The sequence below is a fragment of the Cyrtonyx montezumae genome, unplaced genomic scaffold, assembly GCF_038088225.1.
Source record: "Cyrtonyx montezumae isolate F1298 unplaced genomic scaffold, pur_monq_1.0 scaffold_3, whole genome shotgun sequence".
NCBI lineage: Eukaryota > Metazoa > Chordata > Aves > Galliformes > Odontophoridae > Cyrtonyx > Cyrtonyx montezumae.
In genome coordinates, this window is record NW_027072034.1 from 137,517,534 (window position 1) to 137,623,851 (window position 106,318).

The window sequence follows — 106,318 nt, forward strand, 5'->3', positions numbered from 1 at the left end:
AATAACCACATGCACCAGTACAGGTTGGGGGACGACCTGCTGGAAAGGAGCTCTGCAGAGAAGGAAAAGGAGGTTCTGGAAGACAACAGGCTGGCCATGAGCCAGCAGTGTGCCCTGGTAGACAAGAAGGCCAGTGGCACCTTGGGATGCCCCCTCTCCTCTGCTCTGCTGTGGCCACGTTTAGAATTCTGTGTCCAGTTCTGGGCTTCCCAGTTCAAAAAAGACAGGGATCTCCTAGGAGTCCAGCGGAGGGCCATGAAGATGATAAAGGGCCTGGAGCATCTCCAGTGTGAGAAAAGGCTGAGTAACCGAAGTCTGTTCAGCCTTGGGAAAAGAGGACTGAGGAGGAATCAGATTAATGTTTATAAATATCTAAAGGGAGATGGAAGGCAAACGGATGAGGCCAGGCTCACCCTTTTGTGTGCAGTGAGGAGATTGTAGACAAAGAGCAATGGTCTAAAACTTGAACACAGAAAGCTCCGTAAAAACATGTGGAAGATCTTTGTGGTAAGGGTGACAAGAGTCCTGGAACAGGTTGCCCAGAGAGGTTGTAGAATCTCCTTCTATGGAAGCATTCAAGACCCTAAGTACACCTACCCATGTGATCCATTGTAGGGTACCTGCTTTAGCAATGGGCTTGGACTCAGGGATCTCTTGAGGTCCCTTCCAAATCCTGTAGTGCTGCGATTGGCTCTTGCACCTTTTCTGTACTTTATGCCCAGATTATCTTCACTGAACAAGTCTTTCTTGGTACTGCAGAAGAGTCATCTTAGAACTTCCTGGCTTCCTCAGTTACTAAGGGTCAGGAGCCCCATGGCAGAACGCAACAGAGACTTTTATAAATGTTGGAAGTTGGAGCATAAAATTCAAATGACTTGACCAATGTTGTGAACTATGTGGGATGTTAAACAGTCTCTGGACAAAACAGGAAGCTGTCCCCTGTAGCCACACGACAAACAACACTTAAATCATAACAGTAGTGGACTCCTTCAACCATTTTATTTCATTTCACATGGAAGACTGTTTCCACTCTCATCCTAACAATTTGAATCGAAAGAATCATATAGCTGCCTTTTCAAAGCCCTTGAGCAATTCCAGCTCCTGAGCTTAATCATGGAATCATAGAATCACCAAGGTTGGAAAAGACCTACAAGATCATCTAGTCCAACCGTCCACCTATCACCGATAGTTCTCACTAAACCATGTTCCTCAACACAATGTCTACATGTTCTTTAAATACCTCCAGGGTAGGTGACTCCACCACCTCACCGAGTGCCCATTCCAGTGCCTGACCACTCTTTCAGAGAAGTATTTCCTGACATCCAGTCTGAATTTCCCCTGGAGCAACTTGAGGCCATTCCCTCTCATTGTATCACTAATTACAAGAGTGAAGTAAAAAGTGAAGAGTGCATGTGTACCTGACATGCATGCAGGATGAGGAGGAACAAGCTGTAGAAGAAACATGGTGAGAAGCAAGAAGGCAGTTTCTGTGTATTTGATGAGTGCATGCTTTGCACTTGCGGTTTAATCATGGGAATCATTCGCTGTGCTTCTGGCACTAATGAGCTGATTGTTTGCAGCAAGGCAGGACCCGCTCCTATTGACTGTTCATATCTTCGTGTGCCCGTGTATTTGAAATCCAGTTCCAAACTAAATGAGGTTCCATCGTGCGACTTTTCCTCCGTAGCATCACACGTTTTCAATCAGCATCAGCTCCTCAGCCATAATCACTTCCTCCTTGGCTTCTGCTCAGCGCCGCAGTGTGCCTGGCTGCAGAACAGTGCTCCCATGGGCTGTGTGTCAGAGCAGCAGGATAGATAAAATGGTGTTTGTGTTGCAGTGGGTTAGAAGAGATTTTAATTACAAGAAACAGAAATGGGAACTACATGTAGGTGCGCGTTTTTGCTGGTCTTTCGCCCTCATATTGCTTTTAAAGCAATTCTGGGCACCTGTTGCTGAGGACATTACGTCATCCACACGTTGCATCAGTGCAGAAGCTCACCATAACCCCGCAGAATCTCTGGTTGGTTTGTTAGCAGAAACGTTGCAGTGTTTATCTGCATGCACGTTTCTATCCGCATCATAAGCTGAGCTGAAGTTTGAAATTATACAGAACTTCTGTTTCCGTTTTTCCCACCTGTACAATTTCCATTGCAGTTTCCACGTCATGCACTGCAATCATCACTACTGGCAAAATGTACACTGATGTCAGGAAAAGATAAATCAAGAGTAGAAAACAAAATGACAATGAGGAGGAGGTGGGGGAAGTAACAAACAGGGTTTATGTCAAAGTGCAAGCGGCGGGCGAGGAGTTCAGTGTGGAGTGACACTTCTTGGCAGCCATTCAGGAGCAGCATTACTGATGTCAGAGTAACAGCAGCCACACGTTGTTCAGCACAAGTCCCCGAGTTCCTGGAACGTGCTGCGAGCTCCAGGAAGGAAGATATCACCGCCTGGATAAGGTCAGGCTCGCAGTGCAGGCAAGTGGCTGTTGGCAGAAGTCTGAATGCTATTGTTTTCACCTTTGCTCACTACCTTCGTCAACGGAGCTTTGATTTTCTTCAGGGAAGATGCTACTACTGGAAGGAATATCACCATTTATAGGTTCATAGGTTCATAAGGTTGGAAAGGACCTACAAGATCATCTAGTGCAACCATCCTCCTATCACTATCCCTACCCAACTACTACGAAATCAAATCCCTTAGCACCTCATCTAAACGCTTCTTGAACAGCGCTAGGGACGGTGCCTCAACCACCTCCCTAGGCAGGCCATTCCAGTGCCTGACCACTCTTTCAGAAAAAAAATGTTTCCTCAGGTCTAATCTAAATCTTCCCCGGCGCAACTTGTGGCCATTCCCTCTCGTCCTGTCATTATTTATCAGGGAGAAGAGGCCCACCCCCTCCTCACCACAACCTCCCTTCAGGAAGTGGTAGAGTGCAATAAGGTCTCCTCTGAGCCTCCTCTTCTCCAGACTAAACAATCCCAGCTCCCTCAGCCGCTCCTCATAAGACTTGTGCTCCAGACCCCTCACCAGTTTTGTTGCCCTTCTCTGAACACGCTCCAGGGCCTCAATGTCCTTCTTGTAGTGAGGGGCCCAAAACTGAACACAGTACTCGAGGTGCGGCCGTACCAGAGCTGAGTACAGGGGGATGATCACCTCCCTGCTCCTGCTGGCTACACTATTTCTAATGCAGGCCAGGATGCTGTTGGCCTTTAATTTTTGTCATTACTTTAAAAATTACTGAAAAAAAATTTGTATCTCATGCAGGTACGGGATTTTCAAGGCAAACACCTGACTTACTACTGCCTCCTGACACATGGAGTTAAACTAAACCAGGTGTAAGTTCCCCCTACCTCAGCTCTTGGTCCGTACAGATACCGCCTTCTGACACATACAGCTGTCATGGATGCTTTGCCTGTGAATACCCAGTACACAAAGTGTGCCTTTAAGCAAGGGACAGCTGAGGCTGATGGATGTGACAGCAACTGAAACTGAGGAACCCTCTTCCACTCAAAATAAGCTCATGCATTTTTATTTTCCCATGGTTGTATGCACACAACTGGATAGCAGGAATGAAAACGATGCAAACAGGTTGCACACACTGCTGTCTGACACGGAGGCAGAGCTACTGCTGTGTGGCTCCTCGGCTCACGCTTCCTTTGGTTGGCACTGTGGCTCCTTAAACCCACAGCCTGAATGATGCACAACAGGCAAATGTTTCCAGGAATAGGCATTACTCATATCTGGAGTTTCCCAGTCTCTTCTGAAAGGCTTTTCCCGTGCTGAGAAGCACCTTCACGGTCACTGCCATTTAATTCCTAAAGGAACAGGACAAACACCAACTGTCAGCTGTGCAATTGCCTAAGCCCTCTTTCTGCAAGGCACTGAGAATGCCCACCGGGTATTTAGGATCATTTCCACGTGAACATGCAAAGTAAAGCTCTCAGTGGAGCACAGCTTCACCCAGCAGAGGCTTTTCACACCTACAGAACTGGTATGTTCACTGGGAAAGCAGCACGCTGATGGAATTGTACCAGGTACATCACACAACCCGTCCTATCTCCAGATCTAGCTCAGTGTGTCTGATACACGTCTTAGTTACTTTATTTACAGAATGCACAAAGTCCAAGGCCTAAGGATAACGGGCCATAGTTGATAGCGAGGAGCTGGACAGAAAGCCTCCCTCAGCAGTGAGGCCTCAAAACAGAATCCTTGCTCTTTGAACCCAGGAATCTGCCAATACACCATGGAATGTTTGAAGAATGTTGCAGGTACGTGGACATGGAGGCACCACACACGGATTGCAGGTACGGAAGGTGCTCCTTGACCACAAAGACAGCTACTGTTTTGCTCCATACACACCAAATGAATTCAACACACCTTTTTATAAGCCAGCTCAGTCACTTCATGGGAGACATCCTTTCCCAGATTTGTCCTTTAACTCCAAGATGTCTTTTAAATAAACAAAAGGAGGAAGTGACCAACGTCAGGCAACGCAGGAAACCTAACGGATTATGACAATTACCTCCAATTCAGTGTTACTTCCTTTTATCCTCAGCATCACCTTTCTCTGCCCTGCTCATTTTTGTAAAATCAGTTTGCTAATCTGCAAGGACACACTGAGTTTTACTCAAGTACTTGGTATTTATCATTCTGATTTCAGCTCTTGGCAGGAAAAGCCAGCTTTCAAGAACACCGTGAACTGACACCTTTGTATTTCGGTAGGGCTCTCCACGTACCCTGAGGAACCACGTGACACCCTAAGACTCACTGAGAGCACCTTCAAGCCTGAGAAGGGAATTGTTCTTCTTTGCTGAGGACTTTTCCCTCCAGCAAGAAAGAGACTTCTGGGAAACATCTCTTGTAACCAGTCATCAACTGGATTTATATCCAATAGCAGTGACCATTTGGGACTAACCATCCAGCCAGTTTTCTATCCAGCACTATTTTAGCTCTGTACTTTATGGCTGAGATTTTATAATAGAGTTGTACCATTTAATAGTGTCTCTTATGAAGCCTGCTCACAAACTCACCATGTGAAACTATTAACTTATTTCCGTAAACAAATTACCTTAATCTCAAATTTTACATCCTCTGGTCTCTTGGTATGTAGATGGCATAGACAATGGAAGCTTTTGTCATACTTAAGTCATTTTAATTGGAAACCTTTCTCAGTCATGAAACTACAACGTTCTTCTCATGTTTGCGTTGGCCCCGGTAGCTGATATGAGCCATAAACTTAGAAGAGCTAACTCTAGGGGAACAAACTAAACCTGTCAGATTTAGCAGGCACATGTGATTATACAATAATTTAAAACCTTATTTATTTTTTTTCTCCTCTAAATCCTAGGTCTTATGGTATGGTAGCAACAGGAACACGCTAAAAAGACTAAAAAACTTTCCAAAATAATATGCATTTATTATATTTAATATAATAAAAATATTTATTTTTTGGAATTTCAATTATGTTTGTTTTCTATATAGTGTTAGAAGTATTAAACTCATTTAAAATAATCGGAAGCTTAATAGTGCATAGATTTTCTTTAACAAGAACAGTTCCAGGATCGAAGTACATACAGAGTACATTGTCCTTTAATAAATAAATGCCTGAGCAGTCAGAACTCTCATTTGCTCATAAAGATGTATAGGGCAAGAAAAAAATCTCGGCTTTCTAAATTCACCATTCATTGTTAATTCACGAACAATAGCTTACTAGGCCCCCAAAACATATTTTCTTTTCTACTCTCTATTGATTAGTTTCTGCTACCTTTTGCTAAATACGTCAGGATTTACTGTATAGCGTAGTCAATAGTTTTTCAACTTCATTCTTTGCCTAGAAGAATGGGGAAGACCAAAATATCGGATGAGAACTGTAATTTGGGCAAGAGAATGCAAATTTAAAGAAACATTATCAAACTTCGTAGGAACACTTAATTAAAAAGATGTAAAGCTTACATGTGAATTCCAGGTTTTGCTGTTTCCTCTAGGACACAGAATACAAGTAAAAAAAAAAAAGGAAACAGAAACTTGTACCTCAGGAAAGTATTAGCCAAATTTGAAACTATAAGCAGTCATATAAAGTGAATAACCATGCAAGAGAACCTATTTGTATGAAAGCAAGTTGAATTCATGAAGTAATTAAGTATGTAAGTAAACAATTAAATAATTAGCAAGCACTTGATGCCTCCAAATCTTTGGTTTCCAGAAAAAAAAAAAAAAAAAGATAGATAGATAGATGATAGGTAGATAGATAGGTGCCTAGATGTCATTAATAGTTATCCAGCTGGCTGGTTTTTAAAGAATAAAATTTAAACCTCCTTCATAATGCAAAACTCACAAAGACTATTTCAACAGTCTCTAAAGTTATGATCAAACAACCACCACGAGAAAACACATACCTTCTGGAAAAGTATTTCCTGCCTGCTACAGCTACAAGGGTGTGAGTTTTCTTCCAGACTGGCTTTCCAATTGGTAGCTTTCAGTAACTTCCCTAGTTAGTCAATCTTTTTTGCCTACTTGAATGGACTACATCATTTATTTCCTTAACTAACAAGGGCAATCTGTAAACCTGACCTTTGCTGCCTTACCAACCAAGCAAACAGAAAAGTGTTCCCACAAGAACCTAATGACATTCAGCAAGGTCAAGTGCTTAGTTCTGCATTCGGGATGGGGCAATCTGAGGTATGTGTATGCAGACAGGGAGAAGAAATCATTGGGAACAGCCCTGTAGAGAAGGACTTGAGGATGTTGATGGACAAAAAAGCTGGCCATGAGCAAGAATTGTGTGCTTGCAGCCCAAAAGTCCAACTTACGCTGCTTCAAAAGAGGAGTGACCAACAGGGAGAGGAAAGAGATCATTCTCTACACTTCTCTCATGAGGCCCCAGGTGGAACACGGCATCAAGCCTTGGGCCAAAAACACTGGAAATACCAGAGCAGTTGGACTGGGTCTAGAGGAGGGACATAAAATTGATCAGAGGTCTGGAACATCTCTCCTCTGAAGAAAGGCTGAGGGAGCTGGGCTTGTTCAGCCTGGAGAAGAAAAATTTTATACCTCATTGTATTCTTCAAGTACTTGAAGGGAGCTTACAAGCCAGAGAATGAATGACTTTTTATGTGTTCCGGTAGAGATTGAACAAGGGGGAATGGTTGTAAACTAAAAGAGGGTAGATTTAGGTTAGATGTTAGGTGGAAATTCTTTGCTCAGAGGGTGGTGAGGTACTGGAACAGGCTGCCCGGAGAAGCTGAGGATGCTCCACCCCTGGAGGCATTACAGGTCAGGTTGATGGGACCCTGGGAAACCTGATCTGGTGGGTGGCAACCCTACCTATAGTAGGGGTGTTGCATCTTAAAACCAAGCAGCAAAACAAGGACAGAAACGTCCACTCAGTTCCTGACGCGACTGAGTCTGCGCATGCGCATACTCTTCCTGCTGTCTGTGGGCGCGCGCCCACTGGCACTGCGTAACTCCGCTTCCCGCCTCTTTTTCGTGCTCGCGGCACTGCCGTGGGGATCAACGGTTGCCAGGACGCCCAACCGCTCATTTGGCTGCGGGTTGCTGTTCGTGCAGCAGGGTTTCGCGTTGTGCTCTGGGCTCCTCGTCCCGGTGGCCTCCTGAGACGACATGAAGAAGATATTCACCTTCGGAAAGAAGAAGAAACAGGAGCCTCCGCCATCCTGCAGCGCCGCTTCTCCGTGCCCCGCCGGTGCGTATGAGCTCCGGCCGAAGAAGCTGAGCAAGCTGCACCGAGCGGCCGCTGCAGGAGTGCTGGTCCAGGTGTGGCAGGCGCTGAAGAAGTGCAGCATCGATGGACGCGACAAGGAGCAGCGGTGAGGGCGACGGGACGGGATGGGACGGGCGCGGCTGTAGCAAGGAGCTTTTGGGTGATCTGCCTTGGAGGAACTGATCTTGTGGAGGAGGCTCATCAGCCTGCCCGTGATGGGATCTGCTAGGGCGGGAGGGAACGGCCTCAGATTGTGCCAGAGGAGGTTCAGGTTGGATGCTGAAGTCAACTTTTTGTTCAGAAGAGCGGTTGTGCACTGGCACGTGCTGACCAGGCGGGCGGTGAAGTCACCGTCCCTAAGAAATGTGTAGGAGTGATACTAAGGGACACGGTTTAATGCGCAGTGTTGGTGATAGGTGGACAGATGGACTGGGTATCTTGGAGGCCTTTTCCAACCTTTAATGATTGTGTGAAAAAGAAAAATACTCCCTATAAATTCTTGACGAGTTGCAGGATTTTACGTGACCTTGGAGGGAGAAAGATGCTGACTGCTTTCTAGCTCATCTGCTGCTCTGCTGGAGCAGGTGTCCCATGCAGGAGGAACTGTGCCTTCTGTTTGTGCTGCCTTGCCCTGTGTTTTTAGGGGGGAAAATGCATCTGTTCAGCCTTCATAAAAGAAGATTCAGGGGGGATCTGAGCCATGTCTATACGTATCTAAGAAATGGGAGGCAAAGGGATGAGGCTGTACTCTTCTCTGCAGTGTGTGGTGATAGGAATAGGGGTAATGGCCACAAACTGAAGCATAGGAAGTTCTGCGCAAATGTGTGTGGGATATTCTTCGCAGTGCAGTGCCGGAGCACTGGCACAGGCTGCACAGAGAGGCGGTGGAGTCTCCTTCTCTGGAGACGTTCAAAACCCACCTGGACACCCACGTGTGCAACCTAGGCTAGGGAGCTGCTTTGGCAGGGGGTTGGACTCAAAGAGGTCTCTTCCAGCCCCTACAGTTCTGTGATTCGGTGAAACTCCTGCAGGTACTGTTCGGATGACTGCAGCTTTGGATACAAGCACACTGAGTAGTTGTCGTCAGACCCTTAGCAGTTTGAAAAAGCCCCTTTCTTTCTGTCTTTAACCTGAAGAAAAGAAGTTTAATTTTCTCATGCGTATTGGAAACACAGCTTTCCCTCTCAGAAGGGGACTTCCTCTGTGATATCCCATTTATATCATAGCTGTAAGCACCAGGAAGGTCAGGTATTATTTGTTTTAGTCAGGATACCAGTGTTCTGCCATCTGCTCTGCCAGACGTTGTCAGATGTAGAACACTTTTGCACTAAACTGGTTGCAGTAATAACCAAGCTAGTGCATGAATATTTTTCCTATAAAACCCATCTCCTGCATCTATTATATGAGTCTTGTGCGTGAATGATCCTGGGAGAACCTAGAATTTTACATGCCACCACAGCTCTCAGATTCCCAAGCTTTAGTCTCCCTTACTGTACCACAAGCACCTTTCTGTCAAAGGCAGCAGCCAGTGCCTTGACACAGGAATCTTTGTGAAAGTTCAGTTTTCCAGTGGAGGAAATGTTGTCTCATTCAGCAGATGCTATGGAAGGTTGTTCCTAGCCCTCCTCAGGCTTTGGGTGTACAACTTCTGTTACTCGTAATGGAACGAGCTTGGGATTTTTAATTTTATTGTGTTTAACATTTTGGGAGGTGATTGGGATGGAGAAATTAAATTTGCCCTATTTGTGTACCACAGACTGAAATGATTTATTTAGCTACCAGTTTCAATTTACGCATTTAATTTTCAGGACAGCACTGCATCTTGCTTGTGCAAATGGACATGCGGATGTCGTTACGTTTCTAGTAGAAAACAACTGTAAGCTCAATCTTCCTGACACAGATAACAGATCACCGCTGATGAAGGTAGGTAGAACATGTTATGCTCTTTATGCAAGTAGGAATTATTGATTGTGTCTTAAAAGATGGATGTCTTACCAGATTCTTTATGTAAGTCTGTTTAGAAACATGCAAGCTGTAATTGGCGTGGGCTAGCTCATCTTGGAAAATGATTTTATATTCCAGGATTGAGAAGTTGTAGTAGTCGTGACACGGTGAAATATGACTGCTGGAAATTTTGCCTTTTTTTTTGTGTGTTGTTTCCAGGCAGTACAGTGCCAGCAAGAAAAATGTGCGACAGTCCTGCTGGAGCACGGTGCTGATCCAAACCTGGCCGATGCTAGCGGCAACACTGCCCTTCACATGGCTGCTGTAGCTCCTAACACATCTCTAGCAAGGATGTTAATTGAGCACAGTGCCCATATTGATGCTAAGAATAAGGTACATTTTGAGATTCGGTAGGGAAGATCTTTCAAAAAGTTGCATCAGTATTTTTATTGAAGCTTCTTCGTTTGTTTCTTTTGATTTTTAACTTGAGTTATTTCTGTCCTCTCAGGAGGGATGTACTCCCCTTATTCTCGCTGTCTCTGAACATCATGAAGAGATGGTAGAGCTCCTCCTTAAAAAAGGAGCTGATGTTCACGCTCGAGATAAAGGTGAAAGGTGAGGAGGTGATCTAAACTCTGTGGGTCACCTAAATTGTCTTCAAGTTGGACTGATGAGAAGTATGGGATTGAGTGTTGAAGCAGAAAGGCACACAGAGAAGAAGTTCCCTGAGTGACTGGTGAAAGCAGGTCTGAAAGCTGGTGTCATGCATTACTGCATGTTTTCTGCATTGAGAACTGCAAGAAAAGTTGCAGTAGCCACTGTGGCAGGAAAGTGCTGTCGTGCCAGCAGCATTGCATTTATGCCCTAGAGGGTTTTTCAGATTGTCACATAGCTTGTACTCAAGCGTTGTCAATGTAGAAGCTCTTCTGTTCATAAAGTGATTTTATTTTTCTTTGAAGGTGAGCAAATGGGGATTAAAATAATTACAATGTCTGAGTAAAGTTATATATTTTGTCTTTTTGATGCTTCAGAACCCCTCTTATGACTGCTGCAGCTGGTGGGGAGCTTAAGTTGATAAAACTTCTTCTTTGCTATGGTGCTGATCTTTCCCATAAAGACACTAATGGATGGACAGCTGAGGATTATGCTATTATTCACGGACATTCTAGGTAAGCTTTAAATTTATTGCTAAGTTTTCAGTTATCGGTGTTGGATTTGGACCTATGTAATAACAGGACCAAGGTTTAATTGTGTGTTGAGACCCCTCTTGAAGATGTATTCAGTGACATCTTCTGACATGTACTGTTCATGTGTCTGGTGTTGATTTGAAAGTTGAAGAGGGCTTCTGCTCAAAATTCTCTAGAAGATTTCATGTGTTTGTTGCTAAGCTCATATCTGCCTAGTATTCACTCTTTATTAAAGTGTCTGTAGCCCGCAGTTATTGAGATGGAACTTGAAAAACTGAAATGTTTTGAGAAGAGTTTACAAACAGAACCATTGCTATCACTGTCTCCACTTCCCCTGCCCAGTAACCATCTACCTTCTGTTTCAGAAAAGATCTAGCTGTTATTTCTTTTGTTAAATTACTGAGCAGTTTTACTTACTTTTATGTGTGAGCGTTTAACCCATGGCATTCGTTCCTAAGAGTGTGGTTGTATTTGTAAAAACTGGACTGCAAAAATGTGCCAAGCAGAAGTAAATAACTTCATAGATATGGATGTGCATGTAAAGAATGGTCATGTCTGGAATACTTTAGCATGTTACAGTCAGGCAATAAGTAGACTGTGTTACCCTGACTGAATATATTATATATATTATAATCTTGATAGAAGCACAGAAAATGTTAAGTAAAAAACAACTTGTAAAGCCAGCTACCACAAATTTTTAACAAACCTTGCAGCTGCACTTCCCCACAGAGAACATGGCAAAACTTTGATGACAGGGCTCAACAAATTTAGGCAAACTTGCTGTAAAAGACTGAAGTGTCTCACTTTGTCCATTCTTTTTAGGTGGTCTTCCTGCAATAGTAGGAGAGCAAGAGGAAGAGTCTGAATCTCCTCAGTATTCTAAGGCACTTTCTGTGAAGGATGCACATGGTTCCCCATTGGCTTGCTTACATCTTGGCTTGCTTACTTTTGGGCTTCTTTCCCTGTGGGCTGGCTGCCCTCTTCTGCTGCCTGTGCCTTATGCTTCTGAACAAGGCAACCTTGAAATACTTATGCTCTAGGCCAGCTGTTCAAGGTATGTCATACTGCTAGTAGGCCTTGGTGCTCTCCACAAGCTGGAGGAGCAAAGCAGTGTGTTAGAAGCAGCCTTCTTGTGGGGACATACAAACACTTTGCTGTCCCTCCAAGTTTCTGCTCTGAAGCTGACATGAACCTAACGGTGGATGAGCCATGGATACTTCTGAATTGACCTTATCCCTGATTCTAGGAGGAGCTCAAGCTCCTGCCTTGGATACCTGTAAGAGACTGTGAATCGACCCTCCTGCTAAGCTTGGTCCACATGAAAGACTGCAAGCATACTGGGGATTAATTCATGTAAACAGGCACCAAATTACACAACACAACTCAAGTACATCAAAGCTATGGACTCTGAGGTTTCTCTGCATCTGCCCTAAGTTTCCACCTAATTCCCAGAGGGTGGTGCTCAGTCCTCTGCTGCAGAAAACCAGTGTGGGGAATTGATCCTCTCTATGGGGCTTTTCTATAGCTCAGGATGCTTCAGCGTGCACTGAGCTGTGATGGTCGGGCTGGCAAGGAACGGGACTGCTGCTTTCAGTTTCTGCCCCTGTGAGCAGCTTAAGGTAACGGTGGAGACCTAAGCTCAGGTTGTTGCAGTACCCCGGGCATCATTTTGGCAGGGTAGATTGAGTAACATGGAAGTGGGTTTCCTTATTTTATTAACCAGGCACCTGTGATTAGGAGGGCTACTCATTAAGAAGCTGCTTTGTTCATACTGGGAGAAATGCGCACGCGTTCCTCTTAAAAGGCTGCTTATGAATTCTAATAGATCAAAATGCAATGAAGAAACGTGAGGTTTTGAAAGTGGAAGTTTTCAATTTCCCTTCATGTATTTCTGTTTCAGGCTCCAGGCTGAAGGTGACAGATTGGAAGCCACAGTTCAGCAATAGAGCAAAATGACTGAAGCTGCTTTGAGCAACCTGCAAGCCTTTGCCTCAGTAAGTTAGTTAAGAACCTCTGGTTTTTGCAAGCTCCTGAGCCTAGTTAAGTAATTCTGTGGGGAAAATACAGGATGAGATTTTCCTGGAGAACCTAGGAAAGCTGAGCTCCCGAGCTGTGCTGCCCATAGGCTGCTCTGAAAATCCTGCCGGCCCATTCCCCAGCTTTGTGATTTTAAGAGTTTTCCCATGATCCTATGGCAAGTCACTGTTAAAAATAGAAGGTAAGGGTTTACATTAACATGCTGGTGTATGTTCTGTTTTAGACCAGTAGTGATATTGAAGAACTCAGACTGCACTTCAGACTTTCCTCCTCATTAGTGGTATTTACCAAGTTTGTAGAACTCTGCACAGCACGGACTTGAAGTGCCTCATTCTCCCTAATACAGTGGTTACAATTGGTATAAAGGTATGCTTTAATCTGAGCCCTATGTGAAGGAAATCGTTCGTGTTTTTTGTCTAGGGAAGTAAGAGATGACTGCAAGCCCTGTTCTGAACTGATACTGGCAAGAGCAGCAGTGAGGTGTGAACTATGGGAAGAAAAATTGCAGCATGATGTTATCCTTCTTTTTGTGCTTATACAAATTCATGGTTGCCTGGAGGACTTGGTAGCTGCCTTACAGTCAGCTTGGATGACTGAAGAGGGGCATCAACACATGGGACTATTTCCTGGACGGGTAACAGATGAAAACACCTTTTCTTCATACGCACTTCCATGACAAATGCCATTTTGTCAGACTGTCCCTCTGCTGCCATCTGTCACACAGCAATAAAATGCAGTGGAATATTGGTGAGGAGGTTCAACACCTACTGCTATACCATCAACACCCACCTCTGACATCATGGGCCAAAAGAATAACATAGGAGGCATTACTTCAGGAGCAACACTCATTAAATATATAATATAGGTAATGTATATAAAATCACAAAACTGCATTTTTAATGTTTGCTTTTAAAACACACCAAAAAAAGAGCAACAAAACCACAAAACCAGTGGGATACATGACCTTGTTTCTGTGAAAGGACTGCATCAGGCTGGTTTGATGGCAGCGACTGCCGTTCTCAGTGAGCACTCAAGGTGTTCAACAGAGAGTTGTGATGAAGTGTTACTCTTCCCGTGCTTCACCCTTGTTCACAAGTGTACGTACTGCCAAGAGCAGTGACATGAGTAAGGCAGGGGTATTTCTCACTGGTAAGATGGGGCTTATCAAAGTCTGCTAGAGAGACACGATCATGGTTTTAGTTGCAACTCTATACATTCCATTTGAAAATTCACAAGTAATATATTTATGTCAACTGCAAATGGAGTTTCAAAGAAATGAAGTTATTGATGTTTTTTTCAGCAGTCTTGAAACCTATTCTCAAATTCCATTATCAAGACGGAAAGCACAGCTGCATCTTTTTTGCTGTTTACTGGATTGTGTTTAGCCAATGTACTAAAGTCCATGCTATTTGCCATCAACTGAGTTAGCACCACACTTCCCCTCGTGCCCTGGTTGCAACCCAGACGGGGAAAACATTGCACTAACGTTTGGTTGTTGCTGAGGGGCTGGGTGTTTTCAGCCGACATTCCTCACTTTCTCACAGTTTATAATTAGGAAATAGTTGAAAGTTTTATTTCATTTTGTTATCAATTAAAATGTATATAAGCAAAATAATAATAATAATAATAATCCAATTATGATGTACCTACATTCACAACAACACATAAGTCTGTTTGAAACTGCAGCATAATCTCATGAATCTATGTGGTTCTGAGTATACGAGGGTAGTGTGTTACATATCCCTGTTTCTGTTGTGAAAATATCATTCCTTGCTTCTCACTTAGAGGAAACCTAAAGAAATCCTTTCAGCCTTTTCAGTAGAAAGCTAGTTGTTAATCCACCGGAGGATTAACAGACTGTGTGCATGAAATACAGTGTGAGAGCTTCAGACTGGACAGGGAAAAGCTAAACTACATCTAAGCATACACACTGGCTGCACAGGGGAGTAGAAGTGTAATACCAAAAGCAGCACTGCAACTCCAGCTCTCCACTCAGGCAGAGCTGAAGCTGCTACAGTCTCTACCTGAAAGATGCATGCAACCACCCAGCTCTCTTCATAGCCCTGGAGCTAGCAATGCAGAAACATACACTGTGCCTGGGAAGCTTTCCCAGCTTCTAAGCACATCAGCTGCAAAGCAGGTGTAGTAAGTCACCAGACAATGTGCAGCACACTGGTATCAGTCCAACAGGTCTATAGTGCTATTGCTACTCTTTGGTAAACAAAATACACACGATGATTTAATAAGGGGAAAATAAAAACAGGAGAGCTTTAGACTGCCATTTTGTACCTCAGAGCTGTAAGGACTGCGAGCTAAATTATCCAACTGTGTTGAGTTATGTCAAATGAAAGGTGAGTCTTTAGCAGACTAACCCAAATGCCAATGCTTATGCAACACTTGTACCGGATATCAGAACGGAATCACCTCATGCAGAGAAAAATAGAAATAGCCATTACTTGATGGTACCCAGAGAAAGCTCCAGATTACCTAAGGAGAACATGCTGAGAGAATGAAGAGCCACTACAAGAAATACCAACATCTGAAAAAAAAAAATTCCAAATGACCTATTTATTTGTTTTTAACTACAACAAATTAAAAATGCTCCTTAAAAGTGGTATGTTTAATATCATCCATGAGGGAGAAAAAAGATGGAAAAACGGAAGACAGAAAGCTGACCTTTTGCAGCTGAGCACGCATCCAGCTTTGTTGTGGTTTTGTGGTTTTGATGCCGGTATTCCACATCAGAGCATCATGCAGCAGTTAAGGAGTTAATGCTGGGGGAGCAGCAGAGGGGAGGGGCGGAGCTCCGCACCGGATGCAGGCGGCGCTCGGGCTGGGCGCGCTGCTCTGGGCTGCCGTGGAGGTTCAGCATGTGTGCTTCCCCTGCAGGTCCTCCTTAGCGTAAGCTCACAGCTTTTGGTTTGGAAATTTTTATCTCTCTTTCAATTGTTCAATTTTATTAGATTTAGTAAAGTTACCGTTCCTTCTCAGATCGTGCCGTTGTTTTCTTGTAGACCCATCTCTTCCCGCCGTTTTCCCCCTCCCCCTCCCGGAGCGCGGCTCTGCTCGGGCGGCCGCGCGGCCACTGACGCAGTTTTTTTTTTTTTTCTCTCCCCTCTCCCTTCTCGGTTTCCTTTGGGTCACTGTCACGGACAACACCGTGACAATTATTGGTGGAGAATGCGGGCAGTGCAGTATTGGCTCTCCATTGTAAATGTGGTGCAGAGTGGACTAAGGTTTTTCATGTACCTCATAGCATGCTGGCGTCTTTTTAAGCTCCTCGCGTTCAGCACCGGAGTGATGTGGATTTACAGCTACTTTAGTGTGCTGAGGGGGTTACATGCCTCCTACCTAAACACCCTGGCTAACGTGACAGATTATGCGGCATTTGGAACGGTTTCCAATTACTCTTTTCAGGTCTTTACCTATATTCAAGATGTCAGCCCGGCAACTGTGTTATCTGTTTTTCTGAATGCACTCTTGGCAATAGTAATTTACATCATGTGGAGGGAGCGTTCCTCAAAACCAGAGAGAGTTGAATGGCAGGGAAGGTGGAAAAATTAGGAATGAAATTAGAAGCGTGGGGACCCCCGGTGTTATGCAATTTTGATCTTGAGCACCTGTGGGACCCTGAGAAATTCAGTGAGTGTTTAGGTAAGGAGTCATGGGACTCAGGACGATCTGAGAAGGAATGTATTGTTTGGGGTCTGGCTTGTGCTTATCGAGCCATAATTGATATTCTGGAGAGAAATGGTTTCCAAACCAAGGTCCAAAGCAAAAATGAAAACCTCGAAGTTAGACCTGGCCAATCACAGGAAGCACCGGCATCAGTGTCGGTTGCCCCTGTGGAAGGCCAGAAATGGACACGGCCGTCTTTGCGCCTAGAACGAAAAGAAGAAGAAGCAGAGAAAAAAAAGGAAGATCCAGGCGAGGGGCCCTCCTCAGCACCAGCACCAGCACCACCACCACCTAAAAAGGCCACTAAGAAAAGTGAGAGACATGGAGAAGACAGCGATGATGATGGAGTCACTGTTACCACTACTCGTCGGCCTCTAAAGATGACTGAAATACAAGGTTTAAGAAAGGAGTTTGTACGGCGCTCGGGTGAATCTATTGTCACCTGGTTGCTGCGGTGTTGGGACAGCGGTGCCAGCAGCGTGTCCCTAGATGGCAGCGAAGCCCGCCAACTGGCAAGCATTGCCCGAGACCCAGCTATCGACAGAGGAATTGGCAGATGTCTGAATGGAGTCGCTACCCTCTGGGAACGAGTACTAGTGGCTGTAAAGGATAGATACCCTTACAAAGATGATCTGGAGCCTAAGGTGGAGAGATGGAACACCGTGGAGAAAGGCATCCAATTTTTGAGAGAAACAGCCGTAGTAGAGATGCTGTATGATCCCAATTTCGTCCCTAACAATCCACACCAGGACCGTGATCCTGATAGAGTAAGGTGCACACCTGATGTATATCGCAAGCTCTCAAAAACAGCACCAGAGAGGTATGCAAGTACACTGGTAGGAATGTTCCATAGATTCGAGGGTCAGGACAGAAGACTCCCAGTTTATGAATTGACTATTACACTCCAGAACTTTGAACAACAGTTTCCACCATCACGTGCTTCCATTGCAGCTATAGTAGCAGAAGAAGTAGGTGAGATGAAGAAGACACAGGAAACTATACTGGAGGAACTGTCATTACTGATGAATAGGGATGAACCTGTGTCAGTATTGGAAACACCTGATGAAGACGAGCATGACGCAAAGAATCTGATGAAGCAATTTATCAAACTGTTGAAAGTCTCGGCCACCAAAGGCAACCGCCCCTCTGCACGAGCAAATGACGGCAGTAACATCATGTCACGTGTGGCCATGTGGAGCTTCTTACGAGAAAACGGAGAGGACATGAGGAAGTGGCATAAAAAACCCACTCCTGCACTGCGAGCACGGGTGAGAGAACTACAGCAGAGATCAGCCACCAACGAAATTGCTCCCGTCACTGCAGGTAACCAATAGAGGGGCCCTGCCCTCAGCCAGGGGAGGGAAAGGGATAATAGAGTGTATTGGACTGTGTGGATTAGATGGCCTGGCACATTAGAGCCACAAAGATATAAGGCACTGGTGGACACTGGTGCACAGTGCACTCTGATGCCCTCGAGTTATAAAGGGACAGAATTGATTCATATTTCTGGAGTGACTGGGGGTTCTCAGGAACTGTCTGTGCTGGAGGCAGAAATAAGCCTCACCGGTAAAACCTGGCAGAAGCATCCCATAGTGACTGGACAGGGGGCTCCATGCATACTCGGTATTGACTATCTCAGAAGGGGACATTTCAAGGATCCCAAGGGGTACCGATGGGCTTTTGGAATAGCTGCTGTAGATGCAGACAACATTCAGCAGCTGTCTGTTTTACCTGGCCTGTCAGAAGATCCGTCTGTTGTGGGGGTACTGAAAGTGAAAGAGCAGCAGGTACCTATCGCTACAAAAACAGTGCACAGACGGCAGTACCGCACCAACAGGGATTCCTTGCTCCCCATTCATAACTTGATCCGTCAGCTAGAGAGCCAGGGAGTGATCAGCAAGACTCACTCACCTTTTAACAGCCCCATATGGATGGTGCGTAAAGCCAGTGGAGAATGGAGGCTGACGGTAGATTACCGTGGCCTGAATGAAGTCACACCCCCACTGAGTGCTGCTGTGCCAGATATGTTGGAGCTGCAGTATGAACTGGAGTCAAAAGCAGCCAAGTGGTATGCCACTATAGACATTGCCAATGCATTCTTTTCTATTCCTTTGGCCACAGAGTGCAGACCACAGTTTGCTTTCACCTGGAGGGGCGTTCAGTACACCTGGAACCGTTTGCCCCAGGGGTGGAAACACAGCCCAACCATCTGCCATGGGCTGATTCAAACCACACTGGAACAGGGTGGGGCACCTGAGCACCTCCAGTATATCGATGACATTGTTGTGTGGGGTGATACAGCAGAGGAAGTTTTTAAAAAAGGAGAGCAAATAATCCAAATTCTTCTGGGTGCTGGTTTTGCTATTAAACGGAACAAAGTGAAGGGACCTGCCCAAGAAATTCAATTCCTAGGAGTAAAATGGCAAGATGGACGTCGTCACATTCCAGGAGATGTGATTGACAAAATCACCAGTATGTCACCACCCACTAGCAAGAAAGAGACACAGTCTTTTCTGGGTGTAGTAGGTTTTTGGAGGATGCACATCCCAAACTACAGCCTCATAGTAAGCCCCCTCTATCAAGTGACTCGGAAAAAGAATAATTTTGCATGGGGTCCTGAACAGCAGCAGGCCTTTGAGCAAATCAAGCAGGAGATAGCCCGTGCTGTGGCCCTGGGGCCAGTTTGGTTGGGACAGGATGTGAAAAACATCCTCTACACTGCTGCTGGAGAGAAAGGTCCCACTTGGAGTCTGTGGCAAAGAGCCTCTGGGGAGACCCGAGGCCGACCCCTTGGATTTTGGAGCAGAGCGTACAGGGGTTCAGAGGAGTGCTACACTCCAACTGAGAAGGAGATTTTGGCCGCATACGAGGGGGTTCGGGCTGCCTCTGAAGTAATTGGTACTGAGACACAGCTCCTCCTGGCACCTCGACTGCCAGTGCTGAATTGGATGTTCAAAGGAAAGGTTCCCCCCACCCATCATGCTACCGATGCCACCTGGAGTAAGTGGATTGCACTGATTACACAGCGAGCTCGGATGGGGAACCTCAACCGTCCAGGAATCCTGGAGGTGATCATGGACTGGCCTGAAGGCAAGAAATTTGGAACATCCCCATCAGAGGAGATACCACGTGCTAAAGAGGCCCCACCATATAACGAACTACTAGAGAATGAAAAGACGTATGCCCTCTTCACTGATGGATCGTGTCGTATTGTTGGGAAGCATCGCAGATGGAAGGCTGCTGTGTGGAGCCCCACACGACGAGTTGCAGAGGCCACCGAAGGAGAAGGAGAGTCAAGCCAATTTGCGGAGGTAAAGGCTGTCCAGCTGGCCTTAGATGTGGCTGAACGGGAGAGGTGGCCCATGCTATATCTTTATACTGACTCTTGGATGGTGGCAAATGCTTTATGGGGGTGGTTGCAGCAGTGGGAACAGGACAACTGGCAACGGAAGGGTAAACCTATTTGGGCTGCTGAACTGTGGAAAGACATTGCTGCCCGAACAAAAAGGTTGGGTGTAAAGGTGCGCCATGTAGATGCTCATGTGCCCAAGAATCGAGCTACTGAAGAGCAGAGAAATAACCATCAGGTAGATCGAGCTGCCAGAATTGAGGTGTCTCAGATCAATTTGGACTGGCAGAACAAAGGAGAGCTATTTTTAGCTCGGTGGGCCCATGAGACCTCAGGCCATCAAGGAAGGGATGCGACCTATAAGTGGGCTAGAGACCGAGGGGTGGACTTAACTATGGATGCCGTTGCACAGGTTATCCATGACTGTGACACATGTGCCATAATTAAACAGGCCAAGAGGATGAAACCCCTCTGGCAGGAAGGGCGATGGGAAAAGTATAAATATGGGGAGGCGTGGCAGGTTGATTATATCACCTTGCCACGAACTCGCGATGGTAAGCGTTACGTGCTCACCATGGTGGAGGCGACCACTGGGTGGCTTGAGACGTACGCAGTACCCCATGCTACCGCCCGAAACACCATCTTAGGGCTCGAGAGACAAGTCCTATGGAGACATGGCACTCCAGAGAGAATTGAGTCCGATAATGGGACTCATTTCAAAAATTCTCTTGTGGATATCTGGGCCAAAGAACACGGCATTGAATGGATCTACCATATCCCCTACCATGCACCAGCTGCTGGTAAGATCGAGCGCTACAACGGGTTGTTAAAAACCACGTTGAGAGCAATGGGTGGTGGGACATTCAAGCACTGGGAGAAGCATCTAGCAGAAGCCACCTGGCTGGTCAACACTAGGGGATCAGTCAACCGAGAGGGTCCTACACAGTCCAGCTCCCTACAGACCATAGAGGGAGATAAGGTCCCTGTGGTACATGTGAGGAGCATGTTGGGAAAAGCGGTGTGGGTCCTTCCAGCCTCTGGAAAGGGCAAACCCCTCCGTGGAACCGTTTTTGCGCAGGGACCTGGGTGCACCTGGTGGGTAATGGATAAAAATGGGGACGTCCAGTGTGTCCCACAAGGGAATTTGATGCTGGGGGAATGCAGTCTGTAATTACGTGTGTATGTATGTATATATATATATATGTTTCTATGTAACTATGTTTCTATGTAACTCATGTTATTACTGTTTGGTTACGTATAGATGTGTGTTAAGCATGATGTGATGATGTGGAATAAGGGGTGGAATGTTGTGGTTTTGTGGTTTTGATGCCGGTATTCCACATCAGAGCATCATGCAGCAGTTAAGGAGTTAATGCTGGGGGAGCAGCAGAGGGGAGGGGCGGAGCTCCGCACCGGATGCAGGCGGCGCTCGGGCTGGGCGCGCTGCTCTGGGCTGCCGTGGAGGTTCAGCACGTGTGCTTCCCCTGCAGGTCCTCCTTAACGTAAGCTCACAGCTTTTGGTTTGGAAATTTTTATCTCTCTTTCAATTGTTCAATTTTATTAGATTTAGTAAAGTTACCGTTCCTTCTCAGATCGTGCCGTTGTTTTCTTGTAGACCCATCTCTTCCCGCCGTTTTCCCCCTCCCCCTCCCGGAGCGCGGCTCTGCTCGGGCGGCCGCGCGGCCACTGACGCAGTTTTTTTTTTTTTTCTCTCCCCTCTCCCTTCTCGGTTTCCTTTGGGTCACTGTCACGGACAACACCGTGACAAGCTTACAGAGCACCTGACATAACTACTTTCTCCTGGGAAGAGCACATAGATGGCACTCTGATAAGCAATATCCTGCAACTCTTCTAATGCACGTGGAAGAAGGTAAATACACCTAGCTAAAAACATATCTTGCTTGTCACTTCTCCATTAAATGACTGCGCTGATGAAGGAGATGCTCTCAAAATAGCTACTCACACCGCATAGGTTTTGCAAACCGGATTTGTGTGGCTGCAGTTTCAGCAAAAAGTTTTTTGTTTTTGTTTTTCCTTTTTCTAAATTATTATATTTTAGCTCTTCTAAAGAGACTTGTTTGCCAGCTCTCCCTTTTTTCAGGAGCTGAGATGCAAGCAGGAGTTCCAAAACACAGGAAAAACTCGTGCTCTGAGGCCCCTATTAAATAACACCCACAGGGAGACCAAGAATGAGCCCTGCTGATGCTTCAGCAGCACCAAGCAGCAAAACCAGGACGGAAACGTCCACTCAGCTCCTGACGCGACTGAGTCTGCGCATGCGCATACTCTCCTGCTGTCTGCGGGCCCGCGCCCACTGGCACCGCGTAGCTCCGCCTCCCGCCTCTTTTTCGTGCTCGCGGCGTTGCCATGGGGATCAACGGTCGCCCGGACGCCCAACCGCTCATTTGGCTGCGGGTTGCTGTTCGTGCAGCAGGGTTTCGCGTTGTGCTCTGGGCTCCTCGTCCCGGTGGCCTCCTGAGACGACATGAAGAAGATATTCACATTCGGAAAGAAGAAACGGGAGCCGCCGCCATCCTGCAGCGCCGCTTCTCCGTGCCCCGCCGGTGCGTACGAGCTCCGGCCGAAGAAGCTGAGCAAGCTGCACCGAGCGGCCGCTGCAGGAGTGCTGGTCCAGGTGCGGCAGGCGCTGAAGAAGTACAGCATCGATGGACGCGACAAGGAGCAGCGGTGAGGGCGACGGGACGGGATGGGACGGGCGCGGCTGTAGCAAGGAGCTTTTGGGTGATCTGCCTTGGAGGAACTGATCTTGTGGAGGAGGCTCATCAGCCTGCCCGTGATGGGATCTGCTAGGGCGGGAGGGAACGGCCTCAGATTGTGCCAGGGGAGGTTCAGGTTGGATGCTGAAGTCAACTTTTTGTTCAGAAGAGCGGTTGTGCACTGGCACGTGCTGACCAGGCGGGCGGTGAAGTCACCGTCCCTAAGAAATGTGTAGGAGTGATACTAAGGGACACGGTTTAATGCGCAGCGTTGGTGATAGGTGGACAGGTGGACTGGATATCTTGGAGGCCTTTTCCAACCTTTAATGATTGTGTGAAAAAGAAAAACACTCCCTATAAATTCTTGACGAGTTGCAGGATTTTACGTGACCTTGGAGGGAGAAAGATGCTGACTGCTTTCTAGCTCATCTGCTGCTCTGCTGGAGCAGGTGTCCCATGCAGGAGGAACTGTGCCTTCTGTTTGTGCTGCCTTGCCCTGTGTTTTTAGGGGGGAAAATGCATCTGTTCAGCCTTCATAAAAGAAGCTTCAGGGGGGATCTGAGCCATGTCTATAAGTATCTAAGGAATGGGAGGCAAAGGGATGAGGCTGTACTCTTCTCTGCAGTGTGTGGTGATAGGAATAGGGGTAATGGCCACAAACTGAAGCATAGGAAGTTCTGCGCAAATGTGTGTGGGATATTCTTCGCAGTGCAGTGCCGGAGCACTGGCACAGGCTGCACAGAGAGGCGGTGGAGTCTCCTTCTCTGGAGACGTTCAAAACCCACCTGGACACCCACGTGTGCAACCTAGGCTAGGGAGCTGCTTTGGCAGGGGGTTGGACTCAAAGAGGTCTCTTCCAGCCCCTACAGTTCTGTGATTCGGTGAAACTCCTGCAGGTACTGTTCGGATGACTGCAGCTTTGGATACAAGCACACTGAGTAGTTGTCGTCAGACCCTTAGCAGTTTGAAAAAGCCCCTTTCTTTCTGTCTTTAACCTGAAGAAGTTTAATTTTCTCATGCGTATTGGAAACACAGCTTTCCCCCTCAGAAGGGGACTTCCTCTGTGATATCCCATTTATATCATAGCTGTAAGCACCAGGAAGGTCAGGTATTATTTGTTTTAGTCAGGATACCAGTGTTCTGCCATCTGCTCTGCCAGACGTTGTCAGATGTAGAACACTTTTGCACCAAACTGGTTGCAGTAATAACCAAGCTAGTGCATGAATATTATTCCTATATTTTTACTTTAGCATGTTACAGTCAGGCAATAAGTAGACTGTGTTTCCCTGACTGAATATATCAAACATTTTGGCTATGGATGTGTCTAGAGTGGATTGTAGGAGGCTCTTACTATTCCATTAAGTGTTGTGTGCAGGTATGGGATTATTTTTCTCAATTGCATTTCCTCTTTCTATAGTCTTAGTAAACAACTGGCAGACGGGGAGAACACAGGGGAAGCTTCTGCACGTGATAGCCAAGACATCGCAGTACCTATGACTCCTGACAAGTCTAGTGCTACTGGCTTTACCTTGGGTGCACCTGCTATGGACCGAGGTAGGATTTTTAACTGTGGTAGAGCTAATGAGAAAATCATGATGGTTTCTTCCTTAGGTTGGTTTGTATCTTTTTAGTTTACTGCGCTTAGTATTGATTTTGGTGGAAGCATCAGTTCGACTGTTGCAAGAAGTTTTATGAATGTGCTTGCTTGCGGCTACTTTGAAATGCATCTCAACAGATTGTGAGGACAGTTGTGATTTGTGTTCATTACATCTATCCACTCATAAAGTTGTCACCTTCAGCCCATCAAGTTGCTCCATTATTTGAGTTTTCCTTTTGGCAAGGAGGAGAAGGGAAGACGGGGAACAAACTAGGTTAGGGTGACCTTGTTTATTCAGGTGTGCAGTTTTACTTAGAGATGCTCTTTCAGATCCTTGCTCAGAAGATCAGATTGCAACAGCTGTAGTTTTGTCCTGAATTGTTTTATCTTTTGTAGCAGTGAAGCAGCAGATGACTTGCAAGAAGATGCATGTTTTGTTGAGTTCCACAGGATTTCTGTCACTTTGTTTTAATTGTGATAGTCTCACCCGTACTAAGCTCCTTGTAGAAAGTCACATAACTTCTCACCTTCAATTACAGTTGTTTTTGTGCTGTGGAGACATTAACAAAAATTGTCTTGGACAGGCAAGTTCATCAGCAACAATGGTACAGTGTTTGTGTATACTGCATCTTTCTGGACATGGTTTGGTTTATGATAAAAGTGATGCTTTTCTTCAGCTCCAATCGGTTTTATTTAAGGAAGACCACAGGACTTTGTGATCCAGAAATACTGTAGCCTTGCCTCGTTGCTTTGTAATTAAAGGAAGGGAACTCCTTTAAAATCCAGGCAGCGTTTATATGCTCATATTGCCCCAAAGGAATCTTAGAAAACCACTGTTTTAGTATAAAGGAAATGTTTACCTTGCCATTTACATTTCAGGCCCCCCTAACATAGGAGATTTTATTTATTCCTTATTTTTAAGGGCTTTGTGTCAGAATTATGTCAAACGCAATTCATTATCTATTACACTTGCTCATCATTTATTATTATTATTGTAAGGCATTGGGAAGTATAAACAAAGAATACACGGCATATTTTTTCTTCCCAGACTCTTCACAGATATAATAGATTTTAGACCCAAGTGATGTTGTCTTTGACTTAGGAGCAGTTGCTTTGAAATCGACATTGGTTGGAAAAGTTTCTCGTAGGTTGGTTTTGCAGATTTGTTTGCTCGCTTTTCGGTGGGGCTTGATACAGTTGGTTTAATCATCAGAATCCTGTTTTCACCCCAAACCCACTCAGTTGCTACCTTCTGTGCATGTAGATAGTTTCTCTTTTTCTCCACAGTAAGGGCTGACAGGCCTGGATCACTTTACAATATGAAGGATTCTTATTCTGAGAAGAAGGTAGACTAAATATTAGGATGGAATTGTTTACTGTGAGGGTGGTGAGACGCTGGTCCAGGTTGCCCAGTGAGGCTGTGGATGCCTTGAACCTTGAATGCCCCAGAGGCATTCAAGGCCAGGCTGGATGGCGCTTTGAGCAGCCTGGTCTAGAGGGAGGTGCCTGTGCCTAAAGCAGGGGGGTTGGAACTCAGTTTAAATCTTAACGGTCTTTTCCAACAGACTCTTAGAGGTGACCCAGCAGGTGAACTGGAAGGCACAGAGGGAAACTTCAGTAGCATAGTAGGAACAATATTGGAATTAATTTTACAGTTTCTGGCTTGCATCCACACTCTGCATCATGCGATTCCTTTTAATATGCCACAGTAACAGTCCTCAAAGTGTTTGTTAGAGGAGAAGCTGGGATTCCAAGGCAGAGACCAGAGAAATGCCCACTTTGGAATTATTTTCTTTTCTTTTGCTTTTCTCTGTTATTTTTCTGCCATTTAAAACGTTGACCTTATTCTTTCTGCTACATTTGTACTTTCTAGTTAGAGGACTGTGAAGAATGTTGAACAGGTCAGCATCTTTAAGAAGTTCGCTCATGATTATTTGAATATCAGAACATTAACCTTTTTATTAATCACAGGCAAATTGATTTCCAGAACTAACGTATTGAATGACCGACCTCTTGGATTTTAAGTAGGAGTTTATTTTTAAGAAAAATAATAATGGTGCAGTTCTTATTTTGAGTTACGTCTTCAGTGACTGTTTTTAGCCACTGTAGCACGTACTAGTGTGCCGTTCCTTCACTGTTTCCCCAAGTTGTTAGAGAATTAGTCTCGGCATTGTAAAGCTCTTAGAAAAGTACATCAGCACTCCTGTGTGATTTATATCTCCTGAGGTCAGATAAAACTTTTCCTATATTCCCCCGCTGAGGAAACAGAGGAAAACAGAAAGGATGAGAAACCATCTTGAGATCTTTTCAACCCAAGCCCATTCTGTGATCCTTTTTATCTGTTTCATAAATGTATGTTTCTGATAATAGCTGTTTTTCCACATTATTGCATGTATTGTGATAAAATCAATATAAACAGGACGACCTTCTGCTCCAGAGAAAAGTGACAGCTTTGTTGTGAAAGAATTTGATGAAGGGATACGGTTCCATTACTTCTCTTTTGAAACACGGATGTATATATGCACACAAATGCACATCATAGTCACAGTGCTTTCTCCCAGTGCTGTAGCTTTGTCTGTGTGCTTTTTGTGTTTTCCAGTCTTCTAAGATTTTAAATTTATTCTGATGTCATTGTTTCGTCTGTGCTTTCCATGCCTTTCCCTTAGTGGATATAGGAATGCAACCATCTCCTAAGCAGACATCAAGAAAAGGAGAATGAAGGAAAGGTATTATGCACAGCAGTATTTTAAATATGAAACATGTCTTGTGATGCACAAACACATTATAGGTTTATTATCTTGCAGATCCATATCTTGGTGGTTTAAGATCTATAAGTTAGAGTGAATTTGGGGCAGATTTATTTGTTTGCATGTTTTGCATGAGTTCATTATTACTGAATTCAGCGTTTGCTTTTGTCGCTTGTGATAGCGTTTTGTTTTTTGGGTTGTATGTTTGTTTGCTTGGTATTCTGTTCTTCTGTTGCTCAGAAATGGGGACGGGATTCAAATAAAGTGGAAACAGGCAATCCCTAGGGACTAGATCTCATTTCTGTGTCAATGCATCATGGCTGTGACTTTGGTCTAGCTGAAAGCTATCTCGTGAAATTCTTGTCCTGCCTTGAAAAGGATAGTGTGACCTGGTTTTGATCATTGGTTCTATGTATTATATGTTGAAAGCAAAAGTTCAGATAAGTTAATGAGCTGTTTTGATTAATTCTAGTGATACTTAATGAAGTTGTAACTGAAGTCACCTGTCCAGTGTTTAACTGTTCTACACAGCAGCAATTTTCTGTTGTGTGTGTAAAGTTAGCAGATAGAGTCTTAGTACTGAGTTAGTTAGTTATATGTACTGTGTACTGCAGTATTCTGTTAACGTTTAAGAATGTTCTGTGTTTGTCTGTAGAGGAAAACATCAAAAATCAGACTGTACGCATTTAATCCATTTAACGTTAGAACATTAACATTGGAAGTTTCAGCCTCTTGGTGAATCTCTCTACATGAGATTTCACTGATTGTGTATACTGTATTGCATCTTCAGAAAGCTGTGTTCAGATCAGGGAATATTCTCAGCTAATCTCTGTGTTTAGGAAATACAGAATTTGTACTCTCATTTGCCCTTCATTTTGTTAATGATCGTTAACAATTAGTTCAAGAACTTTGGGAATGCTGACTTCTATGTGGAGGTCAGATACGTTTGTTTTTCCTTGTTTGCTGGGAATCAAAGTCCTTCTATTTTGTCTTGGTTGTTAAGAGGACAAAAGTTGTTTTCCTACCGTGCAGTTTTCATCAGTACATCAATGACCCGAAGGATATATCTACTTAAAGGCACTTTCATAAAGTTTGCAAATGATCTGATATTAGGGAGATGGTTGGATATGCTTCAGCACAGAGCTGGCATGCAGAGGGACTTTGGCCAATTGGTGAAGTGGATTTGGCAGACACTGTAAGAAATCCATCAAAGGCAAATACCAAGACCCTCATGGTGAGGAACAATCCCTTCCTACAAAACATGGTGGGACTGTGAGACAGGGTGGCAGAAAGGACAGAGACTTGGCAAAGGGCGAGCTGAGCATGAGCCAGCAGGGTGCTGTGGCAGCTAAGAGCTGCAGCCTGGGCTGTTTTAAGAGCAGGAAAGCCAGGAGACGAGAAACGTGATTGTCTGCCCCTATTTGGCACTCACTAGACTGTGCCTTGATCCTTGGTTGTAGTTCTGAGTTCCTGCTACAGGAGAGGTTGATGGTTCAGCAGTGAGCTAATTCTCTAGGGAGCCATCATTTTTGTGAAGGAGTATTTGCCCCGTGAGAGGGGGCTGAGAAAATGGGCTTACTCAGCCTGAAGAAGAGGGAGCTTTGAAAGGTCCTAACAGTGGCTTCTAATGCGGATCAAAAGACACAGCCAGGTGCTTCCCTGTGATACCTGGCAGGAGGTGGAAGTGCAAGAGCCACGTGGAAATGGAAGCAAGAAAGTTTCTAACTGGAAATGAAAAGTGTTGCCATGATAAGGATGGCAAAAGAGAGAGGTTGGACCGTTTCTCTTCTTGGAGGTGCTCAAGACTACACTGAATAAAGCCCTAACCAACTTTTCCTGACCTGAAAGCTGAGCTGGCTCTAAGTAGTTGGCTGATAGACTTCTGGAGATCCCTTCTGATGCGACTTACCGTATGATCTTAGGTGTGAATTACTACCTCCACTGGACTGATGAAAACTTGCAGTGTAGTATAGCATGCCCGGGTAATGCTCCTTTTGTCTCTTGTATATCCTTCGATGATTCACTGTGGAGAACTGCTGGTGATTCTTCTATCTAAGGACAGCCTTTAGCTCTCAAGTATGCTTTTTGATTTTCTTTACGTTTTTCAGAATAATCCATAGCTTGGAAGAGCAGCAAATAAAATGCAAATATCTCTCATCTGTTTTTATCATTTTAGTTTTACAATATAGTTTGAAAAAGCACTGTTTTGTAGATGCTTTCCTTCGTGGTGTTTTTATTGAATTGGCCACTCCAGCTTCCATACTATTATGAACCGTTTTTCCGTGTTCAGTGTTGGTACTGATTAATTTTTACTATGCAAAATCTAATTTCCACTTTTCCATTTATATTTGAACAGCAATAGATGACATTTCCGGAGGAGGTTCAATAAGGTGAGACTTCTAAAAATACCAAACACTTACTTGAGAAATGATTTGAGAGAACCAGTATTTATTTTGCTTTGTTTTCTAAGAAGTTCTGAAAAAGAGGACGATAGTGACAGTTGGCATACTTCTGACGAAGAAGAACTGGATTTTACCCCCAAGGTACAGTGCCTTTGTAGGAAAATGGCTATGTCAAGTAAGTTATTTTAAGGCAGTTCTCTATTAGATTGCAGTAAACTGCTTTTCCAGACAATTCAATTTTTTCTCCTTAAAAGGAGTCTCTGGTCTGTCAACCTTTCTTCAGCTCTGAGTTTTTTCAAAAAGAGATGTAACTTTGGCAGAACATGCAGTAGATTTATGGTCCGGGGCAAAAACGCAGTAGATACCAAGATAAAAAAACAGATTTTTGTAGCTGTTCATTGAGTCAGATTTGCAGACTTTAGGGGTTGGTAAGTTAATAACCTATTTTGTTCTCTTTCAAACTTTGCTATGGTTTCCCCTAGTTTACATGGTAGAATGCTAACTGATAATCAAAAAGAATATTTATTTATCAAAATCTAGTCAAACTGTTCATCACCTGGTTCTCTTTTCTTTCTCACTAGGTTCCTTGAGTGCTTAATGCTTGAGCTGCTCAAATAAGGATTTTTTTCTTTTTTCCTTTCTCTGTGGGGTGACATTCCGTGCTTGTACATAATCTCACGCTGCATTATTTTCTTTGGTTTTGGATACTTTGATTTTACTCTTTTTATAAGCTACATCTGCTCACTCCTACTGTTTATATTGATGTTCTGAAGGATTGACGTTTTTTTCAGTGATGTCTGGAGTATGTAGTCAGTTGCACTGGGATTCTGCAATGATTAGGATTTGGTAGTTCAACACACTCTGCAATCCTGGAGATGGAAGCATGTGTACTTTAAACATCATTCCATTTGCTTACATTGATTTAAATTGAAGTGATGCATATTTCAAGCGTTGTTTTGAAATATACAGGTCTGTCACTGACTGATAGTTTTTAAAAAAAAAACATTTTTCTTGGGATTGTTATGCATCTACAGATAGTTTTGAAGTAAAATAGTCACTGACTTGTATACATGAAGAATGTTTGTGTAATTAAAATTGAAGGATCTAGAAAGCATATAAGTACTTTCAAAAGGAGTCAGCCCTTTATTTACTGTTCAAGATTTGATGTAGGTAAAAGATTTGTTTAAAAACAAACAAGCTAATAAAAATAGATCAAATAATTCTTTTAAAATGTATTTTCATTTGTAGAAGCCACAGAAGCCAAACTTGGCAGTGTGCATTATTTTCTTTGTTTTTGAATACTTTGATTTTACTCTTTTTATAAACTACATCTGCTCACTCCTACTGTTCTTATTAATGTTCTTATTAACAGAACTTAAGTACTGAAAGAAGGTAGTAGACGTGCAAAAAGAGTGGAGCCTGGGAGCAGAATGGCTGGTACAAGCGTTGGCTGACTGAGATGCTCCTCTCCATTGTGAAAGATTTTTGCAGAGTTAAGATGTGGAGGGAGAAAAGGGCCTGTATAACCAGTGTGAGAAGATCAATGGTCTTGGCCTCTTGGGACACCAAGGCTGCAGGCCTAATTCTGAAGGGAACACAAACCAAGGAGCATGTTGCAGGGACTGTGACACGTGATATGAGCAGTCAGCACCATTGAGGAATAGAGTGTGAAGTCAGAGCTACGAGGAGACTGCAGAGAGGATGCAGTTGGTGGGTTTGAGGCGTGGTACAGCTTTGGTAGATATTTTGCTTTTTGATTTTTGGGCTGAGGGCAGGAACCAACAGGTTTTCCTAGTAAATATTTTTCTTGGAAGCTTGGAATGGAATTTAATAATTCTGACTCCGGGGAGCACAAATGATTGTAATGTAGCCAGTTCTCCTTGTGGTGGGTAGTAAAAAGCTTGTTAATCACTCACACTGTGTTAACACAGCTCGCAGGGTGTTGTAGAGTGCCAGATAGTAGAAAGTGATGGAGGATGGGGAATTTAAGGCAGTTGTGTTCTACATTGTTGTTTATAGTTTTGTTGGTTTCTGTGTGGTCGGGTTTTTTTGTTGTTGTTGTTTTGTTTTCTTAAGTAGTGTACTAAAACATAAAGTCCTTTTAGCCTGCCTTCTCTCTATAACTGGTAAAAGCAATGCTCGTGATCAGAGAAATCTAAAGGAAGAAAAACCATTGTTTCTAAACTACATCCTTCTATTTCCTTCTTAAAATAAATAAATAAATAAGGTGATTCCCTTTGAATTGAGCCCTGCCCCTGATGAGGCTTGTTTACCTCGTGTTGTTGCTGCTCTATGTCTGTAACTGGGGGTCTTTGAAGTTCTTACACGGTAGATTGTGCGTTCAGTTAGTGGTGGGACAAAGTTAGGTCAAACTGCTTATGTGGGCCTCCTAGCTACTGGCTTTGGAGTTGGTTTTCTAGCATGATGTTGATACAGCATGGTTTACTGCACATAAAAACTTGTTAGCTGCTCAGGGGAGCTTGTGTGAGGATTGTTTTTCTCACTGTCCAGCTCTATTCTGCCGATGCAGTTGGAATTAAATGGTTGTCTCCCGAGTGAGCAGCACAGACATTTAGATTTTTCTGTATAGAACTTCTATCTTTTGTAGATACACTTAATCCATTTTTCAAAAGTGTTCAACAAATACCGAGTGTGTTGGCTGTTTTTATCCGTTCTGTCTGAGATAAGTAACAAGACAAAAGTGAGCAGGGTCTGTAGCTAGCCCTCCTCTTGGTTGTTCTTTTCTTGTTGTTGTTTTTGCTTTTTTGTGAGGAAAAACAAACTCATCCCCTACCCCTTTCTTAAAAATACAAGACTAAGATTTTCAAGGTAGCCTTAATCTCTGTTAGCTTTGCCTTGTTAGCCTTTAATAGCCTTTAATCAACACAAATCACACTTGTTTTCTTTTTGCAATGGAGTGATTGGTGCATTCTCTCACCACTGTGGGGTACAAGCCCCTCGAGCATAAGCTCCTTGTTTATTATCAACATCTTGATTTCCCATGTTAATTTCTTTTGTGGCTGTCTGGTTTGCCAAGCTTGATCAACATGAGAGAATAGTTCAGATGAGACGTGAGGATGTTTTTTCCCTTTTATTAGAGATATAAAAACCTTTGATACAAAGGTTAAATTAAAGATTGAAGATTAAATTACATTACAGAAAAAACAAGTTTGTACCAATTCTCATGCATGTGTTTTACATTGTACAGTCGGATTCCGAAAGCCTGAGAAAAGTATCACCTGGTGTGTTGCTCCCAGCTGCAGCTGAACATGGAGCGTGCTTGCTGAATATTTCAGGGGAGCACAACAATGGTAACTTTCTCATAGATTGGATTTGTCTGTGTTTATAGACAAGTGAACTTTTTCTAGTGTTTTCCATAGGAGCCCTGTTGTGTTCTGGGTGTGTGCTTTAGCAGTGAAGAAATGCTGGGCTCTTGTTAATTAACACCAGTTAACACTGCTCTTGCTGGCCTGGAAGTTCTCGCGTGTGTTGTGTGTGTTGTCTGGACATGTATGTATTTTTTTTGCTTTAATTTGCTGCTCAACGTGGTAAGAGTGGTGTCTGGTTGAGTTAAACTTGAGGATAAATTCAGGTTTTGTTGCTAAGGGTTTCTGCCTGCAGCTTGTGGCATTTACCTCATGACCATCCTGATTGAGCATGAGAGAGCAGGAAAGTTTTGTTATCGGAATAAAACTTGTCTCTTTTTAAAAATGATTTGGCAGTCCAGCTTATAACATGGGTACAGCGACATAACTGAAAAGGCTAATCCAATTTTAGCTTAGTAGGCTGGAACCAGATCTTTGCAAGCTTCTGGGAGCTCTAAATCAGCTTTTCAATTGTCTTGAAAGTCTGCTTCATATGATTCAGCTAAGTTAAGTTTGAAATCAGTATGGAAAGGGGGAAGAGGTGATTATGGTGATCTTTCTATGGTGCATCTGTGTTACTTGACCACCAAGTGAACTAAAATCAAATCTTGATGTTTTTTTGTTGTTGTAGTAAGTTGTAATAAGTCATGTTCATTACAAAAATGTGATTTCTTCACTGTAGATGAGTGCTCCGATTCTGTCTTTCATGCGCCATCATCATCTGAAGAAGAGATTGTCATGGAAGCCATTGAAAGCTGTGGGGAGCAGGTATGTGAAAACAGATATTATGAGTTATAGTCTGAATTAGTGAACTGTGTTATGCATTTAGGTAAAAGAAAGCTTACCTCTCAGTAAATAGTTCTGAAAAGAGAGTCTTGTACGTGAGGATTTTATCATCTGAAGTTAGATACTATCTTCTTAGAGTTGTGTAAAATGCTTGCTGCTGCGATGGATACTTGACATTGTCCTGATATGTTTCCAGCCGGTTTGCTTAAACACTGCAGTGTTTTTCTTTGTGTGCAGAGCTGAGAAACAGTGCAGTTGTGATTTTTTTTTCCTATCCAAAATATGTATTCAATTGGGAGCAAGATTTTTCTATTGTCTGATTGTTTCTTTGATAAAATATGCCATATTTTCCTCTTTGTAAGAGAAAGATCAAGCAAAAACCTGAAATATGATGATCTGTCAATGCTTTCTCTGCTTCTGCAAAAGGTAGCCTTGTGTGATCAAGTTAAAAAGTGTTTGAAAATAATTTTTGGAGGCCATTATGGAGGAATATAAAGCAGGCATTCCGTTTGTATTGGGCATACAGGACAGGACTGGGTAGGGATCTCCAGTGAGTGTCTAGAGTCTTCTGTAATACCTCAAGGGACAGTGGAGCAAGTATTTTCAACCACATGCCCAGGCACCGTGGAAGAGGGATGTGAATTTCAAGAGGTAGAGAACAGAACTTAAGTACTGAAAGAAGGTAGTAGACGTGCAAAAACAGTGAAGCCTGGGAGCAGAATGGCTGGTACAAGCGTTGGCTGACTGAGATGCTCCTCTCCATTGTGAAAGATTTTTGCAGAGTTAAGATGTGGAGGGAGAAAAGGGCCTGTATAACCAGTGTGAGAAGATCAATGGTCTTGGCCCCTTCTATAACTGGTAAAAGCAATGCTCGTGATCAGAGAAATCTAAAGGAAGAAAAACCATTGTTTCTAAACTACATCCTTCTATTTCCTTCTTAAAATAAATAAATAAATAAACAAGGTAGTGTTTTTATTTTTGTGGCATGATCGGATAAGTCTGCAACATCATCACTTGGCTTAACCGTAATTTCCTTTTTCTTGGTAATTTGTCTGTCTCTATCTGCTTATTTAAGGTTAAATGTATTTTAGAAACTACTAACTTGGTAGAAAGGACAGCACATGTAAAGCAGACTGACAGAGCAGAAATTTCTCCTCAGGAAGCCCTAGCAAAAAACAAGGAATCCCACAGTGCTGACAAGCAGTTAAATCTAAAATCGTGGGAAGGAAGATATGAAAGAATGTGGCTTGAAAATGAGAAAATGGAATTGAAAGCAATTTTTAAAAAGGTTACAGCAAAGCTGAAGCAGCTGTTTGGTGAAATTGATGAATCTGAAAATTCTACGTCCCTTGCGGCAGAAGTGGCAGAAGATGACTTCAAGGAAGAACTGGAGAATTTTTGTGTTTCATCTTGGGTGACAGAATCAAGTAATAAGTTAGAAAGTAAAGGTGAATTTGGAGATACGAAACTTAACGCAGACCTAGAAGAACCCAAATTGGAAATTGTCATTTCAAATTGTGCCGTCCTTCCTGATCACAGTAATTTAAATGCAAACATGGACAATATCTGGAGTGCAGATGAAGAAGACTGTGCTAAGTGCACAGATAATACAGAAGTACCTCTAGCAAAAGGAGAGGAAATGGAAGAGAATGAGAATGGGATTAGTAGGAATGTAGAGGTAAGTCCTGAATATTCCCTGAGACATTGTCTAGAAACAAATATTTTGGATGGCATTTCTAATATTCCTCCTAAAATAAGACGGATTTCCACAAATGATGAAAGTACACTTGGTTTGATAAGAGAGAGGAAATTTGACAAGGATTTCCAGAGACTGCCTTAGTGAAATCAAGGAAATGGGAGGAATGGAAATAAAAAACTAGAGACTAGAGTGGTACTTTTCTCAAAACCTTCTAATTACGTTGTGGGGAAAACAAAATGTAGTGTTTCTGTTTAACAATAGGTGGCAGTCAGTTCCAGTGTAAGTAGTGATCACCTCACTGCTGTAAAAAGAAATGCATACAAGTACACCAATTTTGATTCTCAGTCAAGGAATGAAAATAGCTTCTGAACAGGGTCTTGACTAATCTCTTCGTTTGCTGTGATTTGTGCATGGTGTGCCTTCATTGCCTTTCACTAAAACTCCTGATTGCTGTGAAACTTTCTGCTTGTGAGTTTGGGGTTTCTTTTTCCTCGTCATTAAGGAAGTGCTCCGTCATACATCCGCTCTTTATTTTGTGTTTCTACAAGTAATGGTGTGTAGTCCATCTAATTCCTTATCCATCAGTCATGACTTATTGTTTCTGTCCTAAGGGCTGTGTTTTTTTGTGATACTTTAAATCATGAGTGAAATCAGAGTATTTTCAATGACTTCATACATTTTGTGGAGCAATTTTTTGTTTTTTGTTTTATTTTTTCATTATTTCAGAAGTCAGCCTTGGATTCTTTGGTCTTACATACAGTTTTTATCACCTTTAGGAACAAAAAAATACATGAAGCTTAACTTTCTCTTCGTAGGTTGAGAAGGAAGAAAGGAAGCAGAAACATTTCAAAATGCAAACAATGGAGAAACAAGATCTTGATAAATTCAGTACACCAGCAGGCGATATTACCAGTCAACCAGTGAAAGAAAAGCTTGCTCTAAGGAAGAATGAAGAAAAAACTGAGAGTGAAAAAATGATAGAAGAAGAAATGCACACAGAGAATTCTTCATCTGAAGAGAGATTAAAATTAATAGAAATGCCGCTAAAAAGGTAAACTAATAAAATAATCTGTAATTTTTATTTGTAATATTTAGGGGTTTTAGCTTCAGGGTTTTTCTGGTCTTGTGTTTGAAGCACTTTCCTCAGTGAAAGCTATGCCGAGTTGTCCCATGATTCTCAAGCTTTTAAAAATATGTTTTTCTAAGAACTGAGTGCACACAATTTTATTTCACTGGAGGAGATAGAGATCTTGTGAATTTCTTCCTTAAAACGGACACTAATGGGGTCTTCAGAATCTTAGCTGGAGATTGAGAAGAAGCTATTTTCGTAATAAATAGCCACTCAGAACAGAAAAGCAGAAACTTAATTTATTTTCTCCCTTTTCTAGGAGATGCTAGTGTTCCTCGTGTACTTGTTTTCATTAAACTCAGATCCCCTTTGTCAGGAAAAAGGGAAAGATAATATTACCAAACAGGTCTAAAAAGTTTGAAGAAGACACAGATGCTTTTGCATAACTCTAGGCAGGATTTTTTTATCTGTGTCTTCTTGAGGAAAATCTGTGCTCTATGTGCATCCCCTGATTGGGACAGAGAAGCGTTACAGCTTGAATGTTTTCCAAGATCTTGGGAATCAAGTCTGTGTTTTATCGCAGACATCTTTAGTCTTGTTTTTGTTGTGTTGTTTTTTTTCCTAGAGTGTTTCTTTTTTTATATAATGTACGCAATTGGTGATTTTTTTTCTTTCTGTTCAATGCTGTAAATCTGTTCTGAATGCAAAAAGGAAGAAGAAAAAGAAGAAGAAAAGGCAGTCTTCAAAGAAGAAGGCTAAGCAGAAGATTCAAGGATTAATGGATGATAGCACTGTCAGTGAAACATCTCAAGATGAAGAAAGGTACTAAATATAAGGAATATTATAAATAATTTAATAATTACAAAAATTGGCCTGAAAACGAAAGTTAAGATTTATAAACTGAATGCATAGGGATTGTTCTATGCCAAACAAGACCTGGGGGTACAGGTGGTTGGCGAGCTGGATGTGAGCCATGTGGAGAAAACAAGGTACAGTGGGTACAGGCTGCACTGGGAGAAGTATCATCTTGGTATAAAAGATGTTTTTGAAGGAGAACAGTCAATTCCTGGAACAGTCTTCCCAGTGACATGATAGAATTTCCTGTGATTGGAGATCTTCAGGACACAATTGGACTGGGTGCAAGATAGTCTCCTTTAGGCTCCCTTTCCCCACGTGGACCTAATGACCCTTTAAGGTCCCTTTCAACCTGAACTGTTCTATAATTCCTAATACCATGCAGAAAACATAGCCATTCAGTACACATAAAGAGGTGTTTTTGTTGTTTCTTTTTTTTTTTTTTGCCTTCGACTACATGTAAAAAAGTTTTGTTATTAAACTGTAGTTTAATTTTCTTCTGAAACTAAGTTTTCAGAGCAATTTCAGTTATTGTTTGTAATGCAGTATAAGCATTCCAGTACTGAAGTGTCTTTCTGTTTTCCAGACGTGCAACAAGAACAGGGAGCAAGAAGAAAAAGGTACTGTAAAATTACGTTTTTATCAGCTTTTAATCACTTAAAGGGTAATAGCTTTTACATCAAGTTCAAGATGCAAACGATTTCTGCTAGTATGCAACTTTGTACTGTTTTAGCCAAATCTCTGAGTGAGAGGATGAATTGTTCTTGCATTTATAATGATCTGCAATAATATAGTGTTGTATACTTACCACACTGTATTGTCCGTAGGTCAGCACACAGATGGCTGTTACTGATGACCTTGATTTAACACAGTCCTCTGACACAACTACATGGGATGCTGAGTGGACAACTTCAAACTGCAAAAAAGCTATGTTGCTGTTAGAACAGCTTAGTGCGGTTTATGCAGGTAAACTTGTAAATCACTTTGTTTTCTGTTACAAGTTCCTCTCTTTTTTCCTGCTTGTACCTCTTAGTAAGTCATGACAAATTGCTCCCCAAAATATCTTTGCCAAAAAAAAAATATACATAATCAAATATGCTTGCATGTATACACATAGCTTGATATAAATATAAGCAGCACTAATTTTCTTAATCTTTTCTAATAATTCAAAATGCACATATGGATTACCTGCCCTCTCACTTCTATTCTTCAGCAGGACAGGAGGTGAAAATAGAATTTAAAAAGTTCAAGAACTGACACAAAGGCAGGGCCATCACTAATTGCTGTCATGGGCAAAACAGGCTCCACTTGGGGAAAATTGATTTCATTGTTTGCCAATTAAATTTGGTAGTGGGAAAGATAAAAAGAAATAAATGAAACACCTTCCACCCACCACTTTCACACACTTAATTTTGCTCCTTCAGCCTCTTCATGCTTTTCCCCTGCTCTAGCATAAGTCCCTCTACAGGCTGTAGTGCGGGCTGCAGGAAAACACCTGCTCCATTATGGTCCTCTCCACAGGTTGATTAGGAATCTGCTTCCACACCTGGAGTGCATCCTCCTTCCTCTCTCTCCTTCATCTTACCTTTACGTTACCACTGCTATTATTTACGCTTTTTTTTTTCCTCCTTCTCTGTCTATGTGGTATTTTTTGCCCTTTCCAATACATGCTTTCTGGGAGGTACCATGAGCTTGGCTGATAGGCTAAACTGTGTCCTGCAGTGGGTCTGTTGGACTCGTCTGTATTTGGCACGGTCTTCTCTGTCTGTCTTACAGAGACTTGCTGAAAACCTTGCCACCTAGCCCCAGTACAGCAATGAATTAAATAGATTGTACGTGCAATCTCGTGTATTTTTTTCCTCCATATAGGTTCTGCTGTGCCGCTGAAAATTCAAAACATACTCCTTGAATATGAACAGATGATAGGTCGTGAAAAAAACCACCATACAGCTGTCCAGAGCAAAGCCTGGAAATTGGAAAATGAAAAAGAGGAGTTGCAATTAATAGCAGAAGAGACTAAAGATTTGAAATCCATGTTGGCTCACCAAGAAGTTGAATTCAAAAGTGACATCCAAAGCCTTAAGTATGCAATCTTGTATTTGATCATGTGTGTTATCCTGATCACGTTTTAGAAGATGCTGACGGTCTAGCCACCAACAACGTGCCATGTCCCCTAGTGCTACATCCATGTATCTCTGAAGTACCTCTATGGATAGGGAAGTACAAGTATTTTTAAGAGTCGCGCTTCACAGATTTTGTCTTTGTACCTTCCGTTTTTATATAAAATTAGGAACTGTGGCAACTCCACAGACTGCCAATTGAAGCAGTTTAGTGGGTGTGTTTGACTGAAGGTCAAATTTGAGATCATTCCCTTGTCCTCATCTGCTAGATGCAGATGGTTTATAATTACTGTTTACACTATTTCAGGGGAGTGGCCAGCAGGCATTATACAAAATACATCAAGAACGAATTCCAAGCCCTGCACATGGGATGGAGGGATCCCTTGTGAGGATAGCCAGGGAAATGCTCGGGTTTGTGAACTGCTTTGCTGAGAAGGCCCTGGGGGCTTTGGCAGATTTAAGTGCCACAAAAGCCAGAATGATCTCACAGCCCTGTAGGCCGAGAGTATCCTGGCTTCTGTTAAGAGGAGCAGAGCGTCAAGAAGCTGAGGGGAGTGATAGCTCTTGTTGGTCTTTTTTGCTGCACCGAGTCCAACTTTTGGACTCTCCATACATGAGATCATAATCAGCACGTGTGAGTGCAGCGGAGGCATTCTAGGCCGATCACAGAGCACGAAGCACTTCTCTCTGTGAGAAGAAGTCGAGGAGGTGTGTCAGAAGTCTCCCAGTGTCTGGAAGGGGATTATGAGTAAGACAGAGCAGTTCCTAATTTGGCCTGGATTTGATTCTGAATGTTTTTCAAAATTCCCAAACATCTATAAATTGCAAGGAATTAATTTTTTTTCTATATGAAATCTCAAAACTATTAGCTACACATTTGTAAAAGCTGTACTTTTTGAGAAATTAAAGCAATAATTATAAGCCATTTAAATCCTAATGTTACAGCCAATCTTTTGAGCTATTTATTAGCGGTCACTACTAATGAAGCAGATTCATTTTCCAGACTTAGTAAAGCGGATTTTTGGGGGCACCTCTTTATGTTCATAGTTGCTTTCTTATTTGTTGACAAAGATATTGGAAAAATATTCAAAATAACTACCAAATACGAACATACTTTCTTGTTTACTTACTGTGGACACGCAGTGAACAGTTTTAACCACATCAGTGAACAGTTTTAGCCAATCAAACTGCTGATGGTTTCAGTTATTAAAAAAAATAAAGCCTCACATTCTCCAAGGCTTTTTTTATCAGATTGAAAATCAAGTTGCTGATATTCCTCCTACATGTAGATCCAATGACTTTTAGAACTGTGCTTTTCAATCATTCTGAGCTTAACATTTCTAAATCTGTTTTTGGAATACTGTCCTTACTCTTTCAGAATAAAAATAAAAAGGTTACTCTACACGTGGTGAACAGTTGTTGTAGTCTTAGAGGAGGCTTGCTTAAAAGTTTTTGGATCTGTCTTAGGTTAAGTGATGTGCTCTTTTGTTAGCACTACTTGCAGTCTCCATGAGTTCTCACTATGTAGATGATGTTCACTACATTAAGAGCAGTTTATTTTGATACTAAAAGTTTATGGTATTTTGATCTGGTGAGACAGTGAGCTAATTTTGAATGAAGTGTGCACCTGTAATGTGAAGTTTTGGGGTTTTTTTTAGAAATTTTAGAAGTGTACATTCTTCATATCTGCCTACATAAACTGGAAAATACATGATGAATTTTATACGTCACTTAATGGCTTATTTGTCAGTCTTGTACAGCTCACGTACAAGATGTCTTCCACCACTAATGGGTTGAAATTGGATTTTAAAAGTTTAAAATTACAGCAAAAATATTGCATTTGAAAAGATGTGGCATTTTTACAGTTTGTTTCTGCGAGCTCATAATGTGGCATATTTACTTTTTTGTCAGTGCTTTAATTCCTCAAATATTCTCTTTAAAATCCCAGATTTTCTTTGAAACAAGAAGAGGAAAGGAGGCTTAAAGCTGAAATGCAAAATGAAACAATGAAAGAACAACTGAGGAAGAAAGAAGATCAGTATTATAGAGAGACAGAGAAGAAACAACAACTTGAATTGCATGCAAGGAATTTAGAAACAGAGTTAATATCGCTGAGAAAACTCTTGAAGCAGGTATATTAAACATTCAGTTTTTCTGTTTCTTTTTAATTGATACTGTATTCTGGGATGTCCACTGAAAATGTACCTTGTTTGTGCAACAGGCATTAGGTAATTATCTTGGTACATTTTGAGGACATATTACAAACATAGTAAGAGCACATGAAAATGGTCCTTAGGGATCTTCAGTGGCCACACTGTTCTGGCAGGAGCAATAAATAGTTAGCATCACCTCTTTCAGTTTGCCTGAATGTAATGGCAGTGTGGTTTGCATTAGTTTGCCTCCTGGTCTGTTTGTTCAGTTGGCCAGTCCTCTTCTGGGTCTCACCTCATTAGTAGTCTTCGTGAATCTTGTACAGCTCAATTTGTACAGCAGTATTGCTAGCTTTTGGTAAACTGAAAATATAATGACATGTTCTGAAGCATTTCTAAATGTTAGCACTGAGTTACAGATGTAGGCTTAAGCCCTTGCAGTAGCATATAGTTAATGGAATTAGTGTGCTTTTGGAAATGTTACTTGTTGGCTTTATGCTGTTCTTACAGGCAGGTCTTTGCCTGTAAGCATATAAGTGTACATCTCTATTTTCAGTGTGTATATATAGTATGTTAGAAAGATAACTTGGGTTTCTGCTTAAACTCTGTACATTTCCAAGAAAGGTAGTTTTACCTTTTTCTTTTGTTACAGAGTGTGATTCGTTAAGTATAAAACTTTAGAGCGCTAATTTTTTGCAACAGGTTGGAAAAGACCTCCAAGATCATCAAGTCCAACAGCAACCAAACCATACTACCCTAACTCTAACAACCCACTGCTAAATCATGTCCCTGAGCACCACATCCAGATGGGTTTTAAACACATTCCGGGATGGTGACTCAACCACCTCCCGGAGGAGCCTATTCCAGTGCTTAACCAGTTAACATGCAGTGCTTAAACATGTTTATTTGCAAACATGGAAGATTGATGTTCAGGCCGTTCTATGATTTTATGATAAACAGCTCTTATTAGAATTAATAGAACGTAAGAATGCAAAGAATGAAACAGGAAGGTATTGCTAATTGTGATTTTGCTCAGGATTCACAAGTTTCATTATATTGCTGTAGACTGAAGAAGAGCGTGATGAAATACAGATGCAGCTCACTCAGGAAAAGAGTGCTAGAGCCCTACAAGAAGGAATTTTGAACAGCCACCTGCAGAGTCAGAAGGATCTGGAAGTACAGTCAAGGAAGACTATGGAAAAAAATTCAGAGGTAAGCAGTTCCATTTCTAATGCATGTGATTATATTTCACTGTGCTCATTCTAAAGTCATAAGAAAAATAACTCTTTGTGCCTGTTGGTGGATTATCTACAGTTTATCACTATGACCTGGTTTTGTTACTGCTTTCTTTAAAAAACTCTGGATAGCAGCATCAATCCCATATATACCTGAATTGCATGTGGAAGTAGGAAGCCACTGGAAAATAAGATGCTGTTTACCCAGTTTCTTAAGCTATCTGCTGTTCTTCATTGTGTAGTTGTTACCATCATTTTTAAGGTTTTTAGTTGTGAAACACCTAGATATTTTGGGATTAACTAGGAAAGAACTTGGTTGAGGCTGTTTGTGATCCCATTGCTTGGGTTTTGAAATGATTATTATACTACCACCACATTTTTGTTTCCATTTTTTTTCATCATTTGCCTGTATCGATTATTTTTATCTCAACCCATGAGTTCAATTTTGTTTCCAGATCTCTCCCTCATCCCACTTAGCGGTGAGGAGTGAGCAAATGACTGTGTGGTGCCTGGCTGCCTGCCAGGTTAAACCACAATTTCCCAAGTGACTATTTATTCATGTCCTTTATCACTCAGGTATCTGACACTAGTGAAAGAGAAAAGGATCTGTTGTACAAAAATCAGTTACTGCAAGAAGAGATTGCTATGCTAAGAATAGAGTTTGATCAAGTAAAACTAAGGCACCAGGAGGATGAAGGAAAATATGTAGTGGACAATGAGACTATGAAAGAAAAAAATGAAGATCTTAAGAAGGAACTTAAACTGAATGAGGAAGCCTTAACACAGACAGTACTTCAGTACAGCGGTCAGCTGAATTTCCTCAGAACGGAATCTGCAGTGCTAACTTCCAAGCTTGAACAGACAAAAGAAATCAAAGACAGACTGGCAATAGAGATTGAATCATTCCGTTCTCGCTTGAACACTGCTGTCCAGGATCTTGAACGTCATCAGTCATTGAAAAGTGATGTCGAACGAACATTTCAGAGAGAACGTGAAGAGTGGCTTCGTTTACAAGACAAGCTCCATCATGAGCTCTGTGATATGCGAGAAGCCACCAAGGGCTTGACTCAGCAGCTGAGTAAAATGGAAAGCAAAGCTAGTGGCCTAGAAAATGAGCTTCACCGTTTGAAACAGACACTTCAAGAAGAAACACTGCTTCTAGAATTGACACAAAAAGAATTAAATCAAGCCCAGTGGCAGGCAAAGGAAAGTCATCATGCTTGGCAACTTGAGAAAGATCAAGTCAGCAAATTTATGATAAAGCAGGAATCTATGCAGGAGCGATTGGCTCAGTTCCAAAGTGAAAATATTTTACTCCATCAGCAGCTGGAAGATTTGCAGAACAAGGGGATTATGAAAGAAAAGGCTGTGAACGATGTCCAGGACAGATTTAATGATATTTTCAACAAACTCAGGGCTGATACTGAAAAGCAAGTTTACCTCATGGAAGAGAGAAACAAGGAATTAAATACCAAGTGTACTGATTTAAGGGAACAAGTCTTTAAACACGAGACTGACAAAGTAGAAAGAGAGGTAAGCTATACAACTAGAATAAATTAAAATGCTTCAGTTCATAAAATGATTTTGTATTTCTAAAACGCATCAGGTATGTTATATGCATAGGACTGAATTTTGTAGTTTTGTTCTGGTTCATTGTTTTTCTCTTGGAGTTAAGGAAGACTTTGGTAAATGGTCACTGCTCAGATCTGAGCAGAAATTAGAGAAATACAGGGCTTGGTCAAGAAGATGATCCTTCAGAATTTTTTCATCCTTTCTCCTTAGTCCCCTGTAGAGTGCTGCTTTTCTACACATATTGCACTGTCAACACACAAAAAAAAAAAGTATTAGAAGAACCATCCAATATTCAAAGGTTGAGAGGTGAACATGCAGATAAGTGAAGTGATGAGGGATGGATTTATAGTATGTTCATGCAGAAGAAAGAGTAGAAAAAAACACTTCTTCTTAAGATGATAGAAAATTGAAGTGTTAGTGTTATGCAGTTATTAATTTATGTGTGTGTTTTAGGAGTTCTGAGGCATGTGCCAATCCTCCAAGAAGTTGATTTCAGACACTGATTGAAGTCTTACGTATTTTCTGATGTGCAGACTTATGTAAATGTGTTCATTCTTTATGATTCTGCAAAAATCTGTTTAGCCAGACGGAAGAAAGACTAATTAGGAAATAAGTAAATCTCCTCCTGAAAATTGATAGAGTGCATGAATATGAAATGTGCTGCCATGCAGATTACTAGCATTCTTGGTGTCTTGAATGTGCAAGGAACAAGTATTGCTCCCATATCTGCGTGTAGATTACAGAAAATGAGAAAGACTGGAACATAACAGGGATGGTAGGAGCAAGGATTTCCTTGTACCTTCTTCAGCAAAGGGGTTGGACTCAGATGATCTCTTGAAGTCCCTTCCAATGCCTGCAATTCTGTGATTGTGAGCAGTTATACAGCTGTAGGTAATGGGAGAATACATTATGAATGTTCTTAGAAGTAAAGTATTCTCGATTCCAGGTAGGGTAATGATTAAGAAGTTGGCTTAACCATTTTGGTTAATCTTTCTTTCCTTTCTAGAGAATAGGAAATGATCACATTCAGTTTTTAGATACCTTGATAATAAAGTTTGTGTCCCCCAACGATTTGAGTAGTGAGCTGAAATTACTCTTCTGTCAGATAGACGCCTTATTTTTGTTTATTTTTAAAGGCAACATTGGAAAATAACTCTTAGAGAGTTGTCAGTTGTCTTAACTTGTGAATTGCTTTATATTCTTCCTCCCTCCTTTTGAAGTTCCTAGATACAGAACATATTAATCCACAGTGAACTCAGTAAGAAGGCTCTAAGAGGATGTGATTCAGCATCTTCTTAAAGCTTCACAGGAGATTCAGGAACACATGTGGATTTAATTATGCCTGCATAGCGAAAGAAAAGCACAATGAATGGTCTAATATAAGGTCACACCTTTGATCATTGGAGTTACATCTGCAGTCAAACATTGCAGCAGAGTTCTTTGTGTTTTCTTAGGGGAAAAAGAATACGTGATGGCAGTGTGCTTGTGTGATAAAGGTTACTGTGTGCAAGTGCCTGCTGGTGGAGACAAAATTTCTTACCTTTCAATTCACTCTGAAGACTGAATTATATAATCTAGACAGTTTAAAGAAGTAAAGTGATATGTCATGCATTTCCTCCTGTTCTTCTGTTTCTTCAGTGTACGGTCAGACAGCTGCAGCAGGAGCTTGCTGAAGCCCTTAAGAAGCAGTCTATGTCAGAAGCATCACTTGAAGTTACTACACGGTGCCGCAATGATCTTGAGGAAGACAATTTGCGCTTGCAAAAGGAATTGGACAGGGTGAAAACCAAGGTACAGATAAACTGTAACTCATACCTATAAATCCGAGGGTGTTTTTCCCTGTTTCTGGTGTAGAAGAGAAAAATTATGTTCTGAATGTGAGTAGCAGAGAGGTTAAGAGGTTAGCAGTGATACCCTGTCATAATTCATGAAGCCATTGAAATCTTTGCCAGCTGGCCTCCTTCCTTTGTAGTGCAAGAAAAGAGTTGCTGGAATCATGAAAAAAACCCCAACTATTTTCTTTTGCAAGTAGGGGACATTCTTCAGCCCCAAAGCTGAAGCTCTTCTTCAGGCTGCAGGGTATTGCAGCAGCGTTCTTTCTTCTCCCTACTTGCTCCCCCCTCCTGGTGTCAAACACAACTTAACAATTTGTTTGTGGGTGGGATGTTCCCACTATTTCAAGCAACATCTCACACAGTTGCTCTAAATTTACAAATTATTGCTCTGTATCTTATAAGCTTGGTTGTAAACACTGTAAGCAGGTCCTTAGAAATTAATATTTTCTACGGAATAGCAGGCAAGTAGCTACAGAGTGTCACATGTCACTGAGAAGACAGGATTGACAGTGTCAGCGCTCATAACGGTGTCACAGAAGATCCTTTGGATGGATGGTAGAGGCCAGTGTAACAGATGATGAAATATCTCTACAACCATCTGTTGTTGATTGTTTGCTAAGAGAAATGAAAGTTTGACTGACTTGTAAATGATTACAGTACTTTGGGTAGGGGGTGTATGTAGGTATGTGCAATATTCAAATTCTGCAGCACCCTCTGAGTTCTCTGTAGAGAAACTAACCTGGCTGCTGCAGATTCTCAGTGTTACTTTACAGTTACAGGAGTCCGAAGAACAGCGTATTCAATCTGAGCATTGTGTTCATGACTTGAAGGCTGTCTTAGACTATCAGGAAAGAGAAATATCAGCTTCTTCCCAGAAACTGCAAGACCTTCTGTTAGCAAATTCTGGAACTAATATTACTATAAAGCAACTGGAAGAACATGTGCAGAGGTAAGAAAATAACCTAGCGAAGCAAGGTTTTGCTTTCTGGGAGTCTGAAAACATCAGGATTGCCTTGTTGCATTGCCATGGTAATACGTGCTTTTGAAGGAAGCTCTTGCTTTAGATTGCATTCTTTCACATTGTTCTTTCACAATTTGTGCTATTATGGATCTCTCTAATATGATCTCTATTTCTCTTTAAGACTTGAAATTGAAAATGCCAGACTGGAAGCCACAAGCAAACAACAAACCAATAGAATTGAAGCTCTTCAGAAGGATCTGCAAGCCTCAGCCTCAGTAAGCCAGTCATAAAGTTGCTTTTTTTTTTTTAGGGGGTGGTGGGGAGCCTCTGAGCCTAGCTGGATATTTTTCATGGGAAAGTTATATGATTTTCCTGGACAGTGCAGAGGAGGTGAGTCACCTGAGCTCTGCTGACTGTAGGGTACTCTGAAAATCCTGCTGGTCCATTCCCCAGCTTTCTGGTTTTAAGAGTTTTCCTGTAATAATATATCAAGTCTACTGAACGCTGAGGTTTTGACATTAATTTGCTGGTTTAAATATTTTATTCTTTATACCATTCATGACATTACATGACAGACACGTATTGGAATGTGCATCTTGAAAGGAATTCTGCAGGTTTCTTTAGGGAAATTTCACATGTGTGTTGGTTCCAAGAGCTTCATGCTCGAGGCCTGACTGACATCATCAAGCTGGGACAAGGATTTTGCTGTGTGGAATTGCTTTTCCATTGGCTGCTTGATGTGTATTTGTTTCCATGAAGCAGTAGAGAGAAATCCCTGTGGAATTATTTTCTGAACTTGGTGAAAGGTTTGGAATTTCCCCCTGTTCAGTGGCAGCAGCATAAATAAGGTGATTGATATTAGCATAAATAAGGTGATGTCACCTGTGGTTTATATAAAGCAAATTATTTATGTATTCTAAGCAGTGAACTGTAGGCCTTGTTATACCTGTGGTTGTCAATTAATGTGGAAGTGGTTCTGAAAATAACTATGTGTGGAAGTTGAACTTTGTGCTACTGACTCAAGAAGATACGTGTGCCTGCTCTTTCCCCCTTGGTTAAGACGGCATTGTTTTCAAATGTATGGTGGATGAGAGAAGCTCTTTTGCGTGTTCATTGTTAAGAGTTAGAGTAGTATGGTTAGGTTGTGGTTGGATTTGATGATCTTGAAGGTCTTTTCCAACCTGAGCAATACTATGATTCTGTATTTGAAGTTTCTTTGTATTCTTCATAGTTTTCTTCCAGAAGCCAAATGGCAGAGGTGATAATTGCTAACAATTTTATATGTTTTTTTAAACAATTTTTTCAAAAAACAGATGATCTCTAACACCTAGCCAATACCCAGACTTATGCTGCTATTTTCTTGATTTCTCACATACTCAGCTTTTTGTATCCCTGCCACTCAGGCCCTGGGTACTTTTGTGATTTGGGAATCGTGAAGGAATTGAATAGAAGCCAACAGGGTACATCTCTGTAAATGCTAGAGTTGTCCTGTCAGGAAGATGGTGTGGTTTGATACCAGTAGAGCACACGGAGCAAGGCTGCAGTTCCTCAGTTCTTTATTTGGTTTCCTTCTGGTTGTTGTCTGACCCCTTGATTTCTGGGCAGGGTTAAAACCCCTTATTTTCAGTGCAGCTTTTGGAGGAACTGCTGCAAGTTTTCAGAACAGCAGGAGCTTAAAACCCTTGCAGAATAAATAAGGTGCGAGTGCAAAGTACTAAACTAGTTGCCACCTCTCCTCTGGTTTGTCTGAGAAAACACCACGAGGAACAAAACCAGAATTAGTAAACAGCCACACACAAGATGTGGAGGTCGTGACAGAGGAGACACTGATGAATTTCAGAAGAGCTGACTCTTCCACAAGAGCCTGCTGGTCGTTGGAAAATCCATGAATGCTCTAGACTGCGAGGTGTTCTCCTGGGCTGTGGCTACCTATGTGAGCTGACCTATTAGCAGAGGGACTGCAGAAGCTGTTCTTCTACATCTTTTTCCAGCTCTCTGGGATGAAACCCATTAAGAGGAGGGCATTTGCTTCAGTGGGGGCATCTGTTAGTATCCACAGGTATCAGCCTGTTTGTGTGGCATCTGAACTGATTAAATGTTCACAAGAATCATGTGCCCCAGTGTTGTGCTGAACTTGGCAGAGGGACAGATATGTGCTGTCTGCACTTGCAACATGTACTGGCCTGTGCTGAGGCTCCCCATGAGCCAGCAGTATGCTCTGGTGGCGATGAAGGCCAATGAGATCCTGGGGTGCATTAAAGAGTGTGGCCAGCAGGTCAAGGGAGGTGATCCTCCCACTCTACTCTGCCCTGGTGAGGCCTCACCTGCAGTACTGTGTCCAGTTCTGGGCTCCTTGGTACAAAAAGACAGGGATCACCTCAAAAGGGTCCAGTGGAGGGCTACAAAGATGATAAAGTGCACGGAACACCTCCCTTATGAGGAGAGGCTGAGAGACCTGGGTCTGTTCAGCCTTGAAAAGAGTCAGAGGGGATCTCATCCCTGTCTATAAGTATCTAAGGAGCGGGAGGCAAAGGGACGTAATTTCCAAGAACAAATGAAGCAAAGGTATTCTGAAATGGTGAATGAAGTTGACAGATTAAGAACAAAGGCAAGTTCTGGTTGTTTCTTTGTTTTGTTTTTTTGTTTGTTTGTTTGCTTGTTTGAGTTGTGATAATTTCTGGAAACTTGTAATATGCTTTTCAGGAGGTACAGAAAAGTTATATTTCTGGGGGAGGAGGGGAAATTGGCTTCACAGTTGACCTTGGAAACTTCTGGAACTTCTCATATTTCCTAACGTATTCTAGCAACCAGACAGCGGATTTGACCTAGAGAGGAAGTAACCTCCTTTACCACTGCTGTGGAAGCTGCTTTCTGAAGCTCTGTTTACAAAGCTTTCAAGAGCAATGGCAGGAGGAGCACTTGTTTCCCGTGCCCACTTAGCTCTGTACTGAAGCGCTTCCCTGAAGCACAATGGACATTCTTTCTGATATCTGGGTTGAGTTTGATTTCCATTGAGCAGAAGAGCAGCCCTAGCACCTTTCAGCCTATTCCCACAAGTTAAATTCTGCTAGTTTGGTATTTGTATTTGGAATTTGGTGCAGAATTTGGAATACTTGCTGCAGAAGAGCTGAGGAAGGCTGGAACTCGAGGAATCCTATTGGCAACAGTTTAAAAGCTGTTCTTCCTTTAAAAGATGAGCTTGACTTTCCTTTGGCTTTGATACTGAGTCAGCAGATGACAGTTCCAGTCCTGAAGGTATTCCCCTTTATGAATTTTTAAAGAATAATTTTACACCCCTCTGAGTTCATTTTATTACTGTCTGTAGGTTACTGAACTTTCTCAGAAGCTGGAGTTAGAGTCTAAAATATGCATCCATCTGGAAGCACAAAACCAGGATTTGAAAGAAGCGCTGCATACTCTGCATGAGAGCCATGAAAAACTGGAGAAGAACAAACGCCAGCTTAAGGAAGAAGTGGCAAAACTCAGACATCATTTGGAGACTAATACGGTGAATCTCATCCAAGTAGAACAGTATAAGAAAGAGATAGATGAACGAGCCGCACAAGAAATCAGACAAAAACTACAAGAAGTCAATGTTTTTTTGCAGGTAAATGAATTTCTTGAGTCTGTCTGCCATTTTTATTATGCATATATATATTTTTCATTTTTTTATTTGATGCTTAGTGCTGTACGTGTGTCTTTCCTGCACAGGAGAATGAAAAATTGTTGGGTGAACGTGCTTTTGTGTGCAGTGTGCCTGTAGGTTTCCAACATAATAGCATTCCTGTGACAGACTTCTGTTTTGCAGTTCTTAAAGGGTATTGCAGACTGGTGATCTTGATATTGCTGCTCATCAGCACGGGAATATTGCAACCTAGAGATGGTTTGGCCATAGATACAGGTCACTGTACAGGATAAAATGCTTAGGGAATGAGTCACTGAAGTTGCCATGGGGCAGGAAGAGTGGGGAGGGCAATTCTCATTATTTCTTTGTAGAATCCTTTTTGTGTGCCCCGTCCTACAGAGATATCAGAGCAGCTTCTAAAAGAAGGCTAAGTAATATTGCTAAGAGCAGATCTCTGTTTAGATGAAAACAGTTATGTAATGTGTTGGTTCTGGGCTTCTGCCTTGATTTCCTGATGGTAGTGAGTAGGTACAGTTGCCTCAGCTGTGCAAAACTGTGCCCTGGGGGGGAAAGATAGTTCACTTTTTCTTTGCAGTGCTTGAAACTGTGTTATCTGCTTCAGGCCCAGGCAGCCTCCCAGGACCGTTTAGAACAAATTAGAGCCAGTCATCATGCCTCACTGACAAACCAACTAAAGCACAGAATTGAAAGTCTCGAATATGAGTTGGACAGAATAAAGAACACTCAACAAGACAATGTTTTTCAACAAGAATCCACAAAGGCAGAAGCAGGAAGATACAAAGAAAGGTACCTGGAAGAAATGAAAGCTAGAAAATGCCTAGGAAATAAGCTGAAATAAACATCTTTATTGCAGTTTGAGTATAAGTTCTCAATAAGACCAAGTGCCGGGTCCTGCACTTTGGCCACAATAACCCCATGCGATGCTATAGGCTCGGGGCAGAATGGCTTGAAGAATGTAGAGAGGAAAAGGACCTGGGGGGGGTGTTGGTTGTTGCTCGGCTTAACGTGAGCCGGCAGTGTGCCCAGGTGGCCCAGAAGGCTAACAGCATCCTGGCCTGCATTAGAAATAGTGTAGCCAGCAGGAGCAGGGAGGTGATCATCCCCCTGTACTCAGCTCTGGTACGGCCGCACCTCGAGTACTGTGTTCAGTTTTGGGCCCCTCACTACAAGAAAGACATTGAGGCCCTGGAGGGCAACAAAACTGGTGAGGGGTCTGGAGCACAAGTCTTATGAGGAGCGGCTGAGGGAGCTGGGATTGTTTAGTCTGGAGAAGAGGAGGCTCAGAGGAGACCTTATTGCACTCTACCACTTCCTGAAGGGAGGTTGTGGTGAGGAGGGGGTGGGCCTCTTCTCCCTGATAAATAATGACAGGACGAGAGGGAATGGCCACAAGTTGCGCCGGGGAAGATTTAGATTAGACCTGAGGAAACATTTTTTTTCTGAAAGAGTGGTCAGGCACTGGAATGGCCTGCCTAGGGAGGTGGTTGAGGCACCGTCCCTAGCGCTGTTCAAGAAGCGTTTAGATGAGGTGCTAAGGGATTTGATTTCGTAGTAGTTGGGTAGGGATAGTGATAGGGGGATGGTTGCACTAGATGATCTTGTAGGTCCTTTCCAACCTTATGAACCTATGAACCTATAAATGGTGATATTCCTTCCAGTAGTAGCATCTTCCCTGAAGAAAATCAAAGCTCCGTTGACGAAGGTAGTGAGCAAAGGTGAAAACAATAGCATTCAGACTTCTGCCAACAGCCACTTGCCTGCACTGCGAGCCTGACCTTATCCAGGCGGTGATATCTTCCTTCCTGGAGCTCGCAGCACGTTCCAGGAACTCGGGGACTTGTGCTGAACAACGTGTGGCTGCTGTTACTCTGACATCAGTAATGCTGCTCCTGAATGGCTGCCAAGAAGTGTCACTCCACACTGAACTCCTCGCCCGCCGCTTGCACTTTGACATAAACCCTGTTTGTTACTTCCCCCACCTCCTCCTCATTGTCATTTTGTTTTCTACTCTTGATTTATCTTTTCCTGACATCAGTGTACATTTTGCCAGTAGTGATGATTGCAGTGCATGACGTGGAAACTGCAATGGAAATTGTACAGGTGGGAAAAACAGAAACAGAAGTTCTGTATAATTTCAAACTTCAGCTCAGCTTATGATGCGGATAGAAACGTGCATGCAGATAAACACTGCAACGTTTCTGCTAACAAACCAACCAGAGATTCTGCGGGGTTATGGTGAGCTTCTGCACTGATGCAACGTGTGGATGACGTAATGTCCTCAGCAACAGGTGCCCAGAATTGCTTTAAAAGCAATATGAGGGCGAAAGACCAGCAAAAACGCGCACCTACATGTAGTTCCCATTTCTGTTTCTTGTAATTAAAATCTCTTCTAACCCACTGCAACACAAGCACCATTTTATCTATCCTGCTGCTCTGACACACAGCCCATGGGAGCACTGTTCTGCAGCCAGGCACACTGCGGCGCTGAGCAGAAGCCAAGGAGGAAGTGATTATGGCTGAGGAGCTGATGCTGATTGAAAACGTGTGATGCTACGGAGGAAAAGTCGCACGATGGAACCTCATTTAGTTTGGAACTGGATTTCAAATACACGGGCACACGAAGATATGAACAGTCAATAGGAGCAGGTCCTGCCTTGCTGCAAACAATCAGCTCATTAGTGCCAGAAGCACAGCGAATGATTCCCATGATTAAACCGCAAGTGCAAAGCATGCACTCATCAAATACACAGAAACTGCCTTCTTGCTTCTCACCATGTTTCTTCTACAGCTTGTTCCTCCTCATCCTGCATGCATGTCAGGTACACATGCACTCTTCACTTTTTACTTCACTCTTGTAATTAGTGATAGGATGAGAGGGAATGGCCTCAAGTTGCTCCAGGGGAAATTCAGACTGGATGTCAGGAAATACTTCTCTGAAAGAGTGGTCAGGCACTGGAATGGGCACTCGGTGAGGTGGTGGAGTCACCTACCCTGGAGGTATTTAAAGAACATGTAGACATTGTGTTGAGGAACATGGTTTAGTGAGAACTATCGGTGATAGGTGGACGGTTGGACTAGATGATCTTGTAGGTCTTTTCCAACCTTGGTGATTCTATGATTCCATGATTAAGCTCAGGAGCTGGAATTGCTCAAGGGCTTTGAAAAGGCAGCTATATGATTCTTTCGATTCAAATTGTTAGGATGAGAGTGGAAACAGTCTTCCATGTGAAATGAAATAAAATGGTTGAAGGAGTCCACTACTGTTATGATTTAAGTGTTGTTTGTCGTGTGGCTACAGGGGACAGCTTCCTGTTTTGTCCAGAGACTGTTTAACATCCCACATAGTTCACAACATTGGTCAAGTCATTTGAATTTTATGCTCCAACTTCCAACATTTATAAAAGTCTCTGTTGCGTTCTGCCATGGGGCTCCTGACCCTTAGTAACTGAGGAAGCCAGGAAGTTCTAAGATGACTCTTCTGCAGTACCAAGAAAGACTTGTTCAGTGAAGATAATCTGGGCATAAAGTACAGAAAAGGTGCAAGAGCCAATCGCAGCACTACAGGATTTGGAAGGGACCTCAAGAGATCCCTGAGTCCAAGCCCATTGCTAAAGCAGGTACCCTACAATGGATCACATGGGTAGGTGTACTTAGGGTCTTGAATGCTTCCATAGAAGGAGATTCTACAACCTCTCTGGGCAACCTGTTCCAGGACTCTTGTCACCCTTACCACAAAGATCTTCCACATGTTTTTACGGAGCTTTCTGTGTTCAAGTTTTAGACCATTGCTCTTTGTCTACAATCTCCTCACTGCACACAAAAGGGTGAGCCTGGCCTCATCCGTTTGCCTTCCATCTCCCTTTAGATATTTATAAACATTAATCTGATTCCTCCTCAGTCCTCTTTTCCCAAGGCTGAACAGACTTCGGTTACTCAGCCTTTTCTCACACTGGAGATGCTCCAGGCCCTTTATCATCTTTATCATCCGCTGCCTTTTCTCACACTGGAGATGCTCCAGGCCCTTTATCATCTTTATCATCTATATCACCCTTTATCATCCGCTGGACTCCTAGGAGATCCCTGTCTTTTTTGAACTGGGAAGCCCAGAACTGGACACAGAATTCTAAACGTGGCCACAGCAGAGCAGAGGAGAGGGGGCATCCCAAGGTGCCACTGGCCTTCTTGTCTACCAGGGCACACTGCTGGCTCATGGCCAGCCTGCTGTCTTCCAGAACCTCCTTTTCCTTCTCTGCAGAGCTCCTTTCCAGCAGGTCGTCCCCCAACCTGTACTGGTGCATGTGGTTATTCCTCTCCAGCTGCAAGACACTACACTTGGAAGCAAAGAAGGCATTCAGTATCTCCACCTTCTCAGCATCCCTCTAACCAGGACACCCAGTCTTATAGACACAAAGTCCCATGGCATTACCTTCCACCTGAGCTGCAGTTACTGCATTGCCAGCTGTTGGCAGCAACAAAAAGTCATCCTGTCACACAGCAGTATTAAGTACCGACAGGACTTAAGGTCGAAATACTGCTTTTCCATCTTCCCAGCATTAACTGCTTCAGGTTCATCAGTTGATCTAGCAGCTGTGAATGCCTACAGCTGAATCGAATTCTAATACAAAGTCCAACATGGATACCAAATCAAACATGTCAAAGAGATCACATTAAAGCTTTCTTGGCACGGCTACACGCTCACAGTACTTTTAGACCCAAGGTGTGTAAAAGTGACACAACAATGTAAAGTGCAGTATTTTCCAGCTTAAACGTTGGTAAAACTTTATCACTTAATCAGCACAAATATTCACAGTATCAGAACTGAAACAGCTGGCAGAAAGCCAAACAATAACCTCCTGTGCATTACAATAACACTAGAAACATTAACACGAACAATGAAAGGATTTAAACAGAGAAAAGGGAATGCTTTTGTTAAAACAAGGAACACAAGTGGAACAAAATAACACATCTATTGTAATCAAAGGCACTTAAGACAGTTCTGTCAAGTTCAAGAACCAACATTACTCAATCCGATAGTAAGAAAAAATAGATATGGTTCTTTTCCTGAGTGCAAAACATATCAGCTGTACCTCAGTAACCAACAGGGAAGTGCAGAGTGCTATTTTTTTTAGTACATTTAGAACTTATACTCAAAACGCAATAAAGATGTTTCCATATCTAAGCTACAGGATGGGAAACCACAGACATGCCGTGTAAACAAAATAATTCCCAGTACTTTTCCCTTTGCATTTTTATTTAGATCAGGTAATTTTTGGTTAAGACATCACGGTACTCCTGTATTGCTCTGCAATGGGGATCCTGGTCAACACTGAGATTTTTTGAAGATCCATTAATAGAGACCATTGGAGAACCTTGAGGAGATCTAGTTCCAAGATCAGCAGTGGCTGGAGAGAAAAGAAGCAAGATTCATGATGTTACTTTTACAGTAGACTGAGTGAAATAAGTCACTGTAAAAACATTACTGGTAGCTGAACAGGCTACGCTCTGGAGACAGATTTAACAACTTCCAAGAGAAACAAAAAGCAAAAGGGACAGGCACAAAGGAAGAAACATTTTTTCACATTCAGTAATCAATCAACACAACTTCTAAAACTACAGAAAGAAATTCCAGAGGTCTTAGAATCATAGAATGGTTTGGGCTGGAAGGGACCTTTCAAGATTACCTAGTACCAACCCCCCTGCTATAGGCAGGGACACCTCCCTCTAGACCGGGCTGCTCAAACCCCATCCCAGCCTGGCCTTGAACGCCTGCAGGGTGGGAGCACGCACAACCTCTCCAAGCAACCTGTGCCAGCGTTTCAGCACCCTGACTTTGGGAGTAGAGAATTTCTTCCTAAAACTAGTAGTTTAAATCTACCCTCTTCCAGTTTAAAGCCATTTCTCCTCATCCTGCTGTTTCATGCCCTTATAAAAAGCCCCTCCCCAGCTTTCCTGGCCCCATCAGCTACTGGAATGTTGCTATAAGGTCCCGCTGGAGCCTTCTCTTCTTCAGACTTAAGAGCTCTAGCTCTCTCAGCCTGATCCCACAGGGGAGGTGCTCCAGCACTAATTATTTTTGTGGCCCTCCTCTTGTGCTGGGGGATCCAGAACTGGATGCAGCTCTCCAAGTAGGGTCTCATGAGAACAGAGTAGAAGGGCAGAATCGCCTCCCTTGACCTGCTGGTCACAATTCTCTTGACGCAGCCCAGGATGCGGTTATCCTTCTGTGCTGCAAGCACACGCTGCTGGCTCACGTTGAGTCTTTAATCAACAAACACTCCCAGATCTCTCTCCTCAGGGCTGACCTCAAGCCATTCTCTGCCCAGCCTGCATCTGTGCTTGGGATTGCCCCGAGCCAGGAGCAGAACCCTGCACTCAGCCTTGGTGAACTTCACGGGTTTGGCAAAGGCCCACCTCTCGAGCCTGTCCAGGTCCCTCTGCATGACATCCCTTCCCTCTAGCACCTCAACTGCACCACCCAGCTTGGTGTCATCTGCAAACTTGCTGAGAGGGCACTCGATCCCACTGTCCGTGTCACTTAAAAAGATGTTAAAACAGCACCAGTGCCAGCAGAGATCCCTGAGGAACACCACTTGTCACTGGTCCCCACCTGGGACACTGAGTCTCTGACTGCAACTCTCCTCTTCAGAGAATCCACAAACAACACTGAATGCAATGAATGTATGCAGAAAGAGAAGTGATGACTGAAGTCCATAAAAATCTTACTTCAGGGTGTTTTATATGTTTGATGTTTGTGCCTGAGGATGAAAGGTGATTTCAGCTTAAGCCAAGTGTGTCTGTGTGGGGGAGGTGGTTTGGTCTCTGTGTTTTTTCTCTTTTTTACACAGAAGTTACAAACAGTCATAATCTTCCTTAAAAACACTGATAGCAGAGTACTACATTACCTCGTTCAAGTTCTTTAGTGATTTTTTCATCCAGTTCTTTCCATATCTAGAATTATACATAACACATAATTGAATTTTCAAGTTACATTTTTGTATCATAAAACTTACAGAACAATTTTAAAACCCACACATAAATGGCCTATTAGAAACCAAAAATATCGTCCCAAATGGGGACATCTTGGTTTGGAGTTTGAGTTTTCACAAAGACAGTCTCTTGGTGAGTGAGGCTGTAGCTTTCTCACTGCTGAGCAATGTTAACTTTGGCACAAAACAATACAGAATTCACCAGCTGGACCATAACAGGGCATAAAAATACAGGAAGAAAGCACAGTGGATTTATAAAAATGTAGATATGGTTAATATCTATCTTCAAACACATATAAAACACATTACTCCTTTGTTAACTTTCTTGTTAGCTTCCTTACAAAGCAAGTACTGCAGATTTTATTATGTAACAGAAACCAGCTTGGATCACTAGAAAAGAGCATTTACCCCTTGTCCCCCCAGAGCTGGTTATTTATTGTGATTTATTCTGAATGAAAAGTCTTCATAAGGAGAAATCAGACCTTTTCAAGGGCCACAGTCCAAACACTCTATGCTATTATTAGCATTTGATGGTATTTGTGACTCTTGCATTATTTTCCACCAGGTCTGTAACACACAGAAGTGATCGTCAGCATACAGCTTCCTGGCTTATGTCCTCTGCAAATACACGACGTGCTTGGAGCACGTGGCCTACGCAGAGGGGCTGAGAGCACCAGGCCTGGTCAGCCTGGGGAAGAGAAGGCTCAGGGGGTTTCACCCATGGGTGCAACCATCTGACTGTGGGATGGAGTGTAAAGAATAACAAAGCTAGGCTCTTTTTGGTGCCCAGAGAAAGAACAAGAGGAATAGGCAGAAGTCAAAAGAGAGGAAATTCTTAAGACTGCTACAAAAGCAGAGTGCAGACGGAATAAAATCAGAAGGGGAACAGAAACAGAGATGGAATGGGAAGAAGGTGTTCCCTCTTACGCTACCAGTAGGAAAACTGGTAGCATGAATCCATGCACTCACACTGGTTGCAGCTAGTAGAGTTCACCTTTGTTTCCTGTGCTCCTTTCTTCCTTTTGTTTGTAATCAGCACAGTTTGTTTTTTCTAATAGCTGCATGGACAGAGGAATCAATACCAGCAATTTGGAGGATGGCAGTGTGAAATATTTTCAACCTCTTGTCCTTGAAGCTATTTCAAAGCTTTTGCACAAATCAAAGTCAAAATCTAAACAAGCTTCCTTCTCCCAGGAGATGCATACACTCTTCTTCAGATAACCTCCCTTACTTTGAAAAACTCCAAATGCGCACAGAGAGCTTTAAATAAAAACCCACGTGCAAGACGACTACATAAGGCACGATGCAATTTAAGCTCCTTAACTCCCTGTCATTATGAGCTTTACTGTAAGAAGTACTTGTGATCTCCTTCGGCCAAGAAGGCAGCACTTAGCTTGAATTTAATGGCAATACAGAGGTGTTGTTTGCTGCTGGTTTTTTTTTTTTTTTTTTTTTTTTTTCAATGGAAGGGAACAGATTACTGGAAAAATCTGAGGTATTAACTGAAGCTAACACTGAAGGAAAGAAAAGGCTGAGTGTCGTATAAACTCCTGTCTTTCTAAGTAGTCTGGTGAACGGGCCAAGTACTAAGTAGCACAACTGGTAGAGTACTTCAGAGTTACTGCTGTGTTGCAATCATATATAAATTGCTGCAAAATACTAGAAAGCTGTGAAGACTTCCTGAAGAGTAGGCCACTCTTTCCTCAGGTAACAGTACATAGCAGATGTATGGGAACTGTCGAATCAGGGCCTGAACCACTGATTGATCACCTGAGGAGAGCACTGAGTCAGCCACAGGACCACAGGGGAAGGCAATGTATCTGTGTGACCAGAAGGGGTGGAGTCTGGCTCCACCTCTCCCAGACCCCATTTAAGGGCTGACCACCACTGGGGAAGGATCTCTTGCTGGAGATCCCTCCCATGTGGAGTCCTGGGCGCGTCTTGACCATCAGCTTTTCTTTATTTACTGCTTGTCTGTATGCTATCCAGATAAATCACACAAAATATACCATCCACCTCTGTTATTTTCTGTGGATACTATTCTTTTGGGTTATCTACCCTACAGCAGGAAGCACAAAAAGCAGTGTTGCCTAGGCACAGCATGCATCCCACAGTAGTGTAGGAAGAAGCAAAGCAATCATACTTATACCGTCCTAGTTTTGAAGCATGTCTTCGTTAGTATTAACGTACAAAAAGAAAGTATCAAGATGCAGATCAGCAAGGAAAGAAGAAGTGGCTTGACCAGGGATGTCTGATAGGCATCGCTAAAATATCAAGTTGCCCATTTTAAGTATGTCAGACACTTATCTTCATACTATACATCAGTTTAGTAAATAGCTGAGAACTTCCGATGCCACAGCACTGCTTATTAAATTTTCTCTTGTTAAAAGAAAAAACATGAAAACCTTATATGTATATAGTTCTGTATGTGTATAGTTATATGGTTCATTAGTTAGATGCCAGTATTTCTGGTGTCTGAGCACTCCTGGAATTTTTTTTACAATCTTGATGCCCAAAACTCTTCACCACTTAAGAGTATTTCACAATGCTTACCTTAGCCATGTAGGCTTCAACCTTTCTTTGCGGTGATAACACATTCCCAGCTGTGCCTAGGAAGCTTCCTCCTAGGCCAAGACTTCTGTTCAGGGCCACGTGGTTGTCAAGATGTCCCAGTTCAGCCGAATACAGAACTGGGCTTGTGGGCAGACCTCCACTGACGAAGCTGCTTGCAATTAAAGATTTGCTTCTCTGGCGCGCCTGAAGGAGCTTAGTGTTGGCTTCTGATAGTTTCTCATTAGCCCTGAAACATTCAAAAACACATAAAGAATCATCTTTGGTAATGTTTTTGCAATGTCACTTTTTCCAGGTCCTTGACTGTTATCCATCTTCAGAAAACAGAAAGCATTCAGAGTCCAAAATGAGAGGGGCCAAAAGGCAGCCTATTAAAATGCTATCAACTTCAAACACACTCTCGTGATGCCACAGCTAGTGGTGTTACTGCTAGAACACTGAAGTGACATCACAGCAGTTGCAAAAATAAAGGGGAAGGTTTCAGAGGGCTCATTCATAAAGACATCATCTTAGGTTTATGTCTGTAATACTGACAAGACATTGAAGAGGGATTTTACGAGGAAACTGAACAAGGTTTTTCATGCAAGCTACTACTAATTCACATTTCATTACCACTACAAAAAGGCACGGACTTACCTTTCCAGCTTATTTCCTAGGCATATTCTAGCTTTCATTTCTTCCAGGTACCTTCCTTTGTATCTTTCTGCTTCTGCCTTTGTGGATTCTTGTTGAAAAACATTGTCTTGTTGAGTGTTCTTTATTCTGTCCAACTCATATTCGAGACTTTCAATTCTGTGCTTTAGTTGGTTTGTCAGTGAGGCACGATGACTGGCTCTAATTTGTTCTAAACGGTCCTGGGAGGCTGCCTGGGCCTGAAGCAGATAACACAGTTTCAAGCACTGCAAAGAAAAAGTGAACTATCTTTCCCGCCCCAGGGCACAGTTTTACAGAGCTGAGGCAACTGTACCTACTCACTACCATCAGGAAATCAAGGCAGAAGCCCAGAACCAACACATTACATAACTGTTTTCATCTAAACAGAGATCTGCTCTTAGCAATATTACTTAGCCTTCTTTTAGAAGCTGCTCTGATATCTCTGTAGGACGGGGCACACAAAAAGGATTCTACAAAGAAATGATAAGAATTCCCCTCCCCACTCTTCCTGCCCCATGGCAACTTCAGTGACTCATTCCCTGAGCATTTTATCCTGTACAGTGACCTGTATCTATGGCCAAACCATCTCTAGGTTGCAATATTCCCGTGCTGATGAGCAGCAATATCAAGATCACCAGTCTGCAATACCCTTTAAGAACTGCAAAACAGACGTCTGTCACAGGAATGCTATTATGTTGGAAACCTACAGGCACACTGCACACACAAAAGCACGTTCACCCAACAATTTTTCATTCTCCTGTACAGGAAAGACACACGCACAGCACTAAGCATCAAATAAAAAAATGAAAAATATATATATGCTTAATAAAAATGACAGACAGACTCAAGAAATTCATTTACCTGCAAAAAAACATTGACTTCTTGTAGTTTTTGTCTGACTTCTTGTGCGGCTCGTTCATCTATCTCTTTCTTATACTGTTCTATTTGGATGAGATTCACTGTATTAGTCTCCAAGTGATGTCTGAGTTTTGCCACTTCTTCCTTAAGCTGGCGTTTGTTCTTCTCCAGTTTTTCATGGCTCTCATGCAGAGTATGCAGCGCTTCTTTCAAATCCTGGTTTTGTGCTTCCAGATGGATGCATTTTTTAGACTCTAACTCCAGCTTCTGAGAAAGTTCAGTAACCTACAGACAGTAATAAAATGAACTCAGAGGGGTGTAAAATTATTCTTTAAAAATTCATAAAGGGGAATACCTTCAGGACTGGAACTGTCATCTGCTGACTCAGTATCAAAGCCAAAGGAAAGTCAAGCTCATCTTTTAAAGGAAGAACAGCTTTTAAACTGTTGCCAATAGGATTCCTCGAGTTCCAGCCTTCCTCAGCTCTTCTGCAGCAAGTATTCCAAATTCTGCACCAAATTCCAAATACAAATACCAAACTAGCAGAATTTAACTTGTGGGAATAGGCTGAAAGGTGCTAGGGCTGCTCTTCTGCTCAATGGAAATCAAACTCAACCCAGATATCAGAAAGAATGTCCATTGTGCTTCAGGGAAGCGCTTCAGTACAGAGCTAAGTGGGCACGGGAAACAAGTGCTCCTCCTGCCATTGCTCTTGAAAGCTTTGTAAACAGAGCTTCAGAAAGCAGCTTCCACAGCAGTGGTAAAGGAGGTTACTTCCTCTCTAGGTCAAATCCGCTGTCTGGTTGCTAGAATACGTTAGGAAATATGAGAAGTTCCAAAAGTTTCCAAGGTCAACTGTGAAGCCAATTTCCCCTCCTCCCCCAGAAATATAACTTTTCTGTACCTCCTGAAAAGCATATTACAAGTTTCCAGAAATTAACACAACTCAAACAAGCAAACAAACAAACAAAAAAACAAAGAAACAACCAGAACTTGCCTTTGTTCTTAATCTGTCAACTTCATTCACCATTTCAGAATACCTTTGCTTCATTTGTTCTTGGAAATTACGTCCCTTTGCCTCCCGCTCCTTAGATACTTATAGACAGGGATGAGATCCCCTCTGACTCTTTTCAAGGCTGAACAGACCCAGGTCTCTCAGCCTCTCCTCATAAGGGAGGTGTTCCGTGCACTTTATCATCTTTGTAGCCCTCCACTGGACCCTTTTGAGGTGATCCCTGTCTTTTTGTACCAAGGAGCCCAGAACTGGACACAGTACTGCAGGTGAGGCCTCACCAGGGCAGAGTAGAGTGGGAGGATCACCTCCCTTGACCTGCTGGCCACACTCTTTAATGCACCCCAGGATCTCATTGGCCTTCATCGCCACCAGAGCATACTGCTGGCTCATGGGGAGCCTCAGCACAGGCCAGTACATGTTGCAAGTGCAGACAGCACATATCTGTCCCTCTGCCAAGTTCAGCACAACACTGGGGCACATGATTCTTGTGAACATTTAATCAGTTCAGATGCCACACAAACAGGCTGATACCTGTGGATACTAACAGATGCCCCCACTGAAGCAAATGCCCTCCTCTTAATGGGTTTCATCCCAGAGAGCTGGAAAAAGATGTAGAAGAACAGCTTCTGCAGTCCCTCTGCTAATAGGTCAGCTCACATAGGTAGCCACAGCCCAGGAGAACACCTCGCAGTCTAGAGCATTCATGGATTTTCCAACGACCAGCAGGCTCTTGTGGAAGAGTCAGCTCTTCTGAAATTCATCAGTGTCTCCTCTGTCACGACCTCCACATCTTGTGTGTGGCTGTTTACTAATTCTGGTTTTGTTCCTCGTGGTGTTTTCTCAGACAAACCAGAGGAGAGGTGGCAACTAGTTTAGTACTTTGCACTCGCACCTTATTTATTCTGCAAGGGTTTTAAGCTCCTGCTGTTCTGAAAACTTGCAGCAGTTCCTCCAAAAGCTGCACTGAAAATAAGGGGTTTTAACCCTGCCCAGAAATCAAGGGGTCAGACAACAACCAGAAGGAAACCAAATAAAGAACTGAGGAACTGCAGCCTTGCTCCGTGTGCTCTACTGGTATCAAACCACACCATCTTCCTGACAGGACAACTCTAGCATTTACAGAGATGTACCCTGTTGGCTTCTATTCAATTCCTTCACGATTCCCAAATCACAAAAGTACTCAGGGCCTGAGTGGCAGGGATACAAAAAGCTGAGTATGTGAGAACTCAAGATCATCTGTTTTTTGAAAAAATTGTTTAAAAAAACATATAAAATTGTTAGCAATTATCACCTCTGCCATTTGGCTTCTGGAAGAAAACTATGAAGAATACAAAGAAACTTCAAATACAGAATCATAGTATTGCTCAGGTTGGAAAAGACCTTCAAGATCATCAAATCCAACCACAACCTAACCATACTACTCTAACTCTTAACAATGAACACGCAAAAGAGCTTCTCTCATCCACCATACATTTGAAAACAATGCCGTCTTAACCAAGGGGGAAAGAGCAGGCACACGTATCTTCTTGAGTCAGTAGCACAAAGTTCAACTTCCACACATAGTTATTTTCAGAACCACTTCCACATTAATTGACAACCACAGGTATAACAAGGCCTACAGTTCACTGCTTAGAATACATAAATAATTTGCTTTATATAAACCACAGGTGACATCACCTTATTTATGCTAATATCAATCACCTTATTTATGCTGCTGCCACTGAACAGGGGGAAATTCCAAACCTTTCACCAAGTTCAGAAAATAATTCCACAGGGATTTCTCTCTACTGCTTCATGGAAACAAATACACATCAAGCAGCCAATGGAAAAGCAATTCCACACAGCAAAATCCTTGTCCCAGCTTGATGATGTCAGTCAGGCCTCGAGCATGAAGCTCTTGGAACCAACACACATGTGAAATTTCCCTAAAGAAACCTGCAGAATTCCTTTCAAGATGCACATTCCAATACGTGTCTGTCATGTAATGTCATGAATGGTATAAAGAATAAAATATTTAAACCAGCAAATTAATGTCAAAACCTCAGCGTTCAGTAGACTTGATATATTATTACAGGAAAACTCTTAAAACCAGAAAGCTGGGGAATGGACCAGCAGGATTTTCAGAGTACCCTACAGTCAGCAGAGCTCAGGTGACTCACCTCCTCTGCACTGTCCAGGAAAATCATATAACTTTCCCATGAAAAATATCCAGCTAGGCTCAGAGGCTCCCCACCACCCCCTAAAAAAAAAAGCAACTTTATGACTGGCTTACTGAGGCTGAGGCTTGCAGATCCTTCTGAAGAGCTTCAATTCTATTGGTTTGTTGTTTGCTTGTGGCTTCCAGTCTGGCATTTTCAATTTCAAGTCTTAAAGAGAAATAGAGATCATATTAGAGAGATCCATAATAGCACAAATTGTGAAAGAACAATGTGAAAGAATGCAATCTAAAGCAAGAGCTTCCTTCAAAAGCACGTATTACCATGGCAATGCAACAAGGCAATCCTGATGTTTTCAGACTCCCAGAAAGCAAAACCTTGCTTCGCTAGGTTATTTTCTTACCTCTGCACATGTTCTTCCAGTTGCTTTATAGTAATATTAGTTCCAGAATTTGCTAACAGAAGGTCTTGCAGTTTCTGGGAAGAAGCTGATATTTCTCTTTCCTGATAGTCTAAGACAGCCTTCAAGTCATGAACACAATGCTCAGATTGAATACGCTGTTCTTCGGACTCCTGTAACTGTAAAGTAACACTGAGAATCTGCAGCAGCCAGGTTAGTTTCTCTACAGAGAACTCAGAGGGTGCTGCAGAATTTGAATATTGCACATACCTACATACACCCCCTACCCAAAGTACTGTAATCATTTACAAGTCAGTCAAACTTTCATTTCTCTTAGCAAACAATCAACAACAGATGGTTGTAGAGATATTTCATCATCTGTTACACTGGCCTCTACCATCCATCCAAAGGATCTTCTGTGACACCGTTATGAGCGCTGACACTGTCAATCCTGTCTTCTCAGTGACATGTGACACTCTGTAGCTACTTGCCTGCTATTCCGTAGAAAATATTAATTTTCTAAGGACCTGCTATACAGTGTTTACACTGCTTACAGTGACACCGTTATGAGCGCTGACACTGTCAATCCTGTCTTCTCAGTGACATGTGACACTCTGTAGCTACTTGCCTGCTATTCCGTAGAAAATATTAATTTCTAAGGACCTGCTTACAGTGTTTACAACCAAGCTTATAAGATACAGAGCAATAATTTGTAAATTTAGAGCAACTGTGTGAGATGTTGCTTGAAATAGTGGGAACATGCCACTCACAAACAAATTGTTAAGTTGTGTTTGACACCAGGAGGGGGGAGCAAGTAGGGAGAAGAAAGAACGCTGCTGCAATACCCTGCAGCCTGAAGAAGAGCTTCAGCTTTGGGGCTGAAGAATGTCCCCTACTTGCAAAAGAAAATAGTTGGGGTTTTTTTCATGATTCCAGTAACTCTTTTCTTGCACTACAAAGGAAGGAGGCCAGCTGGCAAAGATTTCAATGGCTTCATGAATTATGACGGGGTATCACTGCTAACCTCTTAACCTCTCTGCTACTCACATTCAGAACATAATTTTTCTCTTCTACACCAGAAACAGGGAAAAACACCCTCGGATTTATAGGTATGAGTTACAGTTTATCTGTACCTTGGTTTTCACCCTGTCCAATTCCTTTTGCAAGCGCAAATTGTCTTCCTCAAGATCATTGCGGCACCGTGTAGTAACTTCAAGTGATGCTTCTGACATAGACTGCTTCTTAAGAGCTTCAGCAAGCTCCTGCTGCAGCTGTCTGACCGTACACTGAAGAAACAGAAGAACAGGAGGAAATGCATGACATATCACTTTACTTCTTTAAACTGTCTAGATGATATAATTCAGTCTTCAGAGTGAATTGAAAGGTAAGAAATTTTGTCTCCACCAGCAGGCACTTGCACACAGTAACCTTTATCACACAAGCACACTGCCATCACGTATTCTTTTTCCCCTAAGAAAACACAAAGAACTCTGCTGCAATGTTTGACTGCAGATGTAACTCCAATGATCAAAGGTGTGACCTTATATTAGACCATTCATTGTGCTTTTCTTTCGCTATGCAGGCATAATTAAATCCACATGTGTTCCTGAATCTCCTGTGAAGCTTTAAGAAGATGCTGAATCACATCCTCTTAGAGCCTTCTTACTGAGTTCACTGTGGATTAATATGTTCTGTATCTAGGAACTTCAAAAGGAGGGAGGAAGAATATAAAGCAATTCACAAGTTAAGACAACTGACAACTCTCTAAGAGTTATTTTCCAATGTTGCCCTTAAAAATAAACAAAAATAAGGCGTCTATCTGACAGAAGAGTAATTTCAGCTCACTACTCAAATCGTTGGGGGACACAAACTTTATTATCAAGGCATCTAAAAACTGAATGTGATCATTTCCTATTCTCTAGAAAGGAAAGAAAGATTAACCAAAATGGTTAAGCCAACTTCTTAATCATTACCCTACCTGGAATCGAGAATACTTTACTTCTAAGAACATTCATAATGTATTCTCCCATTACCTACAGCTGTATAACTGCTCACAGTCACAGAATTGCAGGCATTGGAAGGGACTTCAAGAGATCATCTGAGTCCAACCCCTTTGCTGAAGAAGGTACAAGGAAATCCTTGCTCCTACCATCCCTGTTATGTTCCAGTCTTTCTCATTTTCTGTAATCTACACGCAGATATGGGAGCAATACTTGTTCCTTGCACATTCAAGACACCAAGAATGCTAGTAATCTGCATGGCAGCACATTTCATATTCATGCACTCTATCAATTTTCAGGAGGAGATTTACTTATTTCCTAATTAGTCTTTCTTCCGTCTGGCTAAACAGATTTTTGCAGAATCATAAAGAATGAACACATTTACATAAGTCTACACATCAGAAAATACGTAAGACTTCAATCAGTGTCTGAAATCAACTTCTTGGAGGATTGGCACATGCCTCAGAACTCCTAAAACACACACATAAATTAATAACTGCATAACACTAACACTTCAATTTTCTATCATCTTAAGAAGAAGTGTTTTTTTCTACTCTTTCTTCTGCATGAACATACTATAAATCCATCCCTCATCACTTCACTTATCTGCATGTTCACCTCTCAACCTTTGAATATTGGATGGTTCTTCTAATACTTTTTTTTTTTGTGTGTTGACAGTGCAATATGTGTAGAAAAGCAGCACTCTACAGGGGACTAAGGAGAAAGGATGAAAAAATTCTGAAGGATCATCTTCTTGACCAAGCCCTGCATTTCTCTAATTTCTGCTCAGATCTGAGCAGTGACCATTTACCAAAGTCTTCCTTAACTCCAAGAGAAAAACAATGAACCAGAACAAAACTACAAAATTCAGTCCTATGCATATAACATACCTGATGCGTTTTAGAAATACAAAGTCATTTTATGAACTGAAGCATTTTAATTTATTCTAGTTGTATAGCTTACCTCTCTTTCTACTTTGTCAGTCTCGTGTTTAAAGACTTGTTCCCTTAAATCAGTACACTCGGTATTTAATTCCTTGTTTCTCTCTTCCACGAGGTAAACTTGCTTTTCAGTATCAGCCCTGAGTTTGTTGAAAGTATCATTACATCTGTCCTGGACATCGTTCACAGCCTTTTCTTTCATAATCCCCTTGTTCTGCAAATCTTCCAGCTGCTGATGGAGTAAAATATTTTCACTTTGGAACTGAGCCAATCGCTCCTGCATAGATTCCTGCTTTATCATAAATTTGCTGACTTGATCTTTCTCAAGTTGCCAAGCATGATGACTTTCCTTTGCCTGCCACTGGGCTTGATTTAATTCTTTTTGTGTCAATTCTAGAAGCAGTGTTTCTTCTTGAAGTGTCTGTTTCAAACGGTGAAGCTCATTTTCTAGGCTACTAGCTTTGCTTTCCATTTTACTCAGCTGCTGAGTCAAGCCCTTGGTGGCTTCTCGCATATCACAGAGCTCATGATGGAGCTTGTCTTGTAAACGAAGCCACTCTTCACGTTCTCTCTGAAATGTTCGTTCGACATCACTTTTCAATGACTGATGACGTTCAAGATCCTGGACAGCAGTGTTCAAGCAAGAACGGAATGATTCAATCTCTATTGCCAGTCTGTCTTTGATTTCTTTTGTCTGTTCAAGCTTGGAAGTTAGCACTGCAGATTCCATTCTGAGGAAATTCAGCTGACCGCTGTACTGAAGTACTGTCTGTGTTAAGGCTTCCTCATTCAGTTTAAGTTCCTTCTTAAGATCTTCATTTTTTTCTTTCATAGTCTCATTGTCCACTACATATTTTCCTTCATCCTCCTGGTGCCTTAGTTTTACTTGATCAAACTCTAGTCTTAGCATAGCAATCTCTTCCTGCAGTAACTGATTTTTGTACAACAGATCCTTTTCTCTTTCACTAGTGTCAGATTCCTGAGTGATAAAGGACATGAATAAATAGTCACTTGTGGTTTAACCTGGCAGGCAGCCAGGCACCACACAGTCATTTGCTCACTCCTCACCGCTAAGTGGGATGAGGGAGAGATCTGGAAACAAAATTGAACTCATGGGTTGAGATAAAAATAATTGATACAGGCAAATGATGAAAAAAAATGGAAACAAAAATGTGGTGGTAGTATAATAATCATTTCAAAACCCAAGCAATGGGATCACAAACAGCCTCAACCAAGTTCTTTCCTAGTTAATCCCAAAATATCTGTGTGTTTCACAACTAAAAACCTTAAAAATGATGGTAACAACTACACAATGAAGAACAGCAGATAGCTTAAGAAACTGGGTAAACAGCATCTTATTTTCCAGTGGCTTCCTACTTCCACATGCAATTCAGGTATATATGGGATTGATGCTGCTATCCAGAGTTTTTTAAAGAAAGCAGTAACAAAACCAGGTCATAGTGATAAACTGTAGATAATCCACCAACAGGCACAAAGAGTTATTTTTCTTATGACTTTAGAATGAGCACAGTGAAATATAATCACATGCATTAGAAATGGAACTGCTTACCTCTGAATTTTTTTCCATAGTCTTCCTTGACTGTACTTCCAGATCCTTCTGCCTCTGCAGGTGGCTGTTCAAAATTCCTTCTTGTAGGGCTCTAGCACTCTTTTCCTGAGTGAGCTGCATCTGTATTTCATCACGCTCTTCTTCAGTCTACAGCAATATAATGAAACTTGTGAATCCTGAGCAAAATCACAATTAGCAATACCTTCCTGTTTCATTCTTTGCATTCTTACGTTCTATTAATTCTAATAAGAGCTGTTTATCATAAAATCATAGAACGGCCTGAACATCAATCTTCCATGTTTGCAAATAAACATGTTTAAGCACTGCATGTTAACTGGTTAAGCACTGGAATAGGCTCCTCCGGGAGGTGGTTGAGTCACCATCCCGGAATGTGTTTAAAACCCATCTGGATGTGGTGCTCAGGGACATGATTTAGCAGTGGGTTGTTAGAGTTAGGGTAGTATGGTTTGGTTGCTGTTGGACTTGATGATCTTGGAGGTCTTTTCCAACCTGTTGCAAAAAATTAGCACTCTAAAGTTTTATACTTAACGAATCACACTCTGTAACAAAAGAAAAAGGTAAAACTACCTTTCTTGGAAATGTACAGAGTTTAAGCAGAAACCCAAGTTATCTTTCTAACATACTATATATACACACTGAAAATAGAGATGTACACTTATATGCTTACAGGCAAAGACCTGCCTGTAAGAACAGCATAAAGCCAACAAGTAACATTTCCAAAAGCACACTAATTCCATTAAATATATGCTACTGCAAGGGCTTAAGCCTACATCTGTAACTCAGTGCTAACATTTAGAAATGCTTCAGAACATGTCATTATATTTTCAGTTTACCAAAAGCTAGCAATACTGCTGTACAAATTGAGCTGTACGAGATTCACGAAGACTACTAATGAGGTGAGACCCAGAAGAGGACTGGCCAACTGAACAAACAGACCAGGAGGCAAACTAATGCAAACCACACTGCCATTACATTCAGGCAAACTGAAAGAGGTGATGCTAACTATTTATTGCTCCTGCCAGAACAGTGTGGCCACTGAAGATTCCTAAGGACCATTTTCATGTGCTCTTACTATGTTTGTAATATGTCCTCAAAATGTACCAAGATAATTACCTAATGCCTGTTGCACAAACAAGGTACATTTTCAGTGGACATCCCAGAATACAGTATTATATATACAGAAAAACTGAATGTTTAATATACCTGCTTCAAGAGTTTTCTCAGCGATATTAACTCTGTTTCTAAATTCCTTGCATGCAATTCAAGTTGTTGTTTCTTCTCTGTCTCTCTATAATACTGATCTTCTTTCTTCCTCAGTTGTTCTTTCATTGTTTCATTTTGCATTTCAGCTTTAAGCCTCCTTTCCTCTTCTTGTTTCAAAGAAAATCTGGGATTTTAAAGAGAATATTTGAGGAATTAAAGCACTGACAAAAAAGTAAATATGCCACATTATGAGCTCGCAGAAACAAACTGTAAAAATGCCACATCTTTTCAAATGCAATATTTTTGCTGTAATTTTAAACTTTTAAAATCCAATTTCAACCCATTAGTGGTGGAAGACATCTTGTACGTGAGCTGTACAAGACTGACAAATAAGCCATTAAGTGACGTATAAAATTCATCATGTATTTTCCAGTTTATGTAGGCAGATATGAAGAATGTACACTTCTAAAATTTCTAAAAAAAACCCCAAAACTTCACATTACAGGTGCACACTTCATTCAAAATTAGCTCACTGTCTCACCAGATCAAAATACCATAAACTTTTAGTATCAAAATAAACTGCTCTTAATGTAGTGAACATCATCTACATAGTGAGAACTCATGGAGACTGCAAGTAGTGCTAACAAAAGAGCACATCACTTAACCTAAGACAGATCCAAAAACTTTTAAGCAAGCCTCCTCTAAGACTACAACAACTGTTCACCACGTGTAGAGTAACCTTTTTATTTTTATTCTGAAAGAGTAAGGACAGTATTCCAAAAACAGATTTAGAAATGTTAAGCTCAGAATGATTGAAAAGCACAGTTCTAAAAGTCATTGGATCTACATGTAGGAGGAATATCAGCAACTTGATTTTCAATCTGATAAAAAAAGCCTTGGAGAATGTGAGGCTTTATTTTTTTTAATAACTGAAACCATCAGCAGTTTGATTGGCTAAAACTGTTCACTGATGTGGTTAAAACTGTTCACTGCGTGTCCACAGTAAGTAAACAAGAAAGTATGTTCGTATTTGGTAGTTATTTTGAATATTTTTCCAATATCTTTGTCAACAAATAAGAAAGCAACTATGAACATAAAGAGGTGCCCCCAAAAATCCGCTTTACTAAGTCTGGAAAATGAATCTGCTTCATTAGTAGTGACCGCTAATAAATAGCTCAAAAGATTGGCTGTAACATTAGGATTTAAATGGCTTATAATTATTGCTTTAATTTCTCAAAAAGTACAGCTTTTACAAATGTATAGCTAATAGTTTTGAGATTTCATATAGAAAAAAAATTAATTCCTTGCAATTTATAGATGTTTGGGAATTTTGAAAAACATTCAGAATCAAATCCAGGCCAAATTAGGAACTGCTCTGTCTTACTCATAATCCCCTTCCAGACACTGGGAGACTTCTGACACACCTCCTCGACTTCTTCTCACAGAGAGAAGTGCTTCGTGCTCTGTGATCGGCCTAGAATGCCTCCGCTGCACTCACACATGCTGATTATGATCTCATGTATGGAGAGTCCAAAAGTTGGACTCGGTGCAGCAAAAAAGACCAACAAGAGCTATCACTCCCCTCAGCTTCTTGACGCTCTGCTCCTCTTAACAGAAGCCAGGATACTCTCGGCCTACAGGGCTGTGAGATCATTCTGGCTTTTGTGAGGCTTAAATCTGCCAAAGCTCCCAGGGCCTTCTCAGCAAAGCAGTTCACAAACCCGAGCATTTCCCTGGCTATCCTCACAAGGGATCCCTCCATCCCATGTGCAGGGCTTGGAATTCGTTCTTGATGTATTTTGTATAATGCCTGCTGGCCACTCCCCTGAAATAGTGTAAACAGTAATTATAAACCATCTGCATCTAGCAGATGAGGACAAGGGAATGATCTCAAATTTGACCTTCAGTCAAACACACCCACTAAACTGCTTCAATTGGCAGTCTGTGGAGTTGCCACAGTTCCTAATTTTATATAAAAACGGAAGGTACAAAGACAAAATCTGTGAAGCGCGACTCTTAAAAATACTTGTACTTCCCTATCCATAGAGGTACTTCAGAGATACATGGATGTAGCACTAGGGGACATGGCACGTTGTTGGTGGCTAGACCGTCAGCATCTTCTAAAACGTGATCAGGATAACACACATGATCAAATACAAGATTGCATACTTAAGGCTTTGGATGTCACTTTTGAATTCAACTTCTTGGTGAGCCAACATGGATTTCAAATCTTTAGTCTCTTCTGCTATTAATTGCAACTCCTCTTTTTCATTTTCCAATTTCCAGGCTTTGCTCTGGACAGCTGTATGGTGGTTTTTTTCACGACCTATCATCTGTTCATATTCAAGGAGTATGTTTTGAATTTTCAGCGGCACAGCAGAACCTATATGGAGGAAAAAAATACATGAGATTGCACGTACAATCTATTTAATTCATTGCTGTACTGGGGCTAGGTGGCAAGGTTTTCAGCAAGTCTCTGTAAGACAGACAGAGAAGACCGTGCCAAATACAGACGAGTCCAACAGACCCACTGCAGGACACAGTTTAGCCTATCAGCCAAGCTCATGGTACCTCCCAGAAAGCATGTATTGGAAAGGGCAAAAAATACCACATAGACAGAGAAGGAGGAAAAAAAAAAGCGTAAATAATAGCAGTGGTAACGTAAAGGTAAGATGAAGGAGAGAGAGGAAGGAGGATGCACTCCAGGTGTGGAAGCAGATTCCTAATCAACCTGTGGAGAGGACCATAATGGAGCAGGTGTTTTCCTGCAGCCCGCACTACAGCCTGTAGAGGGACTTATGCTAGAGCAGGGGAAAAGCATGAAGAGGCTGAAGGAGCAAAATTAAGTGTGTGAAAGTGGTGGGTGGAAGGTGTTTCATTTATTTCTTTTTATCTTTCCCACTACCAAATTTAATTGGCAAACAATGAAATCAATTTTCCCCAAGTGGAGCCTGTTTTGCCCATGACAGCAATTAGTGATGGCCCTGCCTTTGTGTCAGTTCTTGAACTTTTTAAATTCTATTTTCACCTCCTGTCCTGCTGAAGAATAGAAGTGAGAGGGCAGGTAATCCATATGTGCATTTTGAATTATTAGAAAAGATTAAGAAAATTAGTGCTGCTTATATTTATATCAAGCTATGTGTATACATGCAAGCATATTTGATTATGTATATTTTTTTTTTGGCAAAGATATTTTGGGGAGCAATTTGTCATGACTTACTAAGAGGTACAAGCAGGAAAAAAGAGAGGAACTTGTAACAGAAAACAAAGTGATTTACAAGTTTACCTGCATAAACCGCACTAAGCTGTTCTAACAGCAACATAGCTTTTTTGCAGTTTGAAGTTGTCCACTCAGCATCCCATGTAGTTGTGTCAGAGGACTGTGTTAAATCAAGGTCATCAGTAACAGCCATCTGTGTGCTGACCTACGGACAATACAGTGTGGTAAGTATACAACACTATATTATTGCAGATCATTATAAATGCAAGAACAATTCATCCTCTCACTCAGAGATTTGGCTAAAACAGTACAAAGTTGCATACTAGCAGAAATCGTTTGCATCTTGAACTTGATGTAAAAGCTATTACCCTTTAAGTGATTAAAAGCTGATAAAAACGTAATTTTACAGTACCTTTTTCTTCTTGCTCCCTGTTCTTGTTGCACGTCTGGAAAACAGAAAGACACTTCAGTACTGGAATGCTTATACTGCATTACAAACAATAACTGAAATTGCTCTGAAAACTTAGTTTCAGAAGAAAATTAAACTACAGTTTAATAACAAAACTTTTTTACATGTAGTCGAAGGCAAAAAAAAAAAAAAGAAACAACAAAAACACCTCTTTATGTGTACTGAATGGCTATGTTTTCTGCATGGTATTAGGAATTATAGAACAGTTCAGGTTGAAAGGGACCTTAAAGGGTCATTAGGTCCACGTGGGGAAAGGGAGCCTAAAGGAGACTATCTTGCACCCAGTCCAACTGTGCCCTGAAGATCTCCAATCACAGGAAATTCTATCATGTCACTGGGAAGACTGTTCCAGGGATTGACTGTTCTCCTTCAAAAACATCTTTTATACCAAGATGATACTTCTCCCAGTGCAGCCTGTACCCACTGTACCTTGTTTTCTCCACATGGCTCACATCCAGCTCGCCAACCACCTGTACCCCCAGGTCTTCTTTGGCATAGAACAATCCCTATGCATTCAGTTTATAAATCTTACCTTTCGTTTTCAGGCCAATTTTTGTAATTATTAAATTATTTATAATATTCCTTATATTTAGTACCTTTCTTCATCTTGAGATGTTTCACTGACAGTGCTATCATCCATTAATCCTTGAATCTTCTGCTTAGCCTTCTTCTTTGAAGACTGCCTTTTCTTCTTCTTTTTCTTCTTCCTTTTTGCATTCAGAACAGATTTACAGCATTGAACAGAAAGAAAAAAATCACCAATTGCGTACATTACATAAAAAAAGAAACACTCTAGGAAAAAAAACAACACAACAAAAACAAGACTAAAGATGTCTGCGATAAAACACAGACTTGATTCCCAAGATCTTGGAAAACATTCAAGCTGTAACGCTTCTCTGTCCCAATCAGGGGATGCACATAGAGCACAGATTTTCCTCAAGAAGACACAGATAAAAAAATCCTGCCTAGAGTTATGCAAAAGCATCTGTGTCTTCTTCAAACTTTTTAGACCTGTTTGGTAATATTATCTTTCCCTTTTTCCTGACAAAGGGGATCTGAGTTTAATGAAAACAAGTACACGAGGAACACTAGCATCTCCTAGAAAAGGGAGAAAATAAATTAAGTTTCTGCTTTTCTGTTCTGAGTGGCTATTTATTAGGAAAATAGCTTCTTCTCAATCTCCAGCTAAGATTCTGAAGACCCCATTAGTGTCCGTTTTAAGGAAGAAATTCACAAGATCTCTATCTCCTCCAGTGAAATAAAATTGAACGTCCAATGTGCACTCAGTTCTCAGAAAAACATATTTTTAAAAGCTTGAGAATCATGGGACAACTCGGCATAGCTTTCACTGAGGAAAGTGCTTCAAACACAAGACCAGAAAAACCCTGAAGCTAGAACCCCTAAATATTACAAATAAAAATTACAGATTATTTTATTAGTTTACCTTTTTAGCGGCATTTCTATTAATTTTAATCTTTCTTCAGATGAAGAATTCTCTGTGTGCATTTCTTCTTCTATCATTTTTTCACTCTCAGTTTTTTCTTCATTCTTCCTTAGAGCAAGCTTTTCTTTCACTGGTTGACTGGTAATATCGCCTGCTGGTGTACTGAATTTATCAAGATCTTGTTTCTCCATTGTTTGCATTTTGAAATGTTTCTGCTTCCTTTCTTCCTTCTCAACCTACGAAGAGAAAGTTAAGCTTCATGTATTTTTTTGTTCCTAAAGGTGATAAAAACTGTATGTAAGACCAAAGAATCCAAGGCTGACTTCTGAAATAATGAAAAAATAAAACAAAAAACAAAAAATTGCTCCACAAAATGTATGAAGTCATTGAAAATACTCTGATTTCACTCATGATTTAAAGTATCACAAAAAAACACAGCCCTTAGGACAGAAACAATAAGTCATGACTGATGGATAAGGAATTAGATGGACTACACACCATTACTTGTAGAAACACAAAATAAAGAGCGGATGTATGACGGAGCACTTCCTTAATGACGAGGAAAAAGAAACCCCAAACTCACAAGCAGAAAGTTTCACAGCAATCAGGAGTTTTAGTGAAAGGCAATGAAGGCACACCATGCACAAATCACAGCAAACGAAGAGATTAGTCAAGACCCTGTTCAGAAGCTATTTTCATTCCTTGACTGAGAATCAAAATTGGTGTACTTGTATGCATTTCTTTTTACAGCAGTGAGGTGATCACTACTTACACTGGAACTGACTGCCACCTATTGTTAAACTGAAACACTACATTTTGTTTTCCCCACAACGTAATTAGAAGGTTTTGAGAAAAGTACCACTCTAGTCTCTAGTTTTTTATTTCCATTCCTCCCATTTCCTTGATTTCACTAAGGCAGTCTCTGGAAATCCTTGTCAAATTTCCTCTCTCTTATCAAACCAAGTGTACTTTCATCATTTGTGGAAATCCGTCTTATTTTAGGAGGAATATTAGAAATGCCATCCAAAATATTTGTTTCTAGACAATGTCTCAGGGAATATTCAGGACTTACCTCTACATTCCTACTAATCCCATTCTCATTCTCTTCCATTTCCTCTCCTTTTGCTAGAGGTACTTCTGTATTATCTGTGCACTTAGCACAGTCTTCTTCGTCTGCACTCCAGATATTGTCCATGTTTGCATTTAAATTACTGTGATCAGGAAGGACGGCACAATTTGAAATGACAATTTCCAATTTGGGTTCTTCTAGGTCTGCGTTAAGTTTCGTATCTCCAAATTCACCTTTACTTTCTAACTTATTACTTGATTCTGTCACCCAAGATGAAACACAAAAATTCTCCAGTTCTTCCTTGAAGTCATCTTCTGCCACTTCTGCCGCAAGGGACGTAGAATTTTCAGATTCATCAATTTCACCAAACAGCTGCTTCAGCTTTGCTGTAACCTTTTTAAAAATTGCTTTCAATTCCCTTTTCTCATTTTCAACCCACATTCTTTCATATCTTCCTTCCCACGATTTTAGATTTAACTGCTTGTCAGCACTGTGGGATTCCTTGTTTTTTGCTAGGGCTTCCTGAGGAGAAATTTCTGCTCTGTCAGTCTGCTTTTCATGTGCTGTCCTTTCTACCAAGTTAGTAGTTTCTAAAATACATTTAACCTTAAATAAGCGGATAGAGACAGACAAATTACCAAGAAAAAGGAAATTACGGTTAAGCCAAGTGATGATGTTGCAGACTTATCCGATCATGCCACAAAAATAAAAACACTACCTTATTTATTTATTTATTTATTTTAAGAAGGAAATAGAAGGATGTAGTTTAGAAACAATGGTTTTTCTTCCTTTAGATTTCTCTGATCACGAGCATTGCTTTTACCAGTTATAGAGAGAAGGCAGGCTAAAAGGACTTTATGTTTTAGTACACTACTTAAGAAAACAAAACAACAACAACAAAAAAAACACGATCAAACAGAAACCAACAAAACTATCAACAACAATGTAGAACACAACTGCCTTAAATTCCCCATCCTCCATCACTTTCTACTATCTGGCACTCTACAACACCCTGCGAGCTGTGTTAACACAGTGTGAGTGATTAACAAGCTTTTTACTACCCACCACAAGGAGAACTGGCTACATTACAATCATTTGTGCTCCCCGGAGTCAGAATTATTAAATTCCATTCCAAGCTTCCAAGAAAAATATTTACTAGGAAAGCCTGTTGGTTCCTGCCCTCAGCCCAAAAATCAAAAAGCAAAACATCTACCAAAGCTGTACCACGCCTCAAACCCACCAACTGCATCCTCTCTGCAGTCTCCTCGTAGCTCTGACTTCACACTCTATTCCTCAATGGTGCTGACTGCTCATATCACGTGTCACAGTCCCTGCAACATGCTCCTTGGTTTGTGTTCCCTTCAGAATTAGGCCTGCAGCCTTGGTGTCCCAAGGGGCCAAGACCATTGATCTTCTCACACTGGTTATACAGGCCCTTTTCTCCCTCCACATCTTAATTCTGCAAAAATCTTTCACAATGGAGAGGAGCATCTCAGTCAGCCAACGCTTGTACCAGCCATTCTGCTCCCAGGCTTCACTCTTTTTGCACGTCTACTACCTTCTTTCAGTACTTAAGTTCTGTTCTCTACCTCTTGAAATTCACATCCCTCTTCCACGGTGCCTGGGCATGTGGTTGAAAATACTTGCTCCACTGTCCCTTGAGGTATTACAGAAGACTCTAGACACTCACTGGAGATCCCTACCCAGTCCTGTCCTGTATGCCCAATACAAACGGAATGCCTGCTTTATATTCCTCCATAATGGCCTCCAAAAATTATTTTCAAACACTTTTTAACTTGATCACACAAGGCTACCTTTTGCAGAAGCAGAGAAAGCATTGACAGATCATCATATTTCAGGTTTTTGCTTGATCTTTCTCTTACAAAGAGGAAAATATGGCATATTTTATCAAAGAAACAATCAGACAATAGAAAAATCTTGCTCCCAATTGAATACATATTTTGGATAGGAAAAAAAATCACAACTGCACTGTTTCTCAGCACTGCACACAAAGAAAAACACTGCAGTGTTTAAGCAAACCGGCTGGAAACATATCAGGACAATGTCAAGTATCCATCGCAGCAGCAAGCATTTTACACAACTCTAAGAAGATAGTATCTAACTTCAGATGATAAAATCCTCACGTACAAGACTCTCTTTTCAGAACTATTTACTGAGAGGTAAGCTTTCTTTTACCTAAATGCATAACACAGTTCACTAATTCAGACTATAACTCATAATATCTGTTTTCACATACCTGCTCCCCACAGCTTTCAATGGCTTCCATGACAATCTCTTCTTCAGATGATGATGGCGCATGAAAGACAGAATTGGAGCACTCATCTACAGTGAAGAAATCACATTTTTGTAATGTACATGACTTATTACAACTTACTACAACAACAAAAAAAATCAAGATTTGATTTTAGTTCACTTGGTGGTCAAGTAACACAGATGCACCATAGAAAGATCACCATAATCACCTCTTCCCCCTTTCCATACTGATTTCAAACTTAACTTAGCTGAATCATATGAAGCAGACTTTCAAGACAATTGAAAAGCTGATTTAGAGCTCCCAGAAGCTTGCAAAGATCTGGTTCCAGCCTACTAAGCTAAAATTGGATTAGCCTTTTCAGTTATGTCGTTGTACCCATGTTATAAGCTGGAGTGCCAAATCATTTTTAAAAAGAGACAAGTTTTATTCCGATAACAAAACTTTCCTGCTCTCTCATGCTCAATCAGGATGGTCATAAGGTAAATGCCACAAGCTGCAGGCAGAAACCCTTAGCAACAAAACCTGAATTTATCCTCAAGTTTAACTCAACCAGACACCACTCTTACCACGTTGAGCAGCAAATTAAAGCAAAAAAAATACATACATGTCCAGACAACACACACAACACACGCGAGAACTTCCAGGCCAGCAAGAGCAGTGTTAACTGGTGTTAATTAACAAGAGCCCAGCATTTCTTCACTGCTAAAGCACACACCCAGAACACAACAGGGCTCCTATGGAAAACACTAGAAAAAGTTCACTTGTCTATAAACACAGACAAATCCAATCTATGAGAAAGTTACCATTGTTGTGCTCCCCTGAATTATTCAGCAAGCACGCTCCATGTTCAGCTGCAGCTGGGAGCAACACACCAGGTGATACTTTTCTCAGGCTTTCGGAATCCGACTGTACAATGTAAAACACATGCATGAGAATTGGTACAAACTTGTTTTTTCTGTAATGTAATTTAATCTTCAATCTTTAATTTAACCTTTGTATCAAAGGTTTTTATATCTCTAATAAAAGGGAAAAAACATCCTCACGTCTCATCTGAACTATTCTCTCATGTTGATCAAGCTTGGCAAACCAGACAGCCACAAAAGAAATTAACATGGGAAATCAAGATGTTGATAATAAACAAGGAGCTTATGCTCGAGGGGCTTGTACCCCACAGTGGTGAGAGAATGCACCAATCACTCCATTGCAAAAAGAAAACAAGTGTGATTTGTGTTGATTAAAGGCTATTAAAGGCTAACAAGGCAAAGCTAACAGAGATTAAGGCTACCTTGAAAATCTTAGTCTTGTATTTTTAAGAAAGGGGTAGGGGATGAGTTTGTTTTTCCTCACAAAAAAGCAAAAACAACAACAAGAAAAGAACAACCAAGAGGAGGGCTAGCTACAGACCCTGCTCACTTTTGTCTTGTTACTTATCTCAGACAGAACGGATAAAAACAGCCAACACACTCGGTATTTGTTGAACACTTTTGAAAAATGGATTAAGTGTATCTACAAAAGATAGAAGTTCTATACAGAAAAATCTAAATGTCTGTGCTGCTCACTCGGGAGACAACCATTTAATTCCAACTGCATCGGCAGAATAGAGCTGGACAGTGAGAAAAACAATCCTCACACAAGCTCCCCTGAGCAGCTAACAAGTTTTTATGTGCAGTAAACCATGCTGTATCAACATCATGCTAGAAAACCAACTCCAAAGCCAGTAGCTAGGAGGCCCACATAAGCAGTTTGACCTAACTTTGTCCCACCACTAACTGAACGCACAATCTACCGTGTAAGAACTTCAGAGACCCCCAGTTACAGACATAGAGCAGCAACAACACGAGGTAAACAAGCCTCATCAGGGGCAGGGCTCAATTCAAAGGGAATCACCTTATTTATTTATTTATTTTAAGAAGGAAATAGAAGGATGTAGTTTAGAAACAATGGTTTTTCTTCCTTTAGATTTCTCTGATCACGAGCATTGCTTTTACCAGTTATAGAGAGAAGGCAGGCTAAAAGGACTTTATGTTTTAGTACACTACTTAAGAAAACAAAACAACAACAACAAAAAAACCCGACCAAACAGAAACCAACAAAACTATCAACAACAATGTAGAACACAACTGCCTTAAATTCCCCATCCTCCATCACTTTCTACTATCTGGCACTCTACAACACCCTGCGAGCTGTGTTAACACAGTGTGAGTGATTAACAAGCTTTTTACTACCCACCACAAGGAGAACTGGCTACATTACAATCATTTGTGCTCCCCGGAGTCAGAATTATTAAATTCCATTCCAAGCTTCCAAGAAAAATATTTACTAGGAAAACCTGTTGGTTCCTGCCCTCAGCCCAAAAATCAAAAAGCAAAACATCTACCAAAGCTGTACCACGCCTCAAACCCACCAACTGCATCCTCTCTGCAGTCTCCTCGTAGCTCTGACTTCACACTCTATTCCTCAATGGTGCTGACTGCTCATATCACGTGTCACAGTCCCTGCAACATGCTCCTTGGTTTGTGTTCCCTTCAGAATTAGGTCTGCAGCCTTGGTGTCCCAAGAGGCCAAGACCATTGATCTTCTCACACTGGTTATACAGGCCCTTTTCTCCCTCCACATCTTAACTCTGCAAAAATCTTTCACAATGGAGAGGAGCATCTCAGTCAGCCAACGCTTGTACCAGCCATTCTGCTCCCAGGCTTCACTCTTTTTGCACGTCTACTACCTTCTTTCAGTACTTAAGTTCTGTTAATAAGAACATTAATAAGAACAGTAGGAGTGAGCAGATGTAGTTTATAAAAAGAGTAAAATCAAAGTATTCAAAAACAAAGAAAATAATGCACACTGCCAAGTTTGGCTTCTGTGGCTTCTACAAATGAAAATACATTTTAAAAGAATTATTTGATCTATTTTTATTAGCTTGTTTGTTTTTAAACAAATCTTTTACCTACATCAAATCTTGAACAGTAAATAAAGGGCTGACTCCTTTTGAAAGTACTTATATGCTTTCTAGATCCTTCAATTTTAATTACACAAACATTCTTCATGTATACAAGTCAGTGACTATTTTACTTCAAAACTATCTGTAGATGCATAACAATCCCAAGAAAAATGTTTTTTTTTTTTTAAAAACTGACAGTCAGTGACAGATCTGTAAATTTCAAAACAACGCTTGAAATATGCATCACTTCAATTTAAATCAATGTAAGCAAATGGAATGATGTTTAAAGTACACATGCTTCCATCTCCAGCATTGCAGAGTGTGTTGAACTACCAAATCCTAATCATTGCAGAATCCCAGTGCAACTGACTACATACTCCAGACATCACTGAAAAAAACGTCAATCCTTCAGAACATCAATAAGAACAGTAGGAGTGAGCAGATGTAGCTTATAAAAAGAGTAAAATCAAAGTATCCAAAACCAAAGAAAATAATGCAGCGTGAGATTATGTACAAGCACGGAATGTCATCCCACAGAGAAAGGAAAAAAGAAAAAAATCCTTATTTGAGCAGCTCAAGCATTAAGCACTCAAGGAACCTAGTGAGAAAGAAAAGAGAACCAGGTGATGAACAGTTTGACTAGATTTTGATAAATAAATATTCTTTTTGATTATCAGTTAGCATTCTACCATGTAAACTAGGGGAAACCATAGCAAAGTTTGAAAGAGAACAAAATAGGTTATTAACTTACCAACCCCTAAAGTCTGCAAATCTGACTCAAGGAACAGCTACAAAAATCTGTTTTTTTATCTTGGTATCTACTGCGTTTTTGCCCCAGACCATAAATCTACTGCATGTTCTGCCAAAGGTACATCTCTTTTTGGAAAAACTCAGAGCTGAAGAAAGGTTGACAGACCAGAGACTCCTTTTAAGGAGAAAAAAATGAATTGTCTGGAAAAGCAGTTTACTGCAATCTAATAGAGAACTGCCTTAAAATAACTTACTTGACATAGCCATTTTCCTACAAAGGCACTGTACCTTGGAGGTAAAATTCAGTTCTTCTTCGTCAGTAGTATGCCAACTGTCACTATCGTCCTCTTTTTCAGAACTTCTTAGAAAACAAAGCAAAATAAATACTGGTTCTCTCAAATCATTTCTCAAGTAAGTGTTTGGTATTTTTAGAAGACTCACCTTATTGAACCTCCTCCGGAAATGTCATCTATTGCTGTTCAAATATAAATGGAAAAGTGGAAATTAGATTTTGCATAGTAAAAATTAATCAGTACCAACACTGAACACGGAAAAACGGTTCATAATAGTATGGAAGCTGGAGTGGCCAATTCAATAAAAACACCACGAAGGAAAGCATCTACAAAACAGTGCTTTTTCAAACTATATTGTAAAAATAAAATGATAAAAACAGATGAGAGATATTTGCATTTTATTTGCTGCTCTTCCAAGCTATGGATTATTCTGAAAAACGTAAAGAAAATCAAAAAGCATACTTGAGAGCTAAAGGCTGTCCTTAGATAGAAGAATCACCAGCAGTTCTCCACAGTGAATCATCGAAGGATATACAAGAGACAAAAGGAGCATTACCCGGGCATGCTATACTACACTGCAAGTTTTCATCAGTCCAGTGGAGGTAGTAATTCACACCTAAGATCATACGGTAAGTCGCATCAGAAGGGATCTCCAGAAGTCTATCAGCCAACTACTTAGAGCCAGCTCAGCTTTCAGGTCAGGAAAAGTTGGTTAGGGCTTTATTCAGTGTAGTCTTGAGCACCTCCAAGAAGAGAAACGGTCCAACCTCTCTCTTTTGCCATCCTTATCATGGCAACACTTTTCATTTCCAGTTAGAAACTTTCTTGCTTCCATTTCCACGTGGCTCTTGCACTTCCACCTCCTGCCAGGTATCACAGGGAAGCACCTGGCTGTGTCTTTTGATCCGCATTAGAAGCCACTGTTAGGACCTTTCAAAGCTCCCTCTTCTTCAGGCTGAGTAAGCCCATTTTCTCAGCCCCCTCTCACGGGGCAAATACTCCTTCACAAAAATGATGGCTCCCTAGACAATAAGCTCACTGCTGAACCATTAACCTCTCTTGTAGCAGGAACTCAGAACTACAACCAAGGATCAAGGCACAGTCTAGTGAGTGCCAAATAGGGGCAGACAATCACGTTTCTCGTCTCCTGGCTTTCCTGCTCTTAAAACAGCCCAGGCTGCAGCTCTTAGCTGCCACAGCACCCTGCTGGCTCATGCTCAGCTCGCCCTCTGCCAGGTCTCTGTCCTTTCTGCCACCCTGTCACACAGTCCCACCATGTTTTGTAGGAAGGGATTGTTCCTCACCATGAGGGTCTTGGTATTTGCCTTTGATGGATTTCTTACAGTGTCTGCCAAATCCACTTCACCAATTGGCCAAAGTCCCTCTGCATGCCAGCTCTGTGCTGAAGCATATCCAACCATCTCCCTAATATCAGATCATTTGCAAACTTTATGAAAGTGCCTTTAAGTAGATATATCCTTCGGGTCATTGATGTACTGATGAAAACTGCACGGTAGGAAAACAACTTTTGTCCTCTTAACAACCAAGACAAAATAGAAGGACTTTGATTCCCAGCAAACAAGGAAAAACAAACGTATCTGACCTCCACATAGAAGTCAGCATTCCCAAAGTTCTTGAACTAACTGTTAACGATAATTAACAAAATGAAGGGCAAATGAGAGTACAAATTCTGTATTTCCTAAACACAGAGATTAGCTGAGAATATTCCCTGATCTGAACACAGCTTTCTGAAGATGCAATACAGTATACACATTCAGTGAAATCTCATGTAGAGAGATTCACCAAGAGGCTGAAACTTCCAATGTTAATGTTCTAACGTTAAATGGATTAAATGCTTACAGTCTGATTTTTGATGTTTTCCTCTACAGACAAACACAGAACATTCTTAAACGCTAACAGAATACTGCAGTACATATAACTAACTAACTCAGTACTAAGACTCTATCTGCTAACTTTACACACACAACAGAAAATTGCTGCTGTGTAGAACAGTTAAACACCGGACAGGTGACTTCAGTTACAACTTCATTAAGTATCGCTAGAATTAATCAAAACAGCTCATTAACTTATCTGAACTTTTGCTTTCAACATATAATACATAGAACCAATGATCAAAACCAGGTCGCACTATCCTTTTCAAGGCAGGACAAGAATTTCATGAGATAGCTTTCAGCTAGACCAAAGTCACAGCCATGATGCATTGACACAGAAATGAGATCTAGTCCCTAGGGATTGCCTGTTTCCACTTTATTTGAATCCCGTCCCCATTTCTGAGCAACAGAAGAACAGACTACCAAGCAAACAAACATACAACCCAAAAAACAAAACGCTATCACAAGCGACAAAAGCAAACGCTGAATTCAGTAATAATGAACTCATGCAAAACATGCAAACAAATAAATCTGCCCCAAATTCACTCTAACTTATAGATCTTAAACCACCAAGATATGGATCTGCAAGATAATAAACCTATGATGTGTTTGTGCATCACAAGACATGTTTCATATTTAAAATACTGCTGTGCATAATACCTTTCCTTCATTCTCCTTTTCTTGATGTCTGCTTAGGAGATGGTTGCATTCCTATATCCACTAAGGGAAAGGCATGGAAAGCACAGACGAAACAATGACATCAGAATAAATTTAAAATCTTAGAAGACTGGAAAACACAAAAAGCACACAGACAAAGCTACAGCACTGGGAGAAAGCACTGTGACTATGATGTGCATTTGTGTGCATATATACATCCGTGTTTCAAAAGAGAAGTAATGGAACCGTATCCCTTCATCAAATTCTTTCACAACAAAGCTGTCACTTTTCTCTGGAGCAGAAGGTCGTCCTGTTTATATTGATTTTATCACAATACATGCAATAATGTGGAAAAACAGCTATTATCAGAAACATACATTTATGAAACAGATAAAAAGGATCACAGAATGGGCTTGGGTTGAAAAGATCTCAAGATGGTTTCTCATCCTTTCTGTTTTCCTCTGTTTCCTCAGCGGGGGAATATAGGAAAAGTTTTATCTGACCTCAGGAGATATAAATCACACAGGAGTGCTGATGTACTTTTCTAAGAGCTTTACAATGCCGAGACTAATTCTCTAACAACTTGGGGAAACAGTGAAGGAACGGCACACTAGTACGTGCTACAGTGGCTAAAAACAGTCACTGAAGACGTAACTCAAAATAAGAACTGCACCATTATTATTTTTCTTAAAAATAAACTCCTACTTAAAATCCAAGAGGTCGGTCATTCAATACGTTAGTTCTGGAAATCAATTTGCCTGTGATTAATAAAAAGGTTAATGTTCTGATATTCAAATAATCATGAGCGAACTTCTTAAAGATGCTGACCTGTTCAACATTCTTCACAGTCCTCTAACTAGAAAGTACAAATGTAGCAGAAAGAATAAGGTCAACGTTTTAAATGGCAGAAAAATAACAGAGAAAAGCAAAAGAAAAGAAAATAATTCCAAAGTGGGCATTTCTCTGGTCTCTGCCTTGGAATCCCAGCTTCTCCTCTAACGAACACTTTGAGGACTGTTACTGTGGCATATTAAAAGGAATCGCATGATGCAGAGTGTGGATGCAAGCCAGAAACTGTAAAATTAATTCCAATATTGTTCCTACTATGCTACTGAAGTTTCCCTCTGTGCCCTCCAGTTCACCTGCTGGGTCACCTCTAAGAGTCTGTTGGAAAAGACCGTTAAGATTTAAACTGAGTTCCAACCCCCCTGCTTTAGGCACAGGCACCTCCCTCTAGACCAGGCTGCTCCATCCAGCCTGGCCTTGAATGCCTCTGGGGCATTCAAGGTTCAAGGCATCCACAGCCTCACTGGGCAACCTGGACCAGCGTCTCACCACCCTCACAGTAAACAATTCCATCCTAATATTTAGTCTACCTTCTACTCAGAATAAGAATCCTTCATATTGTAAAGTGATCCAGGCCTGTCAGCCCTTACTGTGGAGAAAAAGAGAAACTATCTACATGCACAGAAGGTAGCAAATGAGTGGGTCTGGGGTGAAAACAGGATTTTGATGATTAAACCAACTGTATCAAGCCCCACCGAAAAGCGAGCAAACAAATCTGCAAAACCAACCTACGAGAAACTTTTCCAACCAATGTCGATTTCAAAGCAACTGCTCCTAAGTCAAAGACAACATCACTTGGGTCTAAAATCTATTATATCTGTGAAGAGTCTGGGAAGAAAAAATATGCCGTGTATTCTTTGTTTATACTTCCCAACGCCTTTCAATAATAATAATAAATGATGAGCAAGTGTAATAGATAATGAATTGTGTTTGACATAATTCTGACACAAAGCCCTTAAAAATAAGGAATAAATAAAATCTCCTATGTTAGGGGGGCCTGAAATGTAAATGGCAAGGTAAACATTTCCTTTATACTAAAACAGTGGTTTTCTAAGATTCCTTTGGGGCAATATGAGCATATAAACGCTGCCTGGATTTTAAAGGAGTTCCCTTCCTTTAATTACAAAGCAACGAGGCAAGGCTACAGTATTTCTGGATCACAAAGTCCTGTGGTCTTCCTTAAATAAAACCGATTGGAGCTGAAGAAAAGCATCACTTTTATCATAAACCAAACCATGTCCAGAAAGATGCAGTATACACAAACACTGTGCCATTGTTGCTGATGGAGTTACCTGTCCAAGACAATTTTTGTTAATGTCTCCACAGCACAAAAACAACTGTAATTGAAGGTGAGAAGTTATGTGACTTTCTACAAGGAGCTTAGTACGGGTGAGACTATCACAATTAAAACAAAGTGACAGAAATCCTGTGGAACTCAACAAAACATGCATCTTCTTGCAAGTCATCTGCTGCTTCACTGCTACAAAAGATAAAACAATTCAGGACAAAACTACAGCTGTTGCAATCTGATCTTCTGAGCAAGGATCTGAAAGAGCATCTCTAAGTAAAACTGCACACCTGAATAAACAAGGTCACTCTAACCTAGTTTGTTCCCCGTCTTCCCTTCTCCTCCTTGCCAAAAGGAAAACTCAAATAATGGAGCAACTTGATGGGCTGAAGGTTACAACTGTATGAGTGGATAGATGTAATGAACACAAATCACAACTGTCCTCACAATCTGTTGAGATGCATTTCAAAGTAGCCGCAAGCAAGCACATTCATAAAACTTCTTGCAACAGTCGAACTGATGCTTCCACCAAAATCAATACTAAGCGCAGTAAACTAAAAAGATACAAGCCAACCTAAGGAAGAAACCATCATGATTTTCTCATTAGCTCTACCACAGTTAAAAATCCTACCTCGGTCCATAGCAGGTGCACACAAGGTAAAGCCAGTAGCACTAGACTTGTCAGGAGTCATAGGTACTGCGATGTCTTGGCTATCACGTGCAGAAGCTTCCCCTGTGTCCTCCCCGTCTGCCAGTTGTTTACTAAGACTATAGAAAGAGAGGAAATGCATTTGAGAAAAATAATCCCATACCTGCACACAACACTTAATGGAATAGTAAGAGCCTCCTACTATCCACTCTAGACACATCCATAGCCAAAATGTTTGATATATTCAGTCAGGGTAACACAGTCTACTTATTGCCTGACTGTAACATGCTAAAGTAAAAATATAGGAATAATATTCATGCACTAGCTTGGTTATTACTGCAACCAGTTTGGTGCAAAAGTGTTCTACATCTGACAACGTCTGGCAGAGCAGATGGCAGAACACTGGCATCCTGACTAAAACAAATATTACCTGACCTTCCTGGTGCTTACAGCTATGATATAAATGGGATATCACAGAGGAAGTCCCCTTCTGAGGGGGAAAGCTGTGTTTCCAATACGCATGAGAAAATTAAACTTCTTTTCTTCAGGTTAAAGACAGAAAGAAAGGGGCTTTTTCAAACTGCTAAGGGTCTGACGACAACTACTCAGTGTGCTTGTATCCAAAGCTGCAGTCATCCGAACAGTACCTGCAGGAGTTTCACCGAATCACAGAACTGTAGGGGCTGGAAGAGACCTCTTTGAGTCCAACCCCCTGCCAAAGCAGCTCCCTAGCCTAGGTTGCACACGTGGGTGTCCAGGTGGGTTTTGAACATCTCCAGAGAAGGAGACTCCACCGCCTCTCTGTGCAGCCTGTGCCAGTGCTCCGGCACTGCACTGCGAAGAATATCCCACACACATTTGCGCAGAACTTCCTATGCTTCAGTTTGTGGCCATTACCCCTATTCCTATCACCACACACTGCAGAGAAGAGTACAGCCTCATCCCTTTGCCTCCCATTCCTTAGATACTTATAGACATGGCTCAGATCCCCCCTGAAGCTTCTTTTATGAAGGTTGAACAGATGCATTTCCCCCCCTAAAAACACAGGGCAAGGCAGCACAAACAGAAGGCACAGTTCCTCCTGCATGGGACACCTGCTCCAGCAGAGCAGCAGATGAGCTAGAAAGCAGTCAGCATCTTTCTCCCTCCAAGGTCACGTAAAATCCTGCAACTCGTCAAGAATTTATAGGGAGTGTTTTTCTTTTTCACACAATCATTAAAGGTTGGAAAAGGCCTCCAAGATATCCAGTCCACCTGTCCACCTATCACCAACGCTGCGCATTAAACCGTGTCCCTTAGTATCACTCCTACACATTTCTTAGGGACGGTGACTTCACCGCCCCCCTGGTCAGCACGTGCCAGTGCACAACCGCTCTTCTGAACAAAAAGTTGACTTCAACATCCAACCTGAACCTCCCCTGGCACAATCTGAGGCCGTTCCCTCCCGCCCTAACAGATCCCATCACGGGCAGGCTGATGAGCCTCCTCCACAAGATCAGTTCCTCCAAGGCAGATCACCCAAAAGCTCCTTGCTACAGCCGCGCCCGTCCCATCCCGTCCCGCCACCCTCACCGCTGCTCCTTGTCACGTCCATCGATGCTGCACTTCTTCAGCGCCTGCCGCACCTGGACCAGCACTCCTGCAGCGGCCGCTCGGTGCAGCTTGCTCAGCTTCTTCGGCCGGAGCTCGTACGCACCGGCGGGGCACGGAGAAGCGGCGCTGCAGGACGGCGGCGGCTCCCGTTTCTTCTTTCCGAATGTGAATATCTTCTTCATGTCGTCTCAGGAGGCTACCGGGACGAGGAGCCCAGAGCACAACGCGAAACCCTGCTGCACGAACAGCAACCCGCAGCCAAATGAGCGGTTGGGCGTCCGGGCGACCGTTGATCCCCATGGCAACGCCGCGAGCACGAAAAAGAGGCGGGAGGCGGAGCTACGCGGTGCCAGTGGGCGCGCGCCCGCAGACAGCAGGAGAGTATGCGCATGCGCAGACTCAGTCGCGTCAGGAGCTGAGTGGACGTTTCCGTCCTGGTTTTGCTGCTTGGTGCTGCTGAAGCATCGGCAGGGCTCATTCTTGGTCTCCCTGTGGGTGTTATTTAATAGGGGCCTCAGAGCACGAGTTTTTCCTGTGTTTTGGAACTCCTGCTTGCATCTCAGCTCCTGAAAAAAGGGAGAGCTGGCAAACAAGTCTCTTTAGAAGAGCTAAAATATAATAATTTAGAAAAAGGAAAAACAAAAACAAAAAACTTTTTGCTGAAACTGCAGCCACACAAATCCGGTTTGCAAAACCTATGCGGTGTGAGTAGCTATTTTGAGAGCATCTCCTTCATCAGCGCAGTCATTTAATGGAGAAGTGACAAGCAAGATATGTTTTTAGCTAGGTGTATTTACCTTCTTCCACGTGCATTAGAAGAGTTGCAGGATATTGCTTATCAGTGTGCCATCTATGTGCTCTTCCCAGGAGAAAGTAGTTATGTCAGGTGCTCTGTAAGCTGGATGCGTGCTCAGCTGCAAAAGGTCAGCTTTCTGTCTTCCGTTTTTCCATCTTTTTTCTCCCTCATGGATGATATTAAACATACCACTTTTAAGGAGCATTTTTAATTTGTTGTAGTTAAAAACAAATAAATAGGTCATTTGGAATTTTTTTTTCAGATGTTGGTATTTCTTGTAGTGGCTCTTCATTCTCTCAGCATGTTCTCCTTAGGTAATCTGGAGCTTTCTCTGGGTACCATCAAGTAATGGCTATTTCTATTTTTGTCTGCATGAGGTGATTCCGTTCTGATATCCGGTACAAGTGTTGCATAAGCATTGGCATTTGGGTTAGTCTGCTAAAGACTCACCTTTCATTTGACATAACTCAACACAGTTGGATAATTTAGCTCGCAGTCCTTGCAGCTCTGAGGTACAAAATGGCAGTCTAAAGCTCTCCTGTTTTTATTTTCCCCTTATTAAATCATCGTGTGTATTTTGTTTACCAAAGAGTAGCAATAGCACTATAGACCTGTTGGACTGATACCAGTGTGCTGCACATTGTCTGGTGACTTACTACACCTGCTTTGCAGCTGATGTGCTTAGAAGCTGGGAAAGCTTCCCAGGCACAGTGTATGTTTCTGCATTGCTAGCTCCAGGGCTATGAAGAGAGCTGGGTGGTTGCATGCATCTTTCAGGTAGAGACTGTAGCAGCTTCAGCTCTGCCTGAGTGGAGAGCTGGAGTTGCAGTGCTGCTTTTGGTATTACACTTCTACTCCCCTGTGCAGCCAATGTGTATGCTTAGATGTAGTTTAGCTTTTCCCTGTCCAGTCTGAAGCTCTCACACTGTATTTCATGCACACAGTCTGTTAATCCTCCGGTGGATTAACAACTAGCTTTCTACTGAAAAGGCTGAAAGGATTTCTTTAGGTTTCCTCTAAGTGAGAAGCAAGGAATGATATTTTCACAACAGAAACAGGGATATGTAACACACTACCCTCGTATACTCAGAACCACATAGATTCATGAGATTATGCTGCAGTTTCAAACAGACTTAAGTGTTGTTGTGAATGTAGGTACATCATAATTGGATTATTATTATTATTATTATTTTGCTTATATACATTTTAATTGATAACAAAATGAAATAAAACTTTCAACTATTTCCTAATTATAAACTGTGAGAAAGTGAGGAATGTCGGCTGAAAACACCCAGCCCCTCAGCAACAACCAAACGTTAGTACAATGTTTTCCCCATCTGGGTTGCAACCAGGGCACGAGGGGAAGTGTGGTGCTAACTCAGTTGATGGCAAATAGCATGGACTTTAGTACATTGGCTAAACACAATCCAGTAAACAGCAAAAAAGATGCAGCTGTGCTTTCCGTTTTGATAATGGAATTTGAGAATAGGTTTCAAGACTGCTGAAAAAAACATCAATAACTTCATTTCTTTGAAACTCCATTTGCAGTTGACATAAATATATTACTTGTGAATTTTCAAATGGAATGTATAGAGTTGCAACTAAAACCATGATCGTGTCTCTCTAGCAGACTTTGATAAGCCCCATCTTACCAGTGAGAAATACCCCTGCCTTACTCATGTCACTGCTCTTGACAGTACGTACACTTGTGAACAAGGGTGAAGCACGGGAAGAGTAACACTTCATCACAACTCTCCGTTGAACACCTTGAGTGCTCACTGAGAACGGCAGTCGCTGCCATCAAACCAGCCTGATGCAGTCCTTTCACAGAAACAAGGTCATGTATCCCACTGGTTTTGTGGTTTTGTTGCTCTTTTTTTGGTGTGTTTTAAAAGCAAACATTAAAAATGCAGTTTTGTGATTTTATATACATTACCTATATTATATATTTAATGAGTGTTGCTCCTGAAGTAATGCCTCCTATGTTATTCTTTTGGCCCATGATGTCAGAGGTGGGTGTTGATGGTATAGCAGTAGGTGTTGAACCTCCTCACCAATATTCCACTGCATTTTATTGCTGTGTGACAGATGGCAGCAGAGGGACAGTCTGACAAAATGGCATTTGTCATGGAAGTGCGTATGAAGAAAAGGTGTTTTCATCTGTTACCTGTCCAGGAAATAGTCCTATGTGTTGATGCCCCTCTTCAGTCATCCAAGCTGACTGTAAGGCAGCTACCAAGTCCTCCAGGCAACCATGAATTTGTATAAGCACAAAAAGAAGGATAACATCATGCTGCAATTTTTCTTCCCATAGTTCACACCTCACTGCTGCTCTTGCCAGTATCAGCTCAGAACAGGGCTTGCAGTCATCTCTTACTTCCCTAGACAAAAAACACGAACGATTTCCTTCACGTAGGGCTCAGATTAAAGCATACCTTTATACCAATTGTAACCACTGTATTAGGGAGAATGAGGCACTTCAAGTCCGTGCTGTGCAGAGTTCTACAAACTTGATAAATACCACTAATGAGGAGGAAAGTCTGAAGTGCAGTCTGAGTTCTTCAATATCACTACTGGTCTAAAACAGAACATACACCAGCATGTTAATGTAAACCCTTACCTTCTATTTTTAACAGTGACTTGCCATAGGATCATGGGAAAACTCTTAAAATCACAAAGCTGGGGAATGGGCCGGCAGGATTTTCAGAGCAGCCTATGGGCAGCACAGCTCGGGAGCTCAGCTTTCCTAGGTTCTCCAGGAAAATCTCATCCTGTATTTTCCCCACAGAATTACTTAACTAGGCTCAGGAGCTTGCAAAAACCAGAGGTTCTTAACTAACTTACTGAGGCAAAGGCTTGCAGGTTGCTCAAAGCAGCTTCAGTCATTTTGCTCTATTGCTGAACTGTGGCTTCCAATCTGTCACCTTCAGCCTGGAGCCTGAAACAGAAATACATGAAGGGAAATTGAAAACTTCCACTTTCAAAACCTCACGTTTCTTCATTGCATTTTGATCTATTAGAATTCATAAGCAGCCTTTTAAGAGGAACGCGTGCGCATTTCTCCCAATATGAACAAAGCAGCTTCTTAATGAGTAGCCCTCCTAATCACAGGTGCCTGGTTAATAAAATAAGGAAACCCACTTCCATGTTACTCAATCTACCCTGCCAAAATGATGCCCGGGGTACTGCAACAACCTGAGCTTAGGTCTCCACCGTTACCTTAAGCTGCTCACAGGGGCAGAAACTGAAAGCAGCAGTCCCGTTCCTTGCCAGCCCGACCATCACAGCTCAGTGCACGCTGAAGCATCCTGAGCTATAGAAAAGCCCCATAGAGAGGATCAATTCCCCACACTGGTTTTCTGCAGCAGAGGACTGAGCACCACCCTCTGGGAATTAGGTGGAAACTTAGGGCAGATGCAGAGAAACCTCAGAGTCCATAGCTTTGATGTACTTGAGTTGTGTTGTGTAATTTGGTGCCTGTTTACATGAATTAATCCCCAGTATGCTTGCAGTCTTTCATGTGGACCAAGCTTAGCAGGAGGGTCGATTCACAGTCTCTTACAGGTATCCAAGGCAGGAGCTTGAGCTCCTCCTAGAATCAGGGATAAGGTCAATTCAGAAGTATCCATGGCTCATCCACCGTTAGGTTCATGTCAGCTTCAGAGCAGAAACTTGGAGGGACAGCAAAGTGTTTGTATGTCCCCACAAGAAGGCTGCTTCTAACACACTGCTTTGCTCCTCCAGCTTGTGGAGAGCACCAAGGCCTACTAGCAGTATGACATACCTTGAACAGCTGGCCTAGAGCATAAGTATTTCAAGGTTGCCTTGTTCAGAAGCATAAGGCACAGGCAGCAGAAGAGGGCAGCCAGCCCACAGGGAAAGAAGCCCAAAAGTAAGCAAGCCAAGATGTAAGCAAGCCAATGGGGAACCATGTGCATCCTTCACAGAAAGTGCCTCAGAATACTGAGGAGATTCAGACTCTTCCTCTTGCTCTCCTACTATTGCAGGAAGACCACCTAAAAAGAATGGACAAAGTGAGACACTTCAGTCTTTTACAGCAAGTTTGCCTAAATTTGTTGAGCCCTGTCATCAAAGTTTTGCCATGTTCTCTGTGGGGAAGTGCAGCTGCAAGGTTTGTTAAAAATTTGTGGTAGCTGGCTTTACAAGTTGTTTTTTACTTAACATTTTCTGTGCTTCTATCAAGATTATAATATATATAATATATTCAGTCAGGGTAACACAGTCTACTTATTGCCTGACTGTAACATGCTAAAGTATTCCAGACATGACCATTCTTTACATGCACATCCATATCTATGAAGTTATTTACTTCTGCTTGGCACATTTTTGCAGTCCAGTTTTTACAAATACAACCACACTCTTAGGAACGAATGCCATGGGTTAAACGCTCACGCATAAAAGTAAGTAAAACTGCTCAGTAATTTAACAAAAGAAATAACAGCTAGATCTTTTCTGAAACAGAAGGTAGATGGTTACTGGGCAGGGGAAGTGGAGACAGTGATAGCAATGGTTCTGTTTGTAAACTCTTCTCAAAACATTTCAGTTTTTCAAGTTCCATCTCAATAACTGCGGGCTACAGACACTTTAATAAAGAGTGAATACTAGGCAGATATGAGCTTAGCAACAAACACATGAAATCTTCTAGAGAATTTTGAGCAGAAGCCCTCTTCAACTTTCAAATCAACACCAGACACATGAACAGTACATGTCAGAAGATGTCACTGAATACATCTTCAAGAGGGGTCTCAACACACAATTAAACCTTGGTCCTGTTATTACATAGGTCCAAATCCAACACCGATAACTGAAAACTTAGCAATAAATTTAAGGCTTACCTAGAATGTCCGTGAATAATAGCATAATCCTCAGCTGTCCATCCATTAGTGTCTTTATGGGAAAGATCAGCACCATAGCAAAGAAGAAGTTTTATCAACTTAAGCTCCCCACCAGCCGCAGCAGACATAAGAGGGGTTCTGAAGCATCAAAAAGACAAAGTATATAACTTTACTCAGACATTGTAATTATTTTAATCCCCATTTGCTCACCTTCAAAGAAAAATAAAATCACTTTATGAACAGAAGAGCTTCTACATTGACAACGCTTGAGTACAAGCTATGTGACAATCTGAAAAACCCTCTAGGGCATAAATGCAATGCTGCTGGCACGACAGCACTTTCCTGCCACAGTGGCTACTGCAACTTTTCTTGCAGTTCTCAATGCAGAAAACATGCAGTAATGCATGACACCAGCTTTCAGACCTGCTTTCACCAGTCACTCAGGGAACTTCTTCTCTGTGTGCCTTTCTGCTTCAACACTCAATCCCATACTTCTCATCAGTCCAACTTGAAGACAATTTAGGTGACCCACAGAGTTTAGATCACCTCCTCACCTTTCACCTTCATCTCGAGCATGAACATCAGCTCCTTTTTTAAGGAGGATCGCTACCATCTCTTCATGATGTTCAGAGACAGCGAGAATAAGGGGAGTACATCCCTCCTGAGAGGACAGAAATAACTCAAGTTAAAAATCAAAAGAAACAAACGAAGAAGCTTCAATAAAAATACTGATGCAACTTTTTGAAAGATCTTCCCTACCGAATCTCAAAATGTACCTTATTCTTAGCATCAATATGGGCACTGTGCTCAATTAACATCCTTGCTAGAGATGTGTTAGGAGCTACAGCAGCCAGGTGAAGGACAGTGTTGCCGCTAGCATCGGCCAGGTTTGGATCAGCACCGTGCTCCAGCAGGACTGTTGCACATTTTTCTTGCTGGCACTGTACTGCCTGGAAACAACACACACAAAAAAAGGCAAAATTTCCAGCAGTCATATTTCACCGTGTCACGGCTACTACAACTTCTCAATCCTGGAATATAAAATCATTTTCCAAGATGAGCTATCCCACGCCAATTACAGCTTGCATGTTTCTAAACAGACTTACATAAAGAATCTGGTAAGACATCCATCTTTTAAAACACAATCAATAATTCCTACTTGCATACGGAGCATAACATGTTCTACCTACCTTCATCAGCGGTGATCTGTTATCTGTGTCAGGAAGACTGAGCTTACAGTTGTTTTCTACTAGAAACATAACGACATCCGCATGTCCATTTGCACAAGCAAGATGCAGTGCTGTCCTGAAAATTAAATGTGTAAATTGAAACTGGTAGCTAAATAAATCATTTCAGTCTGTGGTACACAAATAGGGCAAATTTAATTTCTCCATCCCAATCACCTCCCAAAATGTTAAACACAATAAAATTAAAAATCCCAAGCTCATTCCATTACGAGTAACAGAAGTTGTACACCCAAAGCCTGAGGAGGGCTAGGAACAACCTTCCATAGCATCTGCTGAATGAGACAACATTTTCTCCACTGGAAAACTGAACTTTCACAAAGATTCCTGTGTCAAGGCACTGGCTGCTGCCTTTGACAGAAAGGTGCTTGTGGTACAGTAAGGGAGACTAAAGCTTGGGAATCTGAGAGCTGTGGTGGCATGTAAAATTCTAGGTTCTCCCAGGATCATTCACACACCAGACTCATATCATAGATGCAGGAGATGGTTTTTATAGGAAAAATATTCATGCACTAGCTTGGTTATTACTGCAACCAGTTTGGTGCAAAAGTGTTCTACATCTGACAACGTCTGGCAGAGCAGATGGCAGAACACTGGTATCCTGACTAAAACAAATAATACCTGACCTTCCTGGTGCTTACAGCTATGATATAAATGGGATATCACAGAGGAAGTCCCCTTCTGAGGGGGAAAGCTGTGTTTCCAATACGCATGAGAAAATTAAACTTCTTTTCTTCAGGTTAAAGACAGAAAGAAAGGGGCTTTTTCAAACTGCTAAGGGTCTGACGACAACTACTCAGTGTGCTTGTATCCAAAGCTGCAGTCATCCGAACAGTACCTGCAGGAGTTTCACCGAATCACAGAACTGTAGGGGCTGGAAGAGACCTCTTTGAGTCCAACCCCCTGCCAAAGCAGCTCCCTAGCCTAGGTTGCACACGTGGGTGTCCAGGTGGGTTTTGAACGTCTCCAGAGAAGGAGACTCCACCGCCTCTCTGTGCAGCCTGTGTCAGTGCTCCGGCACTGCACTGCGAAGAATATCCCACACACATTTGCGCAGAACTTCCTATGCTTCAGTTTGTGGCCATTACCCCTATTCCTATCACCACACACTGCAGAGAAGAGTACAGCCTCATCCCTTTGCCTCCCATTCCTTAGATACTTATAGACATGGCTCAGATCCCCCCTGAAGCTTCTTTTATGAAGGCTGAACAGATGCATTTTCCCCCCTAAAAACACAGGGCAAGGCAGCACAAACAGAAGGCACAGTTCCTCCTGCATGGGACACCTGCTCCAGCAGAGCAGCAGATGAGCTAGAAAGCAGACAGCATCTTTCTCCCTCCAAGGTCACGTAAAATCCTGCAACTCGTCAAGAATTTATAGGGAGTGTTTTTCTTTTTCACACAATCATTAAAGGTTGGAAAAGGCCTCCAAGATACCCAGTCCACCTGTCCACCTATCACCAACGCTGCGCATTAAACCGTGTCCCTTAGTATCACTCCTACACATTTCTTAGGGACGGTGACTTCACCGCCCGCCTGGTCAGCACGTGCCAGTGCACAACCGCTCTTCTGAACAAAAAGTTGACTTCAGCATCCAACCTGAACCTCCCCTGGCACAATCTGAGGCCGTTCCCTCCCGCCCTAACAGATCCCATCACGGGCAGGCTGATGAGCCTCCTCCACAAGATCAGTTCCTCCAAGGCAGATCACCCAAAAGCTCCTTGCTACAGCCGCGCCCGTCCCATCCCGTCCCGTCGCCCTCACCGCTGCTCCTTGTCGCGTCCATCGATGCTGTACTTCTTCAGCGCCTGCCGCACCTGGACCAGCACTCCTGCAGCGGCCGCTCGGTGCAGCTTGCTCAGCTCCTTCGGCCGGAGCTCGTACGCACCGGCGGGGCACGGAGAAGCGGCGCTGCAGGATGGCGGAGGCTCCTGTTTCTTCTTCTTTCCGAAGGTGAATATCTTCTTCATGTCGTCTCAGGAGGCTACCGGGACGAGGAGCCCAGAGCACAGCGCGAAACCCTGCTGCACGAACAGCAACCCGCAGCCAAATGAGCGGTTGGGCGTCCGGGCGACCGTTGATCCCCATGGCAATGCCGCGAGCACGAAAAAGAGGCGGGAAGCGGAGCTACGCGGTGCCAGTGGGCGCGCGCCCGCAGACAGCAGGAGAGTATGCGCATGCGCAGACTCAGTCGCATCAGGAGCTGAGTGGACGTTTCTGTCCTTGTTTTGCTGCTTGGTTTTAAGATGCAACACCCCTACTATAGGTAGGGTTGCCACCCACCAGATCAGGTTTCCCAGGGTCCCATCAACCTGACCTGTAATGCCTCCAGGGGTGGAGCATCCTCAGCTTCTCCGGGCAGCCTGTTCCAGTACCTCACCACCCTCTGAGCAAAGAATTTCCACCTAACATCTAACCTAAATCTACCCTCTTTTAGTTTACAACCATTCCCCCTTGTTCAATCTCTACCAGAACACATAAAAAGTCATTCATTCTCTGGCTTGTAAGCTCCCTTCAAGTACTTGAAGGATACAATGAGGTATAAAATTTTTCTTCTCCAGGCTGAACAAGCCCAGCTCCCACAGCCTTTCTTCAGAGGAGAGATGTTCCAGACCTCTGATCAATTTTATGTCCCTCCTCTAGACCCAGTCCAACTGCTCTGGTATTTCCAGTGTTTTTGGCCCAAGGCTTGATGCCGTGTTCCACCTGGGGCCTCATGAGAGCAGTGTAGAGAATGATCTCTTTCCTCTCCCTGTTGGTCACTCCTCTTTTGAAGCAGCATAAGTAGGACTTTTGGGCTGCAAGCACACAATTCTTGCTCATGTCCAGCTTTTTTGTCCATCAACATCCTCAAGTCCTTCTCTACAGGGCTGTTCCCAATGATTTCTTCTCCCTGTCTGCATACACATACCTCAGATTGCCCCATCCCGAATGCAGAACTAAGCACTTGACCTTGCTGAATGTCATTAGGTTCTTGTGGGACCACTTTTCTGTTTGCTTGGTTGGTAAGGCAGCAAAGGTCAGGTTTACAGATTGCCCTTGTTAGTTAAGGAAATAAATGATGTAGTCCATTCAAGTAGGCAAAAAAGATTGACTAACTAGGGAAGTTACTGAAAGCTACCAATTGGAAAGCCAGTCTGGAAGAAAACTCACACCCTTGTAGCTGTAGCAGGCAGGAAATACTTTTCCAGAAGGTATGTGTTTTCTCGTGGTGGTTGTTTGATCATAACTTTAGAGACTGTTGAAATAGTCTTTGTGAGTTTTGCATTATGAAGGAGGTTTAAATTTTATTCTTTAAAAACCAGCCCAGCTGGATAACTATTAATGACATCTAGGCACCTATCTATCTACCTATCATCTATCTATCTATCTATCTTTTTTTTTTTTTTTCCTGGAAACCAAAGATTTGGAGGCATCAAGTGATTGCTAATTACTTAATTGTTTACTTACATACTTAATTACTTCATGAATTCAACTTGCTTTCATACAAATAGGTTCTCTTGCTTGGTTATTCACTTTATATGACTGCTTATAGGTTCAAATTTGGCTAATACTTTCCTGAGGTACAAGTTTCTGTTTCCTTTTTTTTTTTTACTTGTATTCTGTGTCCTAGAGGAAACAGCAAAACCTGGAATTCACATGTAAGCTTTACATCTTTTTAATTAAGTGTTCCTACGAAGTTTGATAATGTTTCTTTAAATTTGCATTCTCTTGCCCAAATTACAGTTCTCATCCGATATTTTGGTCTTCCCCATTCTTCTAGGCAAAGAATGAAGTTGAAAAACTATTGACTACGCTATACAGTAAATCCTGACGTATTTAGCAAAAGGTAGCAGAAACTAATCAATAGAGAGTAGAAAAGAAAATATGTTTTGGGGGGCTAGTAAGCTATTGTTCGTGAATTAACAATGAATGGTGAATTTAGAAAGCCGAGATTTTTTTCTTGCCCTATACATCTTTATGAGCAAATGAGAGTTCTGACTGCTCAGGCATTTATTTATTAAAGGACAGTGTACTCTGTATGTACTTCGATCCTGGAACTGTTCTTGTTAAAGAAAATCTATGCACTATCAAGCTTCCGATTATTTTAAATGAGTTTAATACTTCTAACACTATATAGAAAACAAACATAATTGAAATTCCAAAAAATAAATATTTTTATTATATTAAATATAATAAATGCATATTATTTTGGAAAGTTTTTTAGTCTTTTTAGCGTGTTCCTGTTGCTACCATACCATAAGACCTAGGATTTAGAGGAGAAAAAAATAAATAAGGTTTTAAATTATTGTATAATCACATGTGCCTGCTAAATCTGACAGATTTAGTTTGTTCCCCTAGAGTTAGCTCTTCTAAGTTTATGGCTCATATCAGCTACCGGGGCCAATGCAAACATGAGAAGAACGTTGTAGTTTCATGACTCAGGAAGGTTTCCAATTAAAATGACTTAAGTATGACAAAAGCTTCCATTGTCTATGCCATCCACATACCAAGAGACCAGAGGATGTAAAATTTGAGATTAAGGTAATTTGTTTACGGAAATAAGTTAATAGTTTCACATGGTGAGTTTGTGAGCAGGCTTCATAAGAGACACTATTAAATGGTACAACTCTATTATAAAATCTCAGCCATAAAGTACAGAGCTAAAATAGTGCTGGATAGAAAACTGGCTGGATGGTTAGTCCCAAATGGTCACTGCTATTGGATATAAATCCAGTTGATGACTGGTTACAAGAGATGTTTCCCAGAAGTCTCTTTCTTGCTGGAGGGAAAAGTCCTCAGCAAAGAAGAACAATTCCCTTCTCAGGCTTGAAGGTGCTCTCAGTGAGTCTTAGGGTGTCACGTGGTTCCTCAGGGTACGTGGAGAGCCCTACCGAAATACAAAGGTGTCAGTTCACGGTGTTCTTGAAAGCTGGCTTTTCCTGCCAAGAGCTGAAATCAGAATGATAAATACCAAGTACTTGAGTAAAAATCAGTGTGTCCTTGCAGATTAGCAAACTGATTTTACAAAAATGAGCAGGGCAGAGAAAGGTGATGCTGAGGATAAAAGGAAGTAACACTGAATTGGAGGTAATTGTCATAATCCGTTAGGTTTCCTGCGATGCCTGACATTGGTCACTTCCTCCTTTTGTTTATTTAAAAGACATCTTGGAGTTAAAGGACAAATCTGGGAAAGGATGTCTCCCATGAAGTGACTGAGCTGGCTTATAAAAAGGTGTGTTGAATTCATTTGGTGTGTATGGAGCAAAACAGTAGCTGTCTTTGTGGTCAAGGAGCACCTTCCCTACTTGCAATCCGTGTGTGGTGCCTCCATGTCCACGTACCTGCAACATTCTTCAAACATTCCATGGTGTATTGGCAGATTCCTGGGTTCAAAGAGCATGGATTCTGTTTTGAGGCCTCACTGCTGAGGGAGGCTTTCTGTCCAGCTCCTTGCTATCAACTATGGCCCGTTATCCTTAGGCCTTGGACTTTGTGCATTCTGTAAATAAAGTAACTAAGACGTGTATCAGACACACTGAGCTAGATCTGGAGATAGGACGGGTTGTGTGATGTACCTGGTACAATTCCATCAGCGTGCTGCTTTCCCAGTGAACATATCAGTTCTGTAGGTGTGAAAAGCCTCTGCTGGGTGAAGCTGTGCTCCACTGAGAGCTTTACTTTGCATGTTCACGTGGAAATGATCCTAAATACCCGGTGGGCATTCTCAGTGCCTTGCAGAAAGAGGGCTTAGGCAATTGCACAGCTGACAGTTGGTGTTTGTCGTGTTCCTTTAGGAATTAAATGGCAGTGACCGTGAAGGTGCTTCTCAGCACGGGAAAAGCCTTTCAGAAGAGACTGGGAAACTCCAGATATGAGTAATGCCTATTCCTGGAAACATTTGCCTGTTGTGCATCGTTCAGGCTGTGGGTTTAAGGAGCCACATTGCCAACCAAAGGAAGCGTGAGCCGAGGAGCCACACAGCAGTAGCTCTGCCTCCGTGTCAGACAGCAGTGTGTGCAACCTGTTTGCATCGTTTTCATTCCTGCTTTCCAGTTGTGTGCATACAACCATGGGAAAATAAAAATGCATGAGCTTATTTTGAGTGGAAGAGGGTTCCTCAGTTTCAGTTGCTGTCACATCCATCAGCCTCAGCTGTCCCTTGCTTAAAGGCACACTTTGTGTACTGGGTATTCACAGGCAAAGCATCCATGAGAGCTGTATGTGTCAGAAGGCGGTATCTGTACGGACCAAGAGCTGAGGTAGGGGGAACTTACACCTGGTTTAGTTTAACTCCATGTGTCAGGAGGCAGTAGTAAGTCAGGTGTTTGCCTTGAAAATCCCGTACCTGCATGAGATACAAATTTTTTTTCAGTAATTTTTAAAGTAATGACAAAAATTAAAGGCCAACAGCATCCTGGCCTGTATTAGAAATAGTGTAGCCAGCAGGAGCAGGGAGGTGATCATCCCCCGGTACTCAGCTCTGGTACGGCCGCACCTCGAGTACTGTGTTCAGTTTTGGGCCCCTCACTACAAGAAGGACATTGAGGCCCTGGAGCGTGTTCAGAGAAGGGCAACAAAACTGGTGAGGGGTCTGGAGCACAAGTCTTATGAGGAGCGGCTGAGGGAGCTGGGATTGTTTAGTCTGGAGAAGAGGAGGCTCAGAGGAGACCTTATTGCACTCTACCACTTCCTGAAGGGAGGTTGTGGTGAGGAGGGGGTGGGCCTCTTCTCCCTGATAAATAATGACAGGACGAGAGGGAATGGCCACAAGTTGCGCCAGGGAAGATTTAGATTAGACCTGAGGAAACATTTTTTTTCTGAAAGAGTGGTCAGGCACTGGAATGGCCTGCCTAGGGAGGTGGTTGAGGCACCGTCCCTAGCGCTGTTCAAGAAGCGTTTAGATGAGGTGCTAATGGATTTGATTTCGTAGTACTTGGGTAGGGATAGTGATAGGAGGATGGTTGCACTAGATGATCTTGTAGGTCCTTTCCAACCTTATGAACCTATGAACCTATAAATGGTGATATTCCTTCCAGTAGTAGCATCTTCCCTGAAGAAAATCAAAGCTCCGTTGACGAAGGTAGTGAGCAAAGGTGAAAACAATAGCATTCAGACTTCTGCCCACAGCCACTTGCCTGCACTGCAAGCCTGACCTTATCCAGGCGGTGATATCTTCCTTCCTGGAGCTCGCAGCACGTTCCAGGAACTCGGGGACTTGTGCTGAACAACGTGTGGCTGCTGTTACTCTGACATCAGTAATGCTGCTCCTGAATGGCTGCCAAGAAGTGTCACTCCACACTGAACTCCTCGCCCGCCGCTTGCACTTTGACATAAACCCTGTTTGTTACTTCCCCCACCTCCTCCTCATTGTCATTTTGTTTTCTACTCTTGATTTATCTTTTCCTGACATCAGTGTACATTTTGCCAGTAGTGATGATTGCAGTGCATGACGTGGAAACTGCAATGGAAATTGTACAGGTGGGAAAAACAGAAACAGAAGTTCTGTATAATTTCAAACTTCAGCTCAGCTTATGATGCGGATAGAAACGTGCATGCAGATAAACACTGCAACGTTTCTGCTAACAAACCAACCAGAGATTCTGCGGGGTTATGGTGAGCTTCTGCACTGATGCAACGTGTGGATGACGTAATGTCCTCAGCAACAGGTGCCCAGAATTGCTTTAAAAGCAATATGAGGGCGAAAGACCAGCAAAAACGCGCACCTACATGTAGTTCCCATTTCTGTTTCTTGTAATTAAAATCTCTTCTAACCCACTGCAACACAAGCACCATTTTATCTATCCTGCTGCTCTGACACACAGCCCATGGGAGCACTGTTCTGCAGCCAGGCACACTGCGGCGCTGAGCAGAAGCCAAGGAGGAAGTGATTATGGCTGAGGAGCTGATGCTGATTGAAAACGTGTGATGCTACGGAGGAAAAGTCGCACGATGGAACCTCATTTAGTTTGGAACTGGATTTCAAATACACGGGCACACGAAGATATGAACAGTCAATAGGAGCGGGTCCTGCCTTGCTGCAAACAATCAGCTCATTAGTGCCAGAAGCACAGCGAATGATTCCCATGATTAAACCGCAAGTGCAAAGCATGCACTCATCAAATACACAGAAACTGCCTTCTTGCTTCTCACCATGTTTCTTCTACAGCTTGTTCCTCCTCATCCTGCATGCATGTCAGGTACACATGCACTCTTCACTTTTCACTTCACTCTTGTAATTAGTGATAGGATGAGAGGGAATGGCCTCAAGTTGCTCCAGGGGAAATTCAGACTGGATGTCAGGAAATACTTCTCTGAAAGAGTGGTCAGGCACTGGAATGGGCACTCGGTGAGGTGGTGGAGTCACCTACCCTGGAGGTATTTAAAGAACATGTAGACATTGTGTTGAGGAACATGGTTTAGTGAGAACTATCGGTGATAGGTGGACGGTTGGACTAGATGATCTTGTAGGTCTTTTCCAACCTTGGTGATTCTATGATTCCATGATTAAGCTCAGGAGCTGGAATTGCTCAAGGGCTTTGAAAAGGCAGCTATATGATTCTTTCGATTCAAATTGTTAGGATGAGAGTGGAAACAGTCTTCCATGTGAAATGAAATAAAATGGTTGAAGGAGTCCACTACTGTTATGATTTAAGTGTTGTTTGTCGTGTGGCTACAGGGGACAGCTTCCTGTTTTGTCCAGAGACTGTTTAACATCCCACATAGTTCACAACATTGGTCAAGTCATTTGAATTTTATGCTCCAACTTCCAACATTTATAAAAGTCTCTGTTGCGTTCTGCCATGGGCCTCCTGACCCTTAGTAACTGAGGAAGCCAGGAAGTTCTAAGATCACTCTTCTGCAGTACCAAGAAAGACTTGTTCAGTGAAGATAATCTGGGCATAAAGTACAGAAAAGGTGCAAGAGCCAATCACAGCACTACAGGATTTGGAAGGGACCTCAAGAGATCCCTGAGTCCAAGCCCATTGCTAAAGCAGGTACCCTACA

General features: G+C 42.0%; 2 protein-coding genes across 2 annotated transcripts; one reads left to right on the top strand and one right to left on the bottom strand.

Annotated features, from left to right (window-relative positions):
• Positions 1–7,587: 7,587 nt before the first annotated feature.
• LOC136051469 (ankyrin repeat domain-containing protein 26-like) lies at positions 7,588–51,515 on the top strand. The gene is given in 28 exon segments (XM_065740909.1): positions 7,588–7,832; positions 9,535–9,649; positions 9,890–10,063; positions 10,179–10,285; positions 10,702–10,839; positions 24,056–24,210; positions 26,911–26,961; positions 29,339–29,372; positions 29,453–29,525; positions 30,633–30,656; positions 32,593–32,695; positions 33,432–33,517; positions 34,611–35,374; positions 35,477–35,483; positions 35,546–35,557; positions 36,050–36,284; positions 36,990–37,125; positions 37,745–37,778; positions 37,986–38,124; positions 39,028–39,241; positions 41,227–41,410; positions 42,494–42,640; positions 43,240–44,196; positions 45,874–46,026; positions 46,844–47,019; positions 47,213–47,306; positions 50,357–50,638; positions 51,279–51,515. Coding segments are annotated over 28 exon segments (5,037 nt in total). The 5' UTR covers positions 7,588–7,626.
• A 4,304-nt stretch (positions 51,516–55,819) lies between these two features.
• On the bottom strand, positions 55,820–99,339 carry LOC136051470 (ankyrin repeat domain-containing protein 26-like). Its single transcript, XM_065740910.1, is given in 32 exon segments — positions 55,820–56,079; positions 57,580–57,625; positions 60,217–60,463; positions 60,871–61,106; positions 61,750–62,031; positions 62,744–62,841; positions 63,892–63,997; positions 65,034–65,127; positions 65,321–65,496; positions 66,451–66,603; positions 68,281–69,237; positions 69,829–69,975; positions 71,053–71,236; positions 73,222–73,435; positions 74,339–74,477; positions 74,685–74,718; positions 75,338–75,473; positions 76,187–76,421; positions 76,582–76,591; positions 77,097–77,860; positions 79,512–79,597; positions 80,333–80,435; positions 82,372–82,395; positions 83,506–83,578; positions 83,659–83,692; positions 86,063–86,113; positions 88,807–88,961; positions 96,088–96,225; positions 96,642–96,748; positions 96,864–97,037; positions 97,278–97,392; positions 99,095–99,339. Coding segments are annotated over 32 exon segments (5,673 nt in total). The 5' UTR covers positions 99,301–99,339; the 3' UTR covers positions 55,820–55,930.
• Between the last annotated feature and the right edge of the window lie 6,979 nt (positions 99,340–106,318).